Raw genomic sequence first — 143,859 nt, forward strand, 5'->3', positions numbered from 1 at the left:
TTCACTGGCTGCTGTAGCTATACCCACTCTGTAGGTGTCACAGCCTGGACTTGGGGCTGCACTGCCTGTCTGCAGGCCCCTGGGTGAAAGGAAGACAGTAGGTACCTTGCACTACAGCAAACCTGACAGACTCCCTGCACCAGGCCTGGCTCCTGGAGTGAATCTGGCCCAGTATGTTCTAGGAATATTTTAACTGATGACTAAAGATAGAATATTGCCTGTGGTCTTTTCACTGTCAGCATAATGTGCACAGCTGGCTGAGCATCGGCTCCGAGTCTCCTTCAAAATGATCCTGATAAACTGGAGAATTGGTCTGAAATCAACAATTCAATAAAGACAAGTGCAAAGTTCTTCACTGAGGAAGGAAAAATAAAATGCACAGCTACAAAATGGGGAATAACTGGCAGTACTGCTAGAAAGGATCTAGGGGTTAGAGTGGATCACAAATGGAATACGAGCCAACAATGTGATACTGTTGCAAAAAAAAAAGACTATCATAATTCTGGGGCGTATGAACAGGAGTGTCATATGTAAGACATGGGAGCTAATTATCCTGCTCTACTCAGCTCTGGAGAGGCCTCAGCTGGAGTACTGTGCCAAGTTCTAAGGCAGCACGCTTTAGGAAAGATGTGGACAAATTGGAGAGAGCCCAGAGGAGAGCAACAAAAATGATCAAAGGTTTAGAAAACCTGACCCGTGAGGAAAGGTTACAAAACTGGGTGTGTTTAGTCTGGAGAAAAGAAGACTGAGGGAAGGTCTGATCAGTCTTTAAATATGTTCAGGGCTGTTCTAAAGAGGACAGGGATAAATTGTTCTCCATGTCCGCTGAGGGTGGGACAAAAGATAATCAGCTAAATCTGCAGCAAGGGAGATTTGGGGTTAGGTATTAAGAAAAGGATAGTTAAGCTCTGGAACAGGTGACCTAGGGAGGTGTGGGATCCCCATCACTGGAGGTTTGTAAGAAGAGGTTGGACAAACCCCTGTCAGGGATGGTCTGGGTATTCCTGGTCCTGCCTTAGTGCAGGGGCTTGACTACAGGACCTCTCAAGCTCCCTTCCAGCTGTACCTTTCTGTGGCTCTGTAACTTGTACTTATGCCATTGTACACCCAGTGCAGTGAATGAAGTTATACCCGTGCAAAGCCAATTTAACAGAGTTGAGATTGAATCAGGACCCAGGTCTCTTCAGAGATCTGTCTCCATCTGTGGGACAGCAACATTATCTATCCTGTGTGAACCCTCAATTTGACAGCCTAGGATCCAAACAGAGGGATTTTCAGGAACCCTTCTCAAAAATGGAGACTTCTTAGCTGTTCCACTGAAACCATTAATTTCCCACCACAAAGTTTCACCTATATGGTGAATTAAAGGGTTAGGGAGGTCAGTCTGCTCAGTTGAACACCCTCAGGTGCTTTATCTGTCTTTTCTACTCACAAGCTATTGTGGATGCAGAATGGTGGGTCCAAACGCTAACAGAAAGCCATCTAACTACCTGGCTTTGGAACTGATTGACAGAGCAATGATAGGCGCCTGGCTAGTTAACTGTATCCACAAAGCTCAACGATGCTGCTGTATCAGAACTGTGCTGTATCCCCTCCCACTGACTGTCACACTTCTCCTCCACTATCCTTGTCCCAGCCTGCTTCTGGAAGTACTGTGTCACCAACTGAGGCTGCCTGCCACATGACCATCTCAATGCAGACATGCACTTTGTGAGTCCTCCACCAAAAAAGCCTGCAAACTCATCCCCCTTGGATGCTTGTGCCCCTTCCTTGCCTGCTTTCGTGCCCCCCAGCAACTCCCCAGCTGCCATGGAAGAGCATGCATTGCTTTGTAAATAGCATTACAAATAATGAGGATGCGTCGGTGGAAAGAGGAGAACATTTGTAAGCCCTGGTCTACACTACAAGTTTAGGTCGAATTTAGCAGCATTAGATCGATTTAACCCTGCACCCGTCGACACACTGAAGCCATTTTTGTCGACTTAATGGGCTCTTAAAATCGATTTCTGTACTCCTCCCCGATGAGGAGATTAGCACTGAAAACAACATCGCCTGGTCGAATTTTGGGTAGTGTGGACGCAATTCGACGGTATTGCCCCCCAGGAGCTATCCCAGGTGCTCCATTGTGACTGCTTTGGATAGCACTCTCAACTTGGATGCACTGGCCAGGTAGACAGGAAAAGCCCCTCAAACTTTTGAATTTCATTTCCTGTTTGGCCACCGTGGCAAGCTGATCAGCACAGGTGACCGTGCAGATCTCATCAGCAGAGGTGACCATGGAGTCCCAGAATCTCAAAAAGAGCTCCAGCATGGACCGAACAGGAGATACTGGATCTGATTGCTGCATAGGGAGATGAATCCATGCTATCAGAACTCTGTTCCAACAGACGAAATGCCAAAATATTTGAAAAAGTCTCCAAGGGCATGAAGGACAGAGGTTATCACAGGGACCCGCAGCATAGAATCATAGAATCATAGAATATCAGGGTTGGAAGGGACCCCAGAAGGTCATCTAGTCCAACCCCCTGCTCGAAGCAGGACCAATTCCCAGTTAAATCATCCCAGCCAGGGCTTTGTCAAGCCTGACTTTAAAAACCTCTAAGGAAGGAGATTCTACCACCTCCCTAGGTAACGCATTCCAGTGTTTCACCACCCTCTTAGTGAAAAAGATTTCCTAATATCCAATCTAAACCTCCCCCAGTGCAACTTGAGACCATTACTCCTCGTTCTGTCATCTGCTACCATTGAGAACAGTCTAGAGCCATCCTCTTTGGAACCCCCTTTCAGGTAGTTGAAAGCAGCTATCAAATCCCCCTCATTCTTCTCTTCTGCAGGCTAAACAATCCCAGCTCCCTCAGCCTCTCCTCATAACTCATGTGTTCCAGACCCCTAATCATTTTTGTTGCCCTTCGCTGGACTCTCTCCAATTTATCCACATCCTTCTTGAAGTGTGGGGCCCAAAACTGGACACAGTACTCCAGACGAGGCCTCACCAATGTCGAATAGAGGGGAACGATCACGTCCCTCGATCTGCTCGCTATGCCCCTACTTATACATCCCAAAATGCCATTGGCCTTCTTGGCAACAAGGGCACACTGCTGACTCATATCCAGCTTCTCGTCCACTGTCACCCCTAGGTCCTTTTCCGCAGAACTGCTGCCTAGCCATTCGGTTCCTAGTCTGTAGCTGTGCATTGGGTTCTTCCGTCCTAAGTGCAGGACCCTGCACTTATCCTTATTGAACCTCATCAGATTTCTTTTGGCCCAATCCTCCAATTTGTCTAGGTCCTTCTGTATCCTATCCCTCCCCTCCAGCGTATCTACCACTCCTCCCAGTTTAGTATCACCCGCAAATTTGCTGAGAGTGCAATCCACACCATCCTCCAGATCATTTATGAAGATATTGAACAAAACCGGCCCCAGGACCGACCCTTGGGGCACTCCACTTGATACCGGCTGCCAACTAGACATGGAGCCATTGATCACTACCCGTTGAGCCCGACAATCTAGCCAGCTTTCTACCCACCTTATAGTGCGTTCATCCAGCCCATACTTCCTTAACTTGCTGACAAGAATACTGTGGGAGACAGTGTCAAAAGCTTTGCTAAAGTCAAGAAACAATACATCCACTGCTTTCCCTTCATCCACAGAACCAGTAATCTCATCATAAAAGGTGATTAGATTAGTCAGGCATGACCTTCCCTTGGTGAATCCATGCTGGCTGTTCCTGATCACTTTCCTCTCATGCAAGTGCTTCAGGATTGATTCTTTGAGGACCTGCTCCATGATTTTTCCAGGGACTGAGGTGAGGCTGACTGGCCTGTAGTTCCCAGGATCCTCCTTTTTCCCTTTTTTAAAGATTGGCACTACATTAGCCTTTTTCCAGTCATCCGGGACTTCCCCGGTTCGCCATGAGTTTTCAAAGATAATGGCCAATGGCTCTGCAATCACAGCCGCCAATTCCTTCAGCACTCTCGGATGCAACTCGTCCGGCCCCATGGACTTGTGCACGTCCAGCTTTTCTAAATAGTCCCTAACGACCTCTATCTCCACAGAGGGCTGGCCATCTCTTCCCCATTTTGTGATGCCCAGCGCAGCAGTCTGGGAGCTGACCTTGTTAGTGAAAACAGAGGCAAAAAAAGCATTGAGTACATTAGCTTTTTCCACATCCTCTGTCACTAGGTTGCCTCCCTCATTCAGTAAGGGGCCCACACTTTCCTTGGCTTTCTTCTTGTTGCCAACATACCTGAAGAAACCCTTCTTGTTACTCTTGACATCTCTGGCTAGCTGCGGCTCCAGGTGCGATTTGGCCCTCCTGATATCATTCCTACATGCCCGAGCAATATTTTTATACTCTTCCCTGGTCATATGTCCAACCTTCCACTTCTTGTAAGCTTCTTTTTTATGTTTAAGATCCGCTAGGATTTCACCATTAAGCCAAGCTGGTCGCCTGCCATATTTACTATTCTTTCGACTCATCGGGATGGTTTGTCCCTGTAACCTCAACAGGGATTCCTTGAAATACAGCCAGCTCTCCTGGACTCCTTTCCCCTTCAAGTTAGTCCCCCAGGGGATCCTGGCCATCCGTTCCCTGAGGGAGTCGAAGTCTGCTTTCCTGAAGTCCAGAGTCCGTATCCTGCTGCTTACCTTTCTTCCCTGCGTCAGGATCCTGAACTCAACCAACTCATGGTCACTGCCTCCCAGATTCCCATCCACTTTTGCTTCCCCCACTAATTCTACCCGGTTTGTGAGCAGCAGGTCAAGAAAAGCGCCCCCCCTAGTTGGCTCCTCTAGCACTTGCGCCAGGAAATTGTCCCCTACGCTTTCCAAAAACTTCCTGGATTGTCTATGCACCGCTGTATTGCTCTCCCAGCAGATATCAGGAAAATTAAAGTCACCCATGAGAATCGGGGCATGCGATCTAGTAGCTTCCGTGAGCTGCCGGAAGAAAGCCTCATCTACCTTATCCCCCTGGTCCGGTGGTCTATAGCAGACTCCCACCACTACATCACTCTTGTTGCACACACTTCTAAACTTAATCCAGAGACACTCAGGTTTTTCTGCAGTTTCGTACCGGTGCTGCGTGAAACTTAAGGAGCTCAGGCAAGCCTACCAAAGAACCAGAGAGGCAAACGCCCACTTGGGGTCAGAGCCCCAGATATGCCGCTTCTATGATGAGCTGCATGCAATTCTAGGGGGTGCCCCTACAACTACCCCACCCCTGTATGTGGACTCCTGCAAGGGAGTCTCACACAACAGGGATGAGGATTTGGGGGATGAGGAAGAGGGGGAGGTTGAAGACAGCGCACACCAGGCAAATGGAGATTCTGTTCTCCCCGACAGCCAGGAATTGTTTATCACCCTGGAGACAGTACCCTCCCAACCCAGGCTCCCAGACCTTGTAGGCGGAGAAGGCAGCTCTGGTGAGTGTACCTTTGTAAATATAATACACGGTTTAAAAGCAAGTGTGTTTAATGATTAATTTGCCCAGAAGACTTGGGATGCATTCGCGGCCAGTACAGCTACTGGAAAAGTCTGTTAATGTGTCTGGGGATGGAGCAGAAATCCTCCAGGGACATCTCAATGAAGCTCTCCTGGAGCTACTCCCAAAGCCTTTGCAAAAGGTTTCTTGGGAGGGCAGCCTAATTATGTCCTCCATGGTAGGACACTTTACCACGCCAGGCCGTTAGCATGTAGTCTGGAACCATTGCATAAGAAAGCATGGCAGTGTGTGTTCACAGTGTTTGCTGGCATTCAAGCAACATCTGTTCTTTATCTCTCTGTGTTATCCTCAGGAGAGTGATATCATTCATGGTCACCTGGTTGAAATAGGGGAATTTTATTAAGGGGACATTCAGAGGTGGCTGTTCCTGCTGGGCTGTTTGCCTGTGGCTGAAAAGAAATCATCCCCACTGTTAGCCACGCGGTGGGGAGAGGGGTGAAGCGCAGGGGCGGCAGGTTTGTAGAAATTTTGGTGGTGCCCAGAATGCTCAGAGCCCGCCCCCTCCATACTCCACTCCCCACCTGCCTAAGACTCTGCGAGGGAGTTTAGGTTGGGGGAGGAGGTCTGGGGTGCAGGCCTTGGGCTGGGACAGGGGAGTGGGGTGTAGGATGGTTGAGAGGCTGGGCTCTGGGAGGGAGTTTGGGTGCTGGGTGCAGGCTCCGGGCTGGGGCACAGGATGGGGGTGCAGGATGGATGGAGGGGTGCAGGCTCTGGGAGGGAGTTTGGGTGCTGGGTGCAGGCTCCGGGCTGGGGCAGGGCCTGGGGGTACAGGAGGGGGTGAGGGGTGCAGGAGGGAGTGTGTGGGAAGAGGTGAGGGTGCTGGGATAAAATGAAGCTACAACGTGCCAGTGCCACAAGTTTACAAGGGTCAACTAAAAGTGGAAAGTCAGAAGCAGCACTTCCCTGCTTCGGTATATTATATTTTGTTGTACCTGTTGTGATTCATAGACTAGACTCATAGACTTTAAGGTCAGAAGGGACCATTATGATCATCCAGTCTGACCCCCCGCACAAAGCAGGCCACAGAATCTCACCCACCCATTCTCGTAATAAACCCCTAACCTATGTCTGAGCCATTGAAGTCCTCAAATCATGGTTTAAAGACTTCAAGGTGCAGAGAATCCTCCAGGAAGTGACCTGTGCCCCATGCTACAGAGGAAGGCGAAAACCTCCCAGGGCCTCTTTTAATCTGCCCTGGAGGAAAGTTCCTTCCTGACCCCAAATATGGCGATCAGCTGAACCCTGAGCATGTGGGCAAGATTCACCAGCCAGATACCCAGGAAAGAATTCTCTGTAGTAACTCAGATCCCACCCCATCTAACATCCCATCACAGGCCATTGGGCCTATTTACCATGAATAGTTAAAGATCAATTAATTGCCAAAATCATGTTATTCCATCATACCATCTCCTCCATAAACTTACCGAGTTTAATCTTGAAGCCAGATATGTCTTTTGCCCCCACTACTTCCCTTAGAAGGCTGTTCCAGAATTTCACGCCTCTGATGATTAGAAACCTCTGTCTAATTTCAAGTCTAAACTTCCTGATGGCCAGTTTATATCCATTTGTTCTTGTGCCCACATTGGTACTGAGCTTAAATAATTCCTCTCCCTCCCTGATATTTATCCCTCTGATATATTTATAGAGAGCAATCATATCTCCCCTCAGCCTTCTTTTGGTTAGGCTAAACAAGCCAGGCTCTTTGAGTCTCCTTTCATAAGACAGGTTTTCCATTCCTCTAATCATCCTAGTAGCCCTTCTCTGTACTTGTTCCAGTTTGAATTCATCCTTCTTAAACATGGGAGACCAGAACTGCACACAGTATTCCAGATGAGGTCTCACCAGGGCCCTGTATCTCTACTGGAAATACCTCGCCTGATGCATCCCAAGACCGCATTAGCTTTTTTCACGGCCATATCACATTGCCACCTCATAGTCATCCTGTGGTCAACCAATACTCCTAGGTCTTTTTCTTCCTCAGTTACTTCCAATTAATGCTTCCCCAGCTTATAACTAAAATTCTTGTTATTAATCCCTAAATGCATGACCTTACACTTCTCACTATTAAATTACATCCTATTACTATTACTATAGTTTACAAGATCATCCAGATCTTCCTGTAGGATATCCCGGTCCTTCTCTGTATTGGCAATACCTCCCAGCTTTGTATCATCCACAAACTTTATTAGCACATTCCCACTTTTTGTGCCAAGGTCAGTAATAAAAAGATTAAATAAGATTGGTCCCAGAACCGATCCTTGAGGAACTCCACTAGTAACCTCTCTCTAGCCTGACAGTTTACCTTTCAGTAGGACCCACTGTAGTCTCCCCTTTAACGAGTTCCTTATCCACCTTTCAGTTTTCATATTGATCCCCATCTTCTCCAATTTATCTAATAATTCCCCATGTGGAACCATATCAAATGCCTTACTGAAATCTAGGTAAATTAGATCCACTGCATTTCCTTTGTCTAATAAATCTGTTACCTTCTCAAAGAAGGAGATCAGGTTGGTTTGGCACAATCTACCTTCTGTAAAACCATGTTGTATTTTATCCCAGTTGCTATTGACCTCTGTTTTAGACTTGTGTTCCTTCTGTTTTACTGGATGGCTGAGAGTCACGTCTGACTGCGTAGCTGGGGTGCAGAGCCCTCTAGCTTCCCCAGGAGCCCCGCCTGAGCAGACTCACTGCAGGAAGTGCATGGTGTGATAGACAGCATCATACTGGCCCTCTAGGGCTCTACAACAATCACACACCCGTATCCCACTACCTAGATCCTTAAGAAATGCATAGGGGAAACTGAGGCACCCACAAAGCATTCAGAGAAAACATTAAGAACATTCCCACTTCGTAACACCTGTATACAACCAATTACATACTTTAAAGGGTATAAAATAATCAAGTATTGTGCTAAACAGGATCATACCCCAAACTGACCGCGAAATTTAAGTTGCATGTTTTTCCCCTCAGGTGAGGGCTCTGGGGATGAGCGGTTCACAGTGCAGGAGGGGGCTCAGGGCTGGAGCTCAGGGTTGGGGTGCTGAGGGCACAGGCTCTGGGGTGGGGTAGGGCCGGGGATGAGGAGCTTGGGTGCAGATAGGCTGCCCCAGGGCTAGGGTCAGAGAGGACTTTCCCCCTCTCCTCTCCCCGCTGGCAGCAGCGAGCTCTGGGTGAGGGGCCCTTCCGCTCCTCTGATGCCCCTCACCGTAGTCTCACTGGGGGTGGGGGATGGGGCTGCCCTTTGCCCAGCGTGGGGCAGGAGTGATGGTTGCAGGGTGGGGGGAAGGGCAGAGTGTCACAAAATTCACTCAAGCCCCAGCTGCTTAGGTCCAGGAAGCCTCCCACACCATCTCCCCTGCAGTGGGTGGATGCTGGGGGAAGGGAGGGGACTGCCATCACATGTGGCTTCCTTCCTCCCCTGCTGCCCCTCACCGTAGCCTCACTGGGGGTGGGGGGCTGGGGCTGCCCCTTGCCCAGCATGGGGCAGGAGTGGTGGCTGGGGAGAGGGAGGGCAGATTACAGGTCAGACACTCACCGAAGCCCCGGCAGCTGCTCAGGTGAGTGAGGTCCACTGCAGATGATCAAGTCTCCCTCCAAAAGTCCCCTCAGTGCCTCCTCCTGGTGGGTGCCAGAGGAGGCCTGCCAACCACGTGGGGTGCGTGCCTCCTCCCGTTCCTAAGTGTTCAGCCTGCTGCCGGAGCCTCTTGTTGCCACAGGCAGCAGCAGCCAGAAGCGGAAGCGCAGGCAGGCAAGCAAGGGAGAGCTGCCTGCAGCTTTCATTCTGGCAGGGATGCTCCGGGACACTCTGGGGCCGGGGGGCAGGGGAGGATGCGTGGCAGGTGGGGGCCGGAGCCTGCTCCAGGCAGGGCCGGGGGAGAGACCCAGCTCCAAATATTGGTGGAGTGGGGCCCCCAGCTCTGAATATTCCTGGTGCCAGGGCTCCACGAGCCCATATAACTCGCCACCTATGGTGAAGCGATCATCCCAGAGTATTGGGGGGGGTTAGTTGGGTTTGTGCTGAACGTTAATCTGAAAACATCAGCCCCTCCTTTTAAATGGCCAATGTGTCTTTTTCAATGTTACTCTCCCCTTTTTTCCTCCCGCAGATGCAAATGTTTCAATGCTGCCACTAGCATCTCCGTCCCAGAGGCTAGCACAGATAAAAAGGCGAAAAAAACGCACTCGCGATGAAATGTTTTCTGAGCTCACGCAGTCCTCTGGCACTGAAAGAGCCCAGCAGAATGTGTGGAGGCAGACAATGTCAGAGTCCAGGAAAGCACAAAATGAACGTGGGGACAGGAGGGATACGCAAGAGGATAGATGGCTGGAGCAACAGGATGTGGTGGCAGCGTGATGAGAGGAGGCAGGATGCAGTGCTGAGGGTACTGGAGGATCAAAATGATGTGCTCTGGTGTATGGTTGAGGTGCGGGAAAGGCACAGAGCGCCACTGCAGCCCCTGCGTAATCAACCGCCCTCTTCCCCAAGTTCCATAGTCTCCTCACCCAGACACCCAAGAACGTGGGGGGGGGGCCCTTCTCGGGGCACCCAACCATCCCACCCCAGAGGACTGCCCAAGCAACAGAAGACTGGCATTCAATAAATTTTGAAGTGCTGTGTGGCCTTGTCCTTCCCTCCTTCCCCACCCCTCCCAGGCTACCTTGGCAGTTATCCCCCTGTTTGTGTGACCAATTAATAAAGAATGCAGGAATTTGAAACAACAATGACTTTATTGCCTCTGCAAGCGGTGATCAAAGGGGGAGGGGAGAGCGGTTGGCTTACAGGGAAGTAGAGTGAACCAAGGGGGTGGGTTTTCATCAAGGAGAAACAAACAGAACTGTCAAACCGTAGCCTGGTCAGCCATGAAACTGGTTTTCAAAGGTTCTCTGATGTGCAGCACGCCCTGCTGTGCTCTTCTAATCGTCCTGGTGTCTGGCTGCACGTAATCAGTGGCCAGGTGATTTGCCTCAACTTCCCACCCCACCATAAACGTCTCCCCCTTACTCTCACAGATATTGTGGAGCGCACAGCAAGCAGTAATAACAATGGGAATATTGGTTTCACTGAGGTCTAAGCGAGTCAGTAAACTGCGCCAGCACGCGTTTAAACGTCCAAATGCACATTGTACCACCACTCTACACTTGCTCAGCCTGTAGTTGAACAGCTCCTGACTACTGTCCAGGCTGCCTGTGTATGGCTTCATGAGCTATGGCATTCAGGGGTAGGCTGGGTCCCCAAGGATACATATAGGCATTTCAACATCCCCAATGGTTATTTTCTGCTCTGGAAAGTAAGTCCCTTGCTGCAGCCATTCTCACAGACCAGAGTTCCCGAAGATGCCAGCGTCATGTACCTTTCCCGGCCATCCCACGTTGATGGTGAAACGTCCCTTGTGATCCACCAGTGCTTGCAGCACCATTGAAAAGTACCCCTTTCGGTTTATGTTCTGGCTGCCTTGGTGCTCCTGTCCCAAGATAGGAATATGGGTTCTGTCTATCACCCCACCACAGTTAGGGAATCCCATTGCAGCAAAGCCATCCACTGTGACCTGCACATTTCCCAGAGTCACTACCCTTGATAGCAGCATCTCAGTGATTGCGTTGGCTACTTGGCTCACAGCAGCCCCCACCTTAGATTTGCCCACTCCAAATTGATTCCTGACTGACCGGTAGCTGTCTGGCGTTGCAAGCTTCCAGAGGGCTATCCCACTCGCTTGTGAACTGTGAGGGCTGCTCTCATCTTGGTATTCTTGCACTTCAGGGCAGGGGAAAGCAAGTCAAAAGGTTTCATAAAAGTGCCCTTATGTATGTGAAAGTTTCGCAGCCACTGGGAATCATCCCAGACCTGCAACACTATGTGGTCCCACCAGTCTGTGCTTGTTTGCCAGGCCCATAATTGGTGTTCCATGGCATGAGCCTGCCCCATTGCCACCAGGATGGCCAAATTGCCGGGGCCCGTGCTTTGAGAGAAGTCTGTGTCCATGTCCTCATCGCTCTCCTCACCACAGTGCCATCGCCTCCTTGCCTGCTTTTGCAGGTTCTGGTTCTGCATATGCTGCATGATAATGCGCGAGGTGTTTACAATGCTCATAACTGCCGCAGTGATCTGAGTGGGCTCTATACTTGCCGTGGTATGGCGTCTGCAGGAAAGAAGAGTTGCAGGGGAAACGGTGGTTGGATGACCAGTTTTGCAGACCTACTGCACCGTCTGCTGCCAGGACACAACAGCTGAGCGGGCTGCATGCTTGCCATGAGCGAGACAAGAGCAGCCAAGCAGAGTTGCAGCAGAAGTGGCGGATGACAATAGTAATACAGAAGACCTGCGAGACCACCAGGAGAGTAGGAAAGCAGAGTGGCAGCAGAAGTGGTGGATGATGACGGTCATATAGAGGACCTGCAAGGTGGATTCATAGCACTCGATGATGACTGTTTGCATCCCTACTGCACCATCTGCTGAAAGCAGTATGGCACCCGCACAGAAAAAAGGTGCAAAACGATTGTCTGATGTTGCTTTCATGGAGGGAGGGGTGACTGACGACATGTACCCAAAACCACCCGCGACAATGTTTTTGCCCCATCAGGCATTGGGAGCTCAACCCAGAATTCCAATGGGCAGCGGAGACTGCGGGAACTGTGGGATAGCTACCCACAGTGCAACGCTCCGAAAGTCAACGCGAGCCACGGTACTGTGGATGCACTCCGCTGACTTAATGCGCTTAGTGGAGACACACACAATTGACTGTATAAAATCGCTTTCTAAAAATCGACTTTTATAAATTTGACCTAATTTCATAGTGTAGACATACCCTAAGGGGATAACTGGCTTAGTATGTTGAGAGAGAGAACAGGGCTTGACTCTATTCAGATGAAATAGTCCATATTGAAATATAGCAGGGGTTCTCAAACTGGGGGTTGGGACCTCTCAGGGGGTCACGAGGTTATTACAAGGGGGGTCGTGAGCTGTCAGCCTCCACCCCAAACCCTGCTTTGCCTCCAGCATTTATAATGGTGTTAAATATATAAAAAGTGTTTTTAATTTGTAAGGTCACATTCAGAGGCTTGCTATGTGAAAGAAGTCACCAGTACAAAAGTTTGAGAACCACTGAAATATAGGTGACAGTCCTGGGGCTGTATTCCCCTGCCACAGCATGCATGGAAACCCACTGGAGTCAAGTATCCTGCAGTGTGAGAATCAGGCATCTGGTGCCTTTAAAGGTTCCCCCTATCCTGCAGGGTGACTTTCACTGAATAATGCTGAGATCCTGGAAAGAGACATCCCCGTGCTGCACTATAAGAGGAATCTTAAAGGGCTGGAACTGTTCTAGGCTTGTTTCAGCATTGAAAATTTCAGACAAACTAGGAAGACAAAATAGCATGACACATACTGTGTATGAGTCAGTTGGTACTTATGCCTGTCAGGCCCATTGCAGAGGTCACAAGGCGAGAGGGCTGCATGCCCCAGGATCAGCAGATGATTAAGAAGAAAATTGAACAATCAAAGTCTCATGTTGAAAACCACAAGGCAGCTGCGCTGGTTTCCTGCACATCACATGACTGACTTGGTCTAGCAACAGGGAAAGCTAAGTGGGAAAAAGAAAAAGAAAACCCATTGCTAATCATTTTCCAGGCCTCCAGGATATGCACTTAGCAATTGTCCATCTCATTAGGTTTGCCGCCGTTCATTCCCCCAGTTCTAGCACTTGGTGGCTTAACCCCACTCGGAGCTATTTTATTTAATAAACCCTGACATGTTTAATACACGTTCTTGATTTCTTGTGCGTTTGGCTCTTTCTCTTTACTCTCTGAGTCCATCTTGTTTAGTGTCTTTGGCCCCTCTACTTCCCTCCCTTGCATTGCACAGAGGAAACAGGTGGAAGTAAATGAAGCATAACAGGCTCATAGCAAGGCAGGAAATGTTGCTGCATGGTGGCATCCGATGGCACTGTGTAGAATGCTCAGGCAACATGGAGGCCCTTGCACACCAGGGACTGAACTGGGGACCTCAAGAGCTAAAAGCACCAGTGGCTACAGCTTGCTGCTGCTGAACAGACTCATGTTTGCCGTGGATTGGTGCTGTGATGGACATGGTGAAATGGGGGATGGGGCCTACCCCTTGGGGAGGAGTCAGGGATCAGTCCCTGGATGCAGAGTGTTCCTCCCCCAAATCCAAGCACATGGTGCAGAAAGCAAGGGTGGAGGTTACTGACCAGCAGTAAGTACCCCCTACATGCTCTGCACCCCTCACTGGTGGCATGGGCACTTCAGATATCAACAGGGGACTAATGTCAGCACAGCAAAGAGACAAGCCATGCTGCCAAAACTGAGGGGCCTGAGAGCCCTATGAAGGGCCATGTCCTCAACCAACGTGTGGTCAGCAGGCCCCTTCCTTTGCACTGTTCCTAATGCAAGTGAGTGACATCATCAAGGATACCACAGCTGTTGCTATGCAGCTGTGGCTTCTCCCATTCTGCAGGTTCTGAGGGAATTACAGGGGCCGTGGAATTCCTGTAGAACTGGGGATGCAGAGCAGATGCGGTGTGCCACCCAAGAGCAGGCTGCCTTCCAGGTGGTGTCTATATCCCTCTAGTCTGTACAGCATGTTGAGATCCATCCAGCACAAGGGACAGCACAGAAAATGGAGGTTATTATTACTGTTTATTTTAGAAGGGCAATTAGTATTCACTTTCTCATGTTCCCAGCACAACCAGACACCTTTTTATGCTCTACTGCCTTCTCTAGCTCTCAGCGTCTCCTGGACAGCAGTCTGGGGCCGCGTTGTGAAAGTTGTATATAAAATAAAGTTTATTATCACTTTAATGAAACTAACAAATATATCAAAAGCAGAATTGCGAGTACACACTTTTTAGTGCAAAAGTACAAGTAAGAGAGAAGTTTAGTGAGTTTTCTAGGGGGCTTTTACCATCTCAGTGCCCAGTGCAGATCTGTAATGCTTAGTACATTATAGGCATGCCATTGCATTCTACAGAATATCTATGTTGCCATTAGCTTCTGTATTATTTGGGGAGAGGGGACAGATTCCTGGGTACAGATTTTGGCAGGAGGCGCCAGCATCACAAATCTAATGGAGGAGGGGAAAGTGTGGCCATGAGCACTGAGCCAGCCCCTCCCAGGAAACCTCTATCATTTGCCTCCTGGACTATGCCGGAGCTAGTAGCAACTCCCAAGGTCACAGTGGTAGAAAAGGGCCTCAAGGATCATACTTCTTGAGCAAGCATCAGTCACTCCATGCTTATGTAGGCCAGATCCTCAGCTGGAGTCACCCTTCAGTGGAACTGTGCTAGGCTCACCCAGTGGTAGAAATGGACCTGGGTGCTCTGTGCACACGCACACACAGTTTGACCTTGATACGCTGCACATCAATTACAAAAACCCTTTTGTTTTAGAAAGTAAATCAATTTTTGTCCACCCTGGTTGGCTGGGCAGGTGGGTACAGCTTGTGTGGGATCAGGGGAAAGAAAGTTCACAGTCTCTTGCCCAATCATGGAAAACTCCTGCACTGCCTGGATCTGAAAGGGGAACCTCTCCTGGTCAAGCTGTGTTGCTGCAGGGGGTCAGGGAGATCTGGAGATGAAGCACCTAAGTCTTAGCAGTCCACATTCCAGGAGTAAGACGGGGCAGTTCTCTTGCAAGAGTTTCCAAGCTGATCACTGACACTTACCAGGTGAACTTTGTATAAGAAATGGCTCTTTGCTGCTGGTGCTCTGTATTGAGATTGTGATATGTGTGAGCCTGATCCACTTCGAACCTACACCTACATGCCTCAGGAGGAGCTCCGCTGAAGTCATTGGAGACAGAGCAATGGAAACCTGGTATCGGAGGAGGGGAAGGCACTGTAGTTCAATGTCTGTTGTTGGTATTTTTGTGACTTGCAGAGCCTCCCATTCTAGAGCCTTCACACAGCTCCTCCAGGGCACCTCATTCCTGACCTAGAGCAGCCCCCGCTGGTGCAGCCCTGTGCTATCTCTCAATGTCTTCAAATGCCTTTCCAGAAAATATACTTTAGCCAAACACAAGTGATTGGGTTCAAAGCAGGGGTAAGTGAGTGAAATGTAATGCCCTGTGTTATACAGGGTAGGTAAGTCTAGATGATCTGATGGTGTCTTCTGGCCTAAACTCTATGCATCTGTAAAAACCCATTTTTCTGGGATCTAAGACATCATTTGTATCCCACCCTCCAGATTCAAAAGGGTGATACTTAAACCGCACTATGCCACATGGTCACCAGCTCTGTGCAGTTTTGCACAATAAACATTGGTGAGCCCACAAAATGGTTGGGAATCCTAGCCTCTAAGGAATGACAAAGCAGCTGCCTCGGCAGCTGAGTGGTGCCATTTCTATACATGCAATGATTATAGCTGTACAGTCAGGGTGCAGTCAATCTACACATGAGTAGGGTAGCTGCAGCAGCTGGAAGCACGGGGTTATTTTCTGAAAGGCAGTTACTAATTACATCATAATGATTCCTGCAGTTCCTAGATCCTGAATGTTTGCAGGTGACAGGACTGGGCTGTTCTACTGGCGTGGCCATTCAGAAGAAGGCAGGTTTCATGGCAGTGTTTCCAATGGAAAGAGGGGTTTCAAAAACCAGCTGCCCCCTAGGTCATCTTCTTGGCAACGCTGGCGTAGGTGCGTTCTATCTCCTCGTCGGCTGGGCATGTGTGGCTGAACTCATCACGGGAGTAGGCATTGTGGAGGTAGCGCCAGATGCCTGTCATTTCCGCTGGGATCTCGAAGTCACGGTATTTCTTGGCAGCAATCTAGACGGGTGAAGGGTGAGAAAATGCAGGTGATTATTAGACTTCTGGGTATCAGGATAAGATCTGGCCCCATGGACCTGGAAGCCCACAGGCTTTGTTGTTAAAGCACTGGTCTGGCATGCAGAAACTCAGGATTCACTTCCCAGCTCCATCATTGGTTCCCTGGGCAACTTTGGGCAACTCACGTAATCTCTCTGTGCCTTAGTTCACAGCTGTAAAACGGGGACAATAATCCCACCTTGGGCCATGCCCAGCACAATGGAGCCCCAGTCTCAGCTGGGGCCTATAGGTGCTATAGGGTAACCTAAGAGTTACGAACTGATCAGTCAACCACACACCTCATTTGGAACTGGAAGTATGCAATCAGGCATCAGCAGACAAAAAAAAAAAAAAAGGCATTACAATGATGTGTTAAATGTAAACTACTAAAAAAATAAAAGGAAAGTTTAAAAAAAATTTTTGACCAGGTAGAGAAACTGTTTCTGTGCTTGTTTCATTTAAATTAAGATGGTTAAAAACAGCATTTTTCTCCTGCAGAGTAAAGTTTCAAAGCTGTGTTACATCACTGTTCAGTTGTAAACTTTGAAAGAACCAGAACATTTTGTTCAGAGTTACGAACAACCATTCTCAAGGCATTCATAACTCTGAGGTTCCACTGTAGCATGTTGGACCAAACAGGACTCCATGAGCAACTAATCTTGATTTGGAACTCCCAGGGTGCCCCCTAAAGGTTGGCCAAGGCAATCCATGTAAGAGCGGGAGTGAAAATCATGAAGTGGATGAAACAGTGAAGTCCACTGAGTTCGCACAAATCCCTCCTGTTCCTTCTGGATCAATACCCCCATTCAGAGGAAGAAGACAGCCAGATTTGAAGCTCAAAATCTCAGCTTTCTTGGCTCATCTATCCAGCATGTCAGGGATGGCTATTACACACTGTGCTCTGTTCCTGCAGCAATCCTCTCCCTAATTTCAAACTTATTGTTCATCATGGATGAGATCGATGGGTTCAAGGCTATTAACTCCAGAAGCAAGGGAGGGTTGCAGGCAGGAGGGGAGCTGTCCACCCAGTCTGGCTTTGAACCAGAGACACAAAGGTGTCCCAGCGCTTCCAAAAGTACTGGCTGTGAAAGCCATACTCCTGAAAATAACATCAGAGCTTCACACTGGACAGAAGGGGTGAAACCTTTACTTGGGACATTGCCTTTGAGAGCTAGCCAGGAGCTGCCCAGACTTTGGTTGACAGTACTGTGTTTGGGTCTGGCTAGTACTGTTGGTCCCTCACGAAGAGCAGGGGCTGGAGTGGGGTTGTCCCTACAGGTTTCTCTCCAGTGCTTTTCCTGTTTAGCTTTAGATCCCTCGAGTGATAGAGCTTCCTTCACTCTCCTTGGGATGAAATTCACCCATGTTTAATGCTCAGACCTGGCTCAGCTGTTCTAGCCTCCCTTGCCAGTCCACTGCTCAGCTAAATGCCCTACTGAAGGGACAGGCGAGACAGAGAGCAGGGGATGGCGCCAAAGGGGATGAGTACAGACAGGCTTGAGTCAGAATATTCTGAGCTGGAATTGGACAGTGCCTCAGCTCCCCAAAGCTTCACAAGGTCAGATATGGTGAGCTGGCTCTAGTTGGGAGTGTAAAGGAACCTGTACTGCTTTGGGAGGTGATTCTCCCAAGCCCCTAAGGCCCAGATCCTCAAAGGTACATGTGCCTAACTGGCATTGATCTCAATGAGGAGGTAGGCCTAAGTGATTTAGGAGCACAAGTCCTGCTAACTGTCACAGGACCTTGCACTCCCTGGGCATGAAGGCACTTTTGAAAATCCCATACTTCGTGTGCTGGCCTGCCCTTTGACCCAGAGGTTGTGGCCTCTGTAGCTAGCAGGTGGATTTACTTTGATGATGTGCAGCTTGGGCAGCAGATTGCAGTCAGCTAATGTCAGCCTGTTCCCATCCAGGAACTTCCTGTTGGAGACCAGGACTTCCTCGGTACTGTCCTGGTCGATTTCTTCAGGGAGTGGGTTGTTCAGGTAGTTATCCAGGCGTTTGAACTCCCTCAGCAAAGCCTTCTCAAAATCTGCACCCAAGGAGAAACCGCAGTGTTAGTGTGAAAGACCTTGAGCAGATTCTGCTCTCACACCCACCAGTTTTACTGCAACTCCACTGATTTCAGTAGAGTTACTCTTGATCTACACCAGCCCAACTGAGATCACAGTCAGGGCTCCTGGCATGAGATAATGAACCTGCCCCAATGTGTAGGTATAGACACAATCCACGCCCCTGCCCCCACCAAAAAAATCTCCACCCTCATAGACAAGTCCCTGACACTTGTACCATTGAGCTGGGCCATACTTGAAGAGGGGTTTCCACCTGGGACCACTGTTGGGATTTTGGTGGAGAAACCCCAGAATATATCCTTTCGGCACCTTCCAAAGAGCTATAGGATCTGAACATGCCCCTAATACGTATTGCCACCTTCTCTGAGAGGGACTGGTTAGAGGGGGTTGGCCAAACCAGTGGTAGACGGCCTCCCCAAGCCCAGATCCACCAAACACAGTGCGATGTCCCGCTGCCCCCAGTAGGGTGTGCCAGAACTGCTCAGAGTGTGTACAGAACAGGGCTCTGTGCAGGCAGAGCTATCAGAGCTGCTCCTTTAACAGCCACCTATCCTGATGCTATGCTGCTTCCAGGCCTTTACAGCACGAGCTATGGATCATGATCCTCAAATGGTGCTGGGTGAAAGGCAGGGTTGCTTCCGTCCTTCCACTTTATTGCTTTAATTGCCAGGGGCATCACTTGGGTGGGTGGAGTGTGGGAGACAGCGGGGACTCCAGCCCAGCCATAGGATGCCCTCTCAAAGAGCAGGAATCCTGCACACAGGAGTTGTCACCAATACTCAGCACCTTTAGATCCCTGCCGCTGCTGCTGAGAGGCATTCCTCCCACCTCTCCTGGAAGTTCTGTAGTTCCCATTCTGTGCACCAACATCCCCAGCTTCAGGGACTGTGGACAGCTGAGACACCCTCTGGATCCCCCTGGCTGAGCGAGCTATTTTTCTAATAGGTTTTGCTTCAGGATCCAGGGAAGTAAATTTCCAGGGGAAATGATGGACTCAGAATAATAAATAAAAATACCCCAGGGTTCCTTACTCTCATTTGCTTCCTTGTGGGGATTCTTGATGTATGCAGAGAACTTGGCAAAGATGTTGCTGCCCACATCAAAGGACTCCTTGTATTTGGGGCTCAGGTGTGGGTACCTTAAACAGATAAATGCACAGAGTCATATATGGAGAATTCACTCTGCCATTAGAAGGATACTCAGCTGCATTCTCTTCTAGTGACTATAAAACCCACGAGGACTGAGATGGGTTCAAAAGCATAAAGTCCTGCAATGATCAACCTCATCTAGCTTCCTGCCCAAGGGATAGAGGGAAGCTCTGAGCTCTGCTGGCACTTCCAGGATGCTGGCTTCAGATAGGTGTGCACAGATTGGCACGGAGGGGGAGATGGAAACTCACACAGCTCCCATGGGGAAATGCCTTTTGTTCTCGAGGTATCCCAGTACACCCTGCATGCCAATATCAGCTCAGCTGTTGTGTTAGGCCCAGCCCTGCACTGGCCCCAAGATGGGCTTTGCCAGACTCAAGGTCTGTCAACACTGCAGTCAGAGCGGGGAATGCAGCCCGTGTAGACAGACCCGAGCCGGTTCTGACCTAGCTAGCTCCGGCAGCAATAGCAGCAAAGCTGTAGCAGCGCAGGCTAGCAGCTCCAGTACCTATCCAGTGGCCTGGGGTGAGGCATGAGAGAAGAAGGTTGAAGGGTGTCCCAACATAACACTGTTGCAGGTATCAAAACCTCTCCTGGCAAGGGGTGCTGTCCTGTAACTAGACCAGACCATCTGAGCAGGTAATATGCTTTTTCCCATGAGTGTGTTTGTCACAGTGTGGCTGTCCCCTTTAAGGAGAGCAACCCCAGCTCAGCCCACCTGTAGGTTATTAATGCCATGCCCAGGTGGCTGGTTGGCAGCTAACAAGTGCCTGGACCTGGGGAAAGGTAGTTCAGCTGGCAGCGGGTGCACCTAGAGGAGGTTCCACAGGAGATCAGCACTACTGCTGGCTGAGCTTTCCCAGGGCAGGAGGGGGGCTAGCGGACTCTGAAAATGCAAGGGAAGTAAGCCTGCCTGGATTATTACTCAGGCCATGGAGGAGGCTGTGGGACTCCTGAGTTTAGGGGAAGAGGCTTGAATTAGCTCCCAGAAGAAGGGGAAGACTTGAGGGGCTAAAGAGCTTTGAACTCTGTACAGGAGTTAATCTATAAGCCGTTGGTGTAAGTGCTCTTGTCTGGGAGAAGAGAGGGCAGGACTGCACCATGCCATTGCACTGAGTTGAGACTCACACCTGCCTCATCTCTGTGCTGTGCCTTCTGGGCTGAAAGCTGTGAGGTGAGTGAGGATGGAGAGCAAAGCCTCAGTGTTTCATGTGCTCAGCAGTCGCCCAGTGAAACGCTTGAGCCTTGAGCGTTGGTGTGTCCCATGGTCGCTAAGGGTGCACTCCTCCAGAGGCATTTCAGCCCCTAACTCCCACAGGAATCAGGCCTCTCAGGCCAGGGCTTTCAGAGGGGCTCAGTACCCGCCACTGTGGACAGATTTGCAAAAGATCCCAGCACCCAACATGTGCCCAATGTGCTGAGCTCGTTTGCAGATCTGGCCCTAGGACTTAGAGGGTACCTTGGATTCCTCTAGCATGAGCTCCTGGAGTGCCCGCATGCCAGCTTGCTTGGGACGTGGGTGCAAGCTGGAAAGGGTCATGCAGTGATGACCTCTAGCTAGGTATGTCCCAAAGTCTGACTAGGCACAAAGGGGAGTTTTCAGGGCAATATGGAGCTGAAGGAGGAACCCTGGGCTAGGATTCTGCTCCCTCCTATCCAAAGAGTGTTGCTTTGGGTTCCATCCAGACAGCCATGCAGCCAGCAACAGCTGGTAACTCATCAGGGGCGTAAGGTGGGGAGACTCGGGAGAGCCACGCAACTTTCTACAGCTCAGGATCTGTCCTAAAGCCCCAGCTGTGAACTGTTCCGGCCCTTTAAGGTGTCTCCTGTTTACCACTGCAGTGAACGGTCGGGGAGAGAGCCAAGAGTGAGCGCATCATAACCGCTCGGCCAGGAGCTGGCTGCATTCCTAACCCCTGGGCTGGAGTGTTCGCTTTGGCTCAGCTACATGCACCTGCCCCTTTCAAAAACAAGCAGAAAAAAGGTTTTTGAATCCCTTCCCCTCCCCTGCTTCAAAAATAACGGCATCTGCTTCTTGGGACTCTAAACCGATCCACCTGCACGTTCTCACCACATCCCCCACCCCTGTGGCTTGCCTGTCGAGCCCCTTTCCCTCTTTGCCTGCATCCAGAGATCACACAGTGAATTTCCTTCCATTGTGTTATTTCACAGGCCAAACTGTTTCCTTGCTGCTTAGCTATTCATAGAGGAAGGGGGTGGGGGGTCACAACCTTAAACCAACGGTCTCACACTAGGCAAAAGCCTATCTCTGCTTCTTCCCAGGGACACACAGCAGTACCTTGGCCTGAGCAATACCTTCATGGAGAGAGCAATACATTGCTCAGAGCAAGGGACTAGAACCAGGGCTCCAAAATTCTGGCTGCCACTGGCTCCCAGTCCCTCTCTCTGCCTCTGTCCGTGCCCCCACCACACAAGATAACAAGATGAGTACCATTGCTGAACCGATCAATGTTTGCAAAGTGCAAGGAGTGAGAGGGGAGGCGGGGGAAGCCCAGAATTGGGTAAATGCAATGGCCACTACTGCACCCATGCCATTCGAGCTTTGTCATAGCCACGGATCTAGGCCCAGTGTTCTGATCTGGTGGCAGTTCATATCTCCTGGCTGGAAGGTGGAAAAGAAGTACATAATACTATGATATTAAATACTTAGGAGGTGCCAGCATCTGCTCCAGGAACTCCTCGATCTTAATGAAGTCTGTTTTCAGCTCCTTGTTGAACAATAAGAATGGAGGGTTGGTCCCTGGAGCCAGAGATTTCAGTTCTTCAGGTTTCCTGAAATGAATTTAAAAAAAAAAAAAAAAAAGAGGGATTCACTGCTGAGGTGAAGGCCTCACTGCAAGTGCAGTGTCACAATCTCATCTCACCACCATGCACAACCACCAAGAAGAACATAGAATGGTAGGACAGGAAGGGACCCTGAGAGGTCATCTAATTCAGCTCCCTGCACTGAGGCAGGACCAGTAAACCTAGAACATCCCTGAGTGGTGTTTGTCCAACCTGCTCTTAAACACCACATGGTGAAGGCATCAAATACTGAGAGACACTGATTAGTACATGGAGGAGACACAGTGGTGAAAAGGAATCATGGGCCTCGTGTTTTGGAGCCAGAGCCATGCTGATCAGCAGAGGGAGCGCTCTAGATAAAGGGCCAAATTATACCCTGAGTTCACAGCTCCCATTGACTTTGCTGGCCATTGGGATATCCATCTTTGGCAGCCCATGGGATATGTGTAGTCATTTCAATTTGCCAAGAGGGCTGACTGCCATCTTGTCATGGCCCTGTCACTACAGGACATCTTGCATGAATTTCCATGGACAAATGTTTGTTGTTCACATTGTGTCCCCAGTTGCTTAAGGTACAATGGCCTGAACTTTGATTTTGGGGCCAAATTCCCTGCAGGCTTATCCCCTGTGTAATTCCATGGAGGTCAGCAGGGGTGGGGGGGAGGGTGCATAAGTGAGGCGAGAATTTGGTCACAGCTAGACCTCGTAATGATGCCAGTCAACTACATCTATGCCAGTGACGTGGCAGATGTAATGAAAGGGAACGTGATGCTGACAGTGGGAAAGATCTGAAGTGTAGATTGAAGAGCAATTGAGCCACATGACACTAAGATTTTGTTTCAGAGTAGCAGCTGTGTTAATCTGTATCCGCAAAAAGAAGAGGAGTACTTGTGGCACCTTAGAGACTTTGTTGGTGCACACAAACCAAGGGGCAGCCCTGAGCTTTCCTGCTGTGTACTCTGGATGTCTCACTGGCAAGAATTACCTCTGTTCCCTTACCTTGTCATGTCCACTGTGGTCACGTTGAATTTGACACCTTTGAGCCACAGAACCATGAAGAGACGCTGGCAGAAGGGACAATTCCCAATGTTCTCGCCATCCAGGCCAGCCTGCAGAAGGAGCAAAATAGACCAATGCTGCTCACTGGGCATCAGATGTCTCCCACAGCTGGGCCTCTGCAAGTGGCTTTGGGCAAGTAGCTGCTAGCACAGCTCCGGGCTTGGTAAACAGGCAGTGGCAGCATAACGGGTGATTCACTGGTTTCATTGGGAGTTAGGCCCAGATCATCAAAGGTGCCTTTCTCTCCATTTTTTTAAAAAAGGAGATTCAATGCAACATTATTGTTGAGATTTCAAATGGACCAGAGATGGGAGATGCTCAGATGGTTCTCATAGCAATTATAATTTAAGTCACATGGCACATTTATAGTCTATCTAGATATAGGCCCAGGCTACACCATTTGCATATGTGTTTAGGTTTTTTAAGGGATATGTTAGGATTCAGGGGTCCAGTCCATCCCATTAAACAGAGAGACACCTAAGCATGAAATTCAGATCTAGGTTTGTGTCTGTATTTTGGAAATCCCTTCCCAGAAGTCTGGGGGTGGTTAGAGGTTGAGGGTCCATTACAGAGACAGGGCATCAGGCTGTTTGAAATTACATGGGGAAGATGAAGGGGAGAGGTGGGGGAAGCCGAGTGCATAGACAGCCCAGTACCAGGGAAGTGCAGTGGCCACTACAGCACCCATGCCATTCTGAGCTTTGCCGGGGCCATGGATGTAGGCCTAGCATTCTGATCTGGTGACAGTTCACAGCTCATTTGCACAATTGTGAATGATCACACATGAGGCAAAGCAGGAGGTAATTAGCCCCTAGTACACTAACTTTCACACAGGCTTGGGGAGCTAAGTCAGAGGAGTTGTGTAAGGGGGGGAGGTATAAGTTATAGGTGGCAGTGGCCATAGGCTGGATTCACTAGCCCAGAAAGCCTGCATTGAACCCCTCCAGTGCATACAAAAGCAAACATAACATTATCAAGTCACACTTAAGCAACCCCCTGAAAGACTAGGAGTACTTGTGGCACCTTAGAGACTAACCAATTTATTTGAGCATGAGCTTTCGTGAGCTACATCTAGCTATTTATACCACCCTTGTCACCATGGCATCTGAGCACCTGAAATGCACCAACACTGATTGTCATCAGAGCAGGTGGGCCATGCCCCTAGTGGGGCTGCTGGGTTCATGAACCAGCACCACTCACGGTGATTCTTTTGTAAGCCAGTGCGATATTGTTTCTGTTTCCTGGTGGGAGCTGGGTCAGAGGGGAAGGCAGTATGAAAGCTCTCTGTGCCCCTTGCTGCCATATTTTTGGAAAGCCTGTCTCTAGAAGCTGGATTGTCAGGGGCTCTTGAGACAGGAAGCGCGAAAGGGAGGGGGAGGCTGGTACACTCAGCACTGGTGGTAGCAGTCAGGGAGGGAGGCACAAAAGGAGGATGGAGTTTGATAATGGATTCAACAGGAAGGGAGGCTCCTCACTGGCAGGAGGAAAAACTCAAGAGGGAGGGTGTGGGAGAAAATGCACTAACATGTTCCAGGAAAACAGTAGTTTGTTTTCTTTTCGCTGTTCACTTGCTGATTTAAAGGGACAAGGCATAAATTCCCAAAGGCTCAGATTTTCCATGAACCAGACAAACAATTCCCTTTTTAAAAACGAAAGTCAGTCTTCAGCCAGTGCAACAAAAATGAAGAACACTGCAAGCCTACTGGGCAAGTCCTGGGGCTACCTTGTCAGACACAGATTACACCCCTCATTCTCTGTAGAAATCCTAATAAACAAATACATCTAGACAGGCTCCTCCAGGAGTCTTGCATGTGTTTGGAAGGCTCTGGGTTGACTCCAGCCCAGGTCAGTACAGGAGAGGTGGGATCGTTCAATACAAGGCTATAATAATTCTCAAACTGTTGGCCCCTTCTCCAAGTGGGGTTCTACTCTGAAAAGTGACTGTAATAACGCCAGCTGGGGGGTTCCACATTTATAAATCCATAAGCTGGGCTCATTCTCGGGCATCAGTCCCAGCACAGCAGGCTCTGCAGGCCGCACTGGGCTCTCAGGGTGACGTTTTCAGAAGTACCTAAGGGTAGATTTTTAAAGGTCGTTAGGCCCCTAACTCGCTGGCATTGGCCAGCTCCAGTGTCTACACAGCAATCTTACCGCCCCGCAGCCCGAGCCCATAAATCAGGTGGCCCAGGCCAGCCGCAGGGGTTTTATTGCAGTGTTGACATACGCTTAGGCACTGCGGGAGTCTCAGTCCCATTGAAAGTCAAGGGCCAGACTTTAGAGGTGCTCAGGTGCCTAAAGATGCAGCTAGGTGCCTAAGAGGTACTTTAAAAATCCCACACAAGTTAGGCACCCAACTCCCATGGGCTTTCAGTGGGAGTGAGGCACCCAGCCTGCTTAGGGCTTTCAGAAATCCCATTAGGTATCTGTCTGCAGCTTTAGGCTCCTGCACCTACATAGCTTGGAAAATCAGGCCCCTGCTCACATAGGCACCTTTGGAAATTTTACCCTGATCCATCAGACTCTTGTAAAGACAACTAGTGCATCAGAATTAAACCAAGGAAAGTTGAAGGTTTAAATAAACAAAATGGCAATTTAAAAATGTTCCCCCCTTACCTTTACTATGCTGAAAAGAAACTATTCAAATGAATATTCTCCCAAGAGTATTTTCTGATATGATTTCTGATCAAACAGCTGTGTAATCAATAATTTCCATCTCAAGAGTCATATGGAACCGGAATAAGCCACTAATAACTATAAGGCCTCAGCACTGCAAATGCATACATGCCTAATTTTAAGCCCCTGAGCATTTCCACCCAAGTCAATAGGACTATTCAGAGACTGAAAGCCAAGCCCATGTGTTTGCAGGACTGTGCCCTCTTGCTGCTGAAGCAAACACCATTTACAGAATGGGGGCGGGGGATCAGAATAAAAGAATTAAGAGAAATGGAGTAATTTAGGTCCAGATCCTCAAAAGTATTTGGGTGCCTAACTCCTATAGGTTAGACAAATAATGAAATTATGGCAACAAAGGTAGGCCAAATGGGATGAACTGATTACATATGAACAAATGAATTAATATGATTTTTAAAAATCAATTGGTATATCTACCAGCACTCAGACGTTCTTCTGCCTCACCTCCGCTTCATGCCCTTATCTGCTGTGTTTGTCACCCCCTCTTTTAATGGGTGTGTAAGAAAATAATTTGGACTGCTCACAAAATCCTACTTGTCGATTTTAAAAAAGGTAATAACTAAAATCTTTTCAAATAGTCATATTTACAAATGAGGAAAATCTTCTGGGTGCTGAAAGCTTAGAGAGCTTTATTGCCTTTCTCCGAGATCTTTACTACTGCAGAGAATTGAAAAAATACCAAACCCGTAAACCTAAGATGGAGACTGGCTACCCTATAGCCACTGATAATGAGAAGCTGAGCTTTTCGGTGCTAGATGGCTGATTTGGATTCAGACTAGGCCACAGACAGCTGGAAGTCATTACCTGCTGATTTATGGAGACCTATTTGCAAGGAGTGAATGGTCTCCTAATTCCACAACTACAATACAAGTGGTACTGAAAGAATGGTGACAGGTTTCAGAGTGATAGCCGTATTAGTCTGTATCAGCAAAAAGAATGAGGAGTACTTGTGGCACCTTAGAGACTAACAATGTATTTGGGCATAAGCTTTCATGGGCTAAAACCCACTTCATTAGATGCACAGAGTGGAAAATACAGTAGGAAGATATATATATATATATATATATATATATATATATATATACAGAGAACATGAAAATATGGGGGTTGCCTTACCAACTCTAATGAGACAAATCAAATAAAGTGGGCTATTATCAGCAGGAGGAAAAATCACTTTTGCAGTGGTAATCGGGGTGGCCCATTTCAAACAGTTGACAAGAAGGTGTGAGTAACAGTAGGGGGGAAAATTAGCATGGGGAAATAGTTTTTAGTTTGTATAATGACACATCCACTCCCAGTCTTTATTCAGACCTAATTTGATGGTGTCCAGTTTGCAAATTAATTCCAGTTCTGCAGTTTCTCACTGGAGTCTGTTTTTGAAGTTTTTTTGTTGAAGAAATGCCACTTTTAGTTCTGTAATTGAGTGTCCAGGGAGGCTGAAGTGTTCTCCAACTGGTTTTTGAATGTTATAATTCTTGACATCTGATTTGTGTCCATTTATTCTTTTGCATAGAGACTGTCTGGTTTGGCCAATGTACATGGCAGAGGGGCATTGCTGGCACATGATGGCATATATCACGTCATGCTAGTGCAATTTGCAATTTGATAAATGGCCCCTTACAATACACTCCTGAGCTGGAAGGAGCTCTCCCTGCCATTGCAATGGGGGCAGCCATATCATCCAGGCTTGAGAGTTCAGTGACAGCTAAGGAACAGCCACTGGGGAGGGAGAGCCACATACACAGAAAGATTATTGCTTGGGTGACCCAAAGAGAGGACCAATCTTGCCGACCAAGGGGGAATGAAGAGATAGAAATTGATTGGAGCAAAGTGCCAGAGTGAGGGCACAGGGAAGATCTATATTTTTTCTATTCTTTTACAAATTAATCCAAAGCTGAGTAATGTTAGACAGAGCTGAATTCTAACAACAGAATGATGATTGTAGAAAAAAGCCAGTCCAGTGACAGACAGACAGATCCTTAATTCATATAAATTGGTGTAGCTCCACCAACTTTAGTGGCGCTGCACTGATCCATAGCAGCTGAGGATTTGGCTCTTAGTTTAACAGTTCAGGCAGTGGCCAGTCTATCACCAGTTCTGACACAGACTTCCTGTGTGACCTTGGGCAAGTCACTTCAAGTCAGATTTTTAAAGGTATTCAGGCACTAACCCCCCTGGAAATCAAGGGAAATTTGGTGTCTTTAAAATACATCCTTAATGTCTTTGTGCCTCTCTTCCCCATCTATAAAATCGAGATAATCATTCCTTTCTCCCACCCTGTCTGTCTTGTCTTCACCACAAAGTTGACTTGAGTTATAACTCGAGTCCCATCCGGACACAAAACTTTTGACTCTAGTGTGGTGATGCTGTTACTTCCTGTAGATGAGCCCAAGTGTGGGTATAGGGTAAAGCTCAAGTTAGTACAACTTGTCAACTGCTGGTATGACCACTCTGCAGTGTGAATGCAGGCTAGCGTCACTCGAGTGCTGATAGTTCTCTGATGACCTTCCCACAATTCCCCCTGTGCCCAGAAAGGAGAGGCAAGTTTCCCCACAACCCACTGACAAAGAGATCATAGAGTGGCTCAGCCTACAATAATGCAAAGAACCATCGGATGGCCCCCAGCAGCCGTCCTGCCACACATGAGTGAATGCAATGTATGCTGGTGTGGATACAACAGCTCAAGTGTTAGTCCTCCGTGTGGCTGTTCTCACGTACGTGAGGCTAACTCCAGAGGGGTAAATTGAGTATGGCTAACTCAAGTGAACTGCAATGAAGACATGCCCAGGGGCCATGCCAGGGACTGTCTCTTACAATGTGTTTGTACAGTGCCTGGCTCAACAGTGTATGCCTCAGGAATAGAAATAATGATCACAAATAATAGCTTTTACCATGTGAAGATGCATGAGTTACAAGGAAGAAAAATCAAGACCAAGAAGTTCCCAATAGATCTTCAGGAACTGCCACTCTGGAAACATTAGCAAAGGTAGGTAAAAGGGCAGATGCATCACACCATCCATGTCCTATGGGTCAATATCTCTGCCAGGAGACTAGACCAGGTGCCAAGCACCCAGTCCTGTAAGGTGCTTGGAACTACGTGTTCGGCACCTTGCGGGAAGCACTCAGCATCTCACAGGATTCTTCTCCCACACAAAACAGTGTCGGGGTTTAAGGCCAGATTCTCTCCCACCAACACTGGTGTGAATGGGGTGTAATTCTAAAGTTACTCCAGTGTTACTTGGGGAGCAGGATCTGGCTCTTGATCTAGAGAGGTGCTGAGTGCCTACAACTCCCATTGGGATCTGTGGTTGCTCAACACCCCTTTAGATCAGACCCTGTTTCATTAAAGCCTGCCTGCCAAAGATGGTTAAAACAAAGAGACTTACAGTAGGGGACTGTTAGTTTACCACTGTACTACTTGTTCCAAGGGGGGTTTTTACTGCTAAATTAAGTAAGTTTTAGGGGAAGTACTGACTAACCGTTTGTTTTCTGTTTCTCTTCTCTAATAAAAAGCCCCTTGATTCTGATGCAGTTTTGAAACAATCTTGTGTATCATATTCCTGCCTCTCCCTAAGATAGTTAGGGACTAGCTAGGTAACAGTGATAAAACAGGGAACCACAGAAGAATTGAATTCACCAGCAAAATACCCTGGGACAAGTTTGGTTTTATCAATTGAAGGACAGTAAACAGGAGATGATCTTAATGAAGTATCTATGTTCAGCAGCTTAGCCTAGGCTTTGAGAGGTTAAGGACAGATAATATCTTTTACCTAACCCTGAATAATTTTACTTTGGACAGTCCTGTACATCAACAATGAGAGTGGAGTCTGAGTCCCTAGATTTCTAACATAGACCGAGATAGCCTTCTGTTATTTGCTGTGGGAAGGATTTGTTGTAATAGTTGGGGAATAAAACCTCCTGTCTCATTTAAATGACACTTTTAGAACATTAAACATTTCTTTTTAAAAGACTCAGAATCTCAACAATATTTGCAGCCTCAAATCTTGAGCATTTGCTGTTTGCATCAAAATGCCCTAGATAAAGTCACGTGTTGTTCTATTACTGTGATGGTGTAATCAATGGCCAGCCAAGTAACAAGCACAGGGCCGGGGAATTTAAAGTTATGGAAGTTGTTCAGGGTCATGTCTCTCTCTCAGACATTCATTTGGAAATTCAGGATATCTGATTTATTTATTGCTCTCTCCACTTCTGTTAAGAATGTTTTGAAGAGGGGAGTTGAAGTGTTCCAAAGGAAATCCATCCCCAAAGCACTTAACTGAGGGGAAAACATTTCTACAGCAAAACTGTCAGCTGAATAATTGACACAGACAGAGTAAAAGAGAGACAGAGCAGTTCAGAGAGTCTGTCTTGCAATCACAACTTGGAGAGAAGCAGAAATTGAATGAATGTGTTTGTATTATTGTCTGTTATCTCTTCTGGACAGGATCACGCCTTATCTGTCTCTGTAAGGCACATGCCATATTTACACTGCTGTACATATGATTTATATCAGCATAACAACAATTAACAACACAACGTCACACCAAAAGAACTTGATCCCCGTGATAACTTTATAACCTGACGGTTCCTTTGGCACTATGCAGTAGAATGCATAGATCCCTGCAGAGCCCAGACTCAGAATTCCTCCAGTCTGGGCATGCTTGCCACCCTTTTCTGCCAATCGCTGTGCACACACACATGTAGTCACGGGTCTATTTGACCATATGTACCGCTGACAATTGCAAATGGGACAATGCCCCCCCACTCTGAAATGATAAAGAACTTGCAAAAAAATCTGCAGGTAACTTCATCAAAAGTAACTGGTGAGTTTAGTGGGTCATTGTCCTTCCTGCCTGGGGTGAATCCAGTGTGCAGAATTCATAAGCGTACATGTCTCTGAAACTCACCTTCACGAAAAGCTCAATCTCGGGCTCCTTCCGAGGGCTGTGCCACTGGCTTGCCATCCTCTCTGCTTGTTCAAACTGCTAGCCGCTCTCCACTGCAACAAGTTGCTCTGTTCTCTGCTGCTATTGAACCTCTGAGTGGAAGCAGGTGGCGATCCAGTGGGAGAGCCACTGGTGTACGGTGAAGGACCTCTCTAATGAAGATACACCAAGCCCCGTTGCCAGCTTCACTCACCAATGGGCAGTTCTATCGTGGCTCTTTTCCTTCCTCCTCCTGAGTTCTGAACTGAGGAGGAGTGACAGAGTGTGTGCAGCAGCTGCTGGAGGGGCAAGGGTATTTCCACAAGGGCCTCCCAGTTGTGACTCAGCATCCTAATCTATCAGAGAGCATGCATGAGGTCCCCCTGTCAGCTATCAAGCAGACCAGATGCTGCCCTGAGCTCTCTCTGAGCTGTGGGCTCATGTCCCAGAAAAGATCCTTCCACTTCTGTTACTGTAACCTCCCACCCATGAGATCTTTTATCACAGGAAATGGGCTGGAAGTGTCTTGTGCTTCATCAGTTGGAGAGATCACTTATCTAATTATCCTGTCCAGGAGGCAAAAAGTCCCCAGCTCCAGAGCACATCCTTCCCTACCCCACAACTCTCACTAAGGGAAAGCAAGTGTTGTTGGGAGAGACCTCAGATTCACTGATAAAAGAGGCCTATTTCCCTCTACTAGGCACAACTTTAAAATACATAGTATCTGCCTTAAACATCAACATCTGAGCAGGGCCCACACTGGCAGCTCAGATCTGAATCTCTCTCCGCCCTTTGGGGAAAGCCCCAGAGATCCAGGGAAGGGTCTGAATTTCATACCTCTGGCCTCTCACTTTTGTGGGCTGAGCTAGAACCCCAGATGTGAGCAACCCCCAAATCGGCAGGAGTTTCAATTCTGATCCTGATCTGAAGCTGTGGCTCTGGCTCATCTCCTCTGGATCAAGTTCGCTTTCCATGTGTTATTCCCCCATTTCCTTAGAGAGTTTAATGGATTTGTCATGGATATTTTTGTGTATCATCAAGGGCTGTGTGACAGGGGAGAGGGGATCTGCTTGGTCCATAGTAAACAAGGGAATATCTCCAGGTGTCCCCTGCCCTTGCACAGGTCGCGCAGGAGAGGGAATGCTTGGTGAAATGGAGGGGAAGAATGGTTTGGGGGACTTAGGAGAAGCTGGAGAATTTTACTGTCGGCCTTCCATACTCTGTCCTTTGCTGATTGGGGGCTGCTGGGACAAAGAGTTTGCTTTGGCTCAATGAAAGTCCATCATAAATAGATCAGCTCTTCAGACAAAAACACGGAGATTGAGGATGGCTCCTTCTCTTTGGCCCAGAGACTCCCAGGGGCCAATGGAGGGCACTGCTGTCCTTGCAGCACAGGAGTGGGGGAAGTGACTGCCCTATGCCTTAGCAGGGAATCTCTCAATCAGACTCAGCGTAAGAGCCTACTACTGGAGATGATGTAGTGTCCCCCCACTACAGAAGGGATGTGGACAAATTGGAGAGAGTCCAGCAGAAGGCAACGAAAATGATAAGGGGGCTGGGGCACATGATTTATGAGGAGAGGCTGAGTGAAGGGTTCATATAGAGTTTATGCACCTGGAAACATTCAGGACACACTCTAAATGTTGAGTAGGAGCAGTGCATACACTGCTCCGTCCAAAAACATAAACCATAAAAAATCGCCCAAAAAACATAAACCATAAAAAGCTTCCTTAAACTAGGCTCAAAGCCTAAAAACAAAAATTATAATAAATAAAAACTAATAAATAAAAATATTAATAAAAGTCATATTATTTCCTTTATTAATGCCTTTTACAATCAAAATATATAATACACCCAAAAAAAAAAAATAAAAAGCTAACAGGCAAAATCCCGTTAGCAAACCAGCTTGCTTGTTTACTTAAAGCTTTGTCCTATCTTGTCTTTAAACCGCAACAGGCTGAGGGAACTGGGCTTGTTTAGTCTGCAGAAAAGAAGAGTGAGGAGGGATTTGATAGCAGCCTTCAATTACCTGAAGTGGGGTTCCAAAGAGGATGGAGCTAGGCTGTTCTCAATGGTGGCAGATGACAGAACAAGCAATGGTCTCAAATTGCAGTGGGGGAGGACTAGGTTGGATATTAGGACACACTATTTCACTAGGAGGGTGGTGAAGCACTGGAATGGGTTACCTAGGGAGGTGGTGGAATCTCCATCCTTAGAGGTTTTTAAGGCCCGGCTTGACAAAGCCTTGGCTGGAATGATTTAGTTGGGGATTGGTCCTGCTTTGAGCAGGGGGTTGGACTAGATGACCTCCTGAGGTCTCTTCCAATCCTAATATTCTATGATTCTATAAAGTTATTTCATTAGAAAACCTGACCAACTTGCTTTTTCTCCAGAAGGGAAGGATGTTGTTACCGGCTGGCTGCCCTTCCCTTCCCCCTCCCCCCTTCCACCCCCACCTCCCATCCCCACCCTGAGATTCCTGATTAGAGCTAGAGCATCCACTAGGAAAACAAAAGTGAAGCCTCTCCATTACAGCAGGGGGCAATTTATTGGATGAAACTTTTTTTCAATGAAAAATGTGGATTTAGGTTGATCAAACCATGTCGTGAATTCAGGTCAAATTTACCGAATTGTTTCAGTTTAAAAAAAAAGCTTGGAAAGAAGCCAAAACATTTCCATTTGGGCTTTGAACTGACTTGTTTGTTTCAAATTTCACTTCACGCTGACTTTAAAAAAAGTTAAAAAATACCTCCGCTCAAAACCAAGCCATTTCCTCCCACCTTGAAACTAAACTTCATTGACTTTTCCCATGTGACCACTGAACCAAAAACTCAGTTATTTTCACAGATCTCCTGCCAGCCCTCATACTTCAGGACATAGGCTGAGCCCCAGCAGGGGTCGGAGAATGATGCTTCTGCCTGGAACAGCATTGCACACTTCAGTATTGTAGCAGCAGCACCCACTGTCAGCCACAGTGCACAGTGCTGGTCGATTCTGCTCTGGCTGCATGTATGGGCCAATGGCACAAGCCCCAGCCTTGGAATCAGGGGAGCTGTGCTCTGTAATGATAACTACTTGCAGTTATGCTATTCAGCAACTAGGGGGGCTATATTGAAAATTTCAGAAAGGCTGTGGTCTGTGGGATTAAGCAAAAATGGAGGCTTCACAGATTCCAAGGCCAGAAGAGACCATGTAGGCTACGTCTACACTAGGAGCTTGGGGTGTGATTTCCCTACTCGTGTACATATACTAACACTAGCTCTCATCGAACTAGTGTGAGTATAAATGGCAGCGCAGCTGCAGTAGTATTGGTAGCAGCAGCAGGGACACGGATTAGTCATGTACCCACCGGTTTCAGGTAGGTTTGTCCTAGGCATGGAAAATCAGTGCCTTTGCTGCTGCTACCATGGCTACACTGCTATTTGTGCTCATGCTAGCTCACTGAGAGCGAGCACGCATGTGTACATGAGGGCGGAATCACACCCTAAGCTCCTAGTGTAGATGCGACCCTGGTCTGACCGCCTGTACTACACAGGCAATATTTCAGAGTAGCAGCCATGTTAGTCTGTATTCGCAAAAAGAAAAGGAGGACTTGTGGCACCTTAGAGACCAACCAATTTATTTGAGCATGAGCTTTCGTGAGCTACACCTCACTTCATGCATCCGATGAATAAATTGGTTAGTCTCTAAGGTGCCTCAAGTACTCCTTTTCTCTTTACACAGGCAATAGAACTTCCCCCAAATAATTCCTGTTTGAACTAGAGCACATCTTTTAGAAAAGCATCCAATCTTGATTTAATGATGAAGCTGGAAACTCTGATGGAAAGCGGCTTGTTTGGTTTGCTGCTGTTTCCCCCTAATAAGTACTTGTTGTTTAAATCAGATGGTGGATTCATCCACTCTGACATTGACACTGAGTGTGATCTTGGACTAGTCCCTTCGCCTCTCCATGCCTTAGTTTCTCTATCTGTAGGATGGGGGCAAAAATCCCTTTCTAAAGTGCTCTGAGATAATAAGTGCCATGAAAGTGTTAAGTATGCTGAGGATTAGCTCACACGCAGCACACAGCCCCTGCTTCCTATCTTGAATGAGTCACCCCAGAGTCGCAGAGAGAATTCAGAGATTTCTGAAAATGAACATGCCACTGGTCAGAAAATAGCTATTGTAAGGACAGTTTGGTGACCAAAGTTGTCTGCTGCAGTGGAGCGCGTGGGAAGCATTTCTGTTCAGAGCTCCTGCTGTTATAGCATGGAGCCATAAGACACAGCCACTGGTATGGAGCATATCATCACCTGCCTGGTGATACCCTGCAGCTCTGAAGTTGTCCTCTGCTGTTCACCTCCTGCCCAAGGACAGGAAGGAAGAGACACTCTTTGAGGTATCTCACCCAGCCACCCACCTCCTGCGGCTGGCCTTGCAATAGCCTAGACACAGGAGATGCTCTTATTGTATATCAGGAGTATTACTTAAACCAATTGTAATGCTGCCCACACAGAAAGGGAACCTGTGTGTAGGGCACTGAGTTTGTTTCCTGTAGTGCTGACAGCCTCAGTTATCCCCTGCCTGCAGTGGCGCTGGGGTAGCAATGAACGCAGGTAAAACAGATGCAGGACAGCATCTGTATACTGATGTATGATGGCTGTGGGAGACATGAGTTCCCTGGTATGTAATTATAACAAGTACACTGACAGGCCCCAAGCAACATTTCACGGGGACCAGGGCAAACTCCTAACACTGGCCCCCATCCCATTCCACACAGACACATTAGTTAATGAAACAAAAAAATACTCTTTGATTTTTGAAATGGCAGAGATAGGCCTCGTTTCTTTACAACTTGCCTTTTCTGGCCTTTTTCATGGCAAAATCACGAACAACTTCACTAAAGTCAAGTTTTCTTTCAAGTTCACACTCAATAGACAAAACAGCAAGGTGACCTAAGCCTTCCTGCGCCTTAGTAGATTGGCTGCAGTTTCTGATGAGTGCTAGCTTGCTGAAACGTCTTTCAGCTTCTGCCACAGTCACTGGCAATGTGCAAAAAATTCATAGGGCTATGCACACCTCACTGAAAATTAGTTGTTGTTATGTGCTGTCAATCTCATTAAGTAAGATATGTGGTGGCAGCTTAAGTTCTTTTCCAAAAGTAGACTTGAAACCAGTCTTTTCTCTGTTGAAGGAAGTCCTACATTTGAGAAGAAATTCAGGGAAAACTACGGCCGTCAGTATCTTTTGGCATTGACTTTACTAGCTTCTGCATTACTCTGAAATTCAGTGCTCAAGACAGAATAGGCTTTTGATGAACAGAATCTGTAATGTATTTAGGTCACAATCCTGGAACTTTTAAAAATCATGGATCAGTATGGACTGCGACCCTATTCTCTCCTGTTTCCTGAACACCTTCCTCTGACACTGGTGGTGCTGGTGGCGATATTACTCGGCTATCTTGGGAAGTCATTATCTTGGAATCACAAGATTCATCTGGCTGCTTGTCTTCATCACTTTCCACAGTCTCTATATTGAAATCCCTTTCACCTTGCTGGTTCTTTCATCCAGTTCCCCAGTTTGGGCATTGCTTGAGCTAAACTGTTTACAGGTCTTGTTTGTCTTCAAAAACTGGAGGCTTGATTGGAGACCTTTATCTTCTCTTCCCCTCCCTCCCCCCCGCCCCCCCGCTTTCTTTATGCTCCTGATATTCCTGGCTTTTTGATTTGTATTGATAGCCAGACATGGCAGTATTGAACATATATTAATAATACACCAGTGACAAATGCTCTCTAGGCACTCTGGAAGTACTGTTTCCTGTCCCTGGGATCTTGTCTCAGCCCTTCTAGGCACCCTGGAGGACCAGCTCCCTATTCGGAATATTGCTTCTGTTAAGTAGCTCCGGTAAATCTCAGCAGATCTTGCTAGATCTGGATGCCGCATGGATACAAACAGACTCACCGGGATGATATAATTAACATATAAATAACATTTAGTCATTTAGTAACATGTAAACATATTTAGTAACATATAAATAACATTTAGTCAAATGCAATTTAGCCTGAATTTTTTTTCTCATGGAGACAGGCTTGTGGCCCTCTAGCCTGGCCCCTTGTTGGACCAGGCCCTGGTAGAGTACCCATTTTCCCGCCTTTACTTGGGCCTGCCCACAGAGGTATAACAAAGAGGGGAGCACAGTACATTTGGGGTGAGCTTGGAATCAGTACACTGAGACACAGCCTGGACAGGAACTCTCATAAACTGACACAGAACCGTGGCAGGGTCTCACAATGCGATGGAGCAATAGGTGTGCTGTGGGCAACAGTACACAGTGATCTAAAGTAGGAGAAAAGGGAAGTGCACTAATTCTGGGCTGTTTATCTGGAACCTGAGTCATGGGAAGGGTGACCACCCATCCTGAATTGTGTGGGACAGTCCCGAAATGCAGACTTCAAGTCGCAGTCCCAGGCTGAATGACTCTGGGACAGCATTTGTCCCGGATTCCCTGTGGCACTGCCCATGCCTGCCTGAGGCACAGGGGTGGCACCAGCCTCTTCACAGTGGAGGCAGGGGCTGAAGTGGGCCTTAGCCCCCCCTTCACCATGAGGCCCCGCTCCTCCTCTTCCCCCTGATGTCTTGCTCCCTGGCCAGGCCAGAAGCCAGAGCCAGGCTGTGGTAAGAGCTGCAACAGATAATGCTGCACAAACATTTCCCATCTGGTATTTGTAATCAGGGTATCCACAAGGGGAAAACCTGATTTTAAGAGTTATGCTTGTCCAGTAGGGGAACAGAAACAAAACTACGTGACCAATCAAAACAGCACAGCTACTGAATAGTCCAACAAACTGGTCCAAAGGAGGTGCTGATACAAATTATTTGATAAACAATTTAGAGTCATAAATAAATCTAAGGACACTGCAGTCAGTTCTTGAGCAAGAAAAGGCAATTTTATGTACTATATACTGGGCAATAACATGAGAACGCTCCTGATTTCTGAAACTAACCTGGCTCTTTCTAAAGAGACCTTTTTACAGAGATGCTGCAGCTAGCATGCCAACCATGTGCACACGGACTGACTTCCTTCTCCAAACTCTTCCCTACTGCCCCCGGTGCTCCCCTCTCCAAGTTCCTTGCAGGTTGCTGCAAGTGACATTTTCCAGGTAAATTGCTTGATACCACGGAGTCACGGATTTCTAACAGCCACGTGAGAGCTCTTTAAAGAGTTGTGCCAGTGCCCTTGTCCTTGACACTGTTGTCTTGTCTTTCTGGTGCTGACCTCAGATTCTAAGCAGCTGATTCTCTGGACTTTGGAGGAAATCCTTTGCTTTGGGCTTATCAAAGTTCTGCAGCTGAAGTAACAGCCCACGTTGTAACCCTTTCAGACTGCCAGGCATAACAACAATGTGTTGAAGATTTTCCCCCACTTGTGAAAGTGCTGTGTGTCCTGAGTGCCCCCAAAAAGTCAGTTCAATGCCTCAGGCAAATTACTGATTTCTCAGCAGGGGAGGGTGGGGAGAGCAGCTGTGGATGGATAGAGGCAGCTAGAATTGCATATAGAGTGGTAGAAGCTCTGGGGCTTTACCGCTGCCAGGGAGAACCAGCCCACTTGCTCTCCCTGAGTGAATTTTCATGCAAGGAATCATTTTATGAGCATTTGTGAGGTTGGTGCAGGGTGCACATTTCCTCTGGAAAATGCCTCTTTGTGTGGCAGGCAGCTGCCTGGCACCATTCCATTAAATGCAAAATGGAGACTAACTGGACATTTGCTGAGATGGAGATTATATATATTTAATATCTTTATTCATGGTTTAAACAGGGAAAATGGCTTTTCGTCTTTCTGAGAAACTAGAGGTGTAAGCTAGAAATCTGGCAAGTACATGAAACCCTGATTTGTGGAGAGACGTTGTTTGCGTTTGGCAGTGAAAACTCTGTGCACCCTGCTCCGTGGCACAATTCCCCACCAGGTCTTGCTGCAGAATTCCAGTGGACCTTTGTTGTGACATATTCCTCCTTTTAAAGTGCGTGTGGTGGTGGTGGTGGGAAAGACATCCTAGCTGTGAGAATGAGACTTTACTGGTTAATGAATGAGTCATTTTCTCATTGAAGGGAGAGAGACGCGCGCGCACACACACACACACACACACACACACACACACACAAGTTCCTAATAATTCTGGCAATGAAAAGAACCAACCCATTGTTAATGGACAATAGGAGCCTCTGAGCTACAGTACCAGCAACAACGAAAGATGAGATCCCACCCGGACTGGAGTCACGGTGGCTCTGGCACCCAGGCGACAGGGAATCTGGGACAAGCTACATGATGACTCTGTCTCAGCGGTTGCTTGGGGCTCGGGTCTCATGTCTGGGGGCACTGCTGGGCTTCCTTTTCTTCTCAACAGTGCTGAAGGCAGCCCCTGAGTTCTCAGGTGAGTTTGTGAGATGGCACAGTGGAGGGTGAGGGTAGGTTGTAGGGAGAAGAATCTTCTTAAGTCTTAGCCCTGTTATCGCTACCACTTCTTAGCAGACAGTGAATGAGGATGGGGTGGGGTGGAGATGGGTGGACAATTTCCTCTAATTGTACACCCAAGAGATCAGATTCTCAGACCTATCCAGGGAGGGATTCCCACCAGTGCAGATGCAGAGGTAGGGCAGGGTTATATTTGTCAGAGGTGTGGGGGTGGCACAGGCTGTATTTAGTTCTGGTGAGTCAGGGAATGAGTGACACAAACAAACACACCCCGTCTGAGTTCAAGACGGCTGTGATTCACCAGCAAGACTATTCTCCGTCTGACCCAGATCAGACCCCGAAGCAAACAATACCTTCCCTGAGCTCTGGCCATTCTGTGTTTGCTACAAATGGTCTAGGAGAAGGGCCCTGACTGCCACTGCTGCTGCTGGCCAAGTTAGAATGACGAAGTCACAAAGCAGAAAATTAATTCTAGGACGATCCCTTATGTGAGAAGAGAATCAATGAGGCTTTAACCCCAGTGACATTTCCTCCCTGCCCCGTGGAGGTTTGGGCATAGTACGAGTGAGCTGTGAGGCACAGAGACAAAGCCGAGCAGCCTTTAGAACTCACATGTCATAGTGTGACGGGGACCTTGAAGAAGGAGTTGATTCCAATGCACCTGTGACTGGCCAGTTGCCTTCCAGTTGGGCTTAAGGGAAGGCACCTGGGGCTGAGGGGGAGGAAGACAGGAAGGGGCAGGGGAGAGCTTCCTCAGAACACAGACAGAAGGAACAGAGACTAGCCCCAGAGAGAGAGAGTTGCAGGAAGCCTGGAGAAGAAGAGTAACTGTGGCTGCTGGGGTGAGTTCTGTGGAAGGCCATGGGGAGGACTGGCTAGAGCTGGAGAAACCTGCCAAGTTGTGGGAAAGTTGCTGCAGAGGCCCCTGAGAATGAGGGGAAGACCCAGTTTGGTCAGTGTGTGCTGGGCACAGGAATAAGAAGATGGTCCTCGAGGGAGGTTCCCCTGAGTGAAGTGGGGCACACAGATGAGGAGCCCTGGGGCAGTGGAGCCTTGAGGGGGGCCCTCTCACAGGAGACCTCACGTGGGGCTACAGGAGAAGGCTGAGCTCCAAATCTTCAAGGAAGAGCAAGGCTTAATGGCTTCAATGCTCATGGGAGAGCAGCAGGTCTGGGAACTCTCAGGTGGAGGCCTGGAGAGTGAGGCCCTGGGACAGGGGAATGGAACTGGGACCGAGAGGTTAATGACTCAGGTGAGAGATCTGGGAACAGACCTTTGTATAGGATTGAAGAGCTGGTGCATTGTGAGTGCATTTTACTGAGGGGTTTTGTTTTACCATGAAGGATCCGCAGACTGTTGCCCTTTCTATGACTAAAAGGGTTTGCATTTGCCACAGAGGGAGAGAATATTCCTTTGTGTGTGTGACACTCTGGGGAAACTCTGGCAGGTACAACCTGACCCTGGAGGGCACCCAAGTCGGGGGAGCCCAGTGATGCCATATATATTTAGGACATTCATTTGAGCAGTGTTTTGCTTCTGTGAAATGAACAGGATGAAATGAGGGGTTGGGTAGAGCACAGCCACAAATGGAGTCTCTGGCTGGGACGAGAGAGCTGGAATTTTTCATTGTGCAGGGGTTCAGATGGGCAGTGATTTGGATTCTAATGCCTGGATTTGAACCAGCACCCTTGCACTGCAGGTAGTCTTTGGGGGCTGCTTACACCGGCTTCAAGGTCCTTTCATGGTGCTGGAGTAACAGATAGGGGTTTCTTAGAGCAATTAAATGTCTGGCCCTAGAATTTATGAGCCCAGCTAAATGTATCCCCTCTGGGCTCAATGGTTCCGAGCACCCAAACTCCTGTGACTTCAGTGGAGCTACAGCCATTTATGCAAGTAGAGAAACTGGCCCTACTATGTGACCATTACAGTTTGTGACATTTCTCCAACTAAGCTCAGTCAAACTCCAGCTCAGCCTCTAGAGATTTGTGCCTAGCCAGAAAGAGCAAAATGTTTCCCCCCACCTTTGTCCAAAGACTCCTGGACCAAAAAGTGTTTGAGCGAAACCCAGCTGCTTCCCATTTTGTGGTAAACTGAAACCTGCTGTGTATTTTTGGGTTTCACAGTAAACAGCCCAGGGCTAGTAGGATAATAAACTGAACTGCCTGCCTTTCATTAAACCTAAGCATCTTGTAGAAGCATTAATGCATATCAAGATGTTAATAAGAATAACAGATGGGGCTGCAGTAAGATAAGAGGAAATGGCTTCATCAGGCACGGTTATGGTAACTTCATAACCACGAGAAGAGGGACTGAGTCACTGGAACCTCAAGGCAGGAACAAGTCCCTGCAAGCCCCATTCCTTAAAACAAATGTATGGACTGAAGTCTGTTTAATTCTAACACTCCTAAAACAATATACCCCAATCCGCCCGCAGCTGTGAAAGCAGAGGCTGGATTCTGGTATTACGCAATATACCATGTACCCACGTTCCACCAGTGCCTTCACCAGCTTTGGCCTCATTTCAGATTTCATTTTAAAATAAAAGTTTTTAGTCCTAATGGTTGTAAAGAAAACTGTTGAACTGTCAGGACAATCATTGCTGGGAGGTGCCAGCTACAAGAGAGAGTGGGAGTTGGGAGCACACTGCAGTATTGAATCATTTTTGAATGCTTGGCATCAGGCACCTAAAATCACGAGACTAAAGAAAAGCCCAATACAATTTATATATATTTGGATTATTAGATGCCTTTTGAGTTTTCAGCTTTTAGGGTGCCCTCAGATCATGTTTTCAAGCTTTTCTCTGTGACCATCAGGGCTAGAAACGTACTTTAAAAAAAAAAAAAAAAGCTGAGAGTTCCATATAGTCACTTGACTCCAGGAATTGGAGCTTTAAGAAACCATCAAACGTCATGAAGCTCATGATAAAATCGTGAGAGTTGGCAACAATTAAGTTGTCATTGTAAGCTCAGTTGGCCATTCAATATACATAGAAGTTTAAAGAACAGGTCAGCACCATGTATGGCAGGCTATCAAGCAATGAAATCTCTCTTGTTTGGATCACACTTGGAGGTGGTGTGGGCTGCCAAAAGTGTGATTTTCCCCCTCTCTCTCTCTCTCTCACACACACACACACCCTCCTGGACCTGTGAGACCATTTGAACTACAGTTCCCAGAATGCTCCTGTTCTAAGGAATTTAGGAATTCCAGACTGGATTTAAAAAAAATCGTTTGGGACCTGAAAAAGCAGGAAAGCTTGTTTTTCTTTTCCAGATTATGGAATTGGATTTTTTTTATTTAAATCAGATTTTTTGATACAATACGTTTTGAGGAAAAGACCTATCTAAAGATAGTTTTAATTAAGATACATTATAGCTCAATGATATCTCATAATGGACTAGGGATTATAAATTCTAATTCTATAGTATGAGACAATATATTCATGTAATGTTTATGAAAAGTTTTGTAAATGAGTTCCAATAATTCATGGATTAGGGACCCAATTTTATGGGGTTCCAGGGGCTTCTGTATAGATTATTTAGGTTAATCTTTCTATCTACCCAATGGGACTCAGTGCTCAGTCTAGAAGATACCATCAGAGATGCTTAGTTTTGCCATTCTCAAACTGTGGATTTTGTGTCTCCAGAGATAACATGCTTGTTAACAGCAAAAATGTTTTTAAATAAATTAATATATAGAGGTGAGAAATAATAGACTTCAACCCTATTGTCCTTCTGCAAATTTGTGTACACAGAGTCAATCCCTTACCTCTCTTTAAAAATGCAAAGTTTCAAAAAGTTCAATGAATAGAAGATTGTTGGGGGCAGAATAGGTCTGGACAAGGAGAAGAAGTCTGGAGATAAATGTGAGAAGGGAGGGACAGGCAGTAGACACAAAAGTGAAACTGTTTGAGCAGCATATTCCAGAAGTCTTGAGGTCTTTCTGAGTGTAGCCTTCATTGATTTGAGCTCTACCATACCATTCTCTCATTAGAAGGGAAAACCTATAATGGCAGCAGGCCGTAAAAGAGAACCAGTTTGGTAATAAGAACCATTCAAGAAATATATGTTTGCTGATGATCTTTTAAAGAAAGACACACCAGTGAACTGGTAGAATCACTTAAGCGCTTGGATTCAGAGACTGTTGAAATGATAATCTCACTTTTAACAGCAGTAGTTTCTTCTGCCGGTGTAGAAAGAATATTTTCTTCCTTTGGACTAATTCATTCCAAACTGAGAAATCGTTTGGGACCTGAAAAAGCAGGAAAGCTTGTTTTTCTTTTCCAGATTATGAACAAACAGGAAAATGAAGGTGAAGACGACTGAGTTAGCTACAGAAGCCTATATGGCTGACATAGTCGATTTAATTTCTTTTTTTTTAATATTTCATTTAAGTATTTTAGTTAAAAACAATTTTAACAGAAACAAACCTGATTTTAAAAAACTTGAATGTTTAACTAAATTCAAAAATTAATATGCTTGTTTTGTTAAAATATTATTTTTGCTGTTGAAGAAAAAAATCCAGAATTCATAACGTTGTTGTTTTAGTTAAATAAAAAATTTAAATGTCTGTCTGATGATGTTCTCCTCCTAATACAGCATGGCAAGAAAATCCTCCAAATATTAATGATTAACCTATTGAACTGGAGATAGTTCACCTCCCAATGACTTCATAAATATCTGCTTCAATTACCTTTGGTAAATGAAATAACCAAGCAATCATTCATTTTCTGATATAGCTGTAAAACTAATCTGAAAAGTTGTCAAAATAAATCACTTAAAAATGTATAGTGTGTACCTTCTAAAAATGAAACCTACATCTATCTCTGAGTTGTGAAGAATATGTATTAAGGTTACAACAACCAACAAGAATGCACTTTTATGTAGAAATCCATGATTAAATCTAGTCTTCCTGACTAGTGATTTAAATCAAATCCACCCTGCTTCAGAGGAAGGTACAAGAAACTCTACAGTAGGTGGTTGGGTGATAATCTGTCCCCCAGAAAGATCTCTTCCTGATCCCTAATAGTTAGAGGTTGTCTTAAACCCTGAAGCAGGAAGTTTTATATCCCTTCCTATATTCTTGTTCTTATCATTAATTCTGCTGTTTCCATAGTCTTGTTATATGTATAAATGTCCAATCCCCCTTTGAATCTTGCTATTTAAGGGTTTTTTTAAAAATAACTTATGGTTCTGGTTCCTGAATAATTTATTACAGCAAATGTAATAATATGTGCTCACTGGGCCAAATCTTGCTAATGTAGGCACTCCAACAGCTGGAGATGGGACACTAGATGGGAAGGACTCTGAGTTACTACAGATAATTTTTTCCCAGGTGTCTGGTGGTAGGTCTTGTTGGCGAGAATCCAGCTCCTCTCAGTTCCCAGACACAGTTCACTGGAAAATAACAGTCCAGAGTCCAGTCTACAAGCAATTCAGTGAGTTTATGGAGTTAAGCAAGCCAACGCATTCCAAAGCCCTTCACACCAGTTAGGCTAACTCTATACGCTGATAGAGTTTTCCTTTTCCCCTCCCCCAACTACAGTTCAATATGCTAATATGCTACCCCCTTCTTCTCCTAAGCCCTAGCTTTGCACACTGATGGAGCTCCCTCTTCCCCCTCCCCCCCTTCTTGGCAAACTTAATTATATTTTTAGTTCCCCTCCCCTGGTACCACTCCTTCCAATATATGGTCGTGTTCTGTTCTGAGAGGTCTTGAGTCTAGGGGGGATGAGTACCTCTTTTGTACCTGATGGGAGGGGTAAGGAGCAGGGTTTCTTTTGGCCATGGTCACTTTCTTGCAGACTTTGCGTCTCCTTCTTATACCCTCCCACTGCTTGATTAGCCCCTTATCTTCCCTTGTTACTGAAAGGCAAGGCTACCCACTTGTGGTGGGAGGAGGGAGTGCAGCCTTGTACTTTCACTTATATTTTCTTGCTTGCTTGTTCAGCCGGTTTAAACTAAAAGCAAGGCCAGAAGCAAGATTATTGTTTAGTCTCTATCCTATTTATTTCACATTCTCCTAACAGGTCTCACCTACATGCCCAGTGTCTAACAGGTTGCTGTATTTGGGGTCAGGAAGGAATTTTCCCCTGGGTCAGATTGGCAGAGACCATGGAGGGGTTTTGCTTCCTCTGAAGTGTGGGGTCAGGGTCACTTGCTGGTTTGAACTAGAGTAAATGGTGGGTTCTCTGTAAATTGAAGTCTTTAAATCAAGATTTAAATAGTTTGGTCACCACAAAGCTGCATTTTTCTGGTGAATTTACTATTCGACCAAAAAATTTCTCCCAGTTCTAGTGCAGCCACACTGAAGTCGATGGTTGCAAAGGGCCAAATTTTGTGTTCAGTTACACCAGTGTAAATCCCTAGTGACTCTGACTTCAGGATTTGGCTCATAAGTCAAGTACATTGGTGCATTCTTACACCTGGGCTGAATTTGGCCTGGTATGTTTTAAATGCCCACAAATTATTGAGCTTGTTAGAGTTGACTTACATAGTTGGAAAGAATAAGTCTATCCACTTCAGGAATCAGTGGATGAATGTCTATAACCAGGATTATGCAGAAGGTCAGATTAATTGATTCCAAGGTCCAAAGGACCATTGTGATCATCTAGTCTGATCTCCTGTATAACACAGGCCAGGGACCTGCCCCAAAATAATTCCTAGAGCAGATTTCTTAGAAAAAACATCCAATCTTGATTTTAAAATGGTCAGCAATGCAGGAATCCACAATGACACTTGATAAATTATTCCAAGGATGAATTATTCTCACTGTTAAAATTTATGCTTTATTTCCAGTCTGAAATTGTCCAGCTTCAATTTCTAGCCACTGAATTGTGTTACACCTTTCTGTGCTAGTCTGAAGAGCACATATTAAATATCTGTTTCTCATGTAGATACTTGTAGACAGTGATCCAGTCACCCCTTCACCTCTTCTTTGTCAAACTAAAAAGATTGAGTTCTTTGAGTCTATCACCCTGAGGTAGGTTTTCTGATCCTTTAATTGTTCTCGTGGCTCTTCTCTGAACCCTCTGCAATTTATCAACATCCTTCTTGAATTGTGGACTCCAGAACTGGACACAGTGTTCCAGCAGTGGTTGCACCAATGCCAAACAGAGAGGTAAAATAACCTCTCTAGTCTTACTCTAGATTCCCCTGTTTATGCATCCCAGGATTACATTAGCTCTTTTGACCACAGCATCACATTGAGTGCTCCTGTTCAGCTGATTATCCACGACAGCCCCCAAATCTTTTTCAGAGTCACTGATTGCCAGGATAGAGTCCCCCAGCCTGTAAGTGAGGACTGCATTCTTTGTTCCTAGATGTATACATCTACGTTTAGCTGTATTAAAATGTACATTGTTTGCTTGCATCTAGTTTACCTAGTGATCCCACTCTCTCTGTCAGTGACCTGTCCTTGTCATTGTTTATTCCTCTCCCAATTTTTGTCTCATCTGCAAACTTTATCAGTGATGATTTTGTTTTCTTCCAAGCAGGGCTGTCAAGCAATTAAAAAAAATTAATCACACAATAAAAAAATTAATTGCATGATTAATCGTGCTGTTAAACAATAATAGAATACCATTTAAATATTTTTGGATGTTTTCTACATTTTCAAATATATTGATTTCAATTACAACACAGAATACAAAGTGTACAGTACTCACTTTATATTTTTGAATACAAATATTTGCACTGTAAAAATGATAAAATAAATAGTATTTTTCAATTCTCCCATTACACGTACTGTAGTGCAACCTCTATGTCATGAAAGTTGAAATTACAAATGAAGAATTATGTACAAAAAATAACTACTTTGTTTTTGAATGCAGTATAAAACTGTAGCCCCTACAAGTCCACTCAGTCCTACTTCTTGTGCAGCCAATCACTCAGACAAACAAGTTTGTTCACATTTGCGGGAGATAATGCTGCCCGCTTCTTGTATACAATGTCACCTGAAAGTCAGAACAGGCATTCGCATGGCACTGTTATAGCTGGTGTTACAAGATATTTATGTGCCAGATGCGCTAAAGATTCATATGTCTATTCATGCTTCAACCACCATTCCAGAGGACATATGTCCATGTTGATGACAGGTTCTGCTCGATAATGAATCAAAGTAGTGTGGACCGATGCATGCTCATTTTCATCATCTGAGTCAGATGCCACTGGCAGATGGTTGATTTTCTTTTTTGGAGATTCAGGATCTGTTGTTTCCACATTGGAGTGTTGCTCTTTTAAAACTTCTGAAAGCATGCTACACATCTAGTCCCTCTCAGATTTTGGAAGGCACTTCAGATTCTTAAACCTTGGGTCAAGGGCTGTATTTATTTTTAGAAATCTCACATTGGTACCTTCTTTGCTTTTTGTCAAATCTGCAATGACAAATGAACAACATGTGCTGGGTCATCATCTGAGATTGCTATAACATGAAATACATGACAGAATGTGGGTAAAACAGAGCAGGAGACATATAATTCTCCCCCAAGGAGTTCAGTCACAAATTTTTAATTAATGCATAATTTTTTTAAAGAGCATCATCAGCATGGAAGCATATCCTCTGGAATGGTGGCCAAACCATGAAGGGGCATACAAATGTTTAGCATATCTGGCACATAAATATCTTGCAATGCCGGCTACAAAAGTGCCACGTACTCACTTTCAGGTGTCATTGTAAATAATAAGCAGGGAGCATTATCTCCCATAAATATAAACAAATTTGTTTGTCTTAGCGATTGGCTGAACAAGAACTAGAACTGAGTGGACTCGTAGATGATAAAGTTTTATATGGTTTTGTTTTTGAGTGCAGTTATGTAACAAAAAAAAATCTACATTTGTAAGTTGTACTTTCATGATAAAGAGAATGCACTACAGTACATGTATGACGTGAATTGAAAAATACTATTTTATCATTTTTACAATGCAAATATTTGTAATAAAAATAATATAAAATGAGCACTGTACACTTTGTATTCTATGTTGTAATTGAAATAAATATATTTGAAAATGTAGAAAAACATCCAAAATATTTAATAAATTTCAATTGGTATTCTATTGTTTAACAGTGTGATTAAAGCTGCGATTAATCTTTTTAATCATGGTTAATTTTTTTAGTTAATCACTTGAGTTAACTGCGATTAATCGACAGCCCTACTTCCAAGTCATTGATAAAAATGTATCTTCTGACTTTCAAATCTATTAATGTAATGATAGTTCTAATCCTAGTTCTTTTTAGCATAGGCAATGCTGTTTGGACTATACTACCTAGAATCTGCAACAAGAAGTAATAATTATTAACATTATCATTTATAACCTATATAGAATCATAGATGTGCTTGGCATATATTTTACAATATAGATAAAGACTGAGTCTCTGTCCTGAAGACCTTGCAATATAAGCTGGTCATCCTGCAAAATCATACAATCATAAGTAGTCCCAATGACTTCAATGGACTGCTCGTGTGCATTAAGTTAAACAGATGCATACATTTTTGTACAACTGGACGTTTGTTCAGATGAGACAACAGTGAGAAAGTGAATTAAGAGGAGGGAAGCATGCAGGAGAAGAGCATGTGATTATGAGTATATGTGCTTATCTAGAAGGGAATATGACATGCTTACAACTGTGACTACGCATCAAGATGATGAATATTTCTAAAAATAAGTGATATTTTGGGTTTATCACTGTGCTTAGCGGATTTTTAGCTGTACAGCCAAGGTCAGTGTGTTTCCTTACAAAAATGAAACCCCATGGACTGTGGTGTATTGTACATATCTGTCTTGTTATACAATTCCCAGCACCCTGCATTTTACAGAGAAATGCCAACACTTCTTTGGATGCTGAATCTGGAGGTTTTGGCAGCGTCGGGCTTTTAGATTCACTTATCACAATGCGTTTTCCTCCTTGGTGTATCAACGACGCACCTCTGCCAGGAATTATTACTGTTGCTGGTTAAGCACCTTAGCAGTAAGTTCTAACTTGGGTGGGCTATTGTTTTGTGCCTCACCGATCAGAACCCTCCTCCACCAATCAACTTGAGCCTCTGGTTCTGTCATTTGCTTGCCACCTTCACTTAAAGGGTATTTGCTGTGGTGCCCTGGAGGCACACTCTGACCTGTGATTCCGTTCACTGGTCGATGGACACCTGTATTCTGCTGGCTATTGATACATTGCTTGTGACATGAACTCGTGCACTGTGTCTAGCTTTTAATAGAGAGGTGCCCACATTAATTTACAGTAATTGGCCTCTTTCAGGCAGTGGCACAGGGAGCCCAACTGACTGAATGGGCTACGAAGAATGGCCCCAATGGGGCAAATTGGCACTGCCATCATCCTTTGGCTCAGTGGAACACTTTGGTCTTTGGGGCTGTCAGTCCGTCTTGTTTCACAGCACTAAATTAAATGTTGAAGCATAAGGTACCAGGCTCAGAATTAGGAACCCTGGATTCATTTTCTGGCTCTACCACCACCACTTTGCATGGCTTTTGGCAAGTCACTTAATCTCTCTTTGCCTCAGTTTCCCCATCTGTACAATGGGAATAACTACACTTGCTTTCTCCCACCCTTTGTTTGTCTCATCTCTTTAGAACATAAGTTCCTTGGAGTAGGGGTGGCCTCTTAGCAGGTATGTGCAGTGCCTAGAACAAATTGGATCTGATCCTAATTGGATCTGATCCTAATCTAGGCAACCCTATTACATGCTCGAACCACTGTACTCTGTGGGGACCCTTGAAGAGCAGTATTTTTCCAAGGGCTGAATGTTGCTCTGTGGCCTTGTTGATCCTGTCCCCCTCTCTCAGTGGATACCAGTACCCCAAGAGCTTCCCTCTTTTGCCCTTGTTGGTCCAGCACTGTTCTTTCCTGGAACCAGCGCCCATTCCAAGGAATGCTATTGCTTCCCCTCTGGGGGAGGTGGACTTTGCAGGGACCCCACCAAAGTGGTTGATCCGCTGCCCTCTTGGCTGCATTTCCATCCTCCTCCCTTCCGTTCTCGTTTTCTTCTTTGTAATGGCATTAAGATGAACGAACCAGCAGTGAAACGCCGAGGCCCTCTAGGGACAGATTTCAGACCGTTATTCTTCTCTCACCAATGAAAAGAGAAGGAAAGAAAATAATCAAAAAATCTGCTGCTGTGTCCAAGTGTAAAATTAACCCTGTGGGGCCCGGAGTGAGTCTGCATACAGGAAACCCTGCACTATGAGGAGCTCTGACGCCAGACATCAAAGGGTTAGCCCTGAGTACCGGGAAGGTAAAAGAGTCCATTGTGCAGCAGAGCCTGGTACCAGTGTTTCTGGATGGATTCAGAGAACAGGTGTGGATACACGCAGTGTGGATGGCAGCTCTCTCCCCAGATAGCTCAGTTGGGGGATGGGGGTTAGCTGGATGTACACAGCCCCGCCACACGGCTTTCCAGATCCTTCACCAGCTGTGAATTCAGAGCTTCTCAGACCAGTGAGTGAAAAATAATCTGGTCAATTGACTACTTTACTCAGAGTCATAGACTAGGACAAGTGTTTCTTAGACTTTGACTCTTGCTTGTAAATCTGGGTTGCTGCTGGTTTGTGGATCTCTAAGGCCTTGTCTACAAATGCCTCATGTAGCCAGTCTGGTGAGATCTGCACTGGTGTAAATAGTGCAAACTCCTACAGACAGAGATGCAGCTACATCAGGGGTTGAAATTCCAGTGTAGACAAGGCCTAAAACCTAGAAGGGAAGCTGGCATTAGGTTGACCAATTCACTACCCACCCTCGCTATTAAATCCCCAAGCTCAGGCATGTGCTGTAGGTATGTAAAGGATCCCTCAGGGTTTACACACAATCCTTCACCATCCTTCCCTGGGGCAGGACAGTACTGCCAGGGAAGGATTTCGGGGAGCTGGAGTGAGATCAGCCTACAAAGAAGGAGATAAGGGTGGGACGGGCTTTGATATGTCAGGAGTTTCATACAACCTCAGTAATTAATGGCCAGTGCTGGTACTAGAGGACATGGTTCCTTCCCTCAGCAAGTATCAGAGAGGGGGAAGCTCCCTGCTAATCACAAGCTGCGGGGAAGGCAACTCACAGCCAGATTTCCTCCCCCTCGACCTGGCAATGAATTTTGATGGGGGGCAATATGAGCAAATCTAATCAAAAGCCCAGTACGATGTACGTTGGGTGGGGAGAGGGCAAGTCGCTCATGGTCAGGGCGCTATGTATTCCATGATTCTTCAGCTGCAGCATTTGTCAATGTCCACCCCTTGCCAGAGAAATGCACTAAAGATTGTAACTTTCATTATAAATAACCAACCCCACCCCAAAATGGTTGCAAAGAAAACCTGCCAGAAGAAAATTGAGTGTAAGCGGATGCAGTCTTGCCTTAGACAGCCTGACAGTCTTAAACAAGAGAGCTGAGCTGCAGTATTAATTCTGAAACCCACTGAAGACCACTTAAATAGTTAATGTGGTTGCTATTTCACTGCTGGCCCTTTTAGCACCAACATCCAGCTACTGTGCTCATCCCACAATCCCACTCTGCCTCCATCACCTTCCACGCAGCCAAAAATCCCAACTGCCGCCTCCTCAGCTACTAAAACCTCCCTCTTCCCCACTGCTGAGGCCTACATGGCAGTATCTGCCATGCACTGAGAACTGATCTTCAGGGGCTGAGTGAAATTAACAGCGTGAAATAACCTGGTACCCAGACTGGATTATATTCATTGTCATATTTAACAACATAAGGAGCTCCTGTTTTTGTAATTCACCTCCAGCTGCTGTGGATTTTTCAGCCTGACCCCCCAGATTGTCATAGAAACCAAGAGACCTTTATACTGGATGTAGGCCCAACGCCTGCACAGTATACCTGGCCTTGCCCACAATGGCTGCAAAAAGTGCAGTGTCAGGGGGCATTGGCGCCCCATTGAACGCGGGACAGTGCTGACCTCTGGAATGGAGCATATAGGTGTCTGTCTAAATATGGGCTCGTGAGACGTGAAGTAGGGAGGGTTCCCTAGGGACCTTTCCTTCAAAGTCTGGCCACAGTCATGAGTGTCAGGATATACTCAGGCTGAAGTGTGCATGGTAAGGGGAACTGAAAGTGGCCCTCAATGCTGTGCTGTGGCTTTGGCTGGTTTTAAGCCCTGTAGCTCTTGCTGCTTTGGTGCCCTCTGAGGGTCAGATTCTGCTACTGTACAGCTCACTGCCAATGATCTCCTTGACTTCCGTAGCACAGGATCACATGTTAATGAGGTCAGGGATCTACATGGGGGAGCCTCTCCACATGGTCCTTCACTTAGTAGGTCTATGTCATTAAATTAATCATTGCAAATGGCACAGAGAACTGGGAGGGAGGCAATTGTAACTTACTCTGGTTTTATTTCCTTGTTTAGCTGAGTGGGGCCCAATGAGGGAGATATAGTATGAGTAGTGGAACTGCAGAGAGAGAAGAGCAGGGTGAGGAATGACTCATGTGGGACCTGAAAACTTCATGTGTGGAGCACTGGCCCCTCAATATCTAGAACCAAGCTTTCATGGTTTTTTAACTTTGCCTCCTTGCTGCTTCTCTTGTTCTCAGTGATACCACCGCTGCTCAGCTGGCTGATAAGCAAAAGCTCCCTGACACAAGCTATGTATTTCAGACACAGGGCTGGAGCTTCAGTCATGGGGAAATGCTTCTGTAGAAGCTTTCATGTCAGACTGAGCACATCTCATTCCCTGCTGTAAAGAGCTGAATAACAGTGATGAGGGGAAGGAGAAGAAGCTAAAAAGTGAAGGGCCTAATTCTCCCCTTACACTAATGTATAATTCTGCCAACTTTGGTGGAGTTATTCCTGATTTACTCCTGTGTAAATGGGGCCTGGACATGGCCACTTCCTGTGATAGTCTTCTCAGGATAAGGCCTGGCTTACATTTTTTAATGTAGAAGTGACCTTGGAGAGGTCTTAATGCAGGTCCCTCCAGAACAAACTTGATGTCTCCTCAGTGTCCCAAGCCCTCTGCTCAGCTGGGGAATAGGAGAACAATGTGAGGAACTGGCTGTGGAAGAGCTGGTGATCTGAACTCCAATTCCCTGAGTGCCAGTGCATTGTGTCTCTAGAGGCAACTTAATCTTGGTCTATAAGTACCTGCACAAAATATATCTGATACTACAGGGCTCTTTAATCTGGCAGGCAAAGGTGTAACAAGATCCAATGGCTGTAAATTCAAGTTAGAAAAATTGAAGTGGAAATAAGGTGTAACTTTTGAACAGTGAGAATAATTAGCCATCACAACAGCTCACCAAGGGATGTGGGGCGTTTTCCTTCAGTTGGTGTCATTAAGTCAAGACTGGATGTCTTTCTTAATGATAAGATCTAGTTCAACCACAAGTGATTGGGCTTGAGGCAAGTGCTGCTGGTGAATTTCTGTGGTCTGTTATGAAAACTATTAGATTATTATAATTGTCCCCCCTGGCCTTAGAAGCTATGAATCTATGAACCATCTTGGTCTGTTTCTACAGTAAGTTTGTTATGTCACCAAAAACCTTGAAAACCGCCAATTGGTTCTTTTAGCTTAAAGACAGGTTAAAAAAAACCCAAATGTTTGTCTCCAACTCTTGCTTATTCTTTCCAAGTGGCTGAGCTGGTTTTTATTACTTTTATCCCACTTTCGACAACCCTTAGCGTAGACTAGGGTTCTCAAACTTCAATGCACTGTGACCCGATTTCTGACAACAAAAATTACTACAACAAAAATGACCCCAGGAGTGGGGACCAAAGCCTGAGCCTGCCTAAGCTCTGCTGCCCCAGGTGGGGAGGATCAAAGCCAAAGCCCAAGCCTCACTGGCCCAGGCACGGGAGCCAAAGCCCAAGGGCTTCATCCCCAGGCAGGGGGCCTGTAACTTGAGTCCCACCAACCATGGTGGGAGCCCTCAGGCTTTGGCTTTGGCCCTGGGTGGTAAGGCTCAGGCTTTGGCCCTGGGCCCCAGCAAGTCTAATGCCAGCCCTGGCAACCCCATTAAAATGGGGTTGTGACCCACTTTGGTGTCCCGACCCATAGTTTGAGAACTGCTGGTATAGACCTTGGTACAATATTCCCCTCCCTCTGCCTGGCAGAAAAGTGCATTCCGCTCCCTGCCACAATATCTCCCTCCTTTACTGAGTTTGCATTTGCCTGGGATACTTCAGGGCCATCTCCTCCAACTGGGTCTTGAACCTTTTATAGGTGTGAGGTCTTTTTTAGGAGTGGTGGGTGAAATTCTGTGGCCTGCATTGTGCAGGAGGTCAGACTAGATGATCATAATGGTCCCTTCTGGCCTAAATATCTATGAATCTATGAAACCTTCCTGCCCCCGCTGCCAGGAGTCTGGAGGCTGTGTTCTCATTCCCTGCAGCTCTAACACTTCCCAGCTCTAATGACTCTTTATGTTTTATAGGGACAAGTTGGGACTAGCATGGCTACAACGACCCTGCATACAACATCTGTGTGTTTTACTCCTCTCAGGTTACCTTCAAAAGGTGCTGAAGAACCACACAGCCCATGCCTGTGATGGGGAGCAACTGGGAGTCATTTGTCCCCACAAGACCTCCATTAGCATCCTATCTGCATTTTATGGGCGTCGAGTGCCCAGCCAGAACCTCTGCCCAAGCACTGGCAATATCTCTGGTGAGAGCATCATGTGTGTGTCTGCCACAGCCCTCCAGGTAAAAGCAAAAACATCCTTGAAATTCACAAGTAACAACATTCCAAGGGACTGCAGGAAACCAGGGCAGTACCATGCATGGAGGTGTTCAGGGTGACATGGGATACTCTTGGGTTCAGGCAAGGGAGATCAGATTGTCTGATCAGGGTCCCCCCAAAGTGCCCCCACATCTGCCAACTGGCCCTCAAACATTGTAGCCTCAGGTCCCATCCTAAAAAATGGTGGGTGGTTTGGGACTTTGTAGTGAAGCCCCGCCCCTTACCTATACATGCAGAAGGAATTCAGGATGCTGTTTTACCAGTGGAGTGATGAAAGGTACTGACAATGGGACTTCTGTGATGGACTGGGTGGGGTTCACCTCCTGGAACTGCATTTGAGGATATAAACCTAGGAAGAGGCATTACAGATTTATTTTAACCAAGATGAATTTTGGAATAGGCATACAAAAAATTAATTGAGAGAAATTTGTCCATGTTAGGGCTTAACCCAGAGAGGACGGATGGTCCAGTGACCGTGTAACCCCGAAAAATTGATTTTGGGGATGCCGCTTTAATACCCTACCCCCCTTAAACTGTCCTTCCCGAGGTATAAGTTTCCAGGGTTGTTAAGGAAACGCTAAAGGACATGGATATAGCCTTCGGATAAAGTAATTGACACAGGCAGTATTGTTTTCCAAAACAAAGTAACTAATAATCCCTAATACGCTCTATCCTAAAAATTCTAAACAAAACACAAAATCCCCAAGACACAAATCCCCTGTTCCAAATTTAAAGAGCATTTAAACCACAGTAGTATACGGTTTACGATTCTAAGCAAAGTGCTTTGTTACAAGTGGCCAGTTTGTAACAAATTGCTGACAGTAGTTCTTTAAATCAGTGGTTCTCAACCTTTCCAGACTACTGTACCCTTTCCCGGTGTCTTGATTTGTCTTCCATACTCCATTTCACCTCACTTAAAAACTACTTGCTTACAAAATCAGACATAAAAATACTAAAGGGTCACAGCACACTTACTGAAAAATTGCTGACGTTCTCATTTTTACTATATAATTATAAAATAAATCAATTGGAATATAAATATTGTACTTACATTTCAGTGTGATTCTTAAGCCTGTTTTTCACTTGTGAGCCTTGTCTGAAGTCCAAGCCCTGCTGTCCAGGGCTGAAGCCCTGGCTGTCACCCACTGATTTCGGCCCTGCACTTGCAAGCCCGTCCCATGACCTCCCTGGAGGCTGCAAACCCCAGGTTGAGAAACACTGATCTAAATGAGTTGAGTACCCCCTGGAAGACCTTTGACTACCCCCAGGGGTACACGTACCCCTGGTTGAGAACCACTGCTTTAAGTTTTGCATAAGTAAAATACAATTAAAAACACACACACACTTCTAGCATACACATGTTAAATACTATGCTAGACTACACTACACTAAAATTATATTAAAACTGGCAAGCTTACTTTATAAATTCATTGGTATCCCTTTATATCACTACTGCTGCTGTGATAAATCTTTTAGTATTCTTCTTTAATCGCTGTTCAGCTCCTGGTCAGTCAGCTCTGCTCTGCTCTGCTCTGCTCCAGTTTTCTTTTCTCTGTCTCTCTCTGCAGCAGCTTTTCTGACTTCTTTCCTTTGGCTTCTCTTGCTGGTTTCCAGTTCAGCCGTCTGCTCCCGACTGAATCTCTCTCTGACTCAGACTCCAAAACTGCCTGGTGGCAGCTGGCCTTTTATGGTGCACTGTGGGTCTCTCCTAATATACCTTTCTATTCTTATCAGCAATTACCCCACTCACACATGCCCAGTATCAACCACTTCTTTAGGAAATGTAAATTTCAAAGATTTAAATACAGAGAGATCATGGTTTTTAATTTACTGGGGCTAATACAGAATGAAAGGAAATCATTGTTATCCTTTGACTCTGGGTACTCGAGTCATGTATGGTGGAGGTGAATACCTAAGTCCTTATTCTTTTCACCCAAGAGATTCTTCGAGAGGTGCTTTTTTTGTGTAGAGTCCAATGGCAAAACAATTTTTAAACCTGGTTAAATACTTCCTTAACATTGCACTTTGCTGGGAAGAGATCTGCCTTCATGTGGGCTTATGAAGGAAAGACATTGTGTGCCAAAAAATCAGAAAGCCAGATAGAGGCACAGGTTCTTTGACATTAGCAGCAGCTAACTTTTCATTCTGGGTATGGATAGTGTCACCATTTTAAGGAGGGGTGTCTGGATAAGAAACTAGGAGATATGTTGGGGTTTTAAAGCAACTGAACCACCCCCACCCCACTAGGTTCTGACAACTACTGTGAAAATTGTTTGAGGTGGGAGGCATCCTCTAACCATCTGAAACAGGCAGTGACTTTTCTGACACCAGTTAGATCCTCATCACAATCACAGTGGAATGTTTTTTATTTAGTGACAGGCCATTTATCACCATTTACAGCAAGCTGATCTTCATCCTTTTCATTTAGTAGAAACATTCTTGACTGTCCCAGCTGACATATCAGGGAGTCAAAATGAAGCCATGAGCCTAGACTGATCCTGGGTCTCTGATCTCATGAGCCAGGGGACTTTATACTTGTGAAATTTAATTGCCTCCTGTTGGCTTATCTTGGGGATAGGATGCAGCTGGGTTTTGCAATTGAACTGAGAGCTCTGACTTGTTTTGTAGCTGAGCCTGTGGTAACACCACTGAGCTCCTTTTTACTCACCATCACCTCCTTGTTCTAGATTCACCAAGAGAGTGGAAATCCTTGTCCTTGTGCCTTTGGCTGCCAAGGGCAGCTGGACTTACAGAGAATATTAGAGCAAGAGGTGGGCAGAGCAGCACAGGAGAACTAAGAGCTGATTGGAACCTTCCTTATAACTTCAGACTGACCCTTTCATAGTACATGCCTCAATAATAAGAGCAACCCTCCATAGGCAGTTAGAAGTGCCCTGGATGTCATGTTCCCTGAGTCATGAATGGAATAAGGAATGAGGCAGACAGGGGATAGCAGTGTTACCATCTCCCCATAGCTCAGAGTTAGCATAGTTATCCATCACCACTCTTAACATGGGTGACCGCTGGGGCAATCCCCTCACCCCTCAGAATCAACCAACTTTCCTGGTTCTCTGGAAACCAACCTGATTTCAGTGAAAATAATGCTGCTGATAATGAGCATAAATCACACAACTAGTTACAGTAGCTTTGTCTCTTTGGAAGATTCCCTAGCCCAGCAGCTCTAGTTCTTTCTCTGCCATTTCACTTTTGACTTAATAAACATACCAAAAGCTTTTCACCCACAGGCTGGGCTTTCCATTCCCAACTTTTGTTCCCCATCAAACGCCTCACATCAGCCTGAGCTGTCCTTGTGTTGAGCCTCTCTTTAGTTACAACACTCTGGGCCCATCGACCCAGCTAGAGGAGGGTGTGGCTAACTCCCTGGTTCCCTCCAGGGACTGAATCTCCCTGGCCAGTCCAAGTATACAAACTAGGAAATATCATTTGGTCCAGCCACTGATCATTTTAATCATGGATAAGCCTGTGATTCTGTCACAGAGGTCATAGAAGTCACGGATTCCATGACTTTCTGTGACCTCCAGGACTTCCAGAGCAGCTGGTACGGCTGACTGCAGGGCCACCCGAGCAGATGGCCCCAGGACCAGCTGCTCCGGTGCCCCATAGCCAGCCGTACCAGCCACTGCTGGAACGGCCGCAGGGCCAGCTGCTCAGGCCATCCCCAGGGCTGGCCGCACCGGCTGCTGCTTGGGCGGCCCCAGCAGCTGGCTCCAGGGAGCACCCATGCACCAGTTGGTGTGCCTGGCTCTGGGGAGCACCTGAGCATGGGTCCCAGGGTGCCTCGGGGACTGCCCGAGCAGCAGCGGCCCCAGGGGCAGCTCTGGAAGTTATCTGGAGAGTGGTCCATGGGGAGTAGCAGCCGCTGGGAGCAGTCAACCCCTAGCATTGGAGTAGGGGCCCCTGAAGTAAGGTCTGTTGACTTAAGGTATTGAGGCTTAAGAGTGAAATGGGTCAAAATTGTTTTCCATTTGTGTAATTACAGATGTAGAGGGAACCAGTCACCAAGTTTGGAGGCTTATTGAGTTATTTGTCTTTATGGCCTGTATCCATCAGTCCCCTATTCCTGCCACTCGTGGGGCCCACTGACTTTCCCTTACTCACCACAACCAGCATGCAGGGCATTTCTTAGGGGGCTTTCTAAACCAAGTGCTCCAGGGTATGTGCCCTTTTCCCCCAACTGCCTCTCTCATGAGGTCAGAAGGCTGCCAACCCTTTAAGGGAAGTCCCTATGCTAGATCCATGAAGTCATTCAAGCCTCCAGTTATCTCATGTACACAAGATGATGGGGTTAGAACCAAAGAAATGGTATGTAAATAACAGCACTGGTGTGACACCCCACCAAGGTCATCCAGACAGGGTCACCCTAGGGCTAAGTACAATGAGTAAGAGACACCTCACAATTATAGAGAGCACTTTCTCACCCTCCTACGGGCTGCAGAGCTATCAGAGACACCACTCTGGATTTCAGCACAGCACAGGTATACACTGCAGGTTTCTATCTGGCCCCACCATGGGAATCAGTAATACACTTATCTTAGCAGCCTTCTGTGAGGCAGGGCAGGACTATGAGTCTCATTTTACAAGGTGAGGATTAAGGAGTTTGCCTGCAGTCACACGTGGCAGAGGAGAGAATCAAACCCAGATTTCTCCCAGCCTAGACAAATGCACTAATCACTGGACCATCCTTCCTCACTGCAGGGTGCCTGGCTTGTCTGCTGGGATCTAGCCCTGAACTGATCCAGGATTGTCTCCAGAGCGGTAGCAAACACTCTCATTGCCAAGTCTACCTTTGCATCTCATCACTTCTACTAAGCATCCCTGATCTCCCAGGCTGCCTGCTTTCTGGGCTAGCCATAAAGACCAGGCTTTGGCAAATTGTCTTGCCTTGGTGTGTGGGGTCACCCTGAAACCAGTGCAATATGCTTTGAAAGACGCAGGACAGATATAACACCAGATGGGAATGACCTGATTGGGTACACAGCCCTCAGAGAGTGGAGTCCTGTCAGGGGCCTAGGATTTCATGTGACATTTTTCTATTGTCATATCTAGTGTAGGCTCTTGCCAGCACTGGTCTTAGAGACAACGGACACCTGAAAGAGTCTGAATGGGCACTGCAGTAGAAGAGAGACACAGAGTAATAGAGAGACCCAGAAGTATAACAGCAGCTCACATACATTTTGCAGTGTCTGGGACTCTAAAGCCTCTTTGCCTGCACATGTTCCTTTCAGCTGTGGTTTCATGGCTAAGTTCAGTACTAACCCCCAATTGTACACGGGGATCTGTAAGTGCTAATACAGAATGTTTTGCCCTAGGCTTCCACTTGTTCTCCCCATAGTAAATAGGAGAGCTGTGCTGCCCCGGGCTGGTAGTGTCCTTTTAAAATCATTCTTCTCAACATGTGCCTCCATTGGTGGGGCTGTGGAAGCTAGCTCAGGATGAGAATGTCAAAGAATTGTTCCATATTGGCTACATTTAAAGTTGCATGAGTAGATAGAAAGGGATTATTTGTATGTGACCTTTCTGGTTTTAGCCTTTTCCTTTAAAAAAAAGGGGGGGGGCAGGCAACCAGGAAGCCATACTTGGCACTGATGTGGCCATTGCTGGAATATTGTGTCCTGTTCTGTTGCCCACAAATCAAGAAGGATGCTGATAAATTGGAGAGAGGTCAGAGAAGATCCATGAGAATGATTAAAGGATTAGAAAACCTGCCTTATGGTGATAGACTCAAGGAGCTCAATCTATTTAGCTTAACGAACAGAGGTTAAGGCGTGACTTGATTAGTCAGTAGTCCATGGGGAACAAAAATTTAATAATGGGCTCTTCAGTCTAGCAGAGGAAGGTCTAACATGATCCAATGGCTGGAAGTTGAAGCTAGATAAATTTAGACTAGAAATAAGGCATACATTTTTAACAGTGAGTAATTAACCACTGGACAACGTACCAAGAGTTGTGGTGGATTCTCTATCACCGACCATTGTTAATACAAGAAGGGATGTTTTTCTAAGAGATCTGCTCTAGGACTTACTGTGGGGATGTTCCCTGGCTTGTGTTATACAGGGGGTCAGACCAGATGATCACGAAGGCCCCTTCCCGCCTTGGAGTCTGTGAATCTATGAAAAGACTGGAGTAAGATATATGAGAAATAGGCTCCTGACTCTCTAAATCAGGGGTCGGCAACCTTTGAGAAGTGGCGTGCCAAGTCCTCATTAATTTAAGGTTTCACGTGCCAGGAATAAATTTTACATTTACAGGGGCCCCCCGATGGAACCCCAGACTGGCAGCGGGCTAAGCGGTGCCGGTGGCCAGGACCCTGGCTAGCAGGGGCCAGTGGACAGAACCCCAGACCAGCAGCGGGCTGAGCAGCTCAGCACGCTGCCTGTCTGGGGTTCCATCTGCTGCCCTCGCTGCAGGTCTGGGATCCCAGCCGCTGGCCCCGCTCATCCCACTGCCGGCCTGGATGGGCAGAACCTCGTGCCAGCAGCAGGCTGAGTGGGGCCGGTGGCCAGGACCCCGGCTGTCAGGAGCCTCCAGATGGAACCCCAGACTGGCTGTGCGGGCGCCAGATGGAACCCCAGACCGGCAGTGCGCTGAGCCGCTCAGCCCTGCTCAGCCTGCTGCCAGCCCAGGGTTCCATCCATCCAGGCCAGCAGCGGGCTTAGCAGGGCCAGTGGCCAGGACCCTGGCAGGCAGAAAAGTGCCACTAAAAATCAGCTGGCTGCCGCCTTTGGCACGCATGCCGCAGGTTGCTGACCCCTGCTCTAAATCTTTCCCCTGTCCTCTGAGTGAATGCCAGCTGTAGGTGTCAGGCCAGCACTTCTTGGGTTAACCACAGCTCAGAATGCAGTAGATCAATTTAGATTAAATTGAGTTAGACCAGATGATCAGTTCTTATCCCTTATTTGGTTATTTCTGGGTCTCCCAGCTGCTACCAAGCTTTCAGTAATGCCATTCTGGGGGGGTTTCCCCTGACCTCTGCAAAGCTGTGGCACCCAGGCACTCCCATTAGAAACAACCCCCAGCATCTTGTTGCAGATTCTTCTAAACATCTCACTAGAGCTGGTGAACCATGGAGCTTAGAGAGCTCTGCAAATGCTCGTACAGAGTTTGTTGCCCTAAGCTCCCGCTTGCTCTGCCTATTCAATGGAAGAGCTGACAATGTCCTCTTAAAATAATTCTTCCAAACCTGGATCCACCTCAGGCCTGGCTCTGGCTGCTTATATGGGGCTTCCGTTGACTGAAGTTGCAGCAAAGGTAGTATTTTACCTAGAGACTGTGGTGAAAATGAGCCTTCTCTGTGTATGCTAAACCCCATGTCCCTGGGGTGCATGGGCTCTGCTGAGAGTAGTGTGGAGGGACTGGGGAATGTCTTCCCCCAAAGAACTCACCATATTGAAGTCCAAAGCAGAAGCACCTCCATCGTGGGACAATCACCCCCAAACTTCTTTTCAAACTGGTTTTTGTATTTTAAGAAGGGGCTTTTGAGCGCCTGCTCCAGCCCATCACAGATCACGCAGGATGACTAATGCCTGCATGCTGCAACCAACTCCATCCTTTGCTGGAAACAATCCGCACAGAACTCCTCAACAGCCACCTCTGAATTTATTTTCTAGGTACGTTCATGGCTGTTTTTAGCCCCATTGGAGCACTGGTCCTTTAAAATACCTGATCCTAACCTGCTCAGCTCTGGGCCAGAAAGTCACGGGCTCAAATCCTACATGTCCCATGAGTTCAGGTCTGGAGCTTCGACCCAGTGCTGTGACTGTGGGGCATTTCTATGCGGGTGTTGCACTGTCAAGGCATCATCCACTGGTCCCTTCTACCCATCTCCAAATGGCCGTGTATGTGGGAGTTAGAAAGCCCAGGGCACTCTTCTCTTAACCTTGGTGTCTTGGTCAGTGTTCCTTCTTTCAGCATAAAACCAAGTGCTACAAGCCATAGCTTTCTGGAGCTGCTGCTATTGAGCTAAAAAGCTGTTGTGTTAAAGTCTCTGGCTGCAGTGTTTGTGCTGCCAGCATCTAACTTAAGGATTTCTCTGTAACACCAAATTCTACTCTGTTTAGGGAGCAACTGAGTTGCAGCCAGTAATTGTGTTTGCTTATTGATCTGTGTCTGTGAAGGGAGGAAGTGCCATCTAGAGGCCAGTGCCCGTAATAATCGGTGCTGTTGAGAGTATATCACTTACACGCTAGTGAAAGGTTTCAGAGTAACAGCCGTGTTAGTCTGTATTCGCAAAAAGAAAAGGAGTACTTGTGGCAGCTTAGAGACTAACCAATTTATTTGAGCATGAGCTTTCATGAGCTGCAGCTCACTTCATCGGATGCATACTGTGGAAACTGCAGAAGACATTATATACACAGAGACCATGAAACAATACCTCCTCCCACCCCACTCTCCTGCTGGTAATAGCTTATCTAAAGTGATCATCAAGTTGGGCCATTTCCAGCACAAATCCAGGTTTTCTCACCCTCCGCCCCCCCCCCCAAACTCACTCTCCTGCTGGTAATAGCCCATCCAAAGTGACCACTCTCTTTAAAATGTGTATGATAATCAAGGTGGGCCATTTCCAGCACAAATCCAGGTTTTCTCACCCCCCCCCACCCCCCTCCAAAAACCACACACACAAACTCACTCTCCTGCTGGTAATAGCTCATCCAAAGCGACCACTCTCCCTACAATGTGCATGATAATCAAGGTGGGCCATTTCCAGCACAAATACAGGATGGGGGTGGGGGGGGGTGAGAAAACCTGGATTTGTGCTGGAAATGGCCCACCTTGATTATCATGCACATTGTAGGGAGAGTGGTCACTTTGGATGAGCTATTACCAGCAGGAGAGTGAGTTTGTGTGAGGGGGGGCGGAGGGTGAGAAAACCTGGATTTGTGCTGGAAATGGCCCAACTTGATGATCACTTTAGATAAGCTATTACCAGCAGGAGAGTGGGGTGGGAGGAGGTATTGTTTCATGGTCTCTGTGTATATAATGTCTTCTGCAGTTTCCACAGTATGCATCCGATGAAGTGAGCTGTAGCTCACAAAAGCTCATGCTCAGATAAATTGGTTAGTCTCTAAGGTGCCATAAGTACTCCTTTTCTTTCCACTAGTGAAAAGCAGCTGTGCAGTCCTGACTCTGGAGCTGCGCATGCAGCATTTTAATGCAAGACAGAAAGAATAAGCTGGCAGTCGTTAAACTGTGGGCAAGGCCTCATCAGGCTTTTAAATTGGAATTTGCTAATGCCTAGTGGCTGCAGTAAAAGAAACAGGTCGGGAGAGCCCTGAGCCAAGGCGTGAGAAAGCCACAATACTTTGGAATGGTGCAGGATCTCTTCTTAGCCTAGGGTCCCTTTGGTCTCTCTGCTGATGAGCTAAGTTCCCAACAGTGTTCAGTACATCTGAATGCCTTTCCCTGGGAAGCTAAGGAGATTAATATACAGATACAAGGTCCAGCAACACTGTGGTCCTGTTTTCCAAATTCTCCATCTTTTGCAATATGAGGCACTTGAATTGTTTGAAGAAATCTATCCTTGGGTGGGACTTGAACTAGCCATCTTGTTATACAAAGTGGCAGCTCTGTCACTGGAACAAAAGGAAAAACCCTGTGAGCTGTCCGTGGAAACACCACTAGAAGCTCCATGTAGATTGTGATCCGACTGAACTAGGCACTGTACAAACTTAGAGAAGACATAATCCATACATCAAAGAGCTTGAAATCAATTTATGCGTAAAGCAGACATAGCAAATAGGTATAACCAAATGGAAGGGGTGCAGGGAAGTTGCGTAATATATGAAGATCCTTTTGCATAGACAAGCTGTCTGCACAATGTATAGGAAGTGAGGATTTTTAACTCTATTTGCTGCAGCTACATGGTGTATTTTGCTCAGCACAACACACCTGTAGGTTCACAGGGCAAGAATCAGATGCAGCCATGTGTTAACTGTAAAACAAATGTCAGAACAATTTGTAAAATTAAAATTGGTTCTTTCTTTCCCTAGTAAAATACCAAAAGAGCAAATTACCAGATACCTAGAGAGTAGCAGAACCAGGACCAATAACCAAGTTGGTTTTCTAAAGAGTAGGTTTGTCTAATCAATTTGCTATTTTTGATTTTGGCTAGAATTGCAAAATTAGTGGGAAAAGGGAATGCAGTAGATTCCATGGATTTGGATCTTAGCAAAGGATTTGATATGGTTGCATGAAATTTGAATTGAAAATCCAATTCAAAATGGTCTGGGATGAAAAAACTCTTATGTTGACTGAAAAAATGTCACACGGGGTAATGCCAAACTACACAGTATATAGAACTATGAAGGCTACAGCTGTCTTCCTTAATGATCTAAGGCGGAGTTTCACATCTGGTGGGTTGCAACTCCCAGGGAGGTCACAATAGGCAATTGCAGGAGTCAAGAAGCATTGGAAATTTTATTACAGTCTCAAGCAAAGATAATCTCACTCCCCCACTCCCAGCACACTTCAAGGTCAACTATTCTGTGTCCACCTCTCGAAACACACACCAATCAATTCTATAGGCATAACATTGCTATCATTTTTTATTCTTACTTTTATCGTAAATAGTATTTATGGTATAGTAAAAATGTTTGACTTTGAAGAAGGCACCGCCAACCTGAAAACTGTTGAGAAAACTGGCCTAGAAGTTGGAATAAACACCATGGTTAATGGAACCGGCAGATGGTTTTAACTTGAGACGAGCTGTGTATGTGAGGGCAGAGAAATTGTACAGAGGAACTGGATCAATGAACCAGGACTGGAAGGGAGCTCCTGAGTCACCACACCCTGTCTCCTGCTGTTGTCGGTAACCCCCACCATATAGTCCGGTCATAAATTTATCAAGATCCCTCTTAATCCCTGTTCGGTTGCTGCTCCCACTGCTCCTGTTAGGAGGCTGTTCTAGACCCCTCCCTCTGATGATTAGAAGCCTTCTTCCAATTTCCAACCTAGATTTATTCATGGCTAGTTTATCCTCATTTGTCCTTGGACGACCATTGTCCTTTAGCTTCTATAGCTCTCCTCCATCCCTGGTGTTTGCTCCTGATGTATTTATAGAGCACAACCAGCTCCCCACTAAACCTATGTTGGCTTAGCACGGCTCTTCCAGCCTCCTTGCATGAAATTGGACCTCCCTTCCCCTGATCATCCTTGTAGCCCTTCTCAGCGCCGATTCCAGTTTGAATGCATCTTTCCTGAATGGGGGTGACTAGAAGAGTATGCAGTATTCCAGATGAGGCCTTGTGAAATGGTTTTAATATATTGGCAGAAAATAACCAGATTAAATTAAATTTGGAATAATCCAGGCCAGTATCTCTGTGGAAAAATAATCTGAAGGGCAGATATTCAATGGGAGGGTGAAGTCTGGAAAGCAAAAACAACGAGGAGTCCTTCTGGCACCTTAGAGACTAACAAATTTATTTGTGCATAAGCTTTCGTGGTCTAGAACCCACTTCATCAGATGCATAGAGTGGAAAATACAGGAGCAGGTGAAAATACATAAAAAGATGTGAGTTGCCTTACCAAGTGTGAGGTCAGTCTAACGAGACAAATCAATTAACAGCAGGATACCAAGCGAGGAAAAATAATTTTTGAAGTGGTAATGAGAGTGGCCCTGGACCCATGGAAAAGAAGCCCTTGAGGAATTCCACCATGGTTTCAACAATTTCCATCCCACCATCAACCTCAGCCTAGACCAGTCCACACAAGCGGTCCATTTCCTAGACACTACTGTGCTAATAACAATGGTCACATAAACACCACCCTATACCGGAAACCTACTGACCACTATACTTACGTACATGCCTCCAGCTTCCATCCAGAACACACCACAAGATCCATTGTCTACAGCCAAGCTGTAAATTACAAACATATTTGCCCCAATCCCTCAGGCAGAAGCAAACACCTACAAGATCTCTATCAAGCATTCTTAAAACTACAATACCCACCTGCTGAAGTGAAAAAACAGATTGACAGAGCCAGAAGAGTACCCAGAAGTTACCTACTACAGGACAGGCCCAACAAAGAAAATAACAGAATGCCACTAACTGTCACCTTCAGCCGCCAACTAAAACCTCTCCAGCACATCATCAAAAATTTACAACCTATCCTGAAAAATGGGCAGCATGTGACCTCCAGAAGAAGAAAGGGGAGTGTCCATGTACCAGCAACGCAGATACAGGTAAGTAACCATTTTCATGTTCTCTCCACAGGTACTAATGTGGAGAGTGGACTAGATGATACATCTGAGGGAAGGGAACAGAAGGAGACTCCGCCGATTGGAAGGCATGAGATGCACTGTCCTAGGGTTGGGGGTTCCACGACCACCGCTCCCAAGAGAAGGAGGCGGGTGGTGGTGGTCGGGGACTCTCTCCTCAGGGGGACTGAGTCATCTATCTGTCACCCCGACCAGGAAAACCAAGAAGTCTGCTGCTTTCCAGGAGCTACGATTCACAATGTGACAGAGAGACTGCCGAGACTCATCAAGCCCTCAGATCGCTACCCCTTCCTGGTTCTCCAGGTGGGCACCAATGATACTGCCAAGAATGACTTTGAGCGGATCACTGCAGACTACGTGGCTCTGGGAAGAAGGATAAAGGAGTTTAAGGTGCAAGTGGTGTTCTTGTCAATCCTCCCCGGGGAAGGAAAAGGCCTGGGTAGACACCGTTGAATCGTGGAAGTCAACGAATGGCTCCTAGGTGGTGTCGGAGAGAAGGCTTTGGATTCTTTGACCATGGGATGGTGTTCCAAGAAGGAGGAGTGCTGGGCAGAGACGGGCTCCACCTAACAAAGAGAGGGAAGAGCATCTTCGCAAGCAGGCTGGCTAACCTAGTGAGGAGGGCTCTAAATTAGGTTCACCGGGGGAAGGAGACCAAAGCCCTGAGGTAAGTGGGGACACGTGGGATACCGGGAGGAAGCACAAGCAGGAGCGCGCGAGAGGGCAGGGGTCTTGCCTCATTCTGAGAAAGAGGGACAATCAGCAAGTTATCTCAAGTGCCTATACACAAATGCAAGAAGCCTGGGAAACAAGCAGGAAGAACTGGAAGTCCTGGCACAGTCAAGGAATTATGATGTGATTGGAATAACAGAGACTTGGTGGGATAACTCACATGACTGGAGTACTGTCATGGATGGATATAAACTGTTCAGGAACGACAGGCAGGGCAGAAAAGGTGGGGGAGTTGCACTGTATGTAAGGGAGCAGTATGACTGCTCAGAGCTCAAGTATGAAACTGCAGAAAAACCTGAAAAGGAGTACTTGTGGCACCTTAGAGACTAACCAATTTATTTGAGCATAAGCTTTTGTGAGCTACAGCTCACTTCATCGGATGCATCCGATGAAGTGAGCTGTAGCTCACGAAAGCTTATGCTCAAACAAATTGGTTAGTCTCTAAGGTGCCACAAGTACTCCTTTTCTTTTTGCGAATACAAACTAACACGGCTGTTACTCAGAAAAACCTGAGTGTCTCTGGATTAAGTTTAGAAGTGTGAGCAACAAGGGTGATGTCGTGGTGGGAGTCTGCTGTAGACCACCGGATCAGGGGGATGAGGTGGACTAGGCTTTCTTCTGGCAACTCACGGAAGTTACTAGATCACAGGCCCTGGTTTTCATGGGAGACTTCAATCACCCTGATATCTGCTGGCAGAGCAATACAGCGGTGCACAGACAATCCAGGAAGTTTTTCAAAAGGGTAGGGGACAATTTCCTGGTGCAAGCGCTGGAGGAACCAACTAGGGGCAGAGCTCTTCTTGACCTGCTGCTCACAAACCGGGAAGAATTAGTAGGGGAAGCAAAAGTGGATGGGAACCTGGGAAGCAGCGACCATGAAATGGTCGAGTTCAGGATCCTGACATAGAGAAGAAAGGAGAGCAGCAGAGTACGGACCCTGGACTTCAGAAAAGCAGACTTTGACTCCCTCAGGGAACTGATGGGCAGGATCCCCTGGGAGAATAACATGAGGGGGAAAGGAGTCCAGGAGAATTGGCTGTATTTTAAAGAATCCTTATTGAGGTTACAGGGACAAACCATCCCAATGTGTAGAAAGAATAGTAAATATGGCAGGCGACCAGCTTGGCTTAACAGTGAAATCCTTGCTGCTCTTAAATACAAAAAAGAAGCTTACAAGAAGTGGAAGATTGGACAAATGACCAGGGAAGAGTATAAAAATATTGCTCGGGGATGCAGGAGTGAAATCAGGAAGGCCAGATCACACCTGGAGTTGCAGCTAGCAAGAGATGTTAAGAGTAACAAGAAGGGTTTCTTCAGGTATGTTAGCAACAAGAAGAAAGTCAAGGAAAGTGTGGGCCCCTTACTGAATGAGGGGGGCAATCTAGTGACAGAGGATGTGGAAAAAGCTAATGTACTCAATGCTTTTTTTGCCTCTGTCTTCACGAACAAGGTCAGCTCCCAGACTACTGCACTGGGCAGCACAGCATGGGGAGGAGGTGACCAGCCCTCTGTGGAGAAAGAAGTGGTTTGGGACTATTTAGAAAAGCTGGACGAGCACAAGTCTATGGGGCCGGATGAGCTGCATCCGAGAGTGCTAAAGGAGTTGACAGATGTAATTGCAGAGCCATTGGCCATTATCTTTGAAAACTCATGGCGATCGGGGGAAGTGCCGGACGACTGGAAAAAGGCTAATGTAGTGCCCATCTTTAAAAAAGGGAAGAAGGAGGATCCTAGGAACTACAGACCAGTCAGCCTCACCTCAGTCCCTGGAAAAATCATGGAGCAGGTCCTCAAGGAATCAAATCTGAAGCACTTAGAGGAGAGGAAAGTGATCAGGAACAGTCAGCATGGATTCACGAAGGGCAAGTCATGCCTGACTAATCTAATTGTCTTCTATGATGAGATAACTGGCTCTGTGGATGAGGGGGAAGCGGTGGATGTGTTGTTCCTTGACTTTAGCAAAGCTTTTGACACGGTCTCCCACAGTATTCTTGTCAGCAAGTTAAAGAAGTATGGGCTGGATGAATGGACTATAAGGTGTATAGAAAGCTGGCTAGATTGTCGGGCTCAACGGGTAGTGATCAATGGCTCCATGTCTAGTTGGCAGCCGGTATGAAGTGGAGTACCCTAAGGGTCAGTCGTGGGGCCGGTTTTGTTCAATATCTTCATAAATGATCTGGAGGATGGTGTGGATTGCACCCTCAGCAAGTTTGCAGATGACACTAAATGGGAGGAGAGGTAGATATGCTGGAGGGTAGGGATAGGATACAGAGGGCCCTAGACAAATTGGAGGATTGGGCCAAAAGAGATCTGATGAGGTTCAACAAGGACAAGTGCAGAGTCCTGCACTTAGGACGGAAGAATTCCATGCACCGCTACAGACTAGGGACCGAATGGCTCGGCAGCAGTTCTGCAGAAAAAGACCTAGGGGTTACAGTGGACGAGAAGCTGGATATGAGCCAACAGTGTGCCCTTGTTGCCAAGAAGGCCAATGGCATTTTGGGATGTATATGTAGGGGCATTGTCAGCAGATAGAGGGACGTGATCATTCCCCTCTATTCGACATTGGTGAGGCCTCATCTGGAGTACTGTGTCCAGTTTTGGGCCCCACACTACAAGAAGGATGTGGAAAAATTGGAAAGAGTCCAGCGGAGGGCAACAAAAATGATTAGGGGACTGGAACACATGACTTATGAGGAGAGGCTGAGGGAACTGGGATTGTTTAGTCTGCAGAAGAGAAGAATGAGGGACAATTTGGTAGCTGCTTTCAACTACCTGAAAGGGGGTTCCAAAGAGGATGGATCTAGACTGTTCTCAGTGGTAGCAGATAACAGAACGAGGAGTAATGGTCTCAAGTTGCAGTGGGGGAGGTTTAGGTTGGATATTAGGAAAAACTTTTTCACTAGGAGGGTGGTGAAACACTGGAATGCGTTACCTAGGGAGGTGGTGGAATCTCCTTCCTTAGAAGTTTTTAAGGTCAGGCTTGACAAAGCCCTGGTTGGGATGATTTAGTTGGGGATTGGTCCTGCTTTGAGCAGGGGGTTGGACTAGATGACCTCCTGAGGTCCCTTCAACCCTGATATTCTATGATTCTATGATCCCTCACTCTCACAGATCTTGGGAGACAGACCAGTCCTCATGTATAGACAGCCCCCCAACCTGAAGCAAATACTCTCCAGCAACCACACACCACACAACAAAAACACTAACCCAGGAACCTATCCTTGCAACAAAGCCTGATGCCAACTCTGTCCACATATTTATTCAAGTGACACCATCATAGGACCTAATCACATTAGCCACGCCATCAGGGGCTTGTTCACCTGCACATGTACCAATGTGATATATGCCATCATGTGCAAGCAATGCCCCTCTGCCATGCACATTGGCCAAACCAGACAGTCTCTACGCAAAAGAATAAATAGACACATATCTGACATCAGGAATCATAACATTCGAAAACCGGTAGGAGAACACTTCAACCTCTCTGGCCACTCAGTAAAAGATTTAAGGGTGGCAATTTTGCAACCAAAAAGCTTCAAAAACAGACTCCAACGAGAAACTGCTGAGCTTGAATTAATATGCAAACTAGATACCATTAACTTGGGTTTGAATAGAGACTGGGAGTGGCTGGGTCATTACACATATTCAATCTATTTCCCTATGTTAAGTATCCTCACACCTTCTTGTTAACTGTCTAAATGGCCCATCTTCATTATCACTACAAAAGTTTTTTTTCTCCTGCTGATAATAGCTCATCTTAATTAATTAGCCTCTTACAGTTTGTATGGCAACTTCCACTTTCTCTGTATGTATATATATATATGTATCTTCTTACTATATGTTCCATTCTATGCATCCGATGAAGTGGGCGGTCGCCCACAAAACCTTGTGCTCTAATAAACTTGTTAGTCTCTAAGGTGCCACAAGTACTCCTGTTCTTTTGCAGATACATACTAACATGGCTGCTACTCTGAAACCATTTCAGACAGTTGACAAGAAGGTGTGAGTAACAGTAGGGAGAAATTAGTATTGGGGAAATTAGGTTTAGGTTTTGTAATGATCCAACCATTCCCAGTCTTTACTCAGGCCTAATCTGATGGTGTCCAGTTTGCAAATTAATTCCAATTCTGCAGTTTCAGGTTGGAGTCTGTTTTTGAAGTGTTTTTTTTTGTTGAAGAATTGCCACTTTTAGGACTGTAATTGAGTGTCCAGGGAGGCTGAAGTGTTCTCCGACTGGTTTTTGAATGTTATAATTCTTGATGTCTGATTTGTGTCCATTTATTCTTTTGCGTAGAGACTGTCCGGTTTGGCCAATGTATATGGCAGAGGGGCATTGCTGGCACATGATGGCATATATCACATTGGTAGATGTGCAGGTGAACGAGCCTCTGATGGTCTGGCTGATGTGGTTAGACCCTATGATGGTGTACCTTGAATAAATATGTGGATAGAGTTGGCACCAGGGTTTGGTTCCTGGGTTGGTGTTTTTGTTGTGTGGTTTGTAGTTGCTGGCGAGTATTTGCTTCAGGTTGGGGGGCTGTCTGTAAGAGAGGACTGGCCTGTCCTCCAGGGTCTATGAGAGTGTGGGATCGTCCTTCAGGATAGGTTGTAGATCCTTGATGATGCACTGGAGAGGTTTTAGTTGGGGGCTGTAGGTAACGGCTGGTGGTATTCTGTTACTTTCTTTGTTGGGCCTGTCTTGGTAGTAGGTGACTTCTGGGTACCCTTCTGGCTCTGTCAATCTGTTTCTTCACTTCAGCAGGTGGGTATTGTAGTTTTAAGAATGCTTGATAGAGATCCTGTAGGTGTTTGTCTCTGTCTGAGGGATTGGAGCAAATGCGGTTGTATCGTAGAGCTTGGCTGTAGACAGTGGATCATGTGATGTGGTCTGGATGAAACTGGACGCATGTAGGTAAGTATAGCGGTCAGTAGGTTTCCGGTATAGGGTGGTGTTTATATGACCTTCGCTTATTAGCACTGTAGTGTCTAGGAAGCGGACCTCTTGTGTGGACTGGTCCAGGCTGAGGTTGATGGTGAGGTGGAAATTGTTGAAATCTTGGTGGAATTCCTCAAGGGTCTCCTTCCCATGGGTCCAGATGATGAAGATGTCATCAATGTGGAGCAAGTACAGTAGGGGTGTAAGGGGATGAGAGCTAAGGAAGTGTTCTAAGTCAGCCATAAAAATGTTGGCGTACTGTGGGGCCATGTGGGTACCCATTGCAGTCCTAAAAGAGTCCTAAGCAGTAATCCTAAAAGAGATCTAGGGGTGATAGCAGATCTAGCCCACTTTACAGCTAGGAGTTGCAACTATCTGCTCCTACCCCTTGGCCAAAGCCATACTGTCAGGTGGTGGCGTGAAGAGGAAGAACATCCTTAGATAAGGATCAGCAGGAGAATAGACCCACCATGGAGGGAGAGGCCCAGCAAGAAAGCAGCCAGGGAGGCCACCTGGAGTTAAGTACATTAAAAATAGTTTCCTGTATCTTTACATCTTCTTCCTGCTGTGAGAGTGGCTGGCCCAGAATGGGATTAGGCCGGCCCTTCCTGGATTAATGAGAGGCTCAGAATTTAGCAGAGAGCAGCAGAGTTGGGGAGAGGAGCTCTGTGCTCAGTAGATGGCCCTGACACCAGACTGGGCCTGCAGGATTTCTTAGAATTGACCTTGTCAATCAGGATCGGATCACTCCTTACCACTGTGTGTGTTGGGTGTTATGCATGTCTCCTTTGGTTTAGCTTTATGCAAAGGCCTGTGGTCACACTGCTCATCACAGGGCAGTATGGCCAACCCTGAGCAGCACAAATCATAGTCAAGCCCAAGAAGGAGTGTGGGGAGAAGTGGAAGACGATTTGAGGAAAGGTTCAAAGAGCTAAACTAAGGAGGAGAGCTCCTGATACAAATATGGGTAGGCTGTAAACATCATGATTTGTGTCATTCCCAGAGAGCTGTGGCTATACGTCCTGAGATGAAGTGAAGACAGAGGGAAGTCAGGGTGGCCTCTTTCAAATGTGGCAGCCACCAGGACAATACATTAAACAGCCTGAAAAAGGAGGGGAGTCAGTGGGAGCAATTGAACTAAAGTGATATTTCATTGTAAGAGATTCCAAAGCCATTGTGATCATCCAGTCTGCTCCACTGGGTACTGTCTTGTCAAGAGGAGATTGCTGGCTTGGTAGTTTTTAAAATGGTTTGAAAGGTTCTTATGGAGGAAACGGTCAGCTATAGAAGGCAGCACTTGCGTAGTTGTTGCAGTCTGATGCTTTGCTAGCAACGTAGAGCTTGGGAGTAGCAGCAGCAGGTCCCTGTCACCAGGGCTACGTGCACTTTGCCTGGCTTTCTTATTATAAAGGTATTCTAGGGTATGCCTATGTGGCCTCAGGATTTCTAATGTTAAATTCATGTCTGTCTCCCCATCTGCCCCCGCCCCTCCACAGAAACTTCTGGATGAGTGCCAGGACCAGCGCTGGTGTCAGTTCTCTGTGCATAGCCCAGTGTTTGGGCCAGACCCGTGTCCCGGGACACGCAAGTACCTAATAGTTTCATACAAGTGCAGACCAGGTGAGTTCTGCAAATGGCTTTAAAGTGCAAAGGAGGGTGTCATTTAGCATCCTCTCTGGTTTTTCCATAGACTATTGGTGCAGTCAGCACTATAAGTGTACCAGAGGCAAAAAGGGGATTCATTGTCTTTGTCGAGCCATTGTCAATTAACCCCACCTGTCTCTTGGACAGATCATCCTACTCCTGGAGAGAGAAGGAGATTATAATTTTTTTTCTTGCCTTGCAGTAGTATTCCAAGGCCTCAGTCCAGATCAGGCCCTATTGGACAATGTGCTGTGAAATCACACAGGAAGACAATGTTCTCCATTAAGGAGCCTAAACTGTGCCATGTGATTTAGGTGACACAGATAAATAGTCAAAGCAAACAGTTTGCAAAAATCCCATAGGATGAAAAATATCTGCCAAATCGTTTAAGCAAATGCTAACAAATAGCTAGTACATTCACCAGTTGCCGAGACGACAGCAAAGGGAATTGCTCAGTCTCTTAGTTTCTTCTTGTTAGGTGTTTTATATATTGATTGGGAAGGGATGCTTTTAGGCAAATGGGAGGAGCTCAGAGCTGCCACTTCAGAAAGGACCGCATAAAATTTGCTCTCTGACTTTTGGAATGGTAAAGGCCTAGCTGTTAATGCTGCAACAGAATATTGTGTAATGTTGTTTCCCAGCTAACCACCGCATTAAGACCGTATGTGAGAATGACAAGCTGAGGCTGCAGTGCAGGGCTAAATCCATCCTAGCAATTTACTCTGCAAGCTATGGCAGATCCATGAGGGGCAAACCAGAGTGCGACTCTGCAAACAGGACTGGACCCAATGTAGGTATGTTGGGAAGGTGTGAACTAGAAATCTGACTGGGCCCCTTTCACATTGAAGAATCTGGAACTCATTACCAGGGGATGTTGTGGAGGCCAAAAGTGTAATTGGGTTAAAAAAAGAAGTAGATAAGTTCCTGGAGGATAGGTCCATCAATGGCTATTAGCCAAGATGGTCAGGGATGCAACCCCATGTTCTGGGTATCCCTAGCCTCTGATTGACAGAAGGTGGGCATGGACAGAGAATGGATTACTCGGTAACTACCCTGTTCAGTTCACTCCCTTTGAAGCACATGGCACTGTCCACTGTTGGAAGACAGGACACTGGGCTGGATGGACCATTGTTCTGACCCAGTGTGGCCGCTCTTATGTTCTTAATAAGTAATTATGCTGTCAGAGACGTTACATTGGGCACAGCTGTATCACTGCTGTGTGGGCATCGAGACATGCACGTTCCCAGCCTATTGCTGGGGATAGGTGACTGTTGGGCGCTGGGATACGCAGTCTCTCAGCCAGCTCACTGCCATATGGGCTGAGGATGTATGCATATAATCAGCCGCATGGACACAATACATGCACCCTTCCTTCACAGCTAACTCCGTGCTCAGTGGGCAGGGAGGCATGCGCTCCTGACAAGGTCACCACTATGGGCTCATTCATGTACACTCCTACGTGGTGCATTTGAATGGGATATTACAGACCAAGTCTGGCTTTGGGTTACATGGTTTCCAGAAGCAATTTCTAAGCTTTTCTGCCTGCTGCTGGGAATGCAGGTGCCACAGCCTGGTGACCACCTGGTCTATATTTTCAGAGTGCTTAGCTCCTGATGCCTTGAGGAGAGTCTCTCGGAAGTGTCACAGGAAGGAGAACTGTACCATCTCGGCTAACAAGGCCACCTTTGGTGACCCCTGCTTCCCTGGCGAGAAAAAACAGTTGAGGGTCTCCTATACATGTGGTAAGAGTCCCAGGTCACCCTGACACTGCACTGGGGAGGGGCTGGAAGGACTCCAGCAAGTGCTTTACGATGTACAACACAGATCCCAGAGAGCAGGGGCATCTTGAGGACTAAGGGCACCCGTTGGCCTAGCAAGCCACTAGCGTAGCTGTTGAGGCTGCTGGGCAGGATCAGTTTAGATGAGAGTGGTGTCATGTCTCCTGCCTTGAGAGATGCTTGTGCATTCTGTCAGCAGCAGGCTGAGAACTATAGAAATGGCCACAAAGCCAAGCCCCTGAGAAACAGGGCAGATGCTGAGCAGCTGTTGCTCTGTCTTCTCCTCTTGGGGCATGGATCTTTAACCATGTGCATGCAGGTGCGGAGTGGGGAGATGGGAAGCTTCAGGGTGCATAGATACAGACAGAAAGTGAATCCTCAAATCTCCCCATTAGAGGAAATATTTTTGTCTTTCTTTGTAAGTAGCAAACTGTAAGGATCTAAGGGCTCATGAAAGCAAGATTAATATCCAACCAGCCAGGGCATGGGCAGGTTCTGTGCAAGCTGCCTCTGCCCCCATGGCTGTACCACATGCCAGCCTCCTGACCTGCAGCACCCCCTGGGACCTTTGTACAACTCTACCAATGTGCCTCTGTCCTGCCAGTAGCCCCCCTGCTATTTCAGCCCGGGGTCTGCTCTCTGCCCACTACAGACGAGGATGACACGTGACTCACTGAACTCATGTCTTTGGTGGTCAAGGCCAAGGACATTATTTACCCAACCTGGCCCTCCCTCCTTGACCCACAGAATTCCCCCGGTCAGACTGAGGCTGGCTCCTGTGCTGTCTCCTTGCCCACTGCTTTGACATAGGGAAATATTTTGTATGTACATTTCTGGCAGTGGTGGTTGGTCCTGATCTGTCAATACACCCCTCACCTGAGGTACCTGTGCAGCCCTCATGTCTCCTCTCCATCCCTGGCTGCTACCCGCATCCCAGGGGTTCTACATGAGCTGCCCTTTCAGTGCAGTCTCCTTTCTCATTACAGTGCCAAGGCAGCTGCTCGAGGAGGTGGGCCAGGATTCCCCAGACCCCTTCTCGCTCTCCGACTACACACATGGTAAACACTTGCTGTTCCCCTGGGGCTGTGCTGTGTGGGCTAAGAAAGGCTCTTGTTTGAGTGTCCGGTTGGGGTTTCCTGGCTGGCTGGGGACTGCATGTATGTGATGTGCCAGGCTGGCTCCTCTCACACAGGCTGTGTGCAAGAAGGTTTGCCCAAAATCTGGCTCCTGCATCGCAGTGAAGGGGGAAGTCCCTGAGCCAGGCACTTCTACCCTCCATGAGGAATGCAGACTGAGCCCAGAGAAAGGGAAGCAGAAATCTAAATCAGGGCCTTTTCCCTTCATGGATCAGGCTGATGGTCACAGGGGTCACAGAGATCCAGTTCATCTGCCTATCCTAGATGTGCAACAGAAGGAGGGCTCTATTCCTTTATTTAGGCACACAGCCTCTGTGTCTCCTGGGTGTGGGAAATTACTTTGAGCTCCCCGGCCTGGTTATGCAGGCAGTTCAGTGCAGTGCTGTTCACTAGGATGTCTCATTCAGTCTTTTATTTCTTAATGCTGTTCCATCAATGCTCTTGCTAGACCCCGCTCTGCCCTGTAGCGGCCCCTCTCCACTGGGAATTCATTCACCGGGTGTGACTGGTTGGATCACAGAAACCCCCTTGGGGCTGCCACCTGATGTGCCAAGACTACTTCTGCCCCTGCCTTTCTTGCCAGCTTGGGACTCCAGAACCCTGCCTGGCTGTATCAGACACACTTGCCAGCCACAAACACAGACCCAGGTCTGAACCACATCCTACAAACGCAAGCTTAACTGAGAGCAGCTTACAGAAGTGTGCCTGTCTTTAACACTCAGATGCCCAACTCCCAATGGGGTCCAAACCCCAAATAAATCCTTTTTACCCTGTATAAGCTTTAAAAAAAATCCGATGAAGTGAGCTGTAGCTCACGAAAGCTTATGCTCAAATAAATTGGTTCGTCTCTAAGGTGCCACAAATACTCCTTTTCTGTTTGCCCTCTATAACTCTGAGAGAGAGAGATGCATAGCTGTTTCCCTCCTCCCTGCCCCCCAAGGTATTAATACATACCCTGGGTTAACTAATAAGTAAAAAGTGATTTTATTAAATAGAGAAAGTAGGTTCCAAGTAGTAACAAACAGAACAAAGTGAATTACCCAGCAAAATAAAATAAAACACACAAGTCTAAGTCTAGTGCAGTAATAAAACTGAATACAGATAAAATCCTCACCCAGTAAGCTTCCTTTTACAGACTCGTCTCCTTCTAGTCTGGGTCCAGCAATCACTCAAACCCCATGCAGTTACTGTCCTTTGTTCCAGTTTCTTTCAGATATCCTTGGGGGTGGAGAGGCTCTCTCTTTAGCCAGCTCAATACAAAATGGAGGGGTCTCCCCGGGGTTTAAATAGACTTTCTCTTGTGGGTGGACACCCCCTCCTCTCTCCTATGCAAAGTCCAGCTCCAAGATGGAGTTTTGGAGTCACCTGGGCAAGTCACATGTCCATGCATTACTCAGTATTTTTTACAGGCAGCCCACATGGTATCTTGAATGTCTCCAGGAAAACTTCTTATGTGGATTGGAGCCTTCCAACATCCATTGTTCATTAAATGCTTCTTGATTGGGCACTTAACTTTGCAAATTCCTTTCTAAAGAAGGTTTCAGAGGAACAGCCGTGTTAGTCTGTATTCGCAAAAAGAAAAGGAGTACTTGTGGCACCTTAGAGACTAACCAATTTATTTGAGCATGAGCTTTCGTGAGCTACAGCTCACTTCATCAAACATCTGATGAAGTGAGCTGTAGCTCACGAAAGCTCATGCTCAAATAAATTGGTTAGTCTCTAAGGTGCCACAAGTACTCCTTTTCTTTTTTCTAAAGAAGTTGACCAAATGTCTTACTAAGGTTATTTAAAATCAGCAAGTATACAGCCAATATTCATAACTTTGAATACAAAAATGATACATGCATACAAATAGGATTAATAGATTCAGTAGATCATAACCTCTACAGAGATATGTTACATGGCATATGTAGCATAAAACATATTCCAGTTATGTCATATATACACATTCAAAAGCATATTTCCATAAAGCCTTATGGGGGGCACCGTCACACCGGGTTTGTTCTCTCCTCGGTATCACACACTCTCCCAATGGACCCCAGCTCTTCCTGGGGACTCCACCTTCTCCTTGACTAAGGGCAGGTTTCAGTCCCCATAGTTATCTGGGTGTGGACTAGGATCCCAGCCCAACACTGCAGGATACATTTTGCCAGTGGCAAAAGAGAAGTGGAATTGCTCTGTGAGGCCTGTCTCTTTGGTGTATTTGTAGCACCCTGCACGGTAGCAGTGGCAGTCAGGTTGCACTGGGAGTTCATGCAATGGCAGATGAATTAGAGAAAAGGCAGCTGGTGGAAGGCTAACAAGAACTGGGAAGAGAACTCTTCCCCCTGCACTGCCTCCACACACACTTAGCTTTGTAACATTTTTTCATGAGCAAAACCAAGGTTGCAAAACCAGGAGTGAGATCTAGAGGATGTGGCCAAATGGTTTGGCAATAACATGGGGTCTCTGGAGGGGAGATGACAGATAGATACAGACCAGCCAGGAGAAGTGAGCAGAGTGGCAGATAGGAGAAGCTCTGAGACCCACAGAGGAGGGGTACCACAGAACATAGCAAAGGGGAGCAGACTGTGGAAGAGTTAAGGGAAGAACAGATCCAAGGGGCAGAGAAGTGGCTAGGAGCAAAGGAATACTAGGAGGAGCTATAGCAGAAGGTTTGGAACATGGCATGGAGGGGAGAGAGACGGTAGTGGGGGAGCAAAGAGTGGGAACGCAGACAATGGAAGGCACTGAGAGTGGACAGGAAGAACTTAGGAATGGGATGGCGAGGATCATGAAAGAGAGACGTGCCGAGTGCCTGGGAGGAGCAAAACCGAGGAGGGAGGGGTGGGAGTGAAAGTTGGCAGATGTGTGGTGACAGGTGAAGGTTGAAGTCCACAAAGTGGATGAGGGCGTTGAGAAGCGCCTCACCCCTGTACCCTAGCCAGTAAGACCATGTCCCCTTGTTCACTGCAGGTGGCTGGTACCGTGGGCCGAGGCTGTCCAGGCTCCATGAAGATCTGATGATTTTTACTAGCTCTCTGGAAATGTTTGCCCACCTCTGGGGTACGTGAATTCTCTGAGCATGTGCACAGTGCTCTGTGGAGAGGGTGTGGGCAGAGAGTCACATTCCACTCTGTCTCTCTTGCTTTAGTGTGCCGGGAGACATGGACATGTTAGGGGGCACTTGGAGAAGAGCCTGCAGCACTGTGCGTTCCCTTTATGCCCATTAGTGCCCCTCTGGTGTAGGCTGGCCATTGAAGCCACATCCAAAATGCTGCTGCAGGGGTGGAGCAATGTCATGGAGACTCAAGGACTGAATGACCCCAGGGTTGAACTCTCTCTCCCTCAGGCAAGGAGACAGTACTAAGTCTATCTGAGAGAGGACTTTAAAGAATGTGATTCCTGCTGAATTCCTCACTCACTCTGGGAAGAAGCAAAGATGCCAGTCTGGTTGGCCACTTGTTGGAACTCCATGGCCACCCCTTTCCTGGCCCCCTTCCCTTAGGGTGTCTGCACACTGCAACCAGGGGGGCGGCTGCGGCACATGTAGACAGACCCAAGTTGACTTTAATCTAGCTAGTTCCAACAGCAATAGCAGTGAAGGTGCATCAGCGCGGGCTAGCCACTCAAGTAACATACCCAGGGTCCTGGGTGGAGTTGTACAGCCCATGCTGCTGCCCATGCTGCCGCAACTTCCTTGCTATTGTCACTGGAGCTAGCTAGACCAGAGCTAGCTTGGGTCTGTCTACACGTGCTGCAGTCACACCTCTGACTGCAGTGTAGCCAGACCCGTAGCCTTTTGCAGGATATTGATTTGCATCCGTTTCTGTAGAGAGAGAGAGAGACAGTGCCTCACAATGTTTATTGCTCAGACCCCCAAGCTCAGTGTGAGCTGTACCATTTGGCGAACTAGCTCTCCATTCTGGAAAGTTACTAGTGTAAATGAGTTACAAAGTAACTCCTGGAGTTACCAGTCCACTCACTGTTTGCCTTGCCCCCACCCTGCCAGGAGTCAAACCCATTTTTGATTGTGCTAGTCAGAGAAACACAGAATTTATCCTGCTGGAATAAACCAATGCCTTCCAGCCCGGCACCCTGTCTCCTATTGGGACCAGTGACAGATGCTTCTGAGCAAGGTGTAACACCCTATACTGTCTGTCCCTTGTTCATCAGCAACTCTGCCAGCTAACAACTGGAACAGTTTCCTTTATTACTGACAACACCTCTCCTGCCCCTGCTCCTGAGGACACGTTGCCTTCTGCTGGAAAGGAGCTAGTCTCAGCTCCTCCCATACTTGGAAGCACGCTGCTTCCCTGTGTTACAGAGTCACAGGGATCCTCACCCACCTCAGTGGTTTCTGAGACTCCCTCCCCCTTCTCTGGACTCCCCTTTGGGACATATTTCCCTATGCTTCCTAGAGTGGGGGCTGTCTCTGGTTCATCTGCAACTTACTGGTAGCTAACTACCTGGACAATTCTCTCCCTGGCAGCCATTACATCCCCATCTTTTCCTAATGTGGTGTTGCCTGTAGCTGCAATGCAGAAGCTGGTCTCAACCACTCTCACACCTGGAAGCATGTGGCTTCCCCCTGCTGCAGAGGAATCCAATTCCCTCAGCAGTTCCTGAGACCTTACCCTTTCCCTTGGGGTCCCAGCATGAAACTCCCTCCTGCTGCAGGCAAATACTTTAACCTGAGCTACATGGAAAAATCATTACCAAGAAGCAGGTCAACTAGGAGGTGTTCCATTACCCCTACAGTCAAAATGCTTTCCAAAACTTCCAACACAACATGGATTTTAGCTAGTGGTACAAGGAATCTGCTTTCGCCCACCCCCACAATCTCTGCCATTTGGCAAGGTAACATACTAGCCTTTGGGACCACACTCTGCTTAACCAGAGAGATCTGGGTCCTGTATCCCTCTGCCCCATGTACTCCCTGCCATTAATTCTGACAACCTTAACGTGCTCCATTCTGGTTCTGCAGAGGCTAATCTCACAAAATCAATACGATAGGGTTCAATTGCTTGTGGGGGGGCTCTGTGTTGAGGACAGCAGAACTAACATGAGCTATTGGTTGCCTGCTTCCTCCTAGCACAGGGCATTTGTTTCTCAGATGATCAGTGGAATTACACTGATAGCATCTTATGGGCTCTTCTGTTTTTACAGGAGGTTTGGGATGAGGGCTAGAGGAATGGTTTTGGGGAGGTGAGTACCCAGCCTCCCTCCCTCTTGATAGGGATAAAATGGGATCTTCCCTTCCCACCAGCTTTAAACACCTCTGTCAGTGCTGTTTTCAATAGATGCCTGGGTCTGTTCAAAGGCATCAGCTAGAGACGCCATCTCCATCCACAGACTCACAGCTTTGTCCCATAGACACTGCTTTACATCCGTCTTACATATGCCTAGGAAATGCTCTTGAGCAACAAGATCCAACATTCCCTCAAGGCTTGTAACACCTTTGCTCCTCACCCACTTTCCCATCAAATCTTTCATTTTGTTCACATATTCCCCATTACTCATACCAGTATCCCTCTCAAGATTCCTAAATTTAACTCTGTGTTTCAGAGGTAATCTGAAACCTTTGCAAAACAGTGTTTTTAAATTTACAATAGTCTAAAGCATCCTCAATAGGCATTTCATTGAATACATTCAGAGCTTTACCAGTTAATTTTGCAATCAGGGTAGGAATTCTCTTGGCATCAGGGATCTCATGCACTGCACACAGCCTTTCAAAGGTAGTCAGATATTCAACAATATTATCTGTCTCCTTGTATGCAGGACATAAATTGTTCCAAATTGTGGATTTTTGGAGTGATGGGAATCACTGGGGTCGGTGTGTTCTGGTGCTGCTTCTCTAGCAGGTCCAGTTGGTGTTTTCGCTCTGTTTCTCTTTCCTCCTGCTTCTCCTTTACCTCCAGGTCTTTCAGTTCCAATAGTCTCTGATCAGCGGTGGCAGGTTTGTAGAAATTTTGGTGATGCTCAGAACCCGCCCCCCCCAAACTCCATCCACCGCAAACTGCACCCCACACTTGCCTAAGCCTCTGGGAGGGAGTTTGGGTGGGAGGAAGGAGGTCTGGGGTGCAGGCCCTGGTCTGGGGCAGGGGATTGGGGTGCAAGACAGGTGAGAGGTTGGGCTCTGGGAGGAAGTTTGGGTGGGGGAGGGGCTCTGGGATGGAGTTTGGGTGCTGGGTGCAGGCTCTGGGGGTGCAGGAGTGGGTGAGGGGTGCAGGCTCTGGGAGGGAGTGCAGAGGGCTGGGGTGCAGGCTCTGGAAGGGAGCTTGGGTGTAGGCTCTTGGCTTGGGCAAGGGGTGGGGGTGTAGGAGGGGGTGAGGGGGGCAGGCTCTGGGACAGAGTTTGGGTGCTGGCTCTGGGCAGGAGTGCAGACTCTTGGAGGGATCTTGGGGATGGGAGGGGGTGCAGGCTCTTAGAGGGAGTTTGGGGACCAAAGCAGGGGTGCAGCGCTTACCTGGGGCTCCTAGGCAGAGCATGTCGGGAGTATCCATGTGCTGCTACCCCAGGCACTGCCCCCGCAGCTTCCTATTGGCTGCAGGGGCGCTTGGGGCGGGACACAGACCCATCCTGCGCAGGGGCTGCAGGGAGGGGGCGGCAGCAACATGGAGCGAGCAGGCAGGAAGCTGCCCAGCTCCGCTGCGCTGCCGGTGGTGAGTGGGGACCCTGGGCTGTTTTAAATGGCCCAGGGGACGTGCGGGGCGGGGGCACGCAGGGTGGAAGGCAGGGCCGAGGGAGAGACCTGGCCTCAGACATTGCCGGAGCCGGGCCCAGGCCAGGAATAAGACTCGCCGCTCATGTTTCTCTCTCCTTTTCTGCAACCTGTAGTCTAAAAAGCTCCAGCTTTGCAATGGCTTCATTATTTCAGTCAGGTTCCTGCTTTTCTGTCCCTACTTCCCTTTCTCGAAATAAGCAAACAGAAAATAACAAATCAGTAGCCTCCTCCTCACTGTCCTTACCCACCACACTTAAAGCCTCACTTAAAATCTTTACACCACTGTATGAAGTACAAGTCTTGCTCATAGAATCATAGAATATCAGGGTTGGAAGGGACCTTAGGAGGTCATCTAGTCCAACCCCCTGCTCGAAGCAGTACAACAAGCTGTGTATTTCACCCTGCTTGCTGCGCCACTTTGATGGGATCCCCAGGGTGCAGCCTGTGACGGTGGGACTGCTGTGCCCCCTGAACACTCTCCCAGCCCGGGCTGTCTCTCACAGTGCCTTGCAAGTGACAAGCAGCAAGCCCCTCCAGGCACTGTGATCACTCATCATAACAGCATGTGGAGCCCCACTCCCAGCTATATTACATGAATACTCCCAGGGCCACTCATGAATCACACAGGGAAAGGCACCAGCCCAATCCTCCCAGCCTTGCACCTCAGGAAATATACCATCTTGCTCTGCTCAAGAAGAACAATGCAGATTTATTAATTGGTTCACCAATTGGTTCATCAATGGAAAGTGGATATACACCAGCCTTTGCAAAACATGAGCAGATTTGCCACACAATTCATACAAACTTACTGGCAAAGATAAACAGTGAAACAAATTTATTGACTACAAAAGATAGATTTTAAGTGATATTAAGTGATAGACAAAAAGTCAGAGTTAGTTACCAAAAGAAAAGAAAATATAAGCACGCAGTCTAAACTCTCAACCCCATTAGACTGGGCAACATCTAGATTAAGCAGTTTTTCTCACCTCACTGGATATTGCAGTCCTTAATATACAGATTTGTCCCTTAAATCTGGGCCAGTCTCCTCTGTTGGAGTCTTCAGTTTTCTTCTCAGTGTCTTTGTTGATTGCAACATAGGTGGGGGCAGGAGAAAGGCCCAACATGGGCCTGCTATGTTCTGCTTTATACCCTCACTCCCATGTGCTTGGGGAACACTCAAGTCCAAGCATGTCTGGTGGGAATTGCTAAGCCTCCAAGGCAAGGTTGAGCAATTCCCCTGGTGTGGCCTCGCGCAGGTAAGTCACTGAATTGTAGCTGCCTTGTTGGACAATGGCTGTTGATGGGTTGTTTCACACCCCGCCCGGGCGTTGGTTACTTTCCTTGGTGTTGCCTCTGGGAAGCTAATATCTGGCTGATTCCCCAATTTACAGCATGTTTTAGTGACAACCGTACAACACAATTCTCATAGCTTCATATGCATTAATGATACACATATATGGATAGATAAATGACTTTCAGCAAATCATACCCTTTCCCCTGATACCTTACAAGGCATGTTTTATATGTAAGATTCTGATTATATAAAAATGAGGAATATGGGGGTTACAGGACACTCCCTCAAGGTATAGAATGTCACACTCTCCTAATTCCATAATATGTTATCATGGGGAACAGGGGAGGTTCCTTCCTGATCCCTATACTATGAAGAATGAGGATTGAGGGCCCTTGTTCTTTTACATCCCTTCTTCCCACTTGCTCTCGTGCTTGCTCAGTAGGGCTACAAGACTGGTAGCTCATTGCTAAGGAGAATGATGCTTGTTGCTCTTTAGGAGTAATTCATATTCTCTTCTGACGTGTTTGCACTTCTCTCCTTAGGTGTCCCCGAGAAAGTGGGCCTCTATTTTCTGTGTGGGGTTTCCGGGGGCCTGGTGTTCCTGCTTTGTATCTTCAGCCCCAAAATGGCCTTCATACAGGACATGAAGGAGGTCTTAAAAGACTCAAAAGTGGGGAGCAGCTTAGAGCTGAGCCGGGGCAAGTTACAGGATGACCACAATGAGGATAACCACAACGATGACAGCTCCTCAGACTCCTCGTTCCGCCACCTCAGCCGCACCTACCATGCATCCAACATCTTCAGCCCGGAGCTGACCGCAGCCCTGGAGGGTGCTGCTGAGCACAGGGCCCACGAGGGAGAGGAGATCTGGATGCTCAAAGAGTCCAGCCCCTATGCTATTCACAAACTCAAATCTGCTACCAAATGAGAACAAGGAGCAGGGGCCACCCGTCAGAGCAATGAGCCAGCACTGGCTCCACATCAGCAAGCAGCTCTTCCTGGAGTGGGGGCAGGGTGGGAAGGGAGACAATTTTCATCTCTGGGGACCCAAACTCATAACAGGCTTAGGTCATGTGCAACGAGTATGTTGATAACAGTCTGATCCCTGACAGAGATTTGTCATGACTCAAACAAAGCTAGGCAAACTAGTATACATTCTGTGAACGCCATGTAATAACTTTCCTGCTATAGAAACCATACATTCCATAATCAGTATTTATATCACACACAACAGAAGCATATTTGTTACGATTGGCAGTCTCTGCTCAAGAGGCGAGCTGGTTGGAGAAATGAAGACATAACCATATTCACCAGAATATACAGTTCTGTTGAAAGCAAAACGTTTCACAAAATGGGGTTGAATTCTTCCTGAACTTTGTTTAGGAAGAAATACATGGGGGAAAACGGATTCCAACAATGTTGAAATGACCTGTACCAACATTTTCAGAATGAAACGTCTTTGATTTTTTTTGTTTTGAAACAACTTTTAGTTTCAATTTTTTTGCATTTTGTAGTAAATACAAAATTTTTATAATACAAAATGAAAAAAGTAAAAATTGAAACAATATGTTTCGCATGTCCCCAAAAGAAATATTTTTTGGAATGTTCCTTTGCAGAAAACATTGAGATCTTCAGTTTAGGAAAAACAAAAATTGTGAAATCTCAAAATCCTTCTGTCCTCCCTGAGATCCTGGTTTAAAACAGCAGGGAGTGCTGCAGGGCAGGATTGAATGGGATTGTCTGTCATTTCAACTGGAAGTTCTGACTGGGAATTACCCTGGTTTGGTTACCAAGAAGAATCCAGAAGTGGAAACCTTGCATTGTCATTAGAGTTGGGTGTTTGTCAGTGAACTATCTCAATAATATCAAGCAAGAAATCAGACTGGTACATTATGTGGTGTTTTGTCTGATTTCTTGGTGACATGTGACTAATTTTTAGCCAATTAATGATGCAGTTCATACTGAATGCTCTGCTTACTCATGGTTGTGTTGCAGTCAATTGCTAACACTCAGTTACTGTTAATTTCTTGGCTATAGGCCTATTTATAAGGCCCCTTTATCCTCCTTTTCACTCATTCCTAACTGTCTTCTGTTTTTTATTCCAGTTATGTCATTTTACATTACAATTCATGGTCAATGTTCCTTAATGATATGTGATAACATTGTGTGGATAGAGAGCCAAGGAGATCAGAGTCTGTTTTTTGGCGTGTATGGGAAAATCAGTAAAGATGCATATTCTAAGTAAAAATGAGAGAGAGAAAGGGAGGAATGAGTAAGACAGACAGTGCTGTGTGAGGCACTGGACTAGAACAGAGGTGGGTACAAGAGGTCAGAGCTGTGCAAGATCCAGTGCTTGAATTAGCAATGCTACAGACAAGGTTGAGTGTACTAGGAACAAACAGGGGTCAGTCCCACCATGTTGCGTGACGGACACTTGACAAAATTACCTGACTTAGTGACTGACATTGGCGGAGGGTTATGTCATTAAGTCATTCAATCTGTAAAATAGCGCACACAATTTTCCACACTGAAAAAACCCAGTAACCTAGTATGGGAATGGGTTTTGAAGCAGCCGTGTAACATTACTGGCCTTTGCTCTAATCTTCAGGGGGTTGATTCAGAGCCGCCTGCAAGGCCTGGGAGTGGAAACCAGGCAGTGCAATGGGTAGGACCATCCCTAGCTATTCTGGGGCCCTACGCAGCCCCCCCCCATCCCCCCCGCGGTGTGTGTATGTGTGGCCCCAGGCGTCTGTGAGGGGACTGGGCTGGCTTGGGGAGCTGGAGGGAACCACCCCCCAGCACTCACTGGCGGCGAGGCTGGGGCCAGGACGCTGAACTTCCCGCCACCGGTAAGTGCAGGCCCACCCCTGCTGTACTCCTCAGGGGTGTGGGGGTAGGGCTGGGGTGGGAAGAGGCGGAGCTAGGGCAGAGCAGGGGCGGGGGCCACAGGGAAGAGGTGGGGCAGGGGCTGGAGCAGCACGCAGCTGCGCAGGGCACCAGGAAATTTAATGCCCCACATTTCCTGGTGCCCTACGTAGCTGCATACTTTGCGTATGGGTACAGATGGCTTTGGCAATGGGGTCTCCCCTTGGTTTGGGGGATGAACCCCTCGTGAGCTCATAAAGGGACAGTGCCCCGAGTTGATTGCCTTGATTCACAGCAATTCACATGCAGATAAACCTGAGCAGCCCATCTAATTTCAAAGTGCCTCTTCAAAGGTGCAGCCAGCTCCTTGCTACTCCCTGGGGAAGTGGAGATTGACACAGTCTCAACACCTCTGAGAACCGCATGAAATATTTGGCTGGTGCTATTTAAATGCGGAGGGGGATTTTAACGCAAACAGGGCCTGGCCAGGCGTAAGGAAAGACCCCTCTGCGAGATCAGCTCCGTGCACTGCCATGAGATCCCAGGCCAGCCCGCAGGAGAGCGGCCCCCAAGGGGGAGCATTGGGGAAGGCTGGATCTTGGCACAGCCAAGAGGCCCTCTCCCCTCTCCATGTTCCCAACCCCCTGATCTACCAGGAAAGGGCAGGGCTCTGCGGGGCGGTGCTAGGCACGGGCACTGCTGCTGCACCCCATTCTCGCTGACTCTGGGTAGCTATGGGGTATGCGCCTAGGAGCCCTGTGGCAATTTAAAAGGGCCTGGGGGCTCACAGCCACTGCCACTACCGCCAATAGGCTGGGAGCTGCAGAGTCAGCGCTCAGGGACGGGGGACAGAGGCAGCCTGCAGAGCCACCTGGCCATGCCTCCGCCAGCAACAGCAGGGACGGAGAGCCACTTGTGGGGAGCCTCCCAAGGTGAGCGCTCCCATGGACCTCAACATTTTTACCATGGACACTTGTGTCCGTGTACGGACACGTTGCTGACCCCTAAAAATAAACTGGCAGATGAAGTTTTGCCTTCTTCTGTCCCCAGCTGCTGTTTTCTGTCCCTCAATTTCTGGAAGACCAGCTATTGCCCAAAAGAAAAATCACACCCAGAAACACCAATAATGTGCTATGCACTTGTAACGTATCAAACAACGTTGATACACTTACTTTCCATAGCTCGAGGTAAATGAATTATCCCTTCATGGTGTTTGCATAACTGCTCCAAAGGTAAGGAGTCACTCAACTCTCATTGAAAGCTTTGTGAAATTCCCAGAGAATTTAAAGGGCGGGTCTGATGGTTGGTCACCTAAGAGCAGGGTATAGAGTTCAAAGTGATGACCAGAGTGACTAGAACAGGCATTGTGGGACACTTCTGGAGGCCGATCAGAGTGTATTAATAGACCAGGACATCCACTCTGGTGCCACGGCACTCCAGCCAGGGTTCAGCAAGCGTTATGCCTCACTTCAAGGTGGATTACCAGGAGCGCTCCAGCCGCGGAGTCCGGGCACTCAACGTGCCTTGCCAATGTGAACGCGTCGTGAGTTAGGGCACCCGGGGCTACTTTAACATGCTCTAACTCGCAAGTGTAGCCAAGCCCTAATTCTCCCCTCACACTGGGGTAGCTATATTAACTTTACTGGAGTTACGCCTGGTTTACACTGAAATAAGTGAGAGGATAATGAGGTGCTCAGATTTTAATTTCTCTCGTGTCAGGTGATTCGGAATAATGGGACAGACCATAAATTGGTGCAAATGAGCATAGCTCCATTGATTGCACTCACTAGGGCTGTGCCGTGTAGATCAGCTGAAAATCTGGTCCAATGAGTCCCCCCTGGACCTATGCATTACAATAGGGCCTTTTGTTTAAAAAATGACACAACACTCAGCAATGTGACAAACCATTTGCTAATTACAATGACACAAAGGAGCTGTTCCTTTTTACATAGCTGTTACCTTTTGTGTTATCTCCACAGGGTTCTGCAAATCGATGGAGACGCAGGTTTGTCCAGGGGATGAGGGGGTGACAAACACCCTAAATCCCATGGTTGTACATATTTTCACTTCGGTGCTTTTCATTGTTGCCAAAACCAAAACTTCCATTGATTACAATGGGAACATGATGAGGTTTCTAATAATGCTATAATAATAATAATTAATAATAATACTGTGAATTCAGGTTTCAGAGTAGCAGCCGTGTTAGTCTGTATTTGCAAAAAGAAAAGGAGTATTTTTGGCACCTTAGAGACTAACAAATTTATTTGAACATAAGCTTTCGTGAGCTACAGCTCACTTCATCGGATGAATTCAGTGGAAAATACAGTGGGGAGATTTATATACATAGAGAACATGAAACAATGGGTGTTACCATACACACTGTAACCAGAGTGATCACTTAAGGTGAGCTATTACCAGCAAAAGAGCAGGAGTGGGGGAGGGGAAGAAAACCTTTTGTAGTGATAATCAAGGTGGGCCATATCCAGCAGTTGACAAGAACGTCTGAGGAACAGTGGGGGTGGGGAGTCGGGAAATAAACATGGGGAAATAGTTTTACTTTGTATAATGACCCATCCACTCCCAGTCTCTATTCAAGCCTAAGTTAATTGTATCCAGTTTGCAAATTAATTCCAATTCAGCAGTCTCTCCTTGGAGTCTGTTTTTGAAGGGTTTTTTTGTTGAAGAATTTCAACTTTTAGGTCTGTAATCGAGTGACCAGAGAGATTGAAGTGTTCTCCGACTGGTTTTTGAACGTTATAATTCTTGACGTCTGATTTGTGTCCATTGATTCTTTTATGTAGAGACTGTCCAGTTTGGCCAATGTATATGGCAGAGAGGCATTGCTGGCACTTGATGGCATATATCACATTGGTAGATGTGCAGGTGAACGAGCCTCTGATAGTGTGGCTGATGTGATTAGGCCCTATGATGGTGTCCCCTGAATAGATATGTGGACACAGTTGGCAACGGGCTTTGTTGCAAGGATAGGTTCCTCTGTTAGTGGTTCTGTTGTGTGGTGTGTGGTTGCTGGAGAGTATTTGCTTCAGGTTGGGGGGCTGTCGTAAGCAAGGACTGGCCTGTCTCCCAAGATCTGTGAGAGTGATGGGTCATCCTTCAGGATAGGTTGTAGATCCTTGATGATGCGTTGGAGAGCTTTCAGTTGGGGGCTGAAGGTGACGGCTAGTGGCGTTCTGTTATTTACTTTGTTGGGCCTGTCCTATAGTAGGTGACTTCTGGGTACTCTTCTGGTTCTGTCAATCTGTTTCTTCACTTCAGCAGGTGGGTATTGTAGTTGTAAGAACGCTTGATAGAGATCTTGTAGGTGTTTGTCTCTGTCTGAGGGGTTGGAGCAAATGCGGTTGTATCGTAGAGCTTGGCTATAGACAATGGATCTTGTGGTGTGGTCTGGGTGAAAGCTGGAGGCATGTAGGTAGGAATAGCGGTCAGTAGGTTTCCGGTATAGGGTGGTGTTTATGTGACCATCGCTTATTAGCACTGTAGTGTCCAGGAAGTGGATCTCTTGTGTGGACTGGTCCAGGCTGAGGTTGATGGTGGGATGGAAATTGTTGAAATCATGGTGGAATTCCTCAAGGGCTTCTTTTCCATGGGTCCAGATGATGAAGATGTCATCAATGTAGCACAAGTAGAGTAGGGGCATTAGGGGACAAGAGCTGAGGAAGCGTTGTTCTAAGTCAGCCATAAAAATGTTGGCATACTGTGAGGCCATGCGGGTACCCATAGCAGTGCCACTGATTTGAAGGTATACATTTTCCCCAAATGTGAAATAGTTATGGGTGAGGCCAAAGTCACAAAGTTCAGCCACCAGGTTTGCCGTGACATTATCAGGGATACTGTTCCTGACGGCTTGTATTCCATCTTTGTGTGGAATATTGGTATAGAGGGCTTCTACATAGTGGCTAGGATGGTGTTTTCAGGAAGATCACCGATGGATTGTAGTTTCCTCAGGAAGTCAGTGGTGTCTCGAAGATAGCTGTGAATTTAGATGTACAAATTGCATTAATGTAGGTTTTTGCATATGCTTTTATTATATTTCTAATCTAAGGTTCTAAACATGGTTCAGAAATGTTTTTTCTTGTCTTGCACAAGAACTGAACTGTGTACGAGACCATGAACTTTGCAACTTGCTGAGATGCTAAAAGCCAACACTGCAGGTTAGTCTGGGACTGGTTTCACTTTCTTGTTGATAAAGAAGGAGGAATCTTTAGTCTGTTTATTCAGACTCAGCTGAGGCTGAGGAATTTCTACACAACATATTTATAGCAGCCACTTAGATATGATTTCCGTGTTAAGGAGAGGGAATGGTCAGAGAATGTTATTTCTTATTTACTTTTAAAAAGAACCTGACAAAATATCACACAAGTGGCATTTCTGGGGCACATATCAGGAAATGCCAAATCACATCATTCTTGGTCAATAAGTCCCCTCACACTGAGCACAACTCCACATGTCTGGGCAGTGGGCAAAGCTTTCCCTGGAGGAGGCTAGCTCCCGGTCTTACCTGTTCTGCCAGTGGCCCCACTCACACTCCACCCCACTCCACCCCAGGCCCCACTCCCTCCCCACTTGGCCCCCTCCCCACTGCTCTCCACGTCCCTCCTCTCCTCCCCCCTCCTCCACGAGGCCCTCACCGCCTGCAAGTGGTGCTGACTTTCTAAAATGCTGGGGGGTTGCTCAACCCTGGGCTCTGCCCCAGGCCCATCCCCCACTCCACCCCTTCCTCCAAGCCTCCCCTGCCCTGCCTCGCCCTGCCCCTGCTCCACCCGTGCTCCACCCTTCCCCCCAAGGCTCCACCCCCACCCTGCCTCTTTCCATCTCCACTCTGCCCTGCCCCACCTCTTTCCCACCTCTTTCCACCTCCTCCCCTGCGTGCGCCCCCTGCGTGCGTATGGGGAGTCTTACCCTCTCCTGGCCTATTATACCCGCTGCCCATGTCCACCTGTCTGAAGTTCAACAAGGCCTACGGGGGACAGCTAGTGACAACTGGAGCAGTCACAATGCTCTGTCCCGTAACTAGTCAATCAGGCAGTGAATGACTGAGAATGATGGTGGAACCAGTAGAGGGGGGCCAGAACTAAACCCTGGAGTCAAACACCCCCAAACTATAGGGAATTTGGATCTATAGCCACACATCCATCCACCACTGTGATGGGGGCTCAGCACAGGGAGTAGCTGCCCTGCGTAGATTGTTCTTCCCTTGTGCTGCTACCTTCCTATACTGACAGTGAGTGCAGGGGAGGGAGAGCCCATCCTACACCTACACCTTGACTTCAGTGGGACGCAAGCATGTGCAGGACAGGATTGCCATTATTGAATCAGGGCCTGTGTGCTGGAGAGGCGCTAGGAGGAACAGCAGAAGAAACCTGGCTGCCACAGCTGACTGCGAGACACCTGCACGTGTTCTAGTAATGTCAGCTGTTTTAAACCTCAACTGGAAATGCAAAGCCCTTTAAATCAACAATAAAACTCAGACTTTGTTTCTTAAGTGAGTTAACCTTCGTCATTCCGAATTTATGGTTCTGAAGTTTTATATAGCAGAGAGAATATTACTTTATTACCTTAAACCCACAAAACAACATACTCTGTCCTAGATGCAGCCTTCTTTACAATAGCCTCAACTTCACCCTGGCTTACCAAGGACCCAAGCAAATGACAGGAGTTGACGAAAGTCCAGAGTTGAATCTGATTGACTGCCACATGAGTCATTTTTATGTTCCTATGCCAGAACTAAACCCTGGAGTCAAACACCCCCAAACTATAGGGAATTTGGATCTATATCCACACATCCATCCACCACTGTGACGGGGGCTCAGCACAGGAAGTATCTGCCTGTGTAGATTGCTCTTCCCTTGTGCTGCTACCTTCCTATACAGACAGTGAATGCAGGGGAGGGAGAGCCCATCCTACACCTGAGAGATTGACCAGGAGCCCAGCTGTCCCCTGTTTCTTGCTTCTGCTCTCCACGCTGAGAGTAGCGAGAGAAGCTGCCTGGAGCTTCTGATGGGGAGAGCCACACACAGAGTCCGGTTGGCTGCCGAGCTCCCAAAGGGGAGTAGGGAGACAGGATCTTGGGGGGCAGCAGGGCGGAGTGGGGAGCCCTGGCAGCAGCCCAAGCTGGAAGCCTGGGTGGCAGCCCAACTTGGAGCAAAGACCAGGAAGCAGCCCAGCTTGGGAGCTGGCTTTCTTGTCAATTTCACGGCTCGGCAGAGCCATGATGTAAGAGATGCAGTGTCTACACACACACTGCATCACCCTAACTACACCGACATAAGCCCTATGCCTCTCGCTGAGGTGGTTTTATTATGTTGGCATAGCAGGAGAGTTACATCAGCAGGAGGAGCATTTCAGGGTATACACCTCCACTGTTTTGTCAACAAGAGCTGACTTTCATCGACAAAACTGTTTAGTGTAGACGAGGCCTTAGGGAGAGGTTTGTCCTTTGTGTGGTATCCTGCCAGGCCCGTGGTTATAATCAAGTCAAATCCTTCACTGCCCTAGAAGCAGTGACTTTCCTGAGCCCAGCAGATCTCTGCTACAGAGAGATCCCAGGACAGACAAGTAGAGTTGGACTCTCAAACCGTAGTTGCATATTTTACTGTAATCAATGGGACTAACTGCATAGTATGGCACTTAGGGCAGCAAGGGTGGCAGAATCAGGCCCACAATGAGCAAATGAAATGAGGGCAGAGGCAGCTATGGCAAGAGTTTAGGAAGGCTTCCAGACTCAAGTCCCAAAAGAACTGCAGGTCCTTGCTCCTTCTCTGATTTCTTGCTGGAATTTCGAAGGGAGGGAGGGGAAGTTTGCAAGGAAGGTGTAGCGTATAAGAATTGGGTCGTATCCCTTTAAAAGTTTGTGAGCCTTCTAGTGGTCCCCATGGGCTAGGGTTCAGAAGCCACTTGGACCCTGCCAGACCAGCAGGGTATATAAGTAGCTAGGCCTGGCATGTTATGTATGTTTAGTACATGGGATGATTTGCACTTCACTATGCCCAGGTGGCTCCTTCATACCATGTATGTCAGGCGAAGAGCAAAAGACAACAAGAGGAAAGCATGGACTCTTCATCAGAAGGGGTTAAATCAGAGCAGGAACCCAAGTGCCTCTCTCCAGCTGCCCAGTGTCCTGCCCTTCTGCACACCCAGAGCAAATACTCCTTGCAATTCTGGGCTTCAAGCAGCCTAATCTGGTTACCAAGAGGTGAGGAAGAAAGGAAGGGGGAGAAAGGCTGAGCGGAATTCCTGAGCACAATTACTCCTGTGTGCTACAATAATTGCCCTTAACGCTGCATTATCACCTCTGTAAGCATCAGCAGTTTGGACCCAAATTGCCCAGTTCTTATTTTTATAACTAAAAATACTGTTTAGTTCTTCATGTAATTATTAGTAAAATTAGAGGTGCATGTATCGTATTAACTCTGTTTTCCTAAACCTCCAGGAAGAAATCCCAGCCAGTGTTGACCTGACCTGAACCAGGCTGGCCAACACCATCTATGATCTGGGGGGCATGTGACAAATGAAGTGTGGGGATAGCTCCCTTCTATGGACACCCATCCACCCAGTAGCTATAAAATCCCTCTTAGTAGCTGTTCTCTAATTGCTCTACCTGTAGAGGGTTAAAAAGTTTCACTTCTATGCATAGGTAAAAGGAAGTGAGTGGGCACCTGGCCAAAAGAGCCAATGGGAAGGCTAGAACTTTTAAAATTAAAACAAGACTCCCATTTTGTCTGTCTGTCATTGTTCTCGGGGAGAGGCAGACAGGGAGCAGTTATGCTGTGAGAAGCTTGGGCCAGGTATGAAAAATTATCAGTATCATACCTAAAAACTACTCATCTAAAACTCCAAATATGTAAGTAGATCAGGAAATGTTTCGGAAGACGTGATTAGGTTTATCCCTTATATTTGTTTATGGCTTGTGGATTCTTCTGTGCTAACCCCAGGTGCTTTTGGTTTGCTTGTAACCTTTAAGATGGACCTCAAAAGAGCTATTCTTGATGCTTAATCCTTGTAACTGTTTTTTTTTTAATTTAGAAAAAGCCTAAGTCCCAAATTTATTTATTTTTTTTAATTAATAAAATTTATCTTTTTTAAGAACAAAATTTGATTTTTGTGTCCTAAGAGATTTGTGCATGTTGTTTACTTAGCTGGTGGCAACAGCTGATTTCCTTTGTTTTTCTTCTCAGCTCTTTCCCGGATGAGCGGTGGTGGTGGTAAAAGAGCTTCTCGGTACCCCAAAGGAAGAAATTCCCAAGTGCACCTTCCTGGGTTCTCAAGAGGGTTTTGCATTTCATAGAATCACAGAATATGAGGGTTGGAAGGAACCTCAGAAGTCCAACCCCCTACTCAAAGCAGGACCAATCCCCAACTAAATCAACCCAGCCAGGGCTTTGTCAAGCCTGACCTTAAAAACTTCTAAGGAAGGAGATTCCACCACCTCCCTAGGTAACGCATTCCAATGTTTTACCACCCTCCTAGTGAAAAATTTTTTCCTACTATCCAACCTAATCCTCCCCCACTGCAACTTAAGACCATTACTCCTTGTTCTGTCATCAGCTACCACTGAGAACAGTCTAGATCCATCCTCTTTGGAACCCCCTTTCAGGTAGTTGAAAGCAGCTATCAAATCATCCCTCATTCTTCTCTTCCGCAGACTAAACAATCCCAGTTCCCTCAGCCTCTCCTCAAAAGTCATGTGTTCCAGTCCCCTAATCATTTTTGTTGCCCTCCGCTGGACTCTTTCCAATTTTTCCACATCCTTCTCGTAGTGTGGGGCCCAAAACTGGACACAGTACTCCAGATGAGGCCTCACCAATGTCGAATAGAGGGGAACGATCACGTCCCTCGAACTGCTGGCAATGCCCCTACTTATACATTCCAAAATGCCATTGGCCTTCTTGGCAACAAGGGTACACTGTTGACTCATATCCAGCTTCTCGTCCACTGTAACCCCTAGGTCCTTTTCTGCAGAAATGCTGCCTAGCCATTCGGTCCCTAGTCTGTAGCGGTGCATGGGATTCTTCCATCCTAAGTGCAGGACTCTGCACTTGTCCTTGTTGAACCTCATCAGATTTCTTTTAGCCCAATCCTCCAATTTGTCTAGGTCCCTCTGTATCCTATCCCTACCCTCCAGCATATCTACCTCTCCTCCCATTTAGTGTCATCTGCAAAACTTGCTGAGGGTGCAATCCACACCATCCTCGAGATCATTTATGAAGATATTGAACAAAACCGGCCCCATGACCGACCCTTGGGGTACTCCACTTGATACCAGCTGCCAACTAGACATGGAGCCATTGATCACTACCCGTTGAGCCGGACAATCTAGCCAGCTTTCTATCCACCTTATAGTCCATCCAGCACATACTTCTTTAACTTGCTGACAAGAATACTGTGGGAGACCGTGTCAAAAGCTTTGCTAAAGTCAAGGAACAACACGTCCACTGCTTTCCCCTCATCCACAGAGCCAGTTATCTTGTCATAGAAGGCAATTAGATTAGTCAGGCATGACTTGCCCTTGGTGAATCCATGCTGACTGTTCCTGATCACTTTCCTCTTCTCTAAGTGCTTCAGAATTGATCCCTTGAGGACCTGCTCCATGATTTTTCCAGGGACTGAGGTGAGGCTAACTGGCCTGTAGTTCCCAGGATCCTTCCTCCCTTTTTTAAAAATAGGCACTCTATTAGCCTTTTTCCAGTTGTCCAGGACTTCCCCCGATCGCCATGAGTTTTCAAAGATAATGGCCAATGGCTTTGCAATCACATCCGCCAACTCCTGTAGCACTGTCTGATGCAGCTCATCCAGCAGCATGGACTTGCGCTTGTCCAGCTTTTCTAAATAGTCCCAAACCAGTTCTTTCTCCACAGAGGGATGGTCACCTCCTCCCCATGCTGTGCTGCCCAGTGCAGTAGTCTGGGAGCTGACCTTGTTCGTGAAGACAGAGGCAAAAAAAGCATTGAGTACATTAGCGTTTTCCACAACCTCTTTCACTAGGTTGCCTCCCTCATTCAGTAAGGAGCCCACACTTTCCTTGACTTTTTTCTTGTTGCTAACATACCTGAAGAAACCCTTCTTGTTACTCTTAACATCTCTTGCTAGCTGCAACTCCAGGTGTGATCTGGCCTTCCTGATTTCACTCCTGCATCCCCGAGCAATATTTTTATACTCTTCCCTGGTCATTTGTCCAATCTTCCACTTCTTGTAAGCTTCTTTTTTATGTTTAAGATCAGCAAGGATTTCACTGTTAAGCCAAGCTGGTCGCCTGCCATATTTACTATTCTTTCTACACATCAGGATGGTTTCTCCCTGTAACCTCAATAAGGATTCTTTAAAATACAGCCAGCTCTCCTGGACTCCTTTCCCCCTCATGTTATTCTCCCAGGGGATCCTGTCCGTCAGTTCCCTGAGGGAGTCAAAGTCTGCTTTTCTGAAGTCCAGGGTCCGTATTCTGCTGCTCTCCTTTCTTCCCTGTGTCAGGATCCTGAACTCAACCATCTCATGGTCACTGCCTCCCAGGTTCCCATCCACTTTTGCTTCCCCTACTAATTCTTCCCGGTTTGTGAGCAGCAGGTCAAGAAGAGCTCTGCCCCTCGTTGGTTCCTCCAGCACTTGCACCAGGAAACTGTCCCCTACACTTTCCAAAAACTTCCTGGATTGTCTGTGCACCGCTGTATTGCTCTCCCAGCAGATATCAGGGTGATTGAAGTCTCCCATGAGAGCCAGGGCCTGCGATCTAGTAACTTCTGTGAGTTGCCGGAAGAAAGTGGGTGGTGGCAGAAAAAAGCTGTAACCTTGGGAGTTTAATAGCAGGCTGGAGTGGCAAGTGTTAATTTTTAGAGTACTTGCGGGCCCCCACCTTCTGCACTCAGTGTGTCAGACTGGGGAATCAGCCTTGATATGGTGGCAGAGCGATGGGATCATTTTGAACCAGAGGCACAGATCTCAGGATTTTAAAAGGGCACATTTTTCCTTTTGGCAGCCTGCAAAACCAGGGAGGTTTTTTTTCTTTCTTGCCAGAGTGGGGAACCAGCCTTGACCACCTCTGTAAGCAGTCAGCAGTTTGGACCCAATAACAATAGGAGGAGGATTCATAGGATGTCCCTTTAACTGCCTGAGGAGAGAGAATATCTGAAATTCTGGAGGACTAAACAATAGGAAACAAAACGAGCAGAAACTGTAAAGCAATGAAAACAGAATTCTTCCCATAGGATGTTGGCAGGCTCAGACCAGGCCTGCCCTCCTTACCTGCCATGGCAGACAGAGGAACAAGCCATATGCACCTCTGAAAGCTTGAGAGAGCCTTGGACCCAGGTTAACAAACTGGAGAGTCCCATGAACAGCAGAAAGGATTTCGTGTTACAAAGAGACTCAGCCACAAGCCTGGCTTTGGGTTTCAGTGCAGAGCCCTAACAGGCAACAGAGATAAAGGCTGGACCTGTGGCTAAGGCAAAAGAGCTGGGTTAGGTTCTCAGCTCTGAGACAGACTGTGTGTGACCTTAATGTCTGTGCCTCAGGTCCCCATCTATCACATGAGACCATTCTAGTACCAGCCTTTTGTCTTTCTGATTGTAAGCTGTTTGGGTCAGGGACTGGCCTTATTATGGGTATATGGAGTGTCGACCATGGTAGTGCCCCAGTCTCAGCTGGAACCTGTAGGAGCTACACAAATACATATTCCTGTAGATTCATAGATATTAATGTCATCTAGTCTGACCCCCCGCACAACGCAAGCCACCGAACCCCACCCACCCACCCCTCCAACAAACCCCCCCACCCACGTCCGAGGCACCGAAGTCCCCAAATCATGGTCCAAAGACTTCAAGGTGCAGAGAATCCTCCAGCAAGTGACCTGTGCCCCATGCTGCAGAGGAAGGCGAAAAACCTCCAGGACCTCTTCCAATCTGTCCTGGAGGAAAATTCCTTCCCAACCCCAAATATGGCGATCAGCTGAACCCTGAGCATGTGGGCAAGATTCACCAGCCAGATACCCAGGAAAGAATTCTCTGTAGTAACTCAGATCCCACCCCATCTAACATCCCATCACAGGCCATTGGGCCTATTTACCATGAATAGTTAAAGATCAATTAATTGCCAAAATCATATTATCCCACCATACCTTCTCCTCCAGAAACTATTGAGTTTAATCTTGAAGCCAGATAGGTCTTTTGCCCCCACTGCTTCCCTTGGAAGGCTGTTCCAGAACTTCTCTCCTCTGATGGTTAGAAACCTTCGTCTAATTTCAAGTCTAAACTTCCTGACGGCCAGTTTAAATCCATTTGTTCTTGTGCCCACATTGGTACTGAGCTTAAATAATTCCTCTCCCTCTCTGGTATTTATCCCTCTGATATATTTATAGAGAGCAATCATATCTCCCCTCAGCCTGCTTTTGGTTAGGCTGAACAAGCCAAGCTCCTTGAGTCTCCTTTCATAAGACAGGTTTTCCATTCCTCGGATCATCCTAGTAGCCCTTCTCTGTACCTGTTCCAGTTTAAATTCATCTTTCCTAAACATGGGAGACCAGAAGTACACACAGTATTCCAGGTGAGGTCTCACCAGTGCCTTGTATAACGGTACTAAAACCTCCTTATCTCTACTGGAAATACCTCACCTGATGCATCCCAAGACCGCGTTATCTTTTTTCACAGCCATATCACATTGCCGGCTCAATGTCATTCTGTGGTCAACCAATACTCCAAGGTCCTTCTCCTCCTCCGTTACTTCCAATTGATGCGCCCCCAGCTTATAACTAAAATTCTTGTTATTGATCCCTAAATGCATGACCTTACATGTCCCACTATTAAATTTCATCCTATTACTATTACTCCAGTTTACAAGGTCATCCAGATCCTCCTGTATGATATCCCTGTCCTTCTCTAAATTGGCAACACCTCCCAGCTTTGTATCATCCACAGACTTTATTAGCACACTTCCACTTTTTGTGCCAAGGTCAGTAATAAAAAGGTTAATTAAGATTGGTCCCAAAACCGATCCCTGAGGAACTCCACTGGTAACCTCCCTCCAGCCTGACAGTTCACCTTTCAGTAGGACCCGCTGTAGTCTCCCCTTAACCAGTTCCTTATCCACCTTTCAATTTTCATATTGATCCCCATCTTTTCCAATTTAACTAATAATTCCCCATGTGGAACCGTATCAAACGCCCTACTGAAATCTAGGTAAATTAGATCCACTGCCTTTCCTTTGTCTAAAAAATCTGTTACTTTCTCAAAGAAGGAGATCAGGTTGGTTTGGCACGATCTACCTTTTGTAAAACCATGTTGTATTTTGTCCCATTTGCCATTGACCTCAATGTCCTTAATTACTTTCTCCTTCAAAAATTTTTCCAAGACCTTGCATACTACAGATGTCAAGCTAACAGGCCTGTAGTTAGCCAGATCACATTTTTTCCCTTTCTTAAAAGGAGGAACTATGTTAGCAATTCTCCAGTCATACGGTACAACCCCTGAGTTTACAGACCCATTAAAAATTCTTGCCAAAGGGCTTGCAAATTCATGTGTGAATTCCTTTAATATTCTTGGATGAAGATTATCTGGGCCCCCCGATTTAGTCCCATTAAGCTGTTCGAGTTTCGCTTCTACCTCAGAAATTTTCATTATGTTCCTTTTTAGTTGGATGTACTTAGAGAGCTGTGTTTGTTTTTCAGATACTAAATTTAGTGCTCCCTGTCTATATTCATAGTTTCGTTGCATGCCTAACACCCAGGGTAAATACCATTTATAGAATGACAATGCAGTTTCTTTAGTTACACTTTCCTAACTGCTGAGCAGTAGTGACATGCTATGAATACTCAATCCTTCACAGGCGACTGACATAAAAACAAATCTCCTTTGGGGAACAGAGCCCAAGGTGAGCGAATTGGCCTACGAAGGTGATACGTTTTGATCTGTTAAATGCAAAAAACAAAAGCCAATCCAGTTCTCTGGACAAACAATTGCACTGCCGAGAGCTGTAGGGAGATGTAACGCAGGAGAAAGCAGTACATTATGGTTTAATGTTTTGGACAAGACACACTCGTATAAGTGACTTTAAATTTTGGGAAGAAGGGTTTTGAATTTTTCATTCTCCATCCTAGCAACTCGTGACAGCCGCTAGCTGTCCCTCTGCACCTGTTCAAATATCTGTCATGACATCCAGCAATGGACGAGCATGTTAGCTTGATTTTTTGTTCAAATAGTTAGCGATCTGCTGATCTTTAGATCTTCATCATCCTGTTTCAGTGTTAACACCCCACAGCGATGAACGGGAAGAGTTCATGCTTGCATGTGAGCTATTTTGTCTGTCTGTACGTCTGCAGACTCAGGCAGGTATCACTGAATTGATTTACAATCCGTTTACATTTTGAAGGTGACGTTTGCAACCAAAATGGCAGGAGACATTTTTTTTAAAAATCAAAGGTTAAACTCTGGAGTACAATTATGCAGTAACTTTAAAAACTACATAATATGGTGATTTGCCCAGTCATACAACTGCCTTTCATGCTTGGCCTCGTAAAATAGTGAAAAATGGCAAAAACTCCTGAGCTGGCTATTTTATAATTTCCAGTATTGTTATTACCAGTGATGTAGTCTGGGTCCCTGGTTCTGCTGGTATAAACACATCCCTATAGAATACAAACATACCCTACATGCAAAGAGTATGAGACATACAGCACATCTTCCATATAACAACCAGGGCAGCAAGACCTGAATGCACATGTCTTGAAAATGTAACTGCTCCTGTTGATGGATGTAAGAAACAGCAATTATTCCACTCCACAGCAATCGAAGCCACTTTGCTACCAGTCCCTATGGAAAGCTACATTTTTTATATTGTTTGTTTGAATGCTTTGTAAATGTTTTCTTTACATTATAAATGAACACTAAAGGGTGATCGGGGAACTAAAAGATTACTGGGACCCATGTTCTTGGTATTGTACGCCTGACACAAATCAGTCTCAATCTTCTTTTTCCAGTGAAGATTAGCAAGGCGATTTTGGTAGGGTGGGACTGGCCTCACCTAACATCCTCAGCCGCTTATGCTCTTATTTCAGGCCTGGCTGTGATGCAGACACATCGCTGTCCGCATTCACTGGTGGATACCTTGGGGCAAAGGGCAAACGCTAAGTGCCTCATTCAGCTCTCATTTAGACCGGCCATACAGCTGCAGAATTACTCCTGATTTACATGGAGTGTGAATTCAACAAGTTACCTATTTTGCCCTCAAGACTGGATTACTGCAATGGTCTCCAAATGTGATTGCTCTAGGGGTCGCACTTGGAAAGTTTGGTTAGTGAGGAATGTGCTTGCTTGCTTACCTAGCAGTACTTCCTGCCTAGAACATGCTACTCTGGCAAGCACTATAGGTCACCCAAGCTCCCAGGTGGTTTTTGGTACAGTTCAAGTCATTGTTCTTTAGCTCGAAAGCCCTTTGTGGATGGTGCCCTGTGCAGCTTAGAAATAGCCTCTGCCTTCTGGCTTTCACCCAGCAGGGATGCTGAGGCTGGTGCTCCGAAAGAACATCTGAAATGTGGGCAGGGCACCCTGGTGAGACCCGACCTAGCTAAGATACTTGTGTGGCATCATGAACATCATATCCGAGCATCTTATGGCTGTCAACTCTTCACACATGCCTGGGAGGTGGGGACATGCTGTGTCTCACTTTCCAGGTGGGGCAGTGAGGTATAGTAGGAGGAAGGCCTAGATTCACAAAGGGACTCAGGTGCCCAAAGCCCAGATTTCAGTGCCTACGTCCTGGTTTTAGGCTCCTCTGTAGTTCACAAAACTCCTGCCGAACTCTGTAGGTGTCCGAATTCCCTCGGTGCCTCAATTTCTGCCTTGGAGCACATGTACTGCTGCCTCCCTCTGGGCATCCTGATGCCTATCTCCTGTCTACGCCTGAGAGCAATGCACACATTGGGGGAAGATCAGTCTTGTTAGGGCCTGGGCCAGTGGGTGTGCCCCGAGGCTGCCTGCTGGATTGGGTCCCATTCAAAGTCTGGCTGGGCAGAGGTTGCTACCGCAGCCTCCCTTAAAACTGTTAGCCTCATGGGTAGCGCACTCGCCAGGGATGTGGCAGACTCCTGCTTAAATCCTCTAAGGAGAGTGCTCTAACCACTGGGCGATGGGAGACTCTGGGGTGAGGCCCTGTCAATCTCTCCTGCTACATCTAAAGAATTAGTCATTGGAGCAGGGGGTTGGACCCTGGGTCCCCCTGACCGCCCAGTGGGTGCCATAACCACTAGGCAACAGAGTCATTCTCTCTCTCTGGCCCAATGACTCATTATTTATATTGTTTATAAAGAACCCCAAAATCCAAGAGTCTGGAACTAGAGTCCAGGGGCCAGATTACTCCCCCAAGATGTGAGCACAGTGGCCCCGGAGTGTTTCTGAAAAAGCCACAACAAGGGGTGGGGGACCCTGACCTGGAAGGGCTCCAGCCTCACCTTACTTCTTTGCTCTCCGAAGTTCTCCTTCTCACTCCATACACATTCCCCATGTAAGCTGCCTTCCAGCTGCTAGTTCAGGGTCGTCTTTGGCCAGCACCCAGGAGACAGCGACCCAGGGCTAAGGGACTGAACCACAAGCCGCTGTGGGAAGGCAGAATAGAAACTGGCTGTGGGAAGAGAGGGTTGGGTTGTGTCATTTTGGAGGGACGGGATGCAGGAAGGCTAGTGGGTGTGGTGGGGGGAAGGGCAGCACGTTTGGTGGGGTGTATGGGGGAAGAGAAAGGAGAAGAAGTGAAAATCAGTGTATTTGCCTTCATTTCCCTATGCAGTTCACTGAGAAGGAGCACACCTGTCCCGTGCTGACAGCTCCTTTGCAACTGGAGGAAAGTTAGAGGAGGAACTCTGAAACCCCAGGGGGAGGTGCTCGTGAGGCTGTCTTCAGCTCCTGAGCCATAAAACATTCCACTTGAGATTCAGAGTTCAGACTTCAGAAAACAAGTGCAGCAGAGACACTTCTATCATGTCAAGCCGAGCAAAAGGTAACCCAGCTGTTCCTTCCTGTCTAATGACTCGAGAGCTGTTACATGGCAAGAAAATAAAATCTAACTTCTCAATGGTGATTGTTTTCATGAATAGAGGGCCGTGGATCAGATTCCCACAGCAAGCTAGACCGGTTCACAGAATGGTATGTAATGCTGGGGGCAGCCCCTTTTTATTAGTGAGCATGAACGAGTGAGTGTGAGTGTGTTTTGAAGAGTTGGAATTACTCTGATTTGTGGCTGTTTCATTTCATCTAGGCAGTTGCCATTGAAAAAATCATCATCCCAGACCTGTTGCGTGTACCTTTCTTTCTTTTTTCCTCTCCATGTGCATTCTGGAACTGTCAGTCACTCCTAACCGAGGTGTTCGCTGTTAGCAGACCAGATTTAAATTCCTCTTTACAAAGGATGCTAGGTTGCTCTGGGGAGCTTTGTTAACAATCAGTCAATAATTAATGATCACTACTAATATTTTCATAAATTTACATAGTGCTTTAAACCATAGAGTAAAATACTTTCCCTGCTCTGTATTCTGCATTACTTTCTAGTGTCCAAGATATTATTGTGCAACAGCACCCGGATAAAATCACAAGGTTTCCTATTAACCGTGGCAGTGCTGTGTAGCATACCAGGTACACAGGGGAAATCCACTGCCTGGGCTGCTCCCTGTACCTGCGTGGTCCTTAGACCAGATTTAAATTCCTCTTTACAAAGGATGCTAGGTTGCTCTGGGGAGCTTTGTTAACAATCAGTCAATAATTAATGATCACTACTAATATTTTCATAAATTTACATAGTGCTTTAAACCATAGAGTAAAATACTTTCCCTGCTCTGTATTCTGCATTACTTTCTAGTGTCCAAGATATTATTGTGCAACAGCACCCGGATAAAATCACAAGGTTTCCTATTAACCGTGGCAGTGCTGTGTAGCATACCAGGTACACAGGGGAAATCCACTGCCTGGGCTGCTCCCTGTACCTGCGTGGTCCTTGTTCATGGCACTGCCAGCATGGCCCTGCCAAGGGCTGAAAGTTAGGGGCCGGCGAGGGAGGTGCTATTCCGAGCTGGATTTGGTTTAGGCTACCACTCAGGTTCATGTTGCGGCTGTATCCTCAGGGCTAGCATTTGAGGTTTGGTATGAGGCTGCATCAGCGCCAGGGTTCAGGGTCAAGCCCCCATCAGGTCTAAAGCTCTTGTCTTGATTTTATGAACGTCACCAGGCTGGCCTCCTCCCCGCTGCCCCCTCACGGCTAGAGGTTGCTCTGCAGGTGGCCTGCCTTGCCTCAGTTTACCCCTTCAAGGGATTTCCTCAATAATTCACAAACCCTTTGACCCTTCTCAGCTTCTGTGTTATTACATTAATAAACACTTAACCCAAAGTTTTCAAGTCCCTCTCTTCTCTGCTGGAGCTTACGCATTGCAAACTCCCTTGCTCTGCAGCTTCCTGCTGCTCTTCTAAGGGAATCGAGTGACCGCCTCTAGCCCACCCTGTTAAAATGACACTGAAATCTCACAAGTGGTAAGGTTGAAATGTCTGTGAGATCAGCTTCTCTCCTAAGATTCTGGCCACATCTGAATCAGAAAACAAACACCTTTTAACTGAAACCATCCAAGTGGATTTGGGATTCAGGGACTTGAATCTGACCTCCCCCCTTTGGCACACATCGAAAGGGGCAGGGACATGAATCACCAGACTTTATCGCTCACAGCACACGTAACAACACCTGTCAATTGCAGGCTGCTGCAGAAGCTCAGTTACATCAGCGTGACAACCGGCCATGACGAGTACATGAAAGAGATTGGAGAGAGGCAGCAGAGGTGAGAGCCGGGAGGTATTTAATCAGGGAATGACAAGGGTGGGCTATTCCCCCTCTAAATCAGTACCTTGCTCTTAGGAAGTGGGGGGCCCTTCCCACTGGCTTGAGCCAGCCACAGAGAGGTACAGGGCACTGACAGGGCTCAACTTCTGCTGCAGGCCTGCCTGGCTTCTGAGCAGTGGCAGTATGCAGCAGCAGCCGACTCCACTGGCCAGGTGTGCTAGGCACAACACCAAACTCAGCTCATGTCGTACCTGCTCCTGCCAGGGCCTCAGCACCTCAGTGCTCTGTGCTAGGGATGTGGAACAGAGCAGTAGCAGATTCCGCAAAGCCCAGCTCGTGCCCAACAACGGGACACAGCAAGGGCGATTCTAGCTCCTTTCCAACAGAGAGTGTTGCTTTGACTTGTTCTGGAGCTGCCACTAGCGTTCAGTGGTCTCCCCACACTGCACGGGACCAGGACGGCCGAGGGCCTCTGTCCTTCTCTTGCAGTTTAGCCTGTTACCCTTTGCCATGCTATCTAAGCACCAGTTCTCCACTGCTCTAGCCCTGGACACTCTAGGGAAATCAGTGCTGAAGGTGGGTTAGTTAAAACAGGACAAAGGCCTTTTCAGCCCCACTACAAAAAGCATTTGAGACTTCAGGGCCGCAGCCCACTCCTTCCTGTCTAGACTAGTAGTTAAACCTCTCAGCACCAGCTCAAGAGCATCCAGTGCTGATGAACATTTACAGTCTCCCAGTGGAGGCTGGGCTTTTGTTAGTCTGGACAAGGCCTGAGAGACAGACATTTTTCTTCAAATACTTGACCTCTGAGCTACCACCAATGCAGCTCCCCCTGTGGTAACAATGACAGGAGTGCTAGCGTCCACCAGCATCTTAACCAGTGTGTTATCTGGACCTGCTCTGAACTGGTGGCTAAACTACCTATGCCTGGTCTTTGTGAGAATTGCTACCACCAGGGAAGCAGTACATGTCCTAGCAATGGGGGGACACTGGAGTTGTAGCAATGACCTCCAGCATTTGGACAGGGTTTGGATGCTAAGACTGATGTAGAAGGTACACTGACTTCAATTTCTGTCTCATTGCAGGAATGGGGATTTGAACTGCGAGAGATTAGTGCAACGTGCACCAGCCACGGCAGCCACTTAAAAGAATATTATTCTTTCCTACAGCTTATACTGTAGTGTATGTAGTATATTTTTGCTACTCTGTATAGTGTTTCTCATGCTTGGCCTCCTATAACAAAAGAAAATTAGAAAGTGGGGAGTGATTGGGGAGATGGGGGCGGGCTGGACAAGTGATTTAGAAAGTAATCCGAGCCGAACTGAAAAAAAATATTTCAAACTGACTGAGCCAAACCTGGAAAGCTGCACAAAACAGGAAGGGAAGGAAAAGAACAGACAAAATAAATAAGAAACAATTGGGGAAAGAGAAACAGGGGACACAGGCTGTGGGGGATGAGGACAGTGTTCATGAAGCGGGACACATAGGCAGTAATTTTAAAGCAGAAAGAAGCTAATGGAGGCAATTCTCCTTTTCCTTTGCCTTCCCAATTATAAATAGTCATTGAGAAGAAACAGCCCCAGGATCCATTTTTCATAAGTTTTCATGGCAAAAAATGTAACTAGACAGAGCAGGCAGTGGTAGGTGTGGCTACTGTTGCTTGAGACGTCTCACGCTGAGACCCAGTTAAAAACTGTACCGTGATGCACAGAAACAAGGGCGGGCAATTAAAGCTGTGAGGCAAGCTGAAGTCTGCCATTTCCTCACGTTTGTTGCTTGACGTGGAGCCGATTGGCTTTGTGAATGTAATGTGGGACGTATGCTAAATCAGTGCAATGAATCACATAAATATTCTAAACTGGAGGAAGCTCCAGCCTCTTGCTCTGGGAAGCAATTTAACAGCGGTCTCAGGAGAGGCACCCCGCTGGCCATGGCGGGCACTAGTGATCACCTACTACAGGACAGGCCTAACAAAGAAAATAACAGAACGCCACTAGCCGTCACCTTCAGTCCCCCACTAAAACCCCTCCAACGCATTATTAAGGGTCTACAACCTATCCTGAAGGATGACCCAACACTCTCACAAATCTTGGGAGACAGGCCAGTCCTTGCCTACAGACAGGCCCCCAACCTGAAGCGAATACTCACCAGCAACCACATACCACACAACAGAACCACTAACCCAGGAACCTATCCTTGCAACAAAGCCCGTTGCCAACCGTGTCCACATATCTATTCAGGGGACACCATCACAGGGCCTAATAACATCAGCCACACTATCAGAGGCTCGTTCACCTGCACATCTACCAATGTGATATATGCCATCTTGTGCCAGCAATGCCCCTCTGCCATGTACATTGGTCAAACTGGACAGTCTCTATGTAGAAGAATAAATGGACACAAATCAGATGTCAAGAATTATAACATTCATAAACCAGTTGGAGAACACCTCAATCTCTCTGGTCACGCGATTACAGACATGAAAGTTGCGATATTACAACAGAAAAACTTCAAAACCAAACTCCAGCAAGAGACTGTTGAATTGGAATTCATTTGCAAATTGGATACAATTAACTTAGGCTTGAATAGAGACTGGGAGTGGCTAAGTCATTATGCAAGCTAACCTATTTCCCCTTCTTTTTCCCTACCCCCCCCAACCCTTCCTCAGACGTTCTTGTTAAACCCTGGATTTGTGCTGGAAATGGCCCGCCTTGATTATCATACACATTGTAAGGACAGTGATCACTTTAGATAAGCTATTACCAGCAGGAGAGTGGGGTGGGGGGAGAGAAAACCTTTTGTAGTGGTAAACACCCATTTTTTCATGGTTTGTATGTATAAGAACATCTTCTGTATTTTCCACAGTATGCAACCGATGAAGTGAGCTGTAGCTCACAAAAGCTTATGCTCAAATAAATTGGTTAGTCTCTAAGGTGCCACAAGTACTCCTTTTCTTTTTGCGAATACAGACTAACACGGCTGTTACTCTGAAACTAGTGGAAGTGTGCATCTGAGCGGAGCCACTTTACATTTTGGTCAGCCACGGTCTGATTGAAGCTTTCCCTGGCCATTATCTGGAACGCACCACTGGCCGCTCACGGCTTAGGGAGACATAGCTCTGCGTGGAGCCGCGTAACTGAGCAAACGTGGCCCAGAAGAGATATAGCAAATGAGCCTAAGCAAATAAAACACTCGAAAGGACGTGGGGAGCTTTGCTGATGTGCACTCAGCTCTCCTGTGAGCTTCAGAAGGGTTCATTTGCTTAGCTGCCTTCTGAGAATCCCAGCCACTCCCTCACTGCAGACAGTACCCCCGGGTGTTCAATAACTTGGATTTACCGTAACCCAGGTATATGAGTGCTCAGGGAGTTCATCGTGCTAACCTGTGTGGAGCTACCCAACAGAGTGAGCCCACAGGCAGTTGTACCATGGGTAGGTGAAGGGGGGTGACAGTTACACTCAGGATACAACTCTTCAGGGTTCTGGCTCTGACCACGACAACAGGAGGTGTGGGGCGCAGGACGTGGTTTCGGTGCTGCAGTATCAGCATGGGAGAGTTCCTGTGCCTGGAGGTGGGTTTTTTTGCCAATATGGAGGAGGACTGGATGTCATACAAGATGATCTGGATGACCTTGAAAACTGGAGTAATAGAAATGGGATGAAGTTTAATCATGCAAAGTCATGCACTTAGGGACTAAGAACAAGAATTTTTGTTATGAGCTGGGGACTTATCAGTTGGAAGTGACAGAGGAGGAGAAAGACCTGGGTGTACTGGTAGATCACAGGATGACTGTGAGCCGCCAGTGTGATGTGGCTGTGAAAAAGGCTAATGCAGTCCTAGGATGCATCAGTGAAGTATTTCCACTAGAGACAAGGAAGTCTTAGTACCATTATACAAGGCATCATCTGGAATATTGTGTGCAGTTCTGGTCTCCCATGTTTAGGAAAGATGAATTCAAACTGGAACAAGTGCAGAGAAGGGCTACTAGGATAATCCGAGGAATGGAAAATCTACCTTATGAGAGGAGACACAAAGAGCTTGGTTTGTTAAGCCTAACGAAAAGAAGGTTGAGGGGAGATATGATTGCTCTCGATAAATACACCAAAGAGATAAACACCTGGGAGGGAGAGAAATTACTTAAATTAAGGGCCAATCGTGATAGGGCCACAAGAACAAATGGCTATAAACTAGCCATCAACAGGTTTAGGCTCAAAATTAGATGACGGTTTCTAACCATCAGAGGAGTGAAGTTTTGGAACAGTGTGGGCAAAAAAACTAACTGGCTTCAAGAATGAGCTCTTTAAGGAGGGGATGGTGTGATGGGACTGCCTACCATTGTAGCCGATCTGCGACTGCTAGCAGCAAATATCTCCAATGGCCAGCGATGGGACACTAGATGGGGAGGGCTCTGAGTTACCACAGAGAATTCTTTCCCAGGTGTCTGGCTGGTGGGTCTTGCCCACATGCTCAGGGTCTAACTGATCACCATATTTGGGGTCGGGAAGGAATTTTCCCTCAGGTCAGATTGGCAGAGACCCTGGGGGGTTTTCACCTTCCTCTACAGCATGGGGCATGGCTCACTTGCAAGTTTAAACTAGTATCAGTGGTGGAGTCTCTGTACCTTGAAGTCTTTAGACCATGTTCTGGGGACGTCAGTGACTCAGCCAGAGGTTAGGGCTCTGTTACAGCTGTAGGCAGGTGAGGTTCTGTGGCCTGAAATGTGCTGGAGGTCCAGACTAGATGATCAGGATGGTCCTGTGTGGGCTTAGAATCTATAATTTTATTTCATCAAATTTCTCAGGCTGCCCTAGTGTGGGCAGGAGCCCTAAGTGCTAGGATGGCTATGCTGCATCCCATGCTCTCCAGCCAAACCCAGCTTAGGAGCTCGCATGACCCTAGGATTGCCAACTTTCTAATGGCACAAAACCAAACACCCCTCCCCTGCCCCTTCTCCAAGGCCCCACCCCCACTCACTCCATCCCCCATCCCTCTGTTGCTCACTCTCCCCCACTCTCCCCAGGCTGGGGTAGGAGGTTGAGGTGTGGGGTGTGTGTGTGGGGGGGTAGGGGGTGAAGGCTGCAGCTGGGGGTGTGGACTCTGGGGTTGGGGTGAGGGGTTTGGGGTGCAGGAGGGGGATCGGGGCGGGGCAGGGGGTTGGGGTGTAGGGAGTGAGTGAGGACTCCAGCTGGGGGTGCAGGACCTGGGGTGGGGCAGCATTGAAGGTTTTGGGGTAGAAGAGGGGGCTGGGGCAGGGTATGGTCAGGGTGTGACCTGCAGGAGGGAGTTTGGGTACAGGAGGGGACTCCGGGCTCGGGCAGGGGGTTGGGGTGCAGGGTCCCGGCAGTGCTTACCGTGGCTCCCAGGAAGCGGCCGCCAGCTCCCTGCAGCCCTTCACCACATCGGCAGCCAGGGAGGCTCCACGCACTGCCCTTGCACCCGCAGATGCTGCCCCCGCAGCTCCTATTGGTCAAGGTTCCCGACTAATTGGAGCTGTGGAGCTGGCCCTGGGATGGGGCCAGCATGCTGAGTGTCACTGGCTGCCCATGTGTGTAGGGACAGCAGGGACCTGATGCCCGCTTCTGGGAGCCGTGCAGAGCTAGGACAGGAAGGGAGCCTGCCTTAGTCCCCGGCTTGCAACTGGATTTTAAATGGCAGCGCCGACCGGAGTCACCAGAGTTACTTTTTGACCAGGCGTTCCAGTCGAAAACCAAACACCTGACAACAGTACGGCACCCTCCCACCTGCTGACCCAGAGTAGCATTGGCCATGGACATCACTATAAGGACAAAAAGAAAAGGAGGACTTGTGGCACCTTAGAGACTAACCAATGTATTTGAGCATAAGCTTTTGTGAGCATGCATCCGATGAAGTGAGCTGTAGCTCACGAAAGCTTATGCTCAAATAAATTGGTTAGTCTCTAAGATGCCACAAGTCCTCCTTTTCTTCTTGCGAATACAGACTAACAGGGCTGCTACTCTGAAAACTATAAGGAGAGTATCAGAGAACCGGACACTTTGAAGGAGGTGTGACATTGTACTCTATACGTTTATGGAAATATGCTTATGAGTGTAAATATGACATAACTGGAATATGCTTTGTGCTAGATATGCCATGTAACATATCTTTGCAAAGGTTATGATCTACTAAATATATTCATCCTATTTGTATGCTTGTATCATTTTTATATCTGAAGTTATGAGCATTGGCTCTATGCTTGTATTTGAAGTGTTTGCCCAACATATTTGTGAAGGGTCTATTCAAGTAATTGGGAGCACTTAACTAACAATGGACTTTGGGAGACGGCAATCCACATCTGAGCTTTCCTGGGAACGTTCCAACTAATATGTAAACAATGGCGTTGGCCTGCAAAAAGCTGAATCATTCATAGACATGTGACTTGCTCAGGTGGCTGCAAACTCCATCTTGTTGCTGTGATTTTGCACAGAAGAACAAAGGGGTTTCTGCCCATAAGAGAGAGACAATGAAAGGCCCTGGAAACCTCTCCATTTTGGTCTTCAGCTGGCTCAAGAAATGGCCTCTCCGCCACAAAGAGATGCCTGAAAGAAACTGTAACAAAGGACTGTAAATATGGGGGTGTGAGTGATTACTGGACCCAGGCCATCAACTACAACGTTGGTCTGAAAAGGATTGTACCTGAGATAACATCTAGGGTGAGAAGTTAGTATTTGTAACTAGATCCTAAGTTAGCCTTGCATATTTTGATTGATTTTACTTAGTAATTTACTTTGTGCTGTGTGTTATTACTTGAAATCCCTTAAATCCTACTTTTTATACTTAACAAAATCACTTTTGTTTATTAATTAACCCAGAGTAAGTGATTAATCCCTGGGGGAGCAAACCGCTGTGCATATCTCTCTATTAGTGCTATAGAGGGCGGACACTTTATGAGTTTACCCTGTATAAGCTTTATACAGAGTAAAACAGATTTATTTGGGGTTTGGATCCCATTGGGAGCTTGGTGTCTGGGTGCTGGAGACAGGAGAACTTCTTAAGATGTTTGCAGTTAAGTCTGCAGCTTTGGGGTCTGTGGTTCAGACCCTGGGTCTGTGTTGCAGCAGGCTGGCATGTCTGTCTCAACAAGGCAGGGTTCTGGAGACCCAAACTGGCAGCGAAAAGGGCTCAGAGGTAGTCTCAGCACTCCTCTGTAATTGGGCCTGGCCCACCCACAAGGTGCAACCAGGTGCCCTAACTGAGCTCTCCAGCTCCGGTTAACTCTTTCAGAGCTAAGATGGGGAATACATCCCGTTACACCTCCCTGTGGGGACCAGGGCATGGGCAATCAGGCCTAATGGTTGGAGTCAGGAGCCTGGAACCAGAGCCAGCTGCCAAGCCAAAGGGCAGAGCCAAAGGTCCAACCCCAGCACCAGGGGTAGGGCATAGGACCATACGGCATAGGGCTCTAGTGGGTAAGAAAGGGCCTCATAAACATTCCTGGAACCAGTGAGAGTCCTGCCCATTCTCCCAAGAAAAAGTCATAAAACCTAAGTGGGAGGGGGATGACATCATGAAAGGGCTTTGCAGGCAGAGAATCTAGTGGCAAATGGGACTCAGAAAGTAGGCGAAGTCTGAGAAGCTTCAGATTAGCTGGCTGACTGCCCAACCTGTCCCTGATCCCTGTGTCAGTGCAGGGACTGAGAACAGGCTATTGGAACTTACTGGGTTCATGGGGTACCAGAACAAGACACAGAACAGTCATGGACCAAAGCCAAATGAAACAGAAATAATCCACCAACTGCTGGACAAAGTAAATTGTGAGACCAAAGCCCCTTGCTGCTGGCCTCGGAGCATTTCACCCTAGGAACTATCAGCAGAACCAACTCAGCTGATCTCTGCTGCCTTCATGATGTACAGAGCAAGAGATGTTGCCCAGATAGCCAGATCCCCACCTTCCTGGGCTCCAAAGAGCAGCCCTAGTATGTGGGGCCCAGGTGCAGATAGCAAGTCAGTGCCTAGCAGTGTTATAGCTTCATAGATTTTTAGGGTAAAAAACAATCATTCACGTAGACTCACAGACAACGTTAATCCAACAATCCCAACTAATTCAGAGGCTTTTATTCTCCATCACAGCTGGGGCACAGGAACATAAAAATGACTCATGTGGCAGTCAATCAGATTCAACTCTGGACTTTCGTCAGCTCCTGTCATTTGCTTGGGTCCTTGGTAAGCCAGGGTGAAGTTGAGGCTATTGTAAAGAAGGCTGCGTCTAGGACAGAGTATGTTGTTTTGTGGGTTTAAGGTAATAAAGTAATATTCTCTCTGTTATATAAAACTTCAGAACCACAGATTCGGAATGACGAAGGTTAACTCACTTAAGAAACAAAGTCTGAGTTTTATTGTTGATTTAAAGGGCTTTGCATTTCCAGTTGAGGTTTAAAACAGCTGACATTACTAGAACACGTGCAGGTGTCTCGCAGTCAGCTGTGGCAGCCAGGTTTCTTCTGCTGTTCCTCCTAGCGCCTCTCCAGCACACAGGCCCTGATTCAATAATGGCAATCCTGTCCTGCACATGCTTGCGTCCCACTGAAGTCATGGTGTAGGTGTAGGATGGGCTCTCCCTCCCCTGCACTCACTGTCAGTATAGGAAGGTAACAACACAAGGGAAGAACAATCTACGCAGGGCAGCTACTCCCCGTGCTGAGCCCCCATCACAGTGGTGGATGGATGTGTGGCTATAGATCCAAATTCCCTATAGTTTGGGGGTGTTTGACTCCAGGGTTTAGTTCTGGCCCCCCTCTACTGGTTCCACCGTCATTCTCAGTCATTCACTGCCTGATTGACTAGTTACGGGACAGAGCATTGTGACTGCTCCAGTTGTCACTAGCTGTCCCCTGTAGGCCTTAATGCACAGCTGTGGGCACCAATCCAAGGTTCACTGGTTGATCAAAGAGCGGCAGCTCTGTTCTCCTTTGCTGATGCAATTTGCTTCTTTTGGGATGTTGGGCTCTCCAAATAAACCAAAAGAAAGTAGACGAGACCTTGGGAGAAGTTGTGAACATGAGTGCTTCTTGTTAGATACATGTCAAGCACTGATCTGTTTGTGGTGGGCATAGCTGGTAGTTTTCCCTTTAGCTATCCAATGTGGCCTGGGTTCTTTGCCATGTTGAGCACTGCAGGTGTACCCGATCTGCTTACATGGGGTTTAAATAACACAAAACTACTTCAGACAGGTGGACATGGGCAGCGGGTATAATAGGCCAATGGAGGCCAAGAATCCCCTGGCAAAGCTGCCCTGCTGCCGGACGCCTGAGCCATGGTAGCTATGCCTGTGGTCAGCCTCTTCCCCTCCCTGCTCCGCCCCTTCCCCAAGGCCCCGCTGCCTGACACTGCCTGGTGAATCCCTCCTCGTTGCTCACCTCCATTGCATCCCCCTCCCTGCGAGACTCTCCCCATCATCTCCCTCCTCTCTTCCACCCCCCGCACCTCAGTGAGACACCCACCACATCCCTCCTCATACACACACCCCTGTGCGGGATGAGAGGGAAGTGGAGGAAAGGAGGGATGCAGAAAGTGCTAGCAGTGGGGGCCTCGCAGGGGAGGAGAAGAGGGAAACTGTGAACATCGTGGAGGGTGCCCAAGCAGGTAGGCGGCTGAGTAGGGGAGGGAGTGTGGTCTGGGGTGGCGTGTGGGTGGGGCCACTGGTAGAAGAGGTGGGACAGGGAGCTAGCCTCCACTAGGGGAAGCGTAACCCACCTCCCAGGCATGTGGAGTGGTGCTCAGTGTGAGGGGACTTATTGACCAAGAATGATGTGATTTGGCATTTCCTGATATATGCCCCAGAAATGCCACTTGTGTGATAATGTATTTTGTCAGGTTCTTTTTAAAAGTAAATAAGAAATAACATTCTCTGACCATTCCCTCTCCTTAACACGGAAATCATATCTAAGTGGCTGCTATAAATATGTTGTGTAGAAATTCCTCGGCCTCAGCTGAGTCTGAATAAACAGACTAAAGATTCCTCCTTCTTTATCAACAAGAAAGTGAAACCAGTCCCAGACTAACCTGAAGTGTTGGCTTTTAGCATCTCAGCAAATTGCAAAGTTCATGGTCTCGTACACATGTTCAGTTCTTGTGCAAGACAAGAAAAAACATTTCTGAACCATGTTTAGAACCTTAGATTAGAAACATAGTAAAAGCACATGCAAAAACCCACATTAATGTAATTTGTACATCTGAATTCACAGTATTATTATTAATTAATTATTATTATTATAGCATTATTAGAAACCTCATCATGATCCCATTGTATTCAATGGGAGTTTTGGTTTTGGCTACAATAAAAAACACCAAAGTGAAAATATGTAAAACCATGGGATCCAAGGTGTTTGTGACGCGCCCCAGACAAACCTGCTTCTCCAACGATTTGCACAATCCAGAGGTTGCTGCCAGGTCTCTTTTGCAGTGTGGACATACCCTTAGCCTCTGTCTCAGTTCCCATCTGAATAAAGGGGATGACAGCACCACCCCACCTCAAAGGGTGTAGGAGGGTCAATACATTAAAGATTGTGAGATGCTCAGATACTCCAGTGATGGGGGCACATATGTGCCATAGATTGGAAAGGAAGATGTGTGTTTATAAACCCCCTCTCCTCTCCCCATTAACAAAATCTGCTTCTGGGCTGAGAGCAAGCATGAGAGATTTGAGCCAGTGGTTATTGTTTTATCCTGTTTTATATGTAACCCTTCTGCCAGGCAGAGCCAGCAGCAACCAGGGCTGGGTTCAATATCTAGGGGTTCCTTTCCATTGATACAATACAGAACTGACTCAAGCCCCCATCCAGTAACCTGTGAAATTTACACACCAGCCCTGGGTGCCTCTGAGAGGCAATACTTCTGTACTCAAAAGCACAGAGTCTGAGTGTAGAAAAGAAACTTTTAATAAAAGGAGGGAAGTAACTCTGCGTTAATTTGGGAAAACACCGCAAGCAGGATTCATAAACATGAACCATGAGTAAAAGACCCACCCCCAAGTAGGTTGGACATTGTCCTTTTCCCCTCAGGTTCTTAAGTCCAGCAACCCAAAGGTCCCTTTCACTTGCCTGACCATTCTCTGCACCCCACTCACAGTTGCTGTCCTTGGCCAGTGCAGACTCAGAGTTCAGAGGTACATGTGGAGAGTTCACTTCCCCCTCCCCCGGTGGGGTAAAGAGGTATCTTACTCGCTCTGCTGCTCGGGCACTTGCTCTCTGCCCCTCTCTGCCCGCCACCCTGCTGGCCACTCATGCCGGCTGCCTGCTCACCGCTCTCACTGTGCCTCTCCACTAATTGCTAGCCGCTCATCGCACCTCTCCACCGCTGCTTTGCTGACGGCCTGCTCACCACTATCACCCTGCTTCTCCACCAGCTGCCCTGCTGGCCGCTCATCATGCCTCTCTGCTGCACCAGCCACTCATTCACCATGCTGCCACCTGCCTCTCTGCTACAATCGCTGCACATCAGTCTCTTAGTAAATTTCAGCTCTTTGCAGGCTAGGCAGAAACACTACCCCATCTCAAGTGATTTCAGCTCTCAGTGATTTTTAGCTCTTAGCAGGCAGGGTAGAAACATACTCCTACCACAGCTGATTTCAGTATTTGACATAACAGAGAGGGTCCTAATGAAGCCTATTTAGCTCTATTTCTTGAACAGTAGGGAGGAACACGCTAAACCAGTCTCAAAAGACCCTTTGAAGGTATACAGTTTTCTAGCTAGGGACACAAGTCCCCACCCCTCTTACTTTCCCAGACCGCTGACATTCAAGCCCCTGCTTAATTAGGTTCTTTCAACTGAGGGTGGCCCCCCTCATTTGGGACAGGTTAAGCACAGTCCTGCTTTCCTGTATTCCTACAATAATTACAACATTGGTAACCATATTTCACTACCCCTTCATTCAGTACTAAGGTCATTTGTACCCAACACCAGCCAAAGTTGATCCTTTGACACAGCTGTATATTATGACTATGTAAACAAGGCAGGAGCAAACTGTATTTAAATAAACACACCCATAGTCTCTCCCCCTCCCAGCTAGCTGTCAGGGAAGCATTCATTCAGACCCTGTTTACATATGTGGTTGAACATAGGCACTTAGGATCTGATCCTGCAACTCTGTCCCCAGTTAAACTAAGGCCCCTGGGATGCAAGCACAGCATTTGATCGCATCTGCTGGCAGCGCTATCGAAAGAATAACTGGCACCTCATCCCTTGGTAAATACTGTGGTGATAACAACAATGAATTGTGGCTGTTATTTCACCTGAACACCAGCTGTTTGTGACATGCTCACTTCTACACACATACTAGACATTTTCATTGTCTGTGCTCGAGCTCTGTGGCTCCATGTGCCAGTCAATTATCCAGATGTCATTAGGGATGGAGAAGCCACCATTTCTCCACATACACACCTCCTAGAGCATGAAATGATAACACTTCCATGAGAATACCCCACCGCAAAGTGGTAACAAAAACTGTGTAACCTTTCTGCCAGGTGGAACTGGCAGCAACCAGGGCTGGGTTCAAATATCTAGGGTTCCTTTTCAACAATAGAACACAGAAATGGCTCAAGCCCCCACCCAGTAACCTGGGAAAATTACACACCACCCCTGGGTGCCTCTAAGAGGCAATACTTCCCCACTCGCAAGCAGAGTCTGAGTGTAGAAAAGAAACTTTTAATGAGAGGAGGGAAGTCACCCGACATTAATTAGGGAACATACCACCAGCAGGATTCATAAACATAAAACTATGAGCAGGACGCCCACCCCAGCATGCGTGAGACAGAGTCTTCTGCCTCATGTTCTTGAGTTCTACCACCAAAAGTTCTTTTCTGTGCCCCTCTCTGCTCCTTCACCCATGGGCAGCAGGTATAATAGGCCAGGGAAGGCTTAGCCTTCCTTGGCACTGCTGCCCACCCACTGCCAGATACCTGACCTAGAGTGGCCCCACCCCATCCCTTCCTCGAGGCCCCCATTGCCTGCTGCTGCTTCTGCTGCCTCCCTGCCATATCTCCTCCACTCCACCCCCACTCTGGTAGTCCCTGCTGCTTGCAATGTCCCTCCTCCTTGGGGACGGAGAAGTGAGGAGGGATGCGGAGAGTCAGTGGTGGGCGTGGGAGTGGGGTGGCTTGGCCGGGGGGTCCAGCGCTCGGGGGGGCAGGCAAGGTGCTGAAGCTGGCCTGGTGTTCAGAGGGGCATGGAGGCAGCTTAGCCCAGTGTTGGGGTTGGCCCAGCTCTCGGGGACTGGCGCTGGGGCCAGCCCAGTGCTCAGAGGAGGTAGTGGGGGGGCCAGCGGCTTGGCCCGGTGTGGCTAGGGTGGGCAGGCCGGCACCCTCTGGTTGGGGGGACCCTCAGGGATTCTCCTGTTTGGGGGAGGGGGGTTGGGGCTGTGGGGGGTTGGGCCTTGGGCATAAGGGGCAGAGCCAGCAGGCTATCCTCCCCAAAGCGTGGTTTCACCCGCCACCCATTCCCTCACCATACCCCACTCACAGTGGTTGTCCTTGGTCAGTGAGAGCCCAGAGTTCAGAGGTGTATCTGTGTGAGTTCACCACCCACCCCAGCAAGAAGGCACCTTGCTTGCTCTGCCATCTGAGCACTTGCTCTGGCTGGCCACCTCACCAGCCATAGCTCTTCTCTGCTGGCCTCCCTGCCAGCCACTGGTTCTGCTCCTGCTGGTCAACTGTCAGTTACCTTCTGCTGCTACCTGACTCCCTGGTGTGACCTCTGCACATCAGTCTCTTAGTGATTGTCAGCTTTTAGCAGGCTGGGCAGAAACACAGTCCCACCACAAGTGATTTCAGCTCCCAATTAAGCACTTAAAATAACAAAGGCTCCTAATGGCATCTATTTAGCTTTATCTTTGAACAGTGAAGAGGAACTGGTTAAACCAGACCAGAGCCCTTTAGGGAGAGACCACATCTCCTGGCTGGGACACCTGTCCCCACCGCTCTTACTTTCACAGGGGTCTGGCATTTGAGCCCCTGGTTTAGGGAGGTCCTTTCAGCTGAGGGTGACCCCCTCATTTGGGACACGTTAAGCACAGTTCTTCTCCCCTTTATTCATACAATAAAGATTACAACATCGATAACATTTCACTACCCCTGCATTCAGTACTAAAGTGATTTGTAACCCACCTGTGATGGGATCCCTGGGGTGCAGCCTGGGACCATGGGAGCACTGTGCCCCCTTAACTCTCCAGCCTGGGCTGTCTCTCACAATGCTTTGCTAGTGACAAGCAGCAAACCCCTCCAGGTGCTGTTATCACTCAGCACAACAGCATGTGGAGCCCTACACCCAGTTAGATTGCAGGAATGCTCCCAGGGCCATTGATGAATCACACAGAGTAAGGCACCAGCCAAATGCTCCCAGTCTTGTACCTCAGGAATATACCATCTTGCACTGCTGAAGATGAGCCACTGGTTGTATACCCCAGCCTTTGTAAACCTGAGCAGGTTTACCACACACTTCAGGCAACTTCACTGGTAAAGATAAACAGTAAAACAAATTTATTGACTACAAAAGATAGATTATAAGTGATAGGCAAAAAGTCAGAGTTAGTTACCAAAAGAAAAGAAAATATAAGCACGCAGTCTAAACTCTGAACCCTATTAGACTGGGCAACATCTAGATTAAGCAGTTTTTCTCACAAGTCATAATACACAGGTTTCACCCTTGAAACCTGGGCAAGTCTCCTCTGTTGGAGTCTTCAGTCTTCTGAGCGTCCTTGTTGCTTGCAGCATAGGTGGGGGAAAGAGAAAAGCCAAGCATGTGACCACTGTGTTTTTTATACCCTTAATCCATGTGCTTGGAGAATGCAAGTCCAGGCATGTCTGGGGGGCATTGCTGAGTCACCAGGCAAGGTTGAGCAATTCCCCTGGTGCGGCCTTGTGCAAGTGAGTCATTGCATTGTTGCTCCCTTGTTGGACAATGGCTGTTGATAGATGTTCAACAGCCACCTGGGCATTGATTACTTTCCTTGCTGTTTTGGGGAGCTAACATCTGACCAATATCCCAACTTACAGCATGTCTTACTGACAACCATACAACACAATCTCATAACTTCATATGCATTAAAGAGATGCATATTTAGATAGAACAGTGACTTTCACCAGTTCATAACCTTACCCCTGATACCTCACATGGCATGCTTTATGTGCAAGATCACAATTATATACAAATGAGGAATATGGGAGTTGCAGGGCACTCCCCCAAGGTATAGAATGTCACATCAACACCAGTTAAAGTTGATATTTGAGCAACACAGCTCTATCTGCTGGGTGTCTTGGCAGAGCAGGTGTGTTCATCTAAATACAGTTAGCTCCTGAAGTCTCTCCCCATCCCAGCTAGCTGTCAGGAGAGAACTCATTCAGACCTTGCTTACAACTGGTATGCAGGAAATAGCCCAGCTTAATTGTCATGCACATTGTGTAAAGAGTTATCACTTTGGATGGGCTATCACCAGCAGGAGAGTGAATTTGTGTGGGGGGGTGGAGGGTGAGAAAACCTGGATTTGTGCTGGAAATCACTTTAGATAAGCTATTACCAGCAGGACAGTGGGGTGGGAATAGGTATTGTTTCATATTCTCTGTGTATATATAAAGCCTGCTGCAGTTTCCACGATATGCATCTGAAGAAGTGAGCTGTAGCTCACGAAAGCTTATGCTCTAATAAATTGGTTAGTCTCTAAGGTGCCACAAGTCCTCCTTTTCTTTTTGCGAATACAGACTAACACGGCTGTTACTCTGAAAACTGGTATCTAGTATTACAGATGTGTGTAGTCAACTGGCTTTAAAACTGGTTTGTAAAATCATACTCCCTGGTACCCACTGAGATTCTCCTCCTGTAGTGATGGAGGGATGGGAGACTGGCTTCTCGAAAAGGGTAGAGGGGAGGCAGACCAAAACGCTTCATAGATTATAAAGCCAGAAGGGACCTCTGTGATCCTGGCAACTCTGCACTGGCTGGGGAACACCTTTATGCAGAGGGTATTTCCCGGGGGGCATTTCTGCAGCATTATGACCCCTTTGTGCTGCGTTGATGCAAGAGAGAAGCGGGCCTTACTTTCTACTAGGGCTGTCAATTAACTGCAGTGAACTCACATGATTAACTCAAAAAAATTAATCATGATTTAAAAATATTAATCCCAATTAATTGCAGTTTTAATCACATTGTTAAACAATAGAATACCAATTGAAATTTATTACATATTTTGGATGTTTTTCTACATTTTCAAATATATTGATTTCAATTACAACACAGAATACAAAGTGTACGCTGCTCACTTTATATTATTATTTTTACTACAAATATTTGCACTGTAAAAATGATAAACAAAAGAAACAGTATTTTTCAATTCACCTTATACAAGTACTGTAGAGCAATCTGTTTATCATGAAAGTGCAACTTACAAATGTAGATTTTTTTTTATTACATAACTGCACTCAAAAACAAAACAATACAAAACTTTAGCGCCTACAAGTCCACTCAGTCCTACTTCTCATTCAGTCAATTACTAAGACAAACAAATTGTTTACATTTACAGGAGATAATGCTGCCCATTTCTTTTTTACAATGTCACCACAAAGTGAGAACAGGCGTTCGCATGGCACTTTTGCAGCTGGTATTGCAAGGTCTTTACGTCCCAAATATGCTAAACATCTGTATGCCCCTTCATGCTTTGGCCACCATTCCAGTAGACATGTTTCCATGCCGATGAAGCTCATTAAAAAAATAATGCATTAATTAAATTTGTGACTGTACTCCTTGGGGGAGAATTGTATGTCTCCTGCCGTGTTTTACCCGCATTCTGCCACATATTTCATGTTATTGCAGTCTCGGATGATGACCCAGCACATGTTCATTTTAAGACCACTTTTGCTGCAGATTTGACAAAACCAAAGAAGGTACCAATGTGAGATTTCTAAAGATAGCTACAGCACTCGACACAAGGTTTAAGAAGCTGAAGTGCCTTCCAAAATCTGAGAGGGACTACGTGTGGAGCATGCTTTCAGAAGTCTTAAAAGAGCAACAATCAAATACGGAAACTACAGAACCCAAATCACCAAAAAAGAAAATTAGCCTTCTGCTGGTGGCATCTGACTTAGATGATGAAAATGAACATGCGTTAGTCCACACTGCTTTAGATTGTTATCAAGCAGAACCTGTCATCAGCATGGACACGTCCTGTGGAATGGTGGTTGAAGTATGAAGGGACATAAAAATCTTTAGCGCATCTGGCATGTAAATATGTTGTGATGCCAACTTCAGCTGTGTCATGTTCTAACTTTCAGGTGACACTGTGAACAAGAAGCGGGCAGCATTATCTCCTGCAATGTAAACAGACTTGTTTGTCTGAGCGATTGGCTGAACAAGAAATAGGATTGAATGGACTTGTGGGCTCTAAAGTTTTTCATTGTTTTATTTTTTAATACAGTCATTTTTTTGTACATAATTCAACTTTCATGATAAAGAGATTGCACTACAATACTTGTATTAGGTGAATTGAAAAATACTATTTCTTTTTTTTTTATAGTGCAAATATTTGTAATAAAAATAAATATAAAGTGAGCACCGTACACCTTGTATTCTGTGTTATAATTGAAATCAATATATTTGAAAATGTAGAAAACATCCAAAAATATTTAAATAAATAGTATTCTATGACTGTTTAATAGTGTGATTAATCACAATTATTTTTTTAAATCACTTGACAGCCCTACTTTCTACATTTTCACTGATCAAATAGTTTTTTCCCCCTTTTCAGAAACCCTTCCCTGGCCTCTCTCTATGCATGAAATTACACTGAATCGAATCAAAAGCACAGCACTTGAAACATACTAAAAACCATTTATACCCAAAGTGTAATTGTAGCGCCTTTTAATGCCACGTAGCTTCTCAGACGCAGGAGAAGCCAGGTCCATATGAGCAGCCAGCTTCCTGCGAGTCACTAGCAAGAGTCTGCAGACCATAGTCTGGGAACCCCTGTTCTCTGCCAAACACACAGGCCGGGGTAGCAGAGTGGAGCAAATACTGGATTTTTCAGGAAGCCAGCCCAAAAGCTGGAAAAACAAATCTGCTGGATTTGCACCCAAACTGATTTTTTTTTCATGTTTTTTTTTAATTTTTGCCAAATTGGAAAAAAAAAGAAAGAAACATTGTTTCAAAGCAACTGACACGGCTCAGTCAACCCTAAATGCATTTTGGGAGTTTTTGGTTTCATTTTGGGTTGGTTTGGGGTGTTTTACACCACCTTTCTCTTTCTTTCTTTCTTTCTTTCTTTCTTTCTTTCTTTCTTTCTTTCTTTCTTTCTTTCATAGATTCATAGATTCATAGATATTTAGGTCAGAAGGGACCATTATGATCATCTAGTCCGACCTCCTGCACAATGCAGGCCACAGAATTTCACCCACCACTCCTAAAAAAGACCTCACACCTATATCTGTGCTATTGAAGTCCTCAAATTGTAGTTTGAAGACCTCAAGGAGCAGAGAATCCTCCAGCAAGTGACCCGTGCCCCATGCTACAGAGGAAGGCGAAAAACCTCCAGGGCCTTCCAATCTGCCCTGGAGGAAAATTCCTTCCCGACCCCAAATATGGCGATCAGCTAAACCCTGAGCATATGGGCAAGATTCATCAGCCAGATACTACAGAAAATTCTTTCCCGGGTAACTTGGATCTTACCCCATCTAAAAACCCATCACAGGCCATTGGGCCTATTTACCATGAATATTTAATTACCAAAACCATGTTATCCCATCATACCATCTCCTCCATAAACTTATCGAGTTTAATCTTAAAGCAAGATAGATCTTTTGCCCCCACTACTTCCCTCGGAAGGCTATTCCAAAACTTTCTTTCTTTCTTTCTTTGTAAATCACGCAAATTTGGAACAAAATTCTGTTCTGAATGGAAAAATTGGATTGAAATGTCAAAACATTGCCTTCTGAAATAATTTAAATTAAATATTTTGACTTTTCTGAATTTTTTTCAGCTGAAACTATTGTCAAATTTCACTGAATTTGCAAATCATTTTGGCGCCCTGAAAAAATGCATTTTCTGGAGCATTTACTATCTGCTGAGAAGCTTCGGCCCATCTCTCCAGTGCAGCACATTCACCTCTCTCCCTATTGAAAGGCTTGTACCAGATTTGATCACTTGCTTTGGAGTGCGGCTTGACTGCCCCCACTAATGACCCATGCCCCAGAGATCAGCCTGGCCTGTCCTTCCCTGCACAGCAGGGGCAGGAGGAGGGACTTGTACATATACAGTCACATTTACAGCTCCTGTCCAAAAGGAAAAAAACCTGCCTCCAAAGTCTTCTTATTGGCACTCCAGTGTTGGGTCCAATTGCCCTAGTCACCAGAGCCCACCCTTCCAGAAATAATCCCATCTAGCACTTATAGAGACGTGTCATCAGTGGATCTCCAAGTGCTTTACAAAGCAGGTCCATAGCATTAGCCCCATTTTACAGCTGGGGGAACTGAGGCACAGAGTGGGGAAGTGACCTGCACACACAAATGCACCCAGCAGGCCAGTGGCAAGGCCCAAGACCAGAACCCAGGACTTCCAAGTCCCTGGGCTCTATCCACTAGGCTACATTTTCTCCAAAAGTGCCAAAGGGACTAGGAAAGTTCACCAGAGACTTTTTGAACGAATCAGAACCAAAGACTCCCATCCCGCCCATCCCCCAGGGAGTGGGGCAGTAAAAGGGTGATGAGAGGCTATCTGAAACTGTGGAGTCAGCTGGGAGCTCTAGGGGATGGAAGGCTCAGCCAGAGTGCTCCTGGTCATCCTCTGCAAGACCCAGGTTGAGTGGCAAGGCCAGACAGAGCCTGCTTGCTGATACCAGGAACCATTATCCTGCTGCTCAGTTATGGCAATGGGGGCCAGGAAAACAGATTAAGAGATAGGATGAAGAAGCAAAGTTGAGCGCAGAGGAGGAGTGCTAACCCATGGCAAAATGGCTTTTGGACCTACTACAAATTGGATTCTCCCCTTTTCACATTCTAAACTCTCCCACCATTTCCATTCCTAATATACCATCTCCTTCCCCAAACAGAGCTCTGGCCAGCAACCAATGCAGAGATTCCTGCTTTCAGAGCTCTCTAGGTAATGTAATGCCTATTGAAGATGCTTTAGATAGTGTTACTCAAAGTGGTGGTCGGCGAACTGGTGCCAGTCCGTGAGCCATCAGCTGCTAGTCTGCGCGCACATTAGGGAAAAAAAATTGCCGGTTCCCCACATCAGATAGCTTGAGATTTACTGCTTTAGATTATTGTAAATTTAAAGATACTGTTTTGCAAAGTTTTCAGATTACGCTTGAAACATATAGAGTTAAATTTAGGAATCTTAAGAGGGATATTGGTATGAGTAATGGGGAATATGTAAACAAAATGAAAGATTTGTTGGGAAAATGGGTGAGGGGTAAGGAAGTGGCAAGTTTTGAGGGAATTGTGACATTGCACTCCGTATGTTTTATGGAAATATGTTTATAAGTGAATATGATGTAACTGGAATATGCTTCATGAAAAGGTCTCTTGTAAAGTATCATTACAAAGCTTATAATCTACTGAGTGTGTTCATCCTATTTGTATGCATGTATCATTCTTGTATCTGAAGCTAGAAATATGAAATATAACTCTGAAGTCCTATTGTAATTATGCAAAGTGTGGGCCATTAATGGTGGTTTAGAATCTTGATGGCTCCCATTAACCAGGACAATTGGTTGTAAATGGCTCTGTTTAGATAAAGAAAAGGAGTACTTGTGGCACCTTAGAGACTAACAAATTTATTTGAGCATAAGCTTTCGTAAGCTACAGCTCACTTCATCGGATGCATTCCCTGTAAGCCTTCCTGTGTTCATGTGAGTCAGGCTGGAAAGAATGGAGGCTGGGGTCTCACAGGACATGTCACCATGTCACCTGGTACTGGAATCCATCTTAAATCTGGTGCTCTTCCATTTAGAAGGAGGGTTCGGGACCCAGAGAGACAAAAGATTCCTGCCTTGTGCCAAAGCCATAAAAGGGGGTGGAACAGAACAAAGGAGGCTGCCAATCATGAGAAATCCCCTAGTTACAACCAGAGCTGGAACTAACAGGACTGTATCAGGGGAAAGGATTGGGCCCAGACTAGGAAGGAGTCTAGTCTGTGAAAGAAGCTTATTGGAACATCTCTGAGGGTGAGATTTACCTGTATTCAGTTTCTTTAATGTATTAGGCATAGACTTGCGTGTTTTATTTTATTTTACTTGGTAACTTACTTTGTTCTGTCTGTTATTACTTGAAACCACTTAAATCCTACTTTTATACTTAAAATCACTTTTGTTTCTTAATTAACTGGATCTTGTTGCTCAAGAGCATTTCCTAAGCATATATAAGGCTGATGTAAAGTAGTGTCTATGGGACAAAGATGTAAAGGCTGTGGATGAGATGGATTTTTTAGCTGACACCTTTGAACAGATTCAGGCATCTATTGAGGGCAGGCCACAGAAAGAGGGGTTTAAAACTGGGGGGAAGGGAGGATCCCATTTTGCCCCTGGGAAGAGAGAAGGGCATTGGGAACCTAAACATTCTCCTACCCAAAAACATACCTCTACTGGTAACTCCTATCCCAAATCTCCTGTAAAAGCAGAAGAGCCCAAAAGGTGCTAACAGTGTAATTCCACTGATCACCTGAGGAATAAATGACCTGTGCTAGGAAGAACCAGGCAACCAATAGCTCATGTTAGTTCTGCTGTCCTCAACACGGAAACCTCCAAGCAATTGAACCCTATCATATTGGTTTTGTGAGATTAGCCTCTGCAGAACCAGAATATAGCATGTTAAGGTTGTCCAAATTAATGGCAGGGAGTACTTGAGGAAGAGGGATACAGGGGCCCAGATCTCTAAGCAGAGTGTGGTCCCAAAGACTAGTATGTTACCTTGCCAAATGGCAGAGATTGTGGGGGTGGGTGAAAGCAGATTCCTCATACCACTAGCTAAAATCCATGTGTTTTGGAAGGTGCCTAATTAGGTGCCTGGACCCTGGAGAAGATGCACATGTAAGGTGAGGTGGTGGCCAATGTTCCCTCTCATTTTTGACAGGCCGTGTGAGCAAAAAATTTATTCTGTGTAAATTTGTTGTGCTTCTGTGCAAATTTTTGTGCATGTGGTGTTTCTCCGTGTGCGCTGGGTTTATGATCTATGTGCACATGCACACATGCACAGCTTAGAGGGAACAGTGGTGGTGGCCTTCGAGGGAATAGGGAGTAGGTGGGAGGGGGCAGTGGGGTGAGAAGAGGGGGTGGAGGGAATATGGGATGTGCAGGGCTGTGGCGACCAAAGAAAAAGACAACTTTCCCCAGCTCCAGGGCTGCAACTGCTGGGGAGAGATGGCCCTCCTTCCCAGCCCCAGTTCGGGGGCTGCCATGGTGGGGGGAGAGGGCACATCCATCACATTAGAAAGGTAATGTTATTAAAATATGAGTTGTGTGCTTTTATTTGTAGAACAAAAATGTCTATTATTATTGTTTTTTTATGGAGAGCTTTTATCCAAAGTGCTTTACAATAGTTAGCTAATGGTACAAACAACATTTGCAAAGATCACTAAGTGGTCCACTGAGACCCTCAGCAATTTTCAAGTGGTTCACGAAAAAAAAAGTTTGAGAACCACCGATCTAGATGTTGCCCAGTCTAATAGGGTTGAGAGTGCTTATATTTTATTTTATTTTATTTTGATAACCACTCTGAGTTTTTGCCTATCACATAATATCACTTAAAATCTATCTTTGTTTTTAATAAATGTATTTGTTTATTCTACCTGAAGCAGTGTGTTTGGTCTGAAGCACGTCAGAAACTCCCCTTGGAAGAACAAACCTAGTACATATCAATTTCTTTGTTAAGTTGATGAACTCATATAAGCTTGCAGCATCCAGCAGGCATAACTGGACACTGCAAGAAAGAGATTCCTAGGGTTGTGTCTGGGACCGGAGATACTGGCTAGTGTCATAGAATCATAGAATATCAGGGTTGGAAGGGGCCTCAGGAGGTCATTTAGTCCAACCCCTTGCTCAAAGCAGGACCAATCCCCAACTAAATCATCCCAGACAGGGCTTTGTCAAGCCTGACCTTAAAAACTTCTAAGGAAGGAGATTCCACCACCTCCCTAGGTAACGCATTCCAGTGTTTCACCACCCTCCTAGTGAAAAAGTTTTTCCTAATATCCAACCTAAACCTCCTCCACTGCCACTTGAGACCATTACTCCTCGTTCTGTCATCAGCTACTACTGAGAACAGTCTAGAGCCATCCTCTTTGGAACCCCCTTTCAGGTAGTTGAAAGCAGCTATCAAATCCCCCCTCATTCTTCTCTTCTGTAGACTAAACATCCCCAGTTCCCTCAGCCTCTCCTCATAAGTCATGTGTTCCAGTCCCCTAATCATTTTTGTTGCCCTCCGCTGGACTCTTTCCAATTTTTCCACATCCTTCTTGTAGTGTGGGGCCCAAAACTGGACACAGTACTCCAGATGAGGCCTCACCAATGTCAAATAGAGGGGAATGATCACATCCCTCGATCTGCTGGCAATGCCCCTACTTATACATCCCAAAATGCCATTGGTCTTCTTGACAACAAGGGCACACTGTTGACTCATATCCAACTTCTCATCCACTGTAACCCCTAGGTCCTTTTCTGCAGAACTGCTGCCAAGTCATTTAGTCCCTAGTCTGTAGCGGTGCCTGGGGTTCTTCCGTCCTAAGTGCAGGACTCTGCACTTGTCCTTGTTGAACCTCATCAGATTTCTTTTGGCCCAATCCTCCAATTTGTCTAGGTCCCTCTGTATCCTATCCCTACCCTCCAGCGTATCTACCTCTCCTCCCAGTTTAGTGTCATCTGCAAACGTGCTGAGGGTGCAATCCACACCATCCTCCAGATCATTTATGAAGATATTGAACAAAACTGGCCCGAGGACCAACCCTTGGTGCACTCCACTTGATACCAGATACCTTGGGGCACTCCACTTGATACCGGATACCGTGGGGCACTCCACTTGATACTTCTCATTCGGTTGCACAATCCAAGGAGCAGTTTACATGCCAGAGGCTGTGCGTGAAGAGCCCAGGAGTGGGGGTTCTCACAGCAGAGCCGGGTAAAGCTGGTTGGCTCCCAGAGTTGAGGACTGGAGTAACCTAGCAGATCACTGGTTTGGATACCACACAGAGGGGAATGTCACAGTCCCACCCCTGGCCAGGCCAGCATGCAGCCCAGGGAGCTGTGGGAAGCTGTGACAGACCCTCCACCTACCTGGAATGCAGTGGGGAGGGCTGAGAGCAGCCCCCAGCCCATGTCCCCACCCCGCAAGGTCCCCGGCTGCCAGAAGCAGGAGGAGGGTCCACGACTCCATGCCAGCTCCCCACACCAGCCTGCGCGGCTCTCCCAACCCAGCTTAGGCTGCGGGGTCCTCGGAGATGCAGCCCAGCCATGGTAAGAGTTGCACAGACAGCTGTGAGGAGTGGTGGACTCTCCATCTGTCCCAGGTGGCCGGAGAGCCCAGGGGGCGGAGACAGGGCTGCTCACTCCTCCCATACTGCGGGCTGGTGGAGGGTCTACGATGGCTCCCACAGCTGACTGCCTGGCTCTTATCATGCCTGGGCTGCAGCTCGGCGCCTCCTCCGCCCCTGCCTCCCGGAGCCAGGTCAGGCAGCTGTGGGGAGCCTGGGTCCTCCACCTGCCCTGAGCAGGGGGCCTGGGATGTGGGGAGGGGGCTGCTTTTGCCTCCACCTCAGGCAGGGGCCCCAACCCCTCCCAATTCTCTGGCGCTGGCCCACCCACTTATCCGGCCCCCTTCCCTCTGTCTGGGGCTACTGGGGGCCAGCCTGCAACAAGGGACTCCGGGTGGCTGGAGCAGGTGCTTGCACTGCCCGCCCACCCAGTGCTCTGGGGCTGAGGGCCATGCTGCCTGCCTGCCCACTGTGCTGAGGGCCGCGCTCAGCTGCCTGCCCACCCGCCGCTCCAGAGCTCATATTGGGGGAGGGACTGGGGGAGGAGCTCTGGACTCCGGCAGGGGGCCGGCCAGGGGCTAAGCTCCCCAAGCCCGCTGTTCACCTGCCACTCATGGCTGCAGGCAAGGTTGAGCACATTAGGAACAAGCTGGCAGCTGAAGTTTTGTCTTCTTCTGTCCCCAGCTGTTGTATTCTGTCCCTCACTTTCAGGAAGACCAGCTATTGTCCTGAAAGAAAAAACACGCCCAGAAATACCAATAATGTGCTATGTACTTATAACGTATCAAACAGGTTTACTTTTCATAGCTCAAGATAAATGAATTATCCCTTCATGGTGCTTGCATAACTGCTCCAAAGGTAAGGAGTCACTCAACTCTCATTGAAAGCTTTGTGAAATCTTTTGCTTTTATTATTCTAGCTTGGCCAACGCGACTCAGTTTCTAGATAACAGGCTAAACTGGCATGGTCCTTTTTCAGCAAATAAGCAAACACTAAACATTTCATTAAACTTGGGCTGCTGCCAATCACACAGGCATGGGGAGAGTCTTTTTTCACTGAAAAATGCAGAGTCAGATTGTTTGAAACATCAGGTGAATTTGGGTCTAATTTGCTGAATTGTCTGGATCAGAAAAAAAATTCTGAAAACATCAAAACTTTTCAATGTTTTGACTCAAAATGACTTTTTGCTTCAAATCTTATTTTAATGTTGTTTTTAAAGGGTTAAAAACTCTCAAAACCAAAACAAAATGTTTCATTTTGCGTCGAACATTACGTTTTGTTCCACCTGAACCCATTTTTTTTTAAACATTTTTGGTTTGAGAAAAATTCAAAAAATTTTCATTTGGAGTCGACCCCAAATGATTTTTTCTTCCTGATTTTTGTGGTTCACCCATCAAACCAAAAAATCAGTTGTTGGCCTAGATGTGTTCGCATCAGACACTGACGTTACTGTTGGAAACACACACTTGTGTCAAATGCATGCTGTTTTTTAGCAGTGGGCTGCCATATCACTCTGAGCTGGGAGAGCAGCCCTCTCCTTGGACATGGGGAAGGCTGGGACTGGGAGTTACGTGTCCTGGTTTCATTCCATGTGTGAAGGGTCACTTGTCTATAGTGAATCACCTGTATCTAGAGCAAATATCCTACACTGAGTGATTTGCCTCCCTTAGCTCCATACAATCTGAGGAGAAATAGATGTAACACAACCATCCTGGCTTGGTGGAGCACCCGCACTGGTGTCAGCTATAGCCTTCTCTGGGGGCAGGCTCAGCCAGGAGACAAGGAATGACTTGTTCCCTCTTAGCAACGCACCCTGTGGCCCTTTGGCAGAGCAGCCTGGGGCAAAGCTGCTGCTGCCTGGGGATAGACAGTGGGCTTTGGTCTCCTCTTAATGCATCTGATGCCAACACATGCCTCCCACCTGCAGACCCAATGGTATATTAGACATGCATGCGTGCCATTTGTGTCATAGACTGTTACATGTGTGTATGTAACACCAGAGCTACAAACTTGGTTTTAGAATTGTGTCTCACAACCCCCTCTCCTGCCCCCCCCGGCCTTGTCTTTTGTGACCCCCTCAGGGGCAGGACCCTCCAGCTGGGAAACACTGGACTAAAGGACAAAAGATTTTTAAGTTACTGGTAACAAGGGCTGTTGCCCTTCTGCTTGGGGGCTGCAGAGATTATCAGATAATGCACATCCATACCCAGAATGAAAACCAATAAACCAGGTCCTATACCTTGCTTCAATTCCATGACGGGCAATGCGGAGATTTCATGTACCTGCTGCTGAGGGCCAGACGTTTGCATCTGCAGCTGGCCAACAAGGGCAAGGGCTGGTCACAGCTCAGTTAGTGACCAAGGAGTATTTAAATGAGAATGACAAAGTTTCCCGGAACACAGGTCTACCAGGCTGAGCTTCCAACACGGGGGTCCTGGGCATCATATTCACACTTAAAAACATATTTCCATAAAACATGGAGTGCAATGTCACAATTCCCTCAAAACTTGCCACCTCTTTATCCCTCACCCATTTTCCCAACAACTCTTTCATTTTGTTTACATATTCCCCATTACTCATACCAATATCCCTCTTAAGATTCCTAAATTTAACTCTATATGTTTCAGGGGTAATCTGAAAACTTTGCAAAACAGTATCTTTAAATTTACAATAATCTAAAGCATCTTCAATAGGCATTCCATTGAATACATTTTGAGCTTTACCAGTTAATTTCTCAATCAGGGTAGGAACTCTCTTCTCATCAGGGATTTCATGTATTACATACAGCCTTTCGAAGGTAGTCAGATATTCAGCAATATTATCCTCTTCACTGTATGCAGGACATAAGTGTTCCCATTTGTGGATTTTTGGAGTGACGGGAGTCGTTGGGGTTGAGGGATTCTGCTTCTGCTTCTCTAGCAGGTCCAGTTGGTGTTTTCGGTCTCTCTCTCTTTCTTCCTGATCTCTTTCTCTTCTCTCTCTCTCTCTCTCTCTTTCTCTCTCTTTTCTCTCTCTCTCTCTCTCTCTCTCTCTCTCTGTCTTTTTCTTCCATGACCCTTCTGTGTGCAACCTCCTCCCCGGCTGCCTCTGCCTCCACAGTTTCCCTGGCCGCAGCTGCTTCTTTGAGCCTCATTTCTGCCTGCCACATTTGAAACTCATGGTCTACCACTTCCAGTCTGGCCAGCTCTAGTTTTGTCGCTGCAGTGGCAACCTTTCCAATTCCTGGGTGATAAGTGGCAATTGCCTGAGGTGCCTCCCTGCTCTGGGTAGCAGCATTTCCATGCGTTATATGCTGCCTGTTCTCACTCAGCATAGGGCATTCATTCCGCAGGTGTTCAGTGGAATTACAATGATAGCATCTTCTGGGCTCTTCGGTTTTCCCAGGAGATTTGGGAAGAGGACTGGAGGAGTGAACTTGGGGTGGGGGTGCGGGGGGGGGTGGAGGGGGGTGAGCGTCCAGCCTCCCATCCACCCTCCTTCTTCCCAGGGGTAAAATGGGACTTTGCTTCCCACCAAAATGTAAACCCTCTGCCTGTGATTTATTCCTAGTAGATGCTTGGGAATGCTCAAATTTATCTGCAAAAACTCCAAGTTCATCGACCATTTCCACCTTTTTATCCCATACACACTGTTTTACATCATCACTAGACATATTCAGGAATTGTTCCTGAGCAATCAAATCACGCATTCCTTCTAAGTTTGTAATATCTTTCCCCCTCACCCACTTATACAGTAGATCTCTCATTTGGTTCACATAAGCCACATTATTTAATTCAGCCCCTCTCTTAAGGCTTCTAAATTTTATTTTATACGTTTCAGGTGTAAACTGAAACTGTTTCAAAACCATTGGCCCTTAACTTAAGTAATTTCTCTCCCTCCCAGGTGTTTATCTCTTTGGTGTATTTATAGAGAGCAATCATATCTCCCCTCAACCTTCTTTTCGTTAGGCTAAACAAGCCGAGCTCTTTGTGTCTCCTCTCATAAGGTAGATTTTCCATTCCTCGGATTATCCTAGTAGCCCTTCTCTGCACTTGTTCCAGTCTGAATTCATCTTTCCTAAACATGGGAGACCAGAACTGCACACAATATTCCAGATGAGGGCTCATCAATGCCTTGTATAATGGTACTAAGACTTCCTTGTCTCTAGTGGAAATACTTCACTGATGCATCCTAGGATTGCATTAGCCTTTTTCACAGCCACATCACACTGGCGGCTCACAGTCATCCTGTGATCTACCAGTACGCCCAGGTCTTTCTCCTCCTCTGTCACTTCCAACTGATAAGTCCCAGCTCACAGCAAAAATTCTTGTTCTTAGTCCCTAAGTGCATGACTTTGCATGATTAAACTTCATCCCATTTCTATTACTCCAGTTTTCAAGGTCATCCAGATCATCTTGTATGACATCCAGACCTCCTCCACATTAGCAAAAAAAACCCACCTCCAGGCACAGGAACTCTCCCATGCTGATACTGCAGCACTGAAAACACGTCCTGCGCCCCACACCTCCTGTTGTCGTGGTCAGAGCCAGAACCCTGAAGAGTTGTATCCTGAGTGTAACTGTCACCCCCCTTCACCTACCTATGGTACAACTGCCTACAGGGGACAGTTAGTGACAACTGGAGCAGTCACAATGCTCTGTCCCGTAACTAGTCAATCAGGCAGTGAATGACTGAGAATGACGGTGGAACCAGTAGAGGGGGGCCAGAACTAAACCCTGGAGTCAAACACCCCCAAACTATAGGGAATTTGGATCTATAGCCACACATCCATCCACCACTGTGATGGGGGCTCAGCACGGGGAGTAGCTGCCCTGCGTAGATTGTTCTTCCCTTGTGTTGTTACCTTCCTATACTGACAGTGAGTGCAGGGGAGGGAGAGCCCATCCTACACCTACACCATGACTTCAGTGGGACGCAAGCATGTGCAGGACAGGATTGCCATTATTGAATCAGGGCCTGTGTGCTGGAGAGGCGCTAGGAGGAACAGCAGAAGAAACCTGGCTGCCACAGCTGACTGCGAGACACCTGCACGTGTTCTAGTAATGTCAGCTGTTTTAAACCTCAACTGGAAATGCAAAGCCCTTTAAATCAACAATAAAACTCAGACTTTGTTTCTTAAGTGAGTTAACCTTCGTCATTCCGAATCTGTGGTTCTGAAGTTTTATATAACAGAGAGAATATTACTTTATTACCTTAAACCCACAAAACAACATACTCTGTCCTAGACGCAGCCTTCTTTACAATAGCCTCAACTTCACCCTGGCTTACCAAGGACCCAAGCAAATGACAGGAGCTGACGAAAGTCCAGAGTTGAATCTGATTGACTGCCACATGAGTCATTTTTATGTTCCTGTGCCCCAGCTGTGATGGAGAATAAAAGCCTCTGAATTAGTTGGGATTGTTGGATTAACGTTGTCTGTGAGTCTACGTGAATGATTGTTTTTTACCCTAAAAATCTATGAAGCTATAACACTGCTAGGCACTGACTTGCTATCTGCACCTGGGCCCCACATACTAGGGCTGCTCTTTGGAGCCCAGGAAGGTGGGGATCTGGCTATCTGGGCAACATCTCTTGCTCTGTACATCATGAAGGCAGCAGAGATCAGCTGAGTTGGTTCTGCTGATAGTTCCTAGGGTGAAATGCTCCGAGGCCAGCAGCAAGGGGCTTTGGTCTCACAATTTACTTTGTCCAGCAGTTGGTGGATTATTTCTGTTTCATTTGGCTTTGGTCCATGACTGTTCTGTGTCTTGTTCTGGTACCCCATGAACCCAGTAAGTTCCAATAGCCTGTTCTCAGTCCCTGCACTGACACAGGGATCAGGGACAGGTTGGGCAGTCAGCCAGCTAATCTGAAGCTTCTCAGACTTCGCCTACTTTCTGAGTCCCATTTGCCACTAGATTCTCTGCCTGCAAAGCCCTTTCATGATGTCATCCCCCTCCCACTTAGGTTTTATGACTTTTTCTTGGGAGAATGGGCAGGACTCTCACTGGTTCCAGGAATGTTTATGAGGCCCTTTCTTACCCACTAGAGCCCTATGCCGTATGGTCCTATGCCCTACCCCTGGTGCTGGGGTTGGACCTTTGGCTCTGCCCTTTGGCTTGGCAGCTGGCTCTGGTTCCAGGCTCCTGACTCCAACCATTAGGCCTGATTGCCCATGCCCTGGTCCCCACAGGGAGGTGTAACGGGATGTATTCCCCATCTTAGCTCTGAAAGAGTTAACCGGAGCTGGAGAGCTCAGTTAGGGCACCTGGTTGCACCTTGTGGGTGGGCCAGGCCCAATTACAGAGGAGTGCTGAGACTACCTCTGAGCCCTTTTCGCTGCCAGTTTGGGTCTCCAGAACCCTGCCTTGTTGAGACAGACATGCCAGCCTGCTGCAACACAGACCCAGGGTCTGAACCACAGACCCCAAAGCTGCAGACTTAACTGCAAACATCTTAAGAAGTTCTCCTGTCTCCAGCACCCAGACACCAAGCTCCCAATGGGATCCAAACCCCAAATAAATCTGTTTTACTCTGTATAAAGCTTATACAGGGTAAACTCATAAAGTGTCCGCCCTCTATAGCACTAATAGAGAGATATGCACAGCGGTTTGCTCCCCCAGGGATTAATCACTTACTCTGGGTTAATTAATAAACAAAAGTGATTTTGTTAAGTATAAAAAGTAGGATTTAAGGGATTTCAAGTAATAACACACAGCACAAAGTAAATTACTAAGTAAAATCAATCAAAATATGCAAGGCTAACTTAGGATCTAGTTACAAATACTAACTTCTCACCCTAGATGTTATCTCAGGTACAATCCTTTTCAGACCAACGTTGTAGTTGATGGCCTGGGTCCAGTAATCACTCACACCCCCATATTTACAGTCCTTTGTTACAGTTTCTTTCAGGCATCTCTTTGTGGCGGAGAGGCCATTTCTTGAGCCAGCTGAAGACCAAAATGGAGAGGTTTCCAGGGCCTTTCATTGTCTCTCTCTTATGGGCAGAAACCCCTTTGTTCTTCTGTGCAAAATCACAGCAACAAGATGGAGTTTGCAGCCACCTGAGCAAGTCACATGTCTATGAATGATTCAGCTTTTTGCAGGCCAACGCCATTGTTTACATATTAGTTGGAACGTTCCCAGGAAAGCTCAGATGTGGATTGCCGTCTCCCAAAGTCCATTGTTAGTTAAGTGCTCCCAATTACTTGAATAGACCCTTCACAAATATGTTGGGCAAACACTTCAAATACAAGCATAGAGCCAATGCTCATAACTTCAGATATAAAAATGATACAAGCATACAAATAGGATGAATATATTTAGTAGATCATAACCTTTGCAAAGATATGTTACATGGCATATCTAGCACAAAGCATATTCCAGTTATGTCATATTTACACTCATAAGCATATTTCCATAAACGTATAGAGTACAATGTCACACCTCCTTCAAAGTGTCCGGTTCTCTGATACTCTCCTTATAGTTTTCAGAGTAGCAGCCCTGTTAGTCTGTATTCGCAAGAAGAAAAGGAGGACTTGTGGCATCTTAGAGACTAACCAATTTATTTGAGCATAAGCTTTCGTGAGCTACAGCTCACTTCATCGGATGCATGCTCACAAAAGCTTATGCTCAAATACATTGGTTAGTCTCTAAGGTGCCACAAGTCCTCCTTTTCTTTTTGTCCTTATAGTGATGTCCATGGCCAATGCTACTCTGGGTCAGCAGGTGGGAGGGTGCCGTACTGTTGTCAGGTGTTTGGTTTTCGACTGGAACGCCTGGTCAAAAAGTAACTCTGGTGACTCCGGTCGGCGCTGCCGTTTAAAATCCAGTTGCAAGCCGGGGACTAAGGCAGGCTCCCTTCCTGTCCTAGCTCTGCACGGCTCCCAGAAGCGGGCATCAGGTCCCTGCTGTCCCTACACACATGGGCAGCCAGTGACACTCAGCATGCTGGCCCCATCCCAGGGCCAGCTCCACAGCTCCAATTAGTCGGGAACCTTGACCAATAGGAGCTGCGGGGGCAGCATCTGCGGGTGCAAGGGCAGTGCGTGGAGCCTCCCTGGCTGCCGATGTGGTGAAGGGCTGCAGGGAGCTGGCGGCCGCTTCCTGGGAGCCACGGTAAGCACTGCCGGGACCCTGCACCCCAACCCCCTGCCCGAGCCCGGAGTCCCCTCCTGTACCCAAACTCCCTCCTGCAGGTCACACCCTGACCATACCCTGCCCCAGCCCCCTCTTCTACCCCAAAACCTTCAATGCTGCCCCACCCCAGGTCCTGCACCCCCAGCTGGAGTCCTCACTCACTCCCTACACCCCAACCCCCTGCCCCGCCCCGATCCCCCTCCTGCACCCCAAACCCCTCACCCCAACCCCAGAGTCCACACCCCCAGCTGCAGCCTTCACCCCCTACCCCCCCACACACACACCCCACACCTCAACCTCCTACCCCAGCCTGGGGAGAGTGGGGGAGAGTGAGCAACAGAGGGATGGGGGATGGAGTGAGTGGGGGTGGGGCCTTGGAGAAGGGGCAGGGGAGGGGTGTTTGGTTTTGTGCCATTAGAAAGTTGGCAATCCTAGGGTCATGCGAGCTCCTAAGCTGGGTTTGGCTGGAGAGCATGGGATGCAGCATAGCCATCCTAGCACTTAGGGCTCCTGCCCACACTAGGGCAGCCTGAGAAATTTGATGAAATAAAATTATAGATTCTAAGCCCACACAGGACCATCCTGATCATCTAGTCTGGACCTCCAGCACATTTCAGGCCACAGAACCTCACCTGCCTACAGCTGTAACAGAGCCCTAACCTCTGGCTGAGTCACTGACGTCCCCAGAACATGGTCTAAAGACTTCAAGGTACAGAGACTCCACCACTGATACTAGTTTAAACTTGCAAGTGAGCCATGCCCCATGCTGTAGAGGAAGGTGAAAACCCCCCAGGGTCTCTGCCAATCTGACCTGAGGGAAAATTCCTTCCCGACCCCAAATATGGTGATCAGTTAGACCCTGAGCATGTGGGCAAGACCCACCAGCCAGACACCTGGGAAAGAATTCTCTGTGGTAACTCAGAGCCCTCCCCATCTAGTGTCCCATCGCTGGCCATTGGAGATATTTGCTGCTAGCAGTCGCAGATCGGCTACAATGGTAGGCAGTCCCATCACACCATCCCCTCCTTAAAGAGCTCATTCTTGAAGCCAGTTAGTTTTTTTGCCCACACTGTTCCAAAACTTCACTCCTCTGATGGTTAGAAACCGTCATCTAATTTTGAGCCTAAACCTGTTGATGGCTAGTTTATAGCCATTTGTTCTTGTGGCCCTATCACGATTGGCCCTTAATTTAAGTAATTTCTCTCCCTCCCAGGTGTTTATCTCTTTGGTGTATTTATCGAGAGCAATCATATCTCCCCTCAACCTTCTTTTCGTTAGGCTTAACAAACCAAGCTCTTTGTGTCTCCTCTCATAAGGTAGATTTTCCATTCCTCGGATTATCCTAGTAGCCCTTCTCTGCACTTGTTCCAGTTTGAATTCATCTTTCCTAAACATGGGAGACCAGAACTGCACACAATATTCCAGATGATGCCTTGTATAATGGTACTAAGACTTCCTTGTCTCTAGTGGAAATACTTCACTGATGCATCCTAGGACTGCATTAGCCTTTTTCACAGCCACATCACACTGGCGGCTCACAGTCATCCTGTGATCTACCAGTACACCCAGGTCTTTCTCCTCCTCTGTCACTTCCAACTGATAAGTCCCCAGCTCATAACAAAAATTCTTGTTCTTAGTCCCTAAGTGCATGACTTTGCATGATTAAACTTCATCCCATTTCTATTACTCCAGTTTTCAAGGTCATCCAGATCATCTTGTATGACATCCAGTCCTCCTCCATATTGGCAAAAAAACCCACCTCCAGGCACAGGAACTCTCCCATGCTGATACTGCAGCACCGAAACCACGTCCTGCGCCCCACACCTCCTGTTGTCGTGGTCAGAGCCAGAACCCTGAAGAGTTGTATCCTGAGTGTAACTGTCACCCCCCTTCACCTACCCATGGTACAACTGCCTGTGGGCTCACTCTGTTGGGTAGCTCCACACAGGTTAGCACGATGAACTCCCTGAGCACTCATATACCTGGGTTACGGTAAATCCAAGTTATTGAACACCCGGGGGTACTGTCTGCAGTGAGGGAGTGGCTGGGATTCTCAGAAGGCAGCTAAGCAAATGAACCCTTCTGAAGCTCACAGGAGAGCTGAGTGCACATCAGCAAAGCTCCCCACGTCCTTTCGAGTGTTTTATTTGCTTAGGCTCATTTGCTATATCTCTTCTGGGCCACGTTTGCTCAGTTACGCGGCTCCACGCAGAGCTATGTCTCCCTAAGCCGTGAGCGGCCAGTGGTGCGTTCCAGATAATGGCCAGGGAAAGCTTCAATCAGACCGTGGCTGACCAAAATGTAAAGTGGCTCCGCTCAGATGCACACTTCCACTAGTTTCAGAGTAACAGCCGTGTTAGTCTGTATTCGCAAAAAGAAAAGGAGTACTTGTGGCACCTTAGAGACTAACCAATTTATTTGAGCATAAGCTTTTGTGAGCTACAGCTCACTTCATCGGTTGCATACTGTGGAAAATACAGAAGATGTTCTTATACATACAAACCATGAAAAAATGGGTGTTTACCACTACAAAAGGTTTTCTCTCCCCCCACCCCACTCTCCTGCTGGTAATAGCTTATCTAAAGTGATCACTGTCCTTACAATGTGTATGATAATCAAGGCGGGCCATTTCCAGCACAAATCCAGGGTTTAACAAGAACGTCTGAGGAAGGGTTGGGGGGGGTAGGGAAAAAGAAGGGGAAATAGGTTAGCTTGCATAATGACTTAGCCACTCCCAGTCTCTATTCAAGCCTAAGTTAATTGTATCCAATTTGCAAATGAATTCCAATTCAACAGTCTCTTGCTGGAGTTTGGTTTTGAAGTTTTTCTGTTGTAATATCGCAACTTTCATGTCTGTAATCGCGTGACCAGAGAGATTGAGGTGTTCTCCAACTGGTTTATGAATGTTATAATTCTTGACATCTGATTTGTGTCCATTTATTCTTCTACATAGAGACTGTCCAGTTTGACCAATGTACATGGCAGAGGGGCATTGCTGGCACAAGATGGCATATATCACATTGGTAGATGTGCAGGTGAACGAGCCTCTGATAGTGTGGCTGATGTTATTAGGCCCTGTGATGGTGTCCCCTGAATAGATATGTGGACACGGTTGGCAACGGGCTTTGTTGCAAGGATAGGTTCCTGGGTTAGTGGTTCTGTTGTGTGGTATGTGGTTGCTGGTGAGTATTCGCTTCAGGTTGGGGGCCTGTCTGTAGGCAAGGACTGGCCTGTCTCCCAAGATTTGTGAGAGTGTTGGGTCATCCTTCAGGATAGGTTGTAGACCCTTAATAATGCGTTGGAGGGGTTTTAGTGGGGGACTGAAGGTGACGGCTAGTGGCGTTCTGTTATTTTCTTTGTTAGGCCTGTCCTGTAGTAGGTGATCACTAGTGCCCGCCATGGCCAGCGGGGTGCCTCTCCTGAGACCGCTGTTAAATTGCTTCCCAGAGCAAGAGGCTGGAGCTTCCTCCAGTTTAGAATATTTATGTGATTCATTGCACTGATTTAGCATACGTCCCACATTACATTCACAAAGCCAATCGGCTCCACGTCAAGCAACAAACGTGAGGAAATGGCAGACTTCAGCTTGCCTCACAGCTTTAATTGCCCGCCCCTTGTTTCTGTGCATCACGGTACAGTTTTTAACTGGGTCTCAGCGTGAGACGTCTCAAGCAACAGTAGCCACACCTACCACTGCCTGCTCTGTCTAGTTACATTTTTTGCCATGAAAACTTATGAAAAATGGATCCTGGGGCTGTTTCTTCTCAATGACTATTTATAATTGGGAAGGCAAAGGAAAAGGAGAATTGCCTCCATTAGCTTCTTTCTGCTTTAAAATTACTGCCTATGTGTCCCGCTTCATGAACACTGTCCTCATCCCCCACAGCCTGTGTCCCCTGTTTCTCTTTCCCAATTGTTTCTTATTTATTTTGTCTGTTCTTTTCCTTCCCTTCCTGTTTTGTGCAGCTTTCCAGGTTTGGCTCAGTCAGTT

At 46.9% G+C, this 143,859-nt stretch overlaps 2 protein-coding genes and 1 long non-coding RNA gene across 4 annotated transcripts; 2 read left to right on the top strand and 1 right to left on the bottom strand.

Moving 5' to 3' along the window:
• Positions 1–14,295: 14,295 nt before the first annotated feature.
• CLIC2 (chloride intracellular channel 2) lies at positions 14,296–31,425 on the bottom strand. Its single transcript, XM_073360583.2, has 6 exons — positions 30,998–31,425; positions 23,340–23,449; positions 22,203–22,328; positions 19,419–19,525; positions 18,166–18,347; positions 14,296–16,277 (listed from the first exon to the last, which is right to left on the bottom strand). The coding sequence occupies exons 1-6, from the start codon at positions 31,052–31,054 to the stop codon at positions 16,116–16,118; spliced, it is 744 nt and encodes a 247-aa protein (XP_073216684.1). The 5' UTR covers positions 31,055–31,425; the 3' UTR covers positions 14,296–16,115.
• Positions 31,426–39,119: 7,694 nt separating this feature from the next.
• On the top strand, positions 39,120–88,479 carry LOC140916925 (protein eva-1 homolog C). Of its 2 annotated transcripts, XM_073358824.2 has the most exons (8): positions 39,120–39,423; positions 54,918–55,117; positions 74,557–74,680; positions 75,346–75,498; positions 76,303–76,446; positions 77,469–77,540; positions 80,574–80,663; positions 86,161–88,479. In XM_073358824.2, exons 1-8 carry the CDS (start codon positions 39,315–39,317, stop codon positions 86,544–86,546), a joined length of 1,278 nt encoding a protein of 425 aa, XP_073214925.2. In that variant the 5' UTR covers positions 39,120–39,314; the 3' UTR covers positions 86,547–88,479. The 2 variants fall into 2 exon arrangements, with proteins under 2 accessions (XP_073214925.2, XP_073214926.2); XM_073358825.2 differs by lacking the exon at positions 80,574–80,663.
• A 16,908-nt stretch (positions 88,480–105,387) lies between these two features.
• Positions 105,388–108,501, top strand: LOC140916926 (uncharacterized). Its single transcript, XR_012160688.1, has 4 exons — positions 105,388–105,472; positions 105,570–105,618; positions 107,211–107,291; positions 108,379–108,501. It is a non-coding gene; the product is annotated as an uncharacterized LOC140916926 (long non-coding RNA).
• Positions 108,502–143,859: the final 35,358 nt, after the last annotated feature.

Source organism: Lepidochelys kempii, chromosome 9 (genome assembly GCF_965140285.1).
Source record: "Lepidochelys kempii isolate rLepKem1 chromosome 9, rLepKem1.hap1, whole genome shotgun sequence".
Classification (NCBI taxonomy): domain Eukaryota; kingdom Metazoa; phylum Chordata; order Testudines; family Cheloniidae; genus Lepidochelys; species Lepidochelys kempii.

Bases quoted from the DNA above. Each gene is read 5' to 3' on its own strand.
- CLIC2 (XM_073360583.2), bottom strand. From the start codon at position 31,054: ATGGCAAGCCAGTGGCACAGCCCTCGGAAGGAGCCCGAGATTGAGCTT. The intron at 23,450-30,997 runs GTGAGTTTCAGA...CTCCTTCTGCAG, and splicing joins AGATTGAGCTTTTCGTGAAG to GCTGGCCTGGATGGCGAGAA. The intron at 18,348-19,418 runs GTAAGGAACCCT...CCTTGGGTGCAG, and splicing joins CCACAAGGAAGCAAATGAGA to ATTTTGAGAAGGCTTTGCTG.
- LOC140916925 (XM_073358824.2), top strand. From the start codon at position 39,315: ATGATGACTCTGTCTCAGCGGTTGCTTGGGGCTCGGGTCTCATGTCTG. The intron at 55,118-74,556 runs GTAAAAGCAAAA...GCCCCTCCACAG, and splicing joins TGTCTGCCACAGCCCTCCAG to AAACTTCTGGATGAGTGCCA. The intron at 80,664-86,160 runs GTACGTGAATTC...TTCTCTCCTTAG, and splicing joins AATGTTTGCCCACCTCTGGG to GTGTCCCCGAGAAAGTGGGC.